Genomic DNA, 113,826 nt, shown 5'->3' on the forward strand with positions numbered 1-113,826 from the left:
ATGACTGTTCCCACCACTAACACATGACCCTACGCTGTGTTCACTGCATCATTACATGTTTGGCACTGATCACCACCTGCACTCATGTATATATCTTTCAACGTAGCACTCTTAATTCTTATTCTCATGTATATATCTCATGCACATCTTTCTACATAGCACTTTTAATTCTTATCCCTACTTTTATTTTTTTTCATGTCTATTTAAGTACTATTTATGACACTATGTTTACACTGAAGCACCGCAGCAATTTCCTAATGTTGTAAACCTGCTCAACATTTGGCAATAAACCCCTTTCTGATTCTGATTAAAACAAACAGGCCATGAGCAACGTCAGTTAAACAGCACTCCCTGCTGGTGACAACTGCTCATTACAATCTGGTCAAAGCAATTTCACAGTCAGTGTGGAGAGAATCTACACTGGGGTTTGTCCTTAAAACAATGTGTAATAACTGTAAATGCAGTCTTGTCTCGATGGCATCCATCTACCTAATTAAGGCCAACTCGCTCATCTGAAACAGTCAAACGGGACATTAGCCTGTTAATGGCGTTGCATCTATGAAGTTGTCAAAAGTATCAAATATCCAGAGTTGAAATAACAGGCCGAAAGCAAGATTACATTTTCTGAAGTCCATCATTTATTTATATAAATACATATAAAATACAATATAAACATTTCATTTTTTGTTGCATTTTTCTCCATTAATACAAGGCGGGGTCTGGGGAAAAAGCCATTACATATCTGTAAATATTTTGTGTTGTGCATTTGCAAATGGGGAAAAAAAGAATTAAAACAAAACAAACAAACAAACAACAAAAACAAAAAACAAGTGTAAATCTTTCCACACAAATCTCAATCCTGTGTCCTCAGTCACCAGAGACGCAGAGTGTTATATTCACTTAAGGTTAAAAGGTCATCATAACATACAAAAACTATTCAAGAATTACATCCAAAAAAAGCTAACTCCAGCTATGTGAAGACCCCGTTAGCTTAACAGAATTTCAACACATGAAGCGTAGCAGTCAAGCAAAGCTGCTCATATCTTCCAACTGAATGGCTAAGTTGTGCATATTGTGCAAGTCTTGTAATAGTCTTAATTTTTGCATTATGTCTCTGCAAGGAAGCAGCAAAAACTCACTAGAGCTCTGCTCTGGATCCTACAAGAACTTAGTCTGCCCTCCCCGGCATGTGTCACAGCAACGGTTCATAGGAGACTCAAGTCAGAAGTGAAAACTGATGCCGTTTAAAGACTGCATTTTCAATGAATGTCTACACCACGAGCAGCAGCTGTGAATCAAGCAGCAAAGGAGTGGACGTGCGCTCTCAAACACCTAAACCCGGTTGTGCTTGCTTGTAGCCCTTTGAACAAAGACCTGAAAAACAGGACGCGTGGCTTCTAAACAGTCGTTCTTTTAGGTAGAGTGAAATAAACAACCCTTGATTTCAGTGCACAGTCTTTAAATAATAATAAAAAAAGTATATTGAGAAGTAAGATCAAATCTGAATAAAAAGGGTAAAAAAAGATCTGTTTTAGAAGCTTTGTGAGGAAGCCAGTATTCCTGTACAGCTCAGGCTCTCACTGGAAGAGCCCTGTAGAGCAGGTGGTCAGTTTCTAAGACTTTATTTTATTAATTTCTTAAGTGTCGACATCTGTGGGAGAACTTTGGCCTTACCTTAAGTAGAAATCAGAAAAGCTAAACCTTTTGGTTTGGTTCAGTAACCTTAAATATAGTTTCGCTTATAATTTAAAGATTGTCTTTTGCAGTTTGTAAGTAAAGGAGTTATCAAAAAATATATATAAAGTCCAGACGAACTGGGTTTGCATCTCAGACTACCACAGTAGTTTCCTTATTTTACTCAACCCCAAACCCCTGAGAAGCTGCTGCGTCACTCATCCTTGTCATGATTGGCATTTCCATTCATGACGCCGTTGGTGTGGTGCGACCATGTCTGAGCCTGAAGGACCTTTGGCAGTCTCTTGCCCTTGGTGTAGGCATGGTACCAGAAGTTGAGGAAGAGAAACAAGAAAATCAGCCCGTACAGGCCGATGATGTAGACGAAGATTGGGAACTGGTATGGGCAGTCCTTTATGAAGAAATACTGGGAGATGTGGCTGGTCACCATAACAAACTGAATCTACAAAGCAAATAAAGAATATAGTGGTTGACTTCTAGTGCCAAAGTTTAACCCAGGTCTTTGTAAAGAAGAGCAAAAATAAATATAAAAAGCCATTTGACATACCAGCTGGATGGTTGTGAGGTACTTCTTCCACCACAGGTACTTCTGGTATTTGGGTCCCATGGCAGTCAGCCCATAGTATGTGTACATGATCACGTGAACGACACAATTTAGCAGGGCGTGGAATGTTCCCAGTCCACCTGTAACAGGGAGTGGATGAGGCATTGCGAAAGAAAATGTCAAGGAGTTCATATACTGTCATGAATGAAGGTTGCTTGTACATCGAAGAAGAGGAGGTGGTGGTTTTTACCTGCAGAAAAGCGGACACCAAACCACCAGGTGAATGGCATGATGGAGTGATGGTAGACATGAAGGAAAGTCACCTGGCTGTTCTTTTTCCTCAGCACAAAGAAAATCTGAAAAGAGACGCAGTGCTTTAAAATAAACTGGGTGAGGCCTGGGTGGATATTACAAAGACATAGGTATGCAACTTTCCCCCCCCACTTACTGTGTCTAACATCTCAATGAACTTTGAGAAGTAGTAAAGCCAGCACGTTGCTGCCATCTGGAGGAGAAGTGAGAAAACTTTAGCGCCAGACCCACATACGTCAAAACCTTGAACTACTCGTTTGTAATCAGCTCATCTGAACTTAATAGTGACTTACCCTCAGGCCTTGTGGCGAGTCAGAGTAGTCCACCAAGTCGCAGCGGAAGGAATATCCGGTTCCCCATCCTGACATCACAAACTATGACACAAATGGTGGAAGTTTCGGTTACATGAACAAACAAGACAAGCAGGAAAGTTCCATGTATCAGCTTCTCACGTCATTCACTTTCCACCACCTTTTCATTTAAAAACAGATTTTTCATACAAATAGAAACAAAAGCAGTTCTGCTAGTGTACACCAGCCAAACCAAACCCTATTCCAGGACATGCAGTTTGAATTTCTAATTCTGCCAAACCATTTCATCCACTTATTTCTCATCTCTTCTTACTTCCTTTTCACCTTCACTGTAACTGAAATCATGCTGCTGAATCGCATGTCTGCAGGTTAATTTCTTGACTTGCATCACCTGCTCCACCCAAACGGCACACCACATGTCTACAATTAAATCTAGCTGCAAATCACAGCTTTCCAAACAGACATGAACAAACAGCAGCGCGTCTGTGGCTGAACATTCAGTGCAAGTAATTTACAAATTAGAGGTTGTCCTCCATCAACCCAATGCTGTAATGTTTTCCTTCAAGTTTACCTGAATATATCCAATCTCTGGTGTAAAAATAAATTCTGTCACTCAGGTTCATTCATGGCTCATTGGAAAGCAGTGAAACCAAAGTTATGTGGGACCAGAGAAGCATTTGCTGAATACAAAGCATTTTAATAAGGAAATGACACCTGCTGATCTGGTTTAACCTCAAATAACCAGTCCATGAAGGGGAGAAGAAAAAAAAAAAAAAAAAAAAAAAAAAAGTGTATTTCACAAGAGGGCATGTGTCATAGCAATTTGAAACAATGCAAGACGTTCACTCCCTGTACGGTATGGAGTGCAAAACCTTCCAGGAAAGGATTTCACTTTTAAAATACCCGTCAGCACCAACTGAGGTAATGAAAAAAAAAAAAAAAAAAAAAAAAAAAAAAAATAGTATGTGGACTCACCTCATAGCACATGTAGAGTGACAGGGCCACCACGCTGAAATTGTAGACTACAAGAACTCCTTTGAGGTCAAAGGCTTTGCGATTCTCCATGATTCGAGGCCCCAGTGATGTCACAAAGTAAATGTATGCTGTGATGATGATGGTTTGGGGGATAGGAGACGACATGAGCAGCCAATTCTCCGTCCGTGTATCTGCAAAAAAAACATGTAGAGGGGTTTGAAAAAAATATGCAGACAGAAAACCAAAAGTGATAGCACAGAGTTAGTTTTGGGCAAAGACTCACCTGCATTTTGCATGAACTCATCATAAATCAGCCCAACAGTGGACTTTATGCTTCCAAACTCCATTTTCAGACAAGCTGCTTGTACTTCACCTAGAAGGAGCAGAGGCAAAGGTCACAGTGTCAGTTTAGACTACAAGTTCAGTGGTATTTGGATGAAAAGCAGAGCACAGAAGCAGGCTCGATGATATTTGTATCTAGCAACTTCAACCCATGTATGTAGGGGCTTTTGAATATGTATGAAGACTTTACTAAACAAAAATAATAAAATAATTGTAAAACAGATATTTTTTTAATTAAAAAAAAAAAAAAAAGAAAGAGCCATTAATGGTGGCAATTGTTACTACCTCTTGAATGTTTTATACAAAAAGCACAGAGGAGGAACTGGAACGGTTTGTCTAGGGGGAGGGAGAAGGAAAAACAAGTGCAACAGGACTGCTCACTGAGACAAATTCCTCAAGATGCATTATCGCAGGATGAAACTTTAACGCATGTTCAAAATCAAAAATCATGAACCATGTTGCCGTTACAGTTCGGGTTAGGGCACACTGAACTACAGTCAACTACAAAGTCTCAAAGACTGGACTGTTTGAGGGAGGAAAGAAAAAGAAAAAAGAAAAAGGCCACTCAGCTATTCTTGGCTGCCCTTCTGAGGCAGACAAAGCGAGAGTGTGATGGGAGTACAATGAGTAGCAGCCCCTCTCTCTCTTGTCAAAAAACAAGCCACTGTGTGACCAGAATTCATTCAGTAATGAATCAAAACCCAACTTCAACATAGTCCACGTCACACAGACTCTTAGTAGGCTTTGTTGACAGTAATCTACATGCAGATACTGGGCGCTGTTGCTTTTATGACACTGAACCTTATTTAAAAACTGTTCCTGATGAGTGAAAACACCCCATCTATACAATGGATTCAGGACTAGTGCTGAACCAAGTGAAGGTAAGCAGTGAGTGATCAGACAGGTTTTAACCTCTGTGATACTATATAAAGTTTGCCAAAGGGAAATGCTCAATCTGTCATGCAGACAAAGCAGAAGTGAAGCAACTGTAGAGCACAAACCAACAGGTTAGCCTACAGTATTGTTGTAGTTTGTGAAGAAAGAGCAATACATTTGCGAAAGCAACACGTAAAACACATCATCCCTCGTCTGCTGTGGAACCTAACCCTACATGACAGGTTTTCGAGGTGTGTCTACCTGTGTGACACAGGAGCCTAACTGGCTAAAGTGATAAAAGGCATGGCCGTCTGGATTCTCCTCACTAATCAAGACACGGCAAGCCTTGACACGCCAATTAACGTTATAGTCAGAGATGAAGATGTGAAAGCTGCTACTCCCATGGCGTGGCTCCTCATTTGTGCAACGTCAACTTCCGCAGGTTACTAAGACAGAAATGTACTTTCAGGTGAGAGGTGGCTACCACCCTCAATTATTAGCTTTTTATAGACCACGAAATAAAATATTTAATATTCATATTATGTGCCACAGAGTGAGCGACAGTACTAAACCCAGACTGGGATTTAGTTGTCAATTAAGAAAAAACAAACAAAAACTTAAGATGAACTTAGTAGACAGCCACTTCGTTTTAAGCATCACAGCAAGTTTAAAATGTGCTGTATAAAAACGTTCATCAATGTATGGCCTATACTTAACATTCTATATCTATAAGCTGAAGATTTACAGTATCCAGGTGGAAAGTTTAGGTTTTTTCGTCTTTTTTCAGAAAACAAAAGCAGCCATCATGCGTGTCACGGTGACCAGAAATGTTTCAGTAATCACGGGCAGGTTTATGGTCGTTGCGCCGGTGTTTTTACATCCTTCCCGTCTTTGTATTTTTACCCCCATTAGAAAGAAAACTCACCAGCCCTCAGCGCCACGGCAGCTGAAACTCAACGACAATCCCCCTTCAACCGCCGAATCGTTGCTATCCAAATTCCCGTTTCCACCTGCAGCCCTCCTACAGGTGTACGCTTCGCTCTCCTGTCACTCGCTAACAGCGCACGCGCTGCTCGCTCCCTTATGCCGGCGAGCCGGAGGCGGGGTTCTGCCTCACGCCACGCCCCCCGCGCTCGCTGATTGGAGCAGTTGTGGTTCAACTGGACCCAGTTTAATTCTTGAGCAATGGCTCATCCGAAGCGACGTGACATTTTTTAACAATGATACATGTCTATCTTGACACGTAATTAATCATTTGTTTCAGTTGGAAAACTGCTAAATTGTAATTTTCCACTATAATCACAATAACAGTGGCATTTCCTCTGATTTTAATAAAGCAGACGGACAATTATCCCTAATGTTTATGACAGTGATGTCTTAAATGTTTATATGTCAATAAAACCAATGTGTAAAACTTGTAGGGGGTGTGTCCAACAAAGGTTTCGCCATCGCTTCTTTACTAAGCCCTGACGGCACAACAAATGCAAATTTTTTTAGTAATGACAACAGGACAATCTGTGTTTTTGAATGCCACCTGGTTACTCCCATGTAAGCAATATGGGTAAAGTCTTTTAAAAATCAGGTGTAGACTGAAACCACACCTTTTTAAATGGCCTGCAGATGTCTAGGTAAAGGTTTCATTTCAATAATGTAAATGTAGTATCAGCATTGTGACAGTAAGTATTTATTCAGCTTCCTTTAACAATAGCAGATACTGCCTAAGACTAAAAGAGACTTACTGAAAATACTAATTAAGGACCATTTTGGTTTTACATGTTTAAATAAAAAATAAAAAAAGTAACAATGATTTATCAAACGTACAAAAACATTTACAAAGTCATACCGTTGTTAACACGTTTAAGTTTTAAGGCTTTTGGAGCATTTGTTTTACAGTAATTGTGAATAATCAGACATTAAATGTTGTCCACATGCTCAAAACAAATCCAGCGTTAGTCTTCATCACTGCTCCACGCATCCTGAAAGGCAGGGTTCACCGAAGACTGGCCAGCAGCACCCTGTGAGAGACCAAAACATTTAACTCAGTTTGCACAATAAAGAAAGCTCACTTCTGTGAAAAGTACATAATATATATGCACGTGTCACATGTATGATTATATAACTAAGAAAAAATACAAGTATCTGCAGTTCCCATCAAGTGTGATAGACAACTATGTAAACATTATTTATTAACATGAAGATAACACTGAGGTTTCATAAGTTAAATTCTTCAGATGACACGTGCTTATCTATGATCTCGTTTCTGGAAGGAAAAACAAAAAATCCAGAAAGGTCCAAATCAGAGGACGTTCATTTATAGTAAATGACCACAATTATTGAAGATTAGCTTAAAAACATATATATTTATATATATGAAGATTAAAAGAGGTTTGCAGACTATAATCATTATTGTTTGCACTGGGTATGATGATGTAACATTCATGGCCTTTCTGTACAAAAAACAACCCTACAAAAGCAAAAAGAAGAAAGATCAAATCTGTTATATCATCAAGGGCACTTTATGGAAGCTCTTCTTCACCACTGAAAAACAAGGCAGGTAGAGCCACGACAAAATTTTGAATTATCTCCAAATATTTTGGGTTGTTATGTCAAAATTTCAACTTTTGTCTCAAAGTTGAAACTCTGGAATATCTAAACTGAAATTTTGAAACACTAAAAAATTTTGACTCATGCATAGCAGTTATTATTGTTGTTATTATAATTATATTGTTTTATTTTTTTTCAGTGGTGGAAGCAAAGTTCAACAGCATTTGGATTCCACAATTTTTCAGATTCTTCCATCTACTATTGTTTCCTGTTGTTATGACCTTTACCTTTACTTCATGGTCTGAGTCTTCCTCCACATCTGAGGGACGGAGGACAGGGACCCATGCTAGAATGTTACAGTCTTTACCTCCACTGTACACCTCCTACATACAGCACAAACAACAGGGACAATAATGTACACATCGACCTTTTCAGCAAACCTCAAAGTACTTCCAATAACATCAGTGCGGGGAGAAAACCAGTGTCAACAAGCATAACTGGTACCAAAAGCAAAGTAATGAACACACTTAAAACTGTCCATGTACAACAGGTGATGTCACAGGGGACAGTTTAATGACTGCGGGTCATTATATCATACAGGAAGCATAAAACGTTTTCAGAACAAGGTGTCCCTTCCTGTGACTCTTCAGAGTGACAAGCTGCCAAACTGCATTCTTATAACTGTCAAACACAGAAAATCGATGTCACCGGATGCAGCAACTCCTAATAAGGAGTGCACGGGTTAGACGGCCTTCTCCATTTGTGCCGATACATAATAGGCTGTTTCTCAGCACAAAGGACTGGCTAAATAAACATAACTAGGATTTAAATTAATTAAGGAACACTGGAGTAGAAATACATAACTGAAGTACTAAACAAAAAAACACCATCTTGAATGAAAACAAGCACTGTTTTCACTAAAATATTACTCTTAAAATAAAATGAATACAACCTATCTGAAGAATAATCTTGCAATTAATACTTATTTAATAAAAATAGAATATAGTTACTGGAATCACAAAGAATAGGCAGGGAAACCAGTAGCTCTAGATTATTGCATCCACGCTTTCATGTTGTTAAACCAAGTTGTGATCCTACAATCCAAATATCACAAAGAAGTCATTAGTACAGACAGCATTTTCAAGTCTTCCATTGTCCAAGTTTGATGAGCCTGCATGAACTTTGACACATATTACACCTATTCTTATCAATATTATATTGAAACGTATCATATAATCAATAACTGTACATTTATTCTCCCATTTACATGTTTCGTCTCAGGCACAGTGTACAGAAAAGATGACAATAGCCACCATGACTTCACCCATTGATTATGAAGTCCCATTTTGACTTGAGTGGGAGAGTGAATTTATCTGAGAAAGCGACAACGTTGCATGCTAACAAGGAAGTGACTCGTCAGTCACAACATAGGCCTACACTAGAGTGTACACTGCTTTAATAGCACTGTAAAGAGAGGAGAGAACAACTGCACCACCACTGCAAGATAGGAGTATGGTTGTTTTCTTCTGGCAACCAGCGGTGTCACTTCCTGCTTGCCTTAAGAAAAAAGTAATGGGTTCACTTTTTAAGATGCATAATTTTTCTGTATATACAGTCGATGATTCTATCACATTTTGGACTTGTGACACCTGTGAAGTAATCCTGAATCACCTGTTGCCTGTCGGTTAGCACATATGTCCATATACACAGATTTTAACATGACTCATTCACTCATTGCCTCGATTAGGTAATTCATTGAGGCACAAATGAAAGAAAAAGCTTTTGCAACATATCTGGTAGCACTGACGACTAAAGAGTCAAGAATTTATTTAGTCGAAATGGCTGTGATAAAGCACAAATGTCACATGGAACTAACTGCTTCCAATTCTGTCAACACAAGCAGAGCGTTTTACAAGGCAACAGCAAAACAACAGTAAGACAGACTGCACTGTTTTGCTCCTAGATCTGATAAAGCAGAGATAAATGTGATGGCATTAATTTTCACACATGGTAAAGAGGCTATGAGCACAAACCTGAGTTTCACATAAGAAGCACCTGCATTTGCATTTATGGAAGTCAGTATTGACTCTACCCTGTTATCTATCCGCAGGAAGTAACTCATTTGAGAGTACCATGGTGACTGCAGATTACTTACAGGTACTACTGCAGAGCTGATGAAATAAAACAAAAAGATGAGGAACAGAGAGAATCCAGCAGGGTTACTGTAAGCATGCGGGGGACAAACCACTCTTGACTGTGAGGTGATAAATCAGATGGACTCACCTGGTAGTCTGGGTGGAACTCACAACAGTCCACACTGTTATAGTGACCCCTAAGCATGGTGACCAGCTCTCCCGTGTGAAGGGTGTACACTGCAACAGAGCTGCCGCATGGCACAAACACAAACTCTGGGCTGCAGCCACGTGACACTGTGAACTGTAGCCTTTTCCGACTCTCGTTGCAGACCTTCCCATAATTTACCTGAGGGATAACGAGTGAAGGGGCACACGGTTCAGATGACATCCGAATAAAAAGTCCAAACATAAACCTCAGGCATTTTCTGCATAAGGATTAAGCCATTTTTAATCGAATGCCAAGATGTTGCAAAACATTCTGGAAGATTAGAAATTTTCTGCACTTTCATTTGACAAAAAAAAACTTCAATTAATTCATGAAAATGAAAATAAGATTATCCAAAGAGCCCATTAAAAGACACTAATATTTAAAGGCTTCTAAAGCTTAACTGTGGACATAAAACTTGGACACAATTCCTTTAAAGGCTTTATATATCATGGCATTTCCAGCAGACTCTTCTGTATTGCTTTTTGGTCTAAATTATTTAACTATTTCATTTATCAGTATAAAACTCACTCATATCGTGAGGCTTTTATAACTGATCGCATTTTATTTCAATTATTTGACACTGTTTTTGTTTGATATCCTTGTTCTTGCAAAAGATGCTAGATTTTTTTTTTTTTTAAGTGTGTCACTATTTTTCAAGACTTGGTAGAGTTTCCAAAATGAAGACAAACAGAACTTTAAATAGGGCAGCTATGTGAACTTGAAGGCAGAGAATAACTTGTATTTTTCCTATGCATCTGTGAAACAGGCCGAATGAGGTAACACCTTCCAAGGCTCGCAAAATTTCTAAATCCCTGGAAGCCCTTCGGGCCGGCACTCTACAGTTTTTGGTAGCCCAAAATAAATTTAAGTAGCCCGAATAAAAAAGGGAGCAATTTTTTTATGTTTTGTTTCCGTTACAATATTATGCTTTAATGTTTAATATTGTAACGGAAACAAAAATTAATCAAAAAAATTTTAAAATACAAATCACAACAACTGTATAAAGATTCCAATCATCAACTCAAATACTTGGTTCTCATTGAACAGAAATTTCTATGAACTTGTAAGAACTGTGTAGAACATGAATCAGTCTGTGTCAGATCCTGAATCTGACATTTCCACTGGAGTCACTGGTAAGTGGAACCAAGATCTAGGACATTTGCTTTTTGAAGTTTGCAAAGACTGCTAAATTTTGCCAAAGGTAGTTCACTCTTTGCAACATAGTACGCTGTTCTAAACAGCTTTTTCAGGACTTCTTCTCGTGCTTGGTTCATTTTTAGTATGTTTTTTGCAATTGCTGTTTGTTCTGGGAAAGATATTGCAGACTGGGAAATAATGCATTCCTTGCATTTCTCATGGGTTCTGATGGGGTCTTTCTTAAAATTACTGGTCCCAGTAACAAAGGCGCTTGTCGACTCAGAAATTGAATGAAACTCACAACACACCTGGCAGAACATCATGTTATTTAGTTCGTCATATTCCAGCCACAGAAATTCTTTTGTCCATGAAACCAAAAAAGCTACGCTTTTTTTTGCCTCATAGTCTGATTTGTCATAACTTTTCCGTTTTGTGGTAAGCTTTTCTTTGGCTGTCCCTTCTTCACCCTGTCTTATTTGGCTGAGCAGAACTAAAATACCGGCTTAAATCCTGCTGCTTTTACACACGCACTCGCATAACGCTCAGCGATTCTCTGCGCAATCAACCTCTCACATGTTTAAGCTTGCTGTGGGAGATTTCACTTGTCATGTTTGAATAGTAAGCTAATGAGTGATAAGACGATGTCAGAGGAATTGGTGTGCAAGTAATCATCACTCACCAATCAGTGCTGCCGCTCTCTACACACAGTTCGCGCAATCGCAAAGTGAAAGCAAAAAACAAGCGGAAATTCAAACGCGATTTCAATATGTCACATATTGACAGTGGCTCATCGATGCCAATGACATAATTACTCAGCTACATTTTCGAAAGAATGCAAAAGCATTGACATATATTTTCCTATGATAGCCCGATGGGCAGGGCTGAGATAGATTTTGGTAGCCCGACTGGAAAAACCTTTTGCGAGCCCTGCATTCCTTTCACATGTCACTCATGTGCAACACAAGTTTTGCATGGAAGCACACTTTTGTTAAGTACCCAATTTTCTGGTATCCATGTTATCTCAGTCTAGACAAAAAAAAAAAAAAGAAAAGAAAAAAACAAAACAAAAAACAATCCGCCTTTTTTATTTTATGCTATTTCTTTGCTCTGATTTCTCTAACTTCTGGGCAAAACTAAAAGCAAAAGTCGAATATTCAATCTTTGAGGCTGTGAGATCTAACACGTAAACCTGGTTTTTACAACCACTAACATTTTCTGATCGTTGGTAACCAGTTAGGGATTGTCAACTTGTTTTACCTGTTTAAAAATCTGATGGCACAAGTTCATTGTTCCTGGCAGATCAATTATTTTGGGTAAAACAGAACAAAAAAGGCAAATTATTCAAAAACAGATTTTTTTCAGAAGTACATTATGTGAATTTTAGTAGCTTATAAAAAACGAACATTTATAATACTTACAATAAGAAAATGTTTAATCTGTTTGTTTGCCTGGGTTTCACTATATTGTATTTTGATGCTTCGGCAATATTCTTTTTAGAATTTAAGCATTGAAGCATCTACGAATCTGAATTTTAGTAAAACTAAGTCTGAGTCTCACCGGGATAACGTACACTAAGAAAGCCTGTGAAGTGCGTCTGTTATAAAGCCTGTGTAGCAGCATTCTTGCTCAGGTAGTTCAAGCCCTGAAGAGAAGGCACCATAGTAACCTAACTCACACCCTTCTAGGATTGAAATTCTAAAAATCTGTTAACTCCTTTCATGTTTCTAACTGTTTAAATGGTGTAACTACAACTGGCCAAGAACCAAGAACACTTGTAATAGTCATCAATATTGATTTCATCAATTCTCACACCTATTCTTATCAGTATTATACTGATATAACATATAATCAGATAATCAGCACCCAGCCTGCAGATATACTATTTGTTGTGTTATTTAGCTCACTGATAGGATTTCAGGCTTCATGTATGCGGCCTTTTGTAGCTAAAACTGAGCATAGTATTACTTCTATCAAGCTCAGCTGCAATTTCAACAGCTCAGTTGATATCAGCGTCATCAAAGAACTGCAGGGCAGCACGGTGGTGCAGTCACTGTCTGCAGGAAGGATCTGGGTTCAAATCTACTGACCAGTTTGAGCCTCTGTGTTTGCTGTGTGTGTTCTCTACAGGTACTTGAGCTTCTTCCCACAGTTCAAAAACATGCTAAATTGGTCTGGATGTGCAAGTACATGAATGTCTGTCTCACTATGTTGCTAAGCTGGGACAGGCCTCAGGCCCCTTCATGGCCATAAACTGGATAAGCCCTTAAGGAACTGGTTGGAAGGATATAGTTGTAGGATAGTCCTGACTAGATTATGACTGAGCCTCTGTTCAGCAAAAGACAAACTGGTTTGTTGTAACAACATTACATGAAGTGCTTTTTTACACAGGCTGTGAGGACAAAGCCTTCATACACCTTACCAGTGTATTCTCCCCGGTGGCACTATTCCATAGCCTCATACGGTCATCGGTTCCAGTAGTGAGCAGGTAGAGGCCATCACCAGTGAAGCACAGGCCATTCACTCTGCCGTTATGGGCGGTGTTTACTGGTTAAAGACAGATTAGATATGGTAGCAGTGTATTTGTCACCTAAAGACTTTAAGAAATATTTGTCTTATACAGTGACAATCCATCAATGATAAGTTTTTAGTGTCCATCAAAACCATATGTCTCCCAGAAAAACTGGTTTAATTGTAATCGGCTGTTCTCTGAACTTCTGACCCCCTGGTTTGAATGCAAAGGCACTTCAAACAGGAAAAACAGATACCATTTATGCAGAATGTTGACCTTTTCCCAAGTGAGCCAAACTCAGCACTACCCTGAATATCTTGGAAGTCATTAGACATGACAATTCAGAGGAAAACAAAGCTGTCGTGGTTCATATAAATTAGAAATGTATTTTTAATTTAAAGCATCAGCAATCGGATTGGTTCATGTTGATGCTCTGAGGTCTCCCATCCAAAAGACTTCCGCTGAACTATTTTGGTGACAGGACACACCTCAGCTCCCATTTATCTACTGCATGTAAACTGTATATACAGCACCACTGTACAATAAATACTACATTATGGGGCGAAAGATGGATAAATGGGGTATTGAGGTACTGAACTAGAACTGTTTCTCTGTCAATGACATAATAACACAACAAGATCTCCTTGAAGTCAGCTCCACTCAGGAAAAATGAGACAAAAAATTTAATGAAAAGAAAAATGCCAACAATACCTGCCTCAGAGGAGGCTTTCGACTTGTCTCCATTGTGTTGGTCCAGAGTGAAGAGACTACCTGAAGCACGGCGCACATCCCATACTTTCACCTTGCTGTCTGCACTTAAGAAGGAAAACCAGGGAAATGACTTGTTTACTTTCTATGCTCCCTAAAAATTCAGGTACTTAACAAAAACATGATTTGTGTTTAAATATTCCATTAACAGGATACAAGCTGAGGCTGATGCACTACAGACGAGCTGGTTTGTGTACCCTAGTGTTTGTTTTTAAAGGTCAGTTTTCTGTAGGGAATTAAAACGCTGCTCCATATTAGAATATCATACACGTGTGTGTGTGTGTGTGTGTGTGTGTGTGTGTGTGTGTGTGTGTGTGTGTGTGTGTGTGTGTGTGTGTCTCTGTGCCAGTTGTTTTCAAAATCACTTACACTCTTTGGGGACAGAAGCACAGTGATCCCAGTGGGTTAATTAGCAGGTCTAATGTGGCATAAAACAGGTGGAGACAGTATCTACCATATGCTAAACTGGCAGGCCTGCTAGAGCGCCACGGTGCTATCTAGTAGTGTTCTGGTGCCATTATCCTTGATGCAGGGTTGTGATGTAGCCAGATGGCTGGGAAGTGAGATGACAAGAACTGCTGGGAAATTACATAGAGGGGATTGTCCTGTAGCTGGCGTTTCACTTTGATGTGGCTCTGAGGGCAAACTAGGGTAGCCAAGAATGGCAAAGAGAGCTTACCTGGCAGTGGCTAAGATATGCTCGTATCTGGGTGACCACCGCACAGACAGGACCTCTGCTCTGTGACCTGCAATGGCAAATACGTTACTTTCTTTCTTCTGCGTGGGTAGATGAAAAGAACAGAAAGAACAGAGTAAAAGCACTGTGATCAACTAACCCTGAAGAATATGAATCCGTGAACCGGACTTGAGGTCACACAGTTGGATTTTAGGATTTGTGGTGCCCACTGGAAACACAGAGACACAGACATAGTTCAAAGATTAGACTTACAAGGATGATGTAAATAGTGAATAGGGGCACTCCTTCTAAAATGTAAAATCCCCAATTATCGTTATCAATGTGTAAAAGGTGTGTTATCAGGGTAAAAACAGGAATTTGAGGTTCTAAGAGAACGCGTATGATACTGTAAATATTGCTGTTTAGGAACAGATTCCCTTAAAACAGTTTCCCTTGTGTTAGTGTCTTTCTAGAAAAAACCGAAGGTATTGGGGGAGGGGGAGGGGATTCACTCAAAACTAGTTTGACGAGAATCTGTAAAACTTCTAACGAGGAATGAATTGTTTAGGAACCAAAGAAAATAAAAGAGATTGACACTGTGATTATCTCTGAACTAGAAACAGGTGTGTCAAGGGACTGGTTATGTAAAGGACATAGAACACATTCTCCAGTAGGTATTAACAACCTGTTGGTCCAGCTCAGTGAAACAAGAACACTTCTGCTGACCGAATTATGCACCCCAACCCCACCCCTTCATACATGTAAAGCACTTAGCACCTTGCTTAGTATGACAAAGCAGTGACAGGATAAGTATTGCGATTTTTGTTCAATGAGTTTGAAAACACAATGACAGAAATGCAAGCAGCTAGTGCAGCTTGTTTACTCTGTGTCACTGAGATCAGCAAAAACTCACTGGGATCATGCACGCACCTGCAATGAGACTGTGCTTCCTGGCGATTGGGGACAGGTGGTGACAGTAGACGTTGCCTTCAAACTGAAACACTTCAGCAGGCTGCATAATCAAAGAAGGAGACGGAGAGAAAGAAAAATGTTACTTATGGTAGAAATACAGCAATCTCCATATTTAGACCTGTGTGTATTTGCTTATGTTTGCCTCAGTGACAATCTATAGAAATATACAAGCACAGTTTTAACATTTAACAGTGTTAGAAAGTCACTCTGTGAAGGGTAAGAGCTCCCAGCTTTAAGTAAAAATAAAAGGGCAATGCAGATCAGAGCTCAGAAGGCAGATCGCCTGAGCACCAGTGGCGGTTACAATGCAAATTCTTCAGCAAACATAAAAAGCCTCTCTGTGCTCCATCTGTAAGTGTGCGCCAGCACCCACGTGGCCTTAACCACTGGCTGCACACACAGAGGAAGCTCTGTTTGCATAAAAATGCATCCACAATAATGCAAAACACACACTAATGGACAAACAGCCATGAGCAATTAGGAATTTAATAGATGCAACTGTGTGTGTGTTTGTGCGAGAGACAGAAACACACAGGTTAAACCGAGTGAAAGGTTGACAGGTTCTTTTCTGTCCCTTCCCTGACCTTTTAAAGCAACTGCGGTGCCAGCGTAACTCTAGCACAGTTCAGAGCCTGCCATATGGGACAATGTGGCATAGAAAGGTAGAAAGCATGAAGCAGAAAATAAGAAAGCGAGGGGAAGAGAAAATGAAAAGAACAAAAGGCGGGGGTGGGGGTGGAGAAGCCATAAATTAGAATTTGATAATGAAATGCAACACACTCTCTGTGAGCTCTACAATAAAGCCCACCTTTGTGGAGTTTTAATACAACACTCAGTATTTATTGAGGCTGCACAGAGAGGTGTTGATTTAGCTCTGGTATTACTGAGTTTATGTTGGGTGGCACTGTAACGCTTCCAGTATCTCTATCTTGGTTCATGCCACTTCACACACATTTTGCAGGTGTGCCTGACAAAACTAAGCTAGGTAATAAACTTGTTAGGCATTAAGCCTCTCTGCAACCCCTACTGGCTTTGCAGTGCCAGTACAAGAGCCTTTAGCTGGCAGATGTGTTTAACTGTTCGCTGTCCACAGCTGTTACCTTATGTATAAAAGCATGACTGATTTAGCTTAGGGAAGGCCACAACTCCTTGCAAGACCTCCTCTTGCTCATCTGGCTGACCTTAAACAATCATTTTTCTAACCTCTGCTGTCAGTCTCCATTTCACCTAGTGGCTTGATTACCAGATGATACAGTAGTTGACATGCCTTACCTTTAATGTCTCTGTGTCCCAGACTTTCATGGTCTTGTCAAAGGAACTGGATACAAACATTCCTGTGTCATAAGGATACCACTGGACTGTCTCTACACTAAATTTATGGACATAGCGGCTAGACCTAAAAACAAGAACAAAAAAAATAAAAATAAAACATGGGGTGAAAGCCATGTGTCATGTTTTTGATTTGGGATTGACAAAACCAGATAGCGCAGGATGTTTTCTGTAAGAAATGAGAAAAAACTCATGTACAGTTAGTTCTATAAATGTTTGGACGCTGATACAATTTTCACATTTTTGGCTCTTAACTCTGACAGCTGAAACTGAAATAAAATAATCAAGATGAACCTGAAATGCAGACTTTAAACCTTAAACTGAAGCGGATGAATAAAAATACTGAACTGAAGAATTAGAGACATTTTTACACACACAACTAAACAAGTTGCTTAAAACCTGTATCATGGATGGCTGTAGGCTGTCTTTATTTCCTAATCAGTTATGCAGGCAAAAGATGGGAAGTTGACTCCAAGGCTTTCTGTGAAGCCTCAATAGTTTTCAGTGAAAGTGAAGCCAGCCATGCTCATTATGCAAATGAGCATGGCCCTGAGTTTCATGCTCATGACCAGAGCATGAAACTCAGATTAACCTGTTCCAAAATGCAAGAAGAACGTTCTGTAGGTCCAGCATTTGAAGCGTAGAACAACTTCTGCAGTGTGATCCATGGGAATAGATGGTTTCCAATAGCACTGGGTATTGGTGTTTATTGAAGACAGAAGCAGATTGATAAAATTTTGAATGGTATTGCACAGATGTGATTTCTTTTCAGATTTAATCAAATGCAGCAATGCTAAGTCAATGATACTTCACGTTACAGATGCGCAGTTCCCAAAAAACTATTAAAACAAGCTGGAAGTTTATTTATAAGAGTGGTATTCTGTAGTAGCAACGTGAATCCCCTAATCTCAACACAATTAAAGATGCGTTTTATTTGATAAAGACAAAACAACTGTAGACAGCTGTTGTAAAAGCCTGGCAAAACTTCACAAAAGGAAACTATTCTCAAACCCATTCAACACTCATTCGTTTTAGTAAAAAGATTACGCTAATTTATCCAAATCCATTTGAGCTCGTAAAATTATGGGAAGGTATTAAACAACAGCTGTAATTTCTCAGTGGTTAATGGGTGAAGGTCTGCGTTTTGATTGCATCTTGATTATTTAATTTCAGATTTACTGTGGTAGATCTCTTCTAGTTTCTGTGTATATTTTATAGCCAAAACAAAAAGCTGTAGGTAGCTGGGGACAGCACTGTGTGTACAGCCCGCAATAAAATGCTACTCTCTAGTGGATGGAATTAGTAAATGGGCTAACATTTACCTTCCTACTGTGCAGACTGCCTTGCAGCTGTACTGTAGTTTCCCACTGAAGTTCTCCAGGTCATAGATGACGATTACTCCGTCTGCACCTCCAGACAGCATGCTGAACAGCAGAAAAAATGTCATCTGAAATACTTTTTTTTACTTTGTCTTACAAACCTTGTAAAATATACACACATAGATTCAATCATCAGGCTCACCCTCTGAAACCAGACTTCTGCCTTCATATTCACTATACTAACTAACAAAGATTGGGGTTACTTGTTAAAAATATGAATTTCCAGAGCAGTCAAGTCACAGTGCAGGAACGTTTCAATACTATGAATAATTGTTCTTTCATCTAAGGGTTAAATGAGTGTTTAATGTGACGTAAATATACTTACATTGTTATCTTTACTTCTACTTTATTGGGTTTTGCTTTGTTGTCATTGCTTTTATATGTTAATCTGTCTTGCTGAAATAAATTGCCCCTTTGGGATCTTAAGACTTATTTCCTATATTTTTACAGCTGCAAAGGTCTTAAACAGATTAAAAAAACATCAAGCACTTGGGTAATGTTTTTGTATTGTTTTTACTTTATTCTGGTCTGTATTTTGACCATCTTTTGTAATGCCTCTGTAAAGTACTATAGTTCTCGGATTGGTTCTTGTCTTAAAAAGCGCCAAAATAAATTAATTTTACTTATTTACATACTTATCATTGAACCACTGACAGTGATTCTGCAGCATTTCAAAACTATACAGTAGAGATGGACCAATCTGATATTACGTATCGGTCTGATCCTCAATAGTTACCCACAATAATAATAATATGAATAATAATAATAATAAACTCTCAGACCTTTACAGAGAACCCAAGGTTGCTTTACACATGAAGGTTTAAGGTCAAAGCCTCAGTGAGTAGTTGGCATTTCAACTATTTTATGAAAATGTCCAGAGACAGCTTATGGTGGATCTCAAGCGGGATCAGCAGCAGTGAAGGTTGTCCTCCGAAAGATCGCAATGTAGTGTGTGTAGAAATTAAATATTACAACTTTCACAGCCTATGGTTAAGATATTTATCTCTGTGTCAGGACAGCAAGTTATTTAGTCAGATAAATTTTACTTTTCTGCATGATTTTTCCAATAGAGCTTATTTTTTGTTGTTTTTATGCAACATCCCAATCACTGCAATATTGCAAGAATTAACATTCCAAGGGGGGATTTTAATGAATTATTTTATGAACCTGTATGGGACATGGGAATGGCACAGTCTGGGTTCAAATCCACTGGCCGAACGGGGGTCTTTCTGTCTGGAGTTTGTATGAAAGAACTGAATAAGTGATTAAGAAAATGGATAGATTAAGCTTTGTTTACTATGTTACTCAGACTTACTATCTTCCCTCAACTGCTTCAATGTCAATGGTATTAATGCCATTTCCATGGATTCGGTCCACATCTCTGTCCGGATTCAACTGCAGACCGAGGACCCTTTGGAAAGAGAGAGATCGCTGGGTTTCTTAAGTGAGTCACACATATTATAATGTAAAAATGTATGAAGGCAAACTGAAACCTAAGTAGTTAACTAACTCTAAAACGTTAGAGATGAATTAACAAACAATGGCCCAGACTAAGGCGCTTAAATCTAGAGTTAGTGTTTCTTTCTTTTGTTAAAATAAATAACTTTTCAGTTTGTGGGAATTTCCAAAACATAATAAGTCTGGCACAGATTCGAGAGTCGTATGTAATACAGCAATGATGCTAACAATAGTTAAGAACTATTTATAAACAAAACCTCATGTATGTGTATTAACTAAGATGCTTGTTATGTTACATAATGTTCATATAGTACCGGTATAATTTCGATTTCATAGTTTTATTAGTCCAAAGCTTGCTGTGGACTTCTTCTTGCTAGTTATGTTTATAAGAGCTTCTCTCTCACCTTCTCGTTGATTCCGCTCGTCTCAGTCTCAGAGGGTCATCCAGACCAGCCCGCCTGGCTGTCAGAAAGCCCAACATAGCTTCAACATGAAGACAACTTCTTTCTGTTTTAACAGTTAGCCAGTATTTAAACCGCGTTACAGTTCAAAAGCTAACATGTTACCCACAATGTAGTGACGTTTTAATCCAAAGTAAGTCTCGGGACGTCCTGTAAAACATTACACGATATGAAATAGAAAAATACCCAACTTAAATACTTCCATCGTGATATTTTTACAATTCATTGCTTATAATTCAAAGAAATTTAAGTGGCCTCTCAAGAATTCAAAACAAGTCGCCGCCATGTTGGATTCTAAAGCATTCAACTACAGATGCGATGATTGGTGGGTCTGATACCGTCACCCAATCACAAACTAGTTTGTTCCTTCTGTTCCCAACCCATGAACCCTTACATAAACGATCACCGTGAGAGGACAAACAGCGGATAGAGCTGCATTAAACTATATTTATATATACATATTCACACACAGGGGCTTTGGGTAACCCTATAAGATGAGCAGGATTGCTGCAATCCTACGGCGTGGCTTCGGAGTAGTACGCGAGCACGTCGGGACCGATCATTTGGGGAATAAATATTACTTAATCCCAGAGCAGAAGACATGGACAGGTAAACTAACATGTGTGCTAACATTAGCATCTACAGCTTTAACTACTGTTTAACTACTGCTTCTTTCACTTTTAAATAGTTATTAATGCTAGTTCAGTGCCAATGCATGTGACATGTCTTCTTTCTCTGTATTGAGTTTTTCATATGCACGTTAGCCTTGTAGTGTCATAAGATTGCCACTAGATGGCGTATTAGTCTTAATAACAACATTGTCGTATTGGATGGAAGATTTAATGCATATAGTGAAGGAGGACCTGCACAAAGATGTGTTGACAGTGGAGGATAGTTACGGATTGGGTGAGATGCAGGCAGATGATTCGCTGTGATGACCCCTGAAGAGAGCAGCTGAAAGAAGCAGAAGAAAAAGAAGACGTCCATGCTGCAGTAACTGCATTTAAGGTTTTTTGGCAGTGAAGTTTTCTGTGATGAGGTTTAAATACCTGGATTAGTTTAAATACCTGCGGTCAACCATGCAAAGCAATGGACAGTGGACAAGACAGGTGAAGAAGGGAATGCAGGCAGGGTGGAGTGGGTGCAGGCACCTGTCAAGGGTTGATTTGTGATAGAAGGATAGCAGCAAGCGTGAAAGGAAAGGTTTACAAGATGGTGTAGTGAGATCTCATTTGAGGGGTGGTGTGACAGAGGAGATTACTAGGCAAAGAGTGAAATGGAGGTGACCCCTGAAGGGAGCGGCCGAAAGAAGACATAAAAGGTCATATATCCCTTCTGAGACGTGGCAGTTCTACGGTATGTAATGCTCAAGCCAAGCAGTAGAACTGTGTCAGGCCTGTGGGATGCCAGTGGTGTCCTTCACACCCTCTCTGACTGACTTAAAAGGGCAACAACATGCCTTGCAGGTCACAGAGCAGGACCTTTGTCTCCCTTGGACTGATATTGCTTAGAAAACATCAGAGACATCTGGCTTATTGATTCCAAAGGATTTTTCCAGAATCACTGCATGTGAGCAGGATTTGCTCTCCTACACAAGCTTGTGTTTGTCTCCCTCTCTTGGTCCCACATTTTACAGGCTAGATAAAGTTTTTCTTTCACTTGCAGCGGGTGAATAGTCATTACACACCGAGGTGCTGTAAAAACAAAACAAAAAACCCCGAACTGCTTGTTTGTCTGCGTTTTTTTGGTTTGCTGAAGAGGAGCGAATACCTGGCAGGTTGCAAGCCTGCTTTCTTTTTCGACTGAACTTGACTTTGTGCTTCACCTTTTCTCAGCAGTTTGCGGGGAAACCTGCACCCACCTTGTATTTATAATTCATTACAAGGCCGCTTCTCTACCCCTGGCTGTCAGACTATTCAAATGAGACATCACAGCAGCCCATTTTTTGGCACGCTACAGGAAAAAGTGTTCACTGTCCCATCACAATGACTGACAGAGTAGAGAGGCTAGTTGGCTTATAGGAAAACTGGTACCTAGCAGACACCATCATGACTGTCAGACAGGCACGTATACAGTCTCATATATACATTCATAATAAACATAAAGGAATATATGGCAGACACATTTGCTTCCTTTTATTTCTGGCACTCAGCCTGTCCAGCCTTGTGGAACTAAAGCAGATACATTATTCAGTCCATATGTCTCGCTAAAGCGAGCTCTTTTTGATCTTAAACTGATAGGCCAAGAAGGGGCTTTAGGTTCTTTAGGCATGGACCGCAGGGCTTTCCACTGCAGCACATGAGTAGCAGTCGATGCAGGTGAGGCGGTCATCCTCCGGCATTATCTTCACTTCATTTTGTTCACCCCTAGTGCTCCTTCCATCCACCTCTACCTTGATCCATGCTTTCCTGGTTCCATTTTCTACCTCTCTCTCAGTCTGTTATCTTTAGAAATCTGGGGCATAAGCAATCCTGACAGCCAGGGGTGGTCTTTTTTGTGTGCATCTGTCCTATCTGATTTCAACAACTTCTTCTTAGGTTGCCCTTCTTATTTGCGTTCACGTAGCCCTTCCTTCCCTCGCCCCTCCCTTTCATCGCTGCCACTGGATTTTTCCTCCTTTGAAGTATTTCCAGTGAAGATTTCTATTCAAAACACTGGAGTATTTCAGCAGTGAGGAGGGCTAGACCCAGCAGAGAGCTTTCTAACCCCTTCTCCTCAGATGCTGCTCTTCATCAAAATGAAAGAGCCTGGGTCTGAAGCACTTGCCTTGAGAGAGAAAGAGCGAGAGTCTCTGTCTTTATAAAAAAGGTTGGGCTATAAAGGCCTACCGTGTGCTGCTGCTTCATAGAAAGAAATGCGCTATAGGCTGTGGAGGCCCAGCGATTGTTGTCTGTGGCAGAGCTACTAGAGAGCCACTGGCAATCTGGCCATTGGTCTTAGAAGGTCTTTGCTTCGGTGTTGTTTCCACAGAGCTAAATAGAGAATCTATATTCTTTCTTTCTGTGTGCATCTCTCCCCCGGGCCCGGCTCTTCCTCACGCTGCATGGGGCTCCATGTCATGCTGCCCAGATGAAAGCAAAGCATTCTGTGGATGGGCTCATTTGTCTTCGGCAGTGGGCCTGCAGCTTTGACGCCTGCCTTCCCTCCCTTTATTTAGTAAGAGAGGCGCACTGACATTATCGGCCGCTGCAGGCACATTTGAAAATAATTGCCTGTATGATTGCTATTTTTCTTACCTCTTTGAGGAGGTGTAGCCTTTGTCTTGGAATCAATGGCTGCTCAATACTGGACAGGGGAAAGGCAGTTTCCTTTCATGTCTCAGTGAAAAGGATGTATTTTTAGCGCTATTCATTTTCGCAGTGTGTGCCATGCAGTTTTAATCTATTGGTCCTCTACGCTGCACGGAGAATGGAAGAGATTCAGAGGTGCACCACGCTGTTGCAGAGAAAAGATGCATTGACTTGTCGTCCTATCACTATCCCTCTTTCTTTGTCTATTATTTATTTGATTCCCCAGCTCTGTTCTATGAAGTGAAAAACTGAAAAGGCCTCAGTTCTGCTATTTCAGGATGGGCGACTCTGGGGACCGAGGGAGGAGGTGTGCGCTTTTTGCACTGGCGTACGCGTATTTGATTGTGTGTGGATGTCTTTAAGTGAAATGACAGCTACACACTTTGTGTACTATCAGCTTTGTATTTAAAAAAAAAAAAAGGAAGAAGAAGAAGATCTGCCATTGTGTGTTTTCTCTCCACTTCATGCCCTAACACACTTAAGACAACAACAGATGGCTGTGTGTCATCAGAGCGTTGATTCAAGCCGCATATTTCCACGGAAAGGAGTCACAGCGGAGAGCGACGAGGGTCCAAATGGCTGTTTATTCTGCCACGACTCATCCCCAGGGTGTGATGAAGGAAGGTCTACCCTAGAGCAGGACACCAAGTCGGCGTTTGCCACGGTGCAGCTACGTCCAGAGACGCCACAGTAAATCACGCTAATTGATGAGCAGCTTTGCAATGCTTGCAGTTTAAATGAAGGTTGTTTAATCATTATAGGCTTTAGCTCATCTTGGTGTATACTGGCAGGGTCCTTCTAGGCATTTTAATGTCTCTAAAAATGGCTGCCAAGTGTGTATTTGTATGTGTATCTGGTTGTACATCATGGAGTGGCTTAACTACTTCATTAAAAAGGCATTTGAAAGGATAGAGGCTGAAAATGAGAGATGGGAACATTTATTTTCTATGGCGGAACATTTCAAGTGGGCCTCCATCCAATATTAGGGGTTTAAGTGGCATTTCGCAGGTCCATTAACCACTGCCTATCTGCAGTAGGACTGTATCTGTAATACATTAAGTCTGAATGTCAGTTGCATTGTTTTCACATCTTCCAAACGGACATCTTGCCAACAGAAGAAAGACAGCAAAATGGATTTAAAGAAATGTTGCCAGATGACCCAGATGTGATTCACATCCAGCACGGTCACAGCTCTGCGCGGTAAGATAGCCAGCGAGGTGTTTTGACACCTCGGGGGTCTTTGTCGGTCAGAAACTCAACCAAGAAGGCTGACAGACAGGCCAGCGCACGAGCAGCCTGCCACTGCTCATTCAATTCAGAATATTTTAATAAAGCAGACAGGCAGAGAGAAATAAGGTGAGGAGTATGGGAGAAAAGATAAGGGCGAGGGAGACTCGCGGAGGGTGGAGAAGAAGGTGGGTAACGGGAAAGTGAGTGACGAAGAACAAAGGGAAAGCTGACATATGGGGTGAAATTATAGAGTGTGGGGAGAATGGAGAGAGTAAAAGTGAAAGAAGGGTATCCTGACAGAAAGAGGGTGAAATGAGTGGGTGGAACAGGCGGGCAGATAGAGGGGGAGAGAGGGGAGGTGGGGATAGGTTAACGCGGAGAAACAGTGGGGGGACTCAAGGTGCAATGGAGGGAAAAGGAAGAGGGCTGGATGGGAGTGATGCGGGTGAATAGAAAGGGGTGGACAGCTTGGTGTATGGACATCACACAGATGGGCCTCTTAGGAGCCGCTGAGGTAGCAAGGGGCTCCATGCCGCTCCACAGCCTTACAAAGGACGCTGACTTCCTGGCTCACTACATTCCTTTTTTATAACCACTGGGCAGGAAGGAAACTTGAATTTGGGTGGTCTTGGGCAGACGGGGCCACGGTATCTCCACTAGCCTTAAGCTTTTAGTTAAAAGTAAAAACACAGGGGAAATCCAAGTATTCCTCTTAAAGCGCTACTACTTCGATATGAGTTGTTCTCCCCTGTTCCTGCAGTGAGGCGCTCCAAGCCTCAGCGGGATCGACGGCAACAGGGACAAACAGAACGAGGGCTGAATGGAACTGAAAGCAGCGGCAGGAAGCCTACTTTAGACCTAAGCTCCTCCTCCCAGCTGAACTGATGCAAAACAGCGACTGGCCTTTTCCCTCTAAACCGCATCCTGCATCACTTGGCTCTGGGCTAATGGGTAACCATGGTTACAGGCCTCACACATCCCCTCCATCTTTTTTTCCCAGGGAAAGAAATTGGAGTGAGGGAGTTGTGGGGGCTGTCCATATTGTTACCTGCTTGCCCTTGTATCCCTGAAGCTTATCGGATCACTCCATCTTCATAAAGCTGTCCATTACGATGCACGTACTGGTCCCCCATTCCTCTCCAGTAGCACGGAGAGGAATAAACGAAGCTCAAATACTGCTCGCTGCTTCAGGGTGGCTTTTTTTGTTTCTGCACTGAACCAGGCCTAAAAATCTCTGGTTCGCCTCCCACAAGCACAAGGAGTGGAAGGAGAAAAAACAAAAAAAACAAGCCTCTTTCTGCTGAGATGTTGTTGCAGTTTTTTTTAAAGTCTGCAGTTTTTTTAAAGTCTGCATTACAATTCAGACCCACAAAGCTGGGGTCAGATGCAGAGAGCTCATTCAGCTGCATCCTGTCTACGTTAAAGGACTCTCATTACCCGGATGTTGCAAATCGAAGTACGTTCCCTTGACATCCGCGTCTGTAATGAAAAACGGAGTGCGGGAGAAAAGTGTGCAGTGGAGGCGACAGCGCAAGATGCCTGGAATGACATTGTGGAGGTGAAAAACCTCTCAGGTCGCCCTCAGCGGTACTCACCTGGGAGCTGATGTGTGAAGTTGGGTGTGTGCGTGTGTGTGTGTGTTGAAGCAGGTGATGGAGTTTAGCGGGGTGTGTTCGGGGTTCAAAGAGCAGCCCTCGGAGCGCATCATGTCTTATTTTAACGAGTGGGAAGGATTGAAGTGTGGCTGCCACAGCAACCCCCCTCTGTCACCTCCCTTCCTTCTTTCCTTCCTTCCTTTTCCTCTCCCATCCCTCCCCCACAGGTTCCACAGCTAGGCTCACAGATGAGTCGCGTTCAGACAGGTGAGATGGCTCATGAATATTTATGCAGTGGGATTTCATTCCTGTTGCCGGTGGCCCCTCCCCTTCTCCAACGCAGCACTGCGTTTGTCCTTCACAGTAAGAGGCAGCGTCCTCGCTCCTGTCCCTCAGGTTAATCTGCCTGCTCTCCAGCCAGTTGTGCGTACGCGCGCGCGTCCGTGGTTGTGCGCATTTGACTGGTAAGTAGGTTTCCCCTAGTGAGTGATGAGAAGGCAGACCTGTCACAAGGGGGCCCACCGAGATGGAGAGCTCCCAACACCCTTCATACCTCACTTTCTCTCTCCCACCGCTCTCTTGCTCTCTCTAAAGGTGGGGGAGTAGGTGTGTGCAAGGCTGAAGTGCGAAGCAGAAAGATGGCTTACACCTGGTCTGATGACTGTATGTGTCAGGAATCCTAAAGTCTGTAGACTCCAGTAAAGCTCACACTAACGATATATAACTGAGATATTTTAGGTACAAACGCAGACGAATATGAATGATATGAAAAGAGATGATTTGTAAATATAGTCATTTTTATTGTTGTTGGCAGTTTGGTTATGATACATTAATTAAAAAGTAAGGCTGTATGCACTAATTGTAGTTCTAATACTGCGTTCTTATATCAGCTGTTGTAGAACTATGACTATGGCCCGTGTCTCTGTGTTTGTGCATGTTTCATTTCATAGCCGTACAAGAACAGCGATTACCTACAGAGGGAGATTCACCATATCAGACTGACACACCTCCACCCAACACGTATGTGATGGGAGGATCGGTCGTGTTTCATAAATATATGTACATACTGTATTTGTTATTTAAATGCGGGGATAAAGGCTGTGGTGGAAGGGCTGCAAAAAGCAACAAGACAAGAGGACAGCCATGTTGGAGTGTGACGGAGAGTAAAGGGGGAGGATGCAACCCAGTGAAGAGCGATGGAGACAGAGAGAGACAAAGTGGGTGCCTCTCTTTATGCTTATTAGCCAGGCATTAGCTGCAGCTAAGCACATTGCTTGTGGGGACTGTAATATAATTGTACCATTTTTGTCTGCTGCCACCCACACCCGATGCAAATATGGATATGATCTGTTCATAATTAGCATACCTGTTAAATGCATTTGTCAGTATTGCCCGGAGAGCACAGCATTTTTGCTTGCTGGCAGTTGTTTTTGTGTGTGTGTGGGGGGGGGGTTTCGAGGAAAGTATTTCTCAGAAGACATTTTAAGGCATGAATGTAAATAAGTGACAATGTTTTTTTGCACATTGCCGGGCCTATTTTGCAGTTTTGGGGTGTTTAAAGTATGCAGTGTTTTGTCAGACCTGGATACCACTAAAATAAGGCTGCAAAACTGGAGCCTGTGGGGCCCTATAGTGACAATCTAGTGGGAACCAAGGCAGAACCAACGCAATAGTAGCCTAATTAGATGACCTGATTACTATATAGGCTGGATAAAGTATGGAAAGGAATCATCCTCATAAGAAGTAATTACAGAAGGGAACATGGATGAAAAATGCTTTTGTCTTCCCCAAAACGAACTTGAGCGGGACAAATACATTTCAGTGACACAAGTGAAGCAAAAACACAGTCGACACTTTCTTCTTCTTCTTCTCTTTTTTTATTTCCAGGATGTCATCATTTATCCATCCCAGTGCCATAGCTATCTGTTATGGCTGAAGTAAACATTAAGGCCATCAGTCTGCAGTGTGCATGGAGGTGGTTGCCTCCATTTGTCCATGTCCAGTCAGCTGCGGAGAAACTGTGATGGATTCCTGACAGATTGTCTGTGTTTTGGAGCGTGTTGTTTTTCCTTGCCCATCCATTTCTCTCCTTCTAGCCATGTTTGCCATGCATCATCACTCTCCCTCCTTCCACCTCCTCTTTCTTTTGCCTCATCATTTCTCAGAGGGATGGAAGCGATAGGATAGACACCCGGCTACCTGTGAGGAGAAACTATGGAAACACAGCGCTTGTTATTAGTGAACACTGTGTGACGCTCTGTAGCACCACCCAAAGACATACACAACTGGGTCTTTTTTTTTTTTTTTTTTTTAATTCTCTTGCTCTCTCTCTCTCTCTTATTCTGCCTATATCACTCTCCGTTGCTCCTGCCACCATCTCCGTGTCATTGTGTGCCAGCCCGACTTGTCTAATCAGCAGATTTGTCCAAAATAATTGGCGGTGGCCTTGCTGCTAGCGAGCGTTGTGCTGTATACAGATAGGGAAAGGAGCACTTAATATTCCATGCAGCTCGTGCCTCTCCTGTTCTCTGTCATATCTGACCTCTTTTGTCTCCCGCTCGGCTTGATGTTGATTTTGGAGGGCATTGTTAGCCGGAGAGCTGTGATTGGAAGAGGTTGTCAGTGAGGGGGGCTGTGGTTGGTTGGTTTAAAGGAAGGCTGATTTGCATAAAGGCTTAGCCCAGATTTAGAGCCACTCAGCAAGATCTGAGGAGAAGGGCCCGAGGGCCGCGAGGTAATCATCCATGGCCTGTCACGGCGCTGTCATCCCTCTGCGTATTTGTGTGTCTGTCTGTATCTGTGCGTCTGCGTGAGCAGGAGACTGAGAGCATTGTGTCTGCGCTTTGTGTTTGTCCTGTTTCGCGTTTTGTATGCATCGTTGTTGGGCGTCTCTATCTCACTCTTGTTTCCTCATGCTGTCTTTTTTTTTTTTTTTCTTTGCTTTTGTTTTTTTTTCCAGGAAGGATTGTCCGTGCCAAGCGGATAGTAGAAGCAGCCAATGCTAAAGAATATGAATATATGGAAGGCAGCATTCCGATGGAGTGGGACGGTAAGTCTGGGCAGTAGCATCACTGTTACATATTTTAACTATCACTAACATGGATAAATGGCAGTGTTTACAAAAAGAGCTATCCGGGAGAGTTTATTTAAAAGGAAAAAAAAGTGCTGCACAAATAAACTGGAGTGACATATTCATGGTTGCATCTTTTGGGGCCTCAGCTAATCCACTGATTTGTTTTTTTCTTTTCCCCCAAACTGCAAGATGGAGTTGGGGGGGCGGGGTTGTGAAAAGGGTATTCATGAGTTTATCAAAGATGCCTTCTGCTAGTGTTATACAACCGTACCATAAAATAGTGTTTCAAATTTCTTACAACTGGATACAAACTGTTCCCTCTGTCTCAGACTGGCTTTATCCACCTTAAACCCCTCATCCTGCTTCGCCCCATCCCTCATGCATTTTCATCAGGATGCAAATAAGAAAGGGATAAAAGAGGCCCAGAATCCCCGTGCTAGCTGGAGGAAGAGTTACAAAATCTCTCTCGCTCTTTCTTGCTGGCTCCCTTTACCCTTCTGTGCTGTGCAGCCAGCTCAGCCAAAATAGAGCTTCTTAAAAAGAAGAAGTGTGTGGGGGGGGACAGACAGACACAGTTCTGCTCGGGAGGAAGAAGAAGGACAGAGGTATTGATGAAGAATGACAGAGTGTGTGCTTTCAAATTCAAAGATCAGAGCAGATCCCCTCTTTCCCCTCTGAGATGCAGAGCCCGATGGCCCTGTTCTGCCTACACTAAAGCAGTATTAGTGTTTTGAGTTTGCCATGTGTATAACTCTGGATGTTTTCCCTATAGAGTGCTAAGTAAAATGAAACAAAACAAACCAAAAAAAAACCCCGCATACAGTCCCCGAGCTAGTTTGGTTACCCGGTAGTTACGCTGAGCTACTGAAGTGCCCCCGAAACTCTGTGATGCTATAGTTGCAGCTTTTAAATATGACTGCAGGTTGTGTTTGTGCAGCATATGTTTGTGTGGGTGTTCTCACTCGTCTTATTTCTGCTCTCTCCTCCTCCTGCTTCTCCTCCAGCTTGGATCCGAGGCAGACGGAAGGAGCCCCCCTCCATCGAGGTACGTCTCCACCCAGCCTCCCCACTGTGCTGATGGTTGGACTCTGGGGGACTGGTTACAAGGGAGGGAAAGAAGCAAAGATGGGAAGGAGAAAGGCTTTGATTTGTTTTATCTTACAGTCTCGAACTGAATCCGGGAACTTTGGGGGACAGGTGTTAAAATAAACAGCAGCTGAAGTGCATTGATGGTGAGGCTGAGAGCAAAATCAGCCTCTGAACAAGGGGCTCACTGACACCATGTCCTAGTTTACTTTCTTTCTCCTTTTTTTTCCAGCAGAAGCCTGCATCTCGCCTTTTTTGTGTTTTATTTCTGGCAGCCTGTGATATGGGAATGGTGAAGGAGTGCAGTTTTTCCCCCTTGTGTACCTCTCACTGGGTTTATTGCTCTTTAAATGTGAGAATGCTGGAAATTATTTGGCCTGTGAAATGTAGGTCTATAGGAAATCCCTTGGAAGGCCAATACCCAGGCACTCTTTCTATCTCTCTGTCCACTCTGCCTGCCAGTAGCCAATGCCATCCCCTGCCTCTACTGCCAGAACATTCTCTTCCAATTTTCTGCCTCGCGTCTGCCCAATAGCTGCCATCGACAGCTGGACAGTGTTGATGTGGCCAAGGCTTCACTCCCCGCACATTACCCTACCCCTTGTCACGCTCCCTCTTTTCCCGGTCCAAGCCGACATAAATTGATTGGATTAAATCCTGTCATTAACAGGCTGGAAAAGCAGCTCAGTATGTTTGTCTCCCTCCCCAAAGCAGGGCTTTTTGGCCACAGCTCTCCCCTCTCTTTTCCAGTCCTTCATTTCAGCCAGCACACAACAGCATTATGCCCATTCCTCCCTTCCTTTCTGGCTCCTTGAGCTAGGGCGAGGCTAACATCACTGGACACTAACAGTGGCTCAAGTGGGTAACTATTCCACCAGTGGACTGTGACCAGTTTATAACTGTTTCCATGGAGTGGTTTATATTGCGAATGTCTCCTGTCATGTTAGCTTACCGATGTGTTCCAAGTACTACATTTTTAACCAGGTTTTATTGGACCAATCCAGGTTAACTGAACACGTTTGTTATTCTTCTGTTGAATGCCCTACTTCATACTGGACACGTGCACACATTTGTTCCTGGAAGCTTCCCAGTGCAGCTTAATTTCTCCTTTAACTTTGACTGGTGAGCAGCTGACGCTCTAAGACGAAACAGAGATAGTCGATTAAGGAGTGGAAATTATCACCGCTTGAGTTTTGCAGGAGAGTTTGTAGTTTCCAGCAAGTAGGACATACTCAGATTTTCCTATCTTCACGAAACTGCCAGCTCAAGATTTCCAACACCACAATCAGATAATGTCCAGCTGGGTGGGTGATGCAAATGGATAGAGTGTCAGAGATGTTGCGTGCCCTCGTGATCTCAGGAGCTCATTGTAACTTATTGTTAAGAGGTTCCAAAGAGTGCAGTGTTATACATTCACAAAGCAGAAGTGGTCTATTTTTAATCTTCTCTTTCTCTGTTGAGTTTCACTGAGCTGAAACCTGCAGAAAACACTGCTAGTCAGCTAGTCCTGAAAATGTTGACTGAAGTTAATCTATTTCCTTTGTTAAAGCCAGCTTTCCTCTGATTGGTTGCTGCTTGCAAACAAGTAAACGTTAAAAGTGTTTGGGGCTTCTGGGGCTTAAAGAGAGAGCTGTTTGCCTAAACTCACTGCATCCAGGATACCTGCTCTCGCTGACATCATAGAGAGCTGAGAATTAAAAAAAAACTGTAAGAAACAGAGACATAAGTGCAGTCTGAAGTCTGAGCTTGACCCCCAGACTTCAGACTGCTTATCCATATACAAAACCTGGAGCCTCAGCCTCTCTAAAAGCATAATAGGGTAAATTATTATATAATAAATGAATAAGCTTATGACATTTATCTGAGTCCTGGTCAGGGGAATTATTGCTTCTAATTATTATTGTTATAGTCTATATCTAGAAACCACTGATACAAGTATTATTTGAATTATTATTATTATTATTATTAGTCAGAAATATCCTCATGGGATTTCCATTATTCCGTGACATTTAAAATGGTGTTCAGCTGCACTGTGTGCAGTATTGAAAATGTCTTAGAATTTGACGATGGCTGCAGAAACCCTGAGTATCCACGTATGTTTGTGCATTTTATAGGAGCTGCTGAAGAACGAATCCAACAGGGAGCAGATAAAAACAAAAGCCAAGGAGGTGGAGGAGAAAGATCGGGCTCTGCTGGCTAAAGAGTACAAGGAGGGTCTGGTGGCGACTCCAGCAAGGACTGTGGCCAAGGGCCACGCAGCTGCCACCAGCTTCGACAAGCAAGAATTCAACGAGGAACCAACCAGCACTGCAAACACGTTCCAGCCTGGCTCCTGGATGCCCACTTCCAAGAAAGACTAATCCAATCAACAAAAAGGGGCCCTACAATAAAATTACTTGAGATTTAATATTGGAAATTCCTTCCAGTACAATGTCGTCAACGTCCCCATAAATTTTGGGTGTTTACGTTACCAGGAAAGTGAAATAAGTATAATTATTAAATGTGGTTACATTAAATGAACTGTTGTCTCTTTGTTACAGAATATTGATTTGAAGATCACAAATAATAATAATAATGTTGCAGTTTATGGATTTAAAGACATTCTTCTCTCACTTATGTTGACAGTATATGTTGGGCAGACACGGTTCTGTGTAAAGTCTTGAGCTACTCCTGATTTCTTTATTTTGCTGGGAAACTGGGAAATAGATGCAGCAATTTATCTGAAATGTGCAAACCTATAAAAATACAGTAAACTAGGCAAAAAAGTCGATATTTGGTATTCCTGCCTTTATTCTTCAGAACAGCCTGAACTCTTTTAGGCAGGTTTTCCTTGTAATTTCTACAGGAATACTTCTTGAAGGACATTTAAAGCTCTTCTTTGGATTTTGGCTGCTTTTTGCTCTGTTTTCTGTCCCGATGATCCCACCCTGCTTCAGTAATATTGAGGTTTGGGCTCTGGGGAGACCAATCCATGACTGATAGTGTTCCATTGTGTTTTTTCTATCCACGTATATTTTTTACTGCATTTGAAATGCATTTGGGATGATTTTCATGCTGAACAACGGTATTGCATGGAGGATCATAATCTGATGTTCGTAATTCCATCAGTTTTATTAAGATCTCCAACATCAGTGGTTGAAACGCAGCTCCAAACCATGACAGAGCCTGTGCTGTGTTTTGCAGATGGCTGTAGATGTTCACTGTTGTATCTCTCTCCTGACCTCCTCTGTACAATGCTCATGACGATTTAACCCAAAAATGTCAAATTTGCATTCATCACTGAATTTTCAGTCTAGTTCTTGTAGAATAACTCAGCCTTTTCTTCCTGTTTCTCTTTAAGCATAGATTCCTCACAGCCACCCTTCCACTGAGACCATTTATGATGAGACTTTTGCATCTGTGTCAGATCTTTGCTGCATTTTTTTCCCCCATTTCTTAAGGACATAACTTTCAGATACCGATCATCTTCGATAGATAGTTTTGTTTAAGGCTGTCACTTCTTCGTTTGTCCAGATTCTTTAAGGGCAAACTGCTCAGCATGCCAAAATATTCCTATTTGTCACCCTGTTGTTGCAAAAATACTATTTTACACCTCTACAAACCATGTTGTCTTTGGCAGTTTTCATAGATTCTACTACAGAAATGGTATTGATGTATTTTTGTGACAGGCTGCTAGTAATAAAGTGCCTAGAGGTACAATTTGAAATTGGTTTTTTTTTCTTTGTTATGTGTAGACACAACAGTGGTTCATCCCTAAAGTTATAGGAGTCTTTTAATGCTTGGATGATTCATTGTAAAGTTAGTGGTTAGTGGCTTACCAAATTTTTTAAAAATCCTCTGAAATGGTCAAAGATATACTTTTGCTCTTTTTATTGGATACTAAGTAGAGATGGACAGGAAATTGGGGAGAGAGAGAGGGGAAGACTGTTAGCTTAAAACAGTCTTCCTTCTCATGTCTGTCATTCTAAAAGCAGTCATGAGACATCAGTTCTCTGAACGCAGGGAAGTAAAACTAAGAAATAGAAAACAGTTACACTAAACTGCTTTGACTGCCTCTTTATAGGCTCACGAGTACTCAAAGCCAGTCGCCACCCATAAAAATACCAACCCCTGTGGACTTTTGAATGTTTTATTTTACAACACTGAATCAAAGCGAAGGTTCACTTTCTACTTATAAACAAAAATAAAAAATGTCTAATAAAATGAGCAAAGGTCTGCATCCAAATTAAAAGCATACAGTACATGAAACACGAGTTGTTTAATATGTAATCCTGGTTTACTATTTTTAAATTGATATTTAATAAAGGCACACCTGTTAAATATTACTTTTCACCTTCCTGTACCGCAGATCATGCTGATTTGTTTGATGCTTTTATATTTTAGAACTCCATAATCAACAATAAGACCTTGCACATACAGGAGTATTACCCTTAAATGCACTTGCTGTCACCTTACTGAACATTGCGAGCCTACTTTTTTGAATTTGTGGTAGTGTATTTTATTACCAGCCCTCTGATTCAGTGTTTATGGGTAAATAAGTACACAGCATAATATTAAATCCAAAAAAAGGAAGCTTTCTTACCAACCATGAAAATTTTATTGATCATAAAGTAATCATTTGGATAGCTTGCAAGTTATCAAGCTTAAAAAGTTCCATTATTCTCATTATGTCATCATTTCAGCAAAACAGGGATGCCAACAATGGAATGCAAGGTGTTGCAACAGCTGCACGATATAACAGCAGGTCACTGTATAAAAACGTTATACAGATGACTACTGTGCTGTTGCTGACCAAAGTCCCACTGAGACAAGCTTCCTCAGGGCAGTACTGTCCATCAGCACTGTTAAGTCTGTGGGGCCAGCGTCCCTCCTCCTACCCTGGACATGAGGCATAGTGGCCCTGTGCTGAGAGTAGGTCTGGGAGAAGGAAGGGCACCGTGTCATTGTTTAGAAAAGGAGGCCTGCGAGCGTGATGGTTTGCTCGTCCTTTGCAATGCCCCTATCCTAGCCCTCGCCAGCTCAGTCTTTCTTGGTCCTCTTGGCTTTGGCTATGTTTTCCTGACGTTTCTGCTTCTTCTTCTGTTCGCGGTCACGTGCCTCGATCATCTTGGCCAGCTTCCAGGACAGCAGAGCGCTGGCAATGAAGAGAGGGGTGAGAGCCAGTATGATAGTTGTGAGAAAACCATAGGGGTCTTTGGCAGCCCACTCCACCACATACTCTGCCCATGCTTGCACGTCGATCATCCTGTTCAGGAACGATGAGGCTCAGACCTGAGAAAGATGGCCACGAGAGAAAGCTGTGAATATGTGCGACATGTCATACTCAAAACATATGTGTATATTCAAATATTACAAAAGGGGGAGTATGCTTTATGGACAACTTTCAGAATGAACTTAAAGGAAAGTTAAATATAAAGTTGTTTATAGGTTATAGTCTTAGTTGCTCTTTTATATCATCATATATCTTTGGTTTGTAAACTGTTGGTTCCCCAAAGAGTAACTTGGCAGCATTACAATCAACTCTCAAATCAACACAGATATCATTTCATTTTTCTGAAAGGTAAGATTAACCAATTGTTGTATTAACTAGTAAATACACTGATCAAGGATACCATTATGACCACTAGCAGGTAAAGTGAATAAAACTGATTACATCTTCATCATGGCACGTGTTGTTGGTCGTGATACATTAGGGAATAAATGAACATCGTCTCCTCGTGGTCGATGTGTTAGTAGCAGGTAAAATGGGCGGGTGTTAGGATTTGAGCGAGTTCTTTTTCCAAGGGCCAAACTGTGACAGCTAGACGACCGGGTCAGTTCATCTCCAAAACTGCAGCTCTTGTGAGGAGTTCCTGGTCTGCATTGGTCAGTATCTATCAAAAGTGGTTCAAGGAAGGAACGGTGGTGAACCAGTGGTCGGGAATGTTCTGCTGGGAAACATTGGGTGGATGTTACTTTGGCACCTACCTAAGCATTGTTGCAGACCATGCACACTATTTCATGGTAATGTTATTCTCTGACAGCTGTGGCCTCTTTCAGCAGGATAATGTGCAGTGCCACAAAGCAAAAATGCTGCTTGAAAAATGTAATGAGGAGCACACCAACGAGTTTGAGGTGTTGACTTGGCCTGTGGATTCTCCAGATCTCAGTCCAATCGACCATCTGTTGGATGTGCTGGACAAACAAGTCCAATCCATGCCCCACCTCGCAATTTACGGGACCTAAAAGATCTGTTGTTAACATCTTAATGCCAGATACCACAGCACAGGGGTCTCAACAGGTCAGGACTGTTTTGGCAACAAAAGGGTGCTCAACACAATATTAGGTGGTCATAATGTTATGTCTGATCAGTGTATATCACCTAACAATGTGAGGTACTTTTTAAAATTGTAGCAAGAAAAAAAATCTAGAACTGAATAAATGGAGAGAAACCTGGGAGGTGTTCAAGCAGCAACTGCATTATAACACAAAAACATGTCTCACTCTCCTGTCATATACCAAACACAACCTCCCAGCATCCACCTGCAGGCTCCCAGAGGATGTGTACACACCACACATATTTGCAGGGAGTGATAAGTCTTACCGGATACGACAGCAAGACATTAACGAGTTAAGTAAAGACATTTAAACAGAAATAAAGAGATCCAATGCTGGTGAGACAAATGCAAGTTCTAGAATTAAATATTTCTAACACACTGATAAGGAGGAAAGTCTAATTCTGTTACTTTAGCAATCCTAAGCTTGATATCAGATCAAACTGGAACCATACAGTCTCATGGACCATACAGTCGCTGATCCTCACAAGCATGTCCGATCTTGGTGGAAGAACACCTCACTTACACATTTGTTTAACATAATATTGCCAAAACATCTGAAAGATCCATCTGGACACTGTTGAACTGCTGTCCTCAGATGTTTAAGTACATTTAAAACAAGAACAAACATGTAGAAAAAAGCTTTTACCCAAAAGCTACAACAGCACTAAACACTGCTGAAACCGAACCTTGTAAGATAATTGTTTTGCATGTGTGATATGTGTGTTTTACCTTCTTTTTTATGATTACTTTTAGAAATTTCTGTGTGTATTTATAGACTTTTTTTTTTATAAATAATTACAATGGGAATACTTTCAAGCCTTTTTTCCCCAGACCTTTGCACTGCACCCGATTTCGTTGTACATGTGCAATGACAACATTATTATTAGTTTAACTGCGGTCCTTTTACCCAAACACAGTCACTAACTTTGTCCAAGTGCCATGAATAAGAGGACAACAGAGGCGCACTTCTTTCATTGCACACGGACCAGCTGGGCTGTAGTTAGCCCCAAAGGATCATTCAGAGCAAGGAAGTATAGCGAAGTCTTTTTTTTATGTTTGATTACAGTTAAAAACGTCAAATGGACTTAGATGATCTGTTAGATAACTGAAGTTACCCCCAAAGACTTCCGTTCCCACAGTTTTCGTGTATCGTCCCTACGACAGTGAAAAGATTTAGGGCGCCATTCAACAGGAGTCATTTGTAAAGCGCTCCGACCAGCGGCACACAAGCAGCTAATGACCAACGACTAACTAACTAGCTAACCAACTAACCACAGTCTCTAGCTACAACCTTAAGACATCAAGTTATGCGAGCGATTTTAATGTGTATGCATATAGGAACAGATATGCATTTCTTAGACGCGGATGAAACATTTAGTTTCATTTCTACTGCCGCTAGCTAGCCCACCCGTGCATTAAGGCCTGACTTTTCGATACAAGAGCACTTACTCTCGGTTAAACAGTAAAACGACCGTCTAAATGAACGCAACAAACCGCCTAATTTATGTTTTCAAAACAGTTAGTCCTGATAAAACTCAGAGTGGCACAAAATACACCAACTTACCAAAAGGAACGGAGATTTGTGTTTGTATCCGCGATAAACTACCCAGCTCCTCCTTGTTCCGGGAAGTGGAACTGGTGTGGCAATGAGGCATTCAGGTGATATCGGCAAAATGTAAAAATAAGAAAAAAACATTGGTTTTTGTTTGTATTCATGAATTATTCTAAATGTGTAACACTTTCACTAATATTAGATGCCAAATATAAATAAATATCTAAATATAGATAAGATAAATACCCTTCTGTGTTGCATTTGCAGACCGTCAATACCAAAAATGCACCGGTATAACTTATGTAGAACAAGCCAAATCGTTCAAATATAATTCAGAACGTAATTGTAATTCCAGCTTAATATGTTTTTTTTTATCTTTACTTAAAAGGGTATGAAATTGTCTGAAATTTGTAATTTTTTCTGTTTCCCCGCTAGAAGTTTTCGAAATTACACTTAATCAGTATTATATGAATGCACCATGAGTTCTCGCTTGTGGTTGGACATGATGAGATTCCTTGGTTATTGGGATATGTAGTCCTCTGTACCATCAAGCTATAGGAATGACTCTAAAATCTAAATATATTTAATACATTTATTTGCCAGTTGCTCTCAAGAAAATTAAGGAACATTTAGTTTAGATTACCTTATTTATACTCTAGTTGGAGGTTGCCTGTTATGTCCATCAGTATCAAATTGCTCAAAAGAAACACGGAAACGCAGCAGACTATGCAATAAAGACATATAGAACAATTTATAAACATATATATATATATATATATATATATATATATATATATATATATATATATATATATATATATATATATAAATAAATAAAGCTGAAATGTCTGATTGTGTGTGGAGCTGTTCTGTCTGGAGAATAAAGCAAATGATAACTGTGTTAAAATAAAATAGAATAAAAAGGCTTCATTGACCCTCTGAGAAAGATGACTAACATAACAAAGGAGGACCTGCTGGCTTTGTGAACTTCCTGTGGGGAAGTATTGAAACCAAATCAGGTTAGGCCACATCTGCTCCGTCCATACGGCATGGATCACTTTCAGAGCAGTTCAAAGGCCAGCCTTTTAGACTTACTCACAGAGCAATGAGAGGGGCAGCTGGGAACACATGCGGCAGGCAGACACATTGCAAACACACATTCTGGTATACCAGTGTAGTTTTGAGCCAACTTTTATAGACAATTTAGAAAAACATACCCCAACCTGGCAGCTTTTCTTTGTTACTTGCTTATAACAATTAACTTCTGTAGTGGCTCATCATACAGGAAAAACCAGGGGGCAACAGCAGCCACACCCTAACCCCTGATGAGTATTCTACCCCTATAAAATTGGGGGGCCCTTTCATGACACACAGACATGGAACTAGCATTATCAACAGACAGGGTGGGGGCCAGTAAAAATGAGTGTACCACAGTTTGTGGTTAACTGGCTACACTAATCCATGTGTCATAAGTGTTTCAAGAAAGAAACACACTAGGTCTGGCTCTCCTATGAGAATTTTCTAGCATTTCTTTTCCTTTTTTTGTTTGGCAGAATGATAGACTGAAATACAGGAAAGAGTAAAAAGAAGATAACGTGATGGCTATGAGAACTTTAAAAAAACACACAAAAGCCTAAAAGTTATACCTATAGCTATCTAGAACTACAGTTGTGGCCGGTGCTGTCTTGGTAATGTGAGGCTTTCAATGACTTCTTTGGACTGTATTTTTTTTCCCAGGGTGGAATAAAAAACAAGAACTGAGTGCATAAGTTTGAAATTATTTAGAATTGTTACTAATCCACACAGGGCCAAACCCCTTAATGGATTAATGCCATTAACATTTTGTGAAATGCCCCTCAACGCCTTCCACAGATGTTTCTGGTAGCTGTTAACAAGCTTCTGGTATAATTCTTTATGGATATCTCACAACTCTTCTTGGAAGAATTTGTAGAGGCCATTCCAGAGTTTGATTTATCTACTCCAAAACCAGTTTTGATTTATTTGGGATCATTGTCCTGTTGGAACACCCAATTCTATGCAAGTTTTAACTGTCCAGCTGGTGATTTGAGGTGAATTTCAAGAATTTGGAAGTTGCACTCCTTAATTACTCTACTCCACTTTGTGCAATGTACTAGTGTCACCTTCAGCATCCCCAGAACATGATGCTACCACCACCATGCTTGGGAGAGTGAATAGGTTTGAAAGCTTCACCTTTACTCTGCCAAACCTACCTTTTGTAATTGTGGCCTAATTGCTCAATCTTTATTTATTCTGACCATCAAACTTTTCTTCGGAAGGTATCTTGCTTTTTCATGTAGGCAGCTGCAAATTTCAGTCTATAGATTTTGGAACAGGGAGTTCTTTCTTTGTCAGTGCATTCGTGGTCCATGGTGATGTAAAACTGGCTTCACTTTGGGCAGTGATGCTGGTATTCCAGCAGTTTCCAGTTCATGGCAGGTTTGAGCCTCGGATGGTTCCTGGGTTGTTTCTGAACATCCTAACAAATTTCCTGCCATCTGAGGGTGGCGGTTTGGGTCTTTCCAGTCCTCGACAAAGTGTTGACATGTCTGAATAATTTGTGCTTATGTACAGTTGTTGGAATTGATGATCTTGGATCATCATTGGATCATCTGCAGTTGTTTAGAAATTCCCCTATGAGACCTTCCCAACTTGTTTAAATTAGATCTTCACTGAGGACCTTGGACTTTCCTATAGTTTTGAGTACTGCTGTGTCAAACAAATCCTTTTGATACAGACAAAGAAAGTCAATAGGGCTTGGAATCGTCAAGTTAAAAGGCACTGTAGAACCTTCAGAACCACTTATTAAAATATTGATGTGAGTGTATGAATATATTTGAACCTGTATGTTTACTTTGACCCTGTGTGGATTAGAGAAAACCCAAAACAAACTGAAACTTGAGCAAACAATTTTTGTCGTTTTGAAGTCTTCAAAGATTCATGCAGTGCAATCATTCCACCCTGGAAAAAAGAAAAGTTCAAAGAAATTGTTAAAAGCCCCAAATTACCACTACATCGGTGCCCAGGATAAAACTTCTACTTCGAACTAGAACTCTAAAAAACACTACCTTGATAGCATCATTGACCCGTATACCTGGTAGTATCTTAAGTTACCGCAACCAAACTTTTGGACTTATTTTCTCAGACTTTATGTATCCAAGCAACAATTATACTGATCTCCAAGTAAAAAATCAATAGAGTCGCCCCTTAAAATAAATAATATAGGCAAAAAGCTTGTCTTTCATGAGTGCATATGATTACTTGTCAATTGGCTGCACCATATAAGAGCTGATGTGACTACAGAGGACAGGCATGTCCACCTTCATATGTTCTTACCCTCTGCGGCCTGACAGCTGAAACCACTTTTGGACTAAAAAGCCGCAAAAACAACGATCAAGTTGTTATTGAAGAAGCTGGAGCCCGGGGTGGTAGCTGAGGCTCCAAAGGAAAAAAAAGTCAGTTTTCTTGCCCCCTTTTACCCCTGTGGGAAACTGCGAGGCCGCCCCTGGATTAAGTCCCCGCCTTTAAACTCAAATAAGAAGGAAACTTCAAAGGCCGTCGGCCGCCGGGGCTCCACCCTCGCGCTCCCGAAAAGCTTCACAAAGGATTTGCCGACGTTCGGGAATTCCGCCTCCAGTTCCTTTTATAGCGCCACTCGTGCGCTGGCAGCTCTCCAGGATCCCGCCCATCCGGTTACTTTGACAACACAAAGGACTTCACTGAACTCACAAGCTCCGCCCACTTTTCCAAATAAGGGCAGTCTCTCCATGTACGGCAAACAATCGGTGCGAGATTGCCCTTTTCTCTTCCTTATCCCGTTTATATGATCGGAGAGGAACTGCGCTTCAGGTTGGAAGCGGTGCGAACATGGCCGAGCGAGTCCAGCAGCCCCCAGCCAAGAGGCTCTGCTGCCGGCCCGGCTACAACCCGGCGTGCAGGCAGGGGCAGCGGGCTGGAGGTGTCCTGTGTGGCGGCGCGGGGTCCGCTCCGGGAGGGTCGGGAAATGGGAAAACGCACAACCCCGAGTCGTTGCTCGATATCGCGGCTCGCAGAGTCGCGGAGAAGTGGCCGTTCCAGAGGGTGGAGGAGCGGTTCGAAAGGATCCCGGAGCCCGTCCAGCGGAGGATCGTATATTGGTCTTTCCCGAGAAGCGAGAAGGAAATCTGTATGTATTCCTCTTTCAACGCTGGAGGAGAGGAAAGTGGAACTAGCGGGGACAATAATGACGAGACCCAGCTGCCTTTCCTACGGGGTGTCACTCTGTTGGAGGGTGGCTGGGTGGACAACGTATTGCAAGTCGGTGAGTGGACCATAGCGTTAGAGTAACGCAGGGAAACAGCATATAACCAACAAAACACCCAACTAGCACGGTTTGCCTTTTCCATTGGAGCCATGCCAGACTTTTAAAGGGCTCGTGTTTGCCTCCCTTAGTCTCGTCTATTATAAACAATGCAGGGTATTTCCACACCAGTCTACCCTATAGCTGTGTGTGAGAGCAGCCTATTTTCAGACAAGCCCGTAATAGTAGCCCACTTCTTCTTGTTTTTACCCACTGAGCTGCGCGCATTGAATGGCCCACAGCCATCCCAATTGGAAGCTTAGCACTTTGTTCCTATTTTTGTGTCTTTCTAGCTCTCCATGCCCCCACCGATGGGTACGCAGACAAAAGCCCCCTATATCTTTTCACCGCTGGCTAAATAGACGATATTTAGAAAGGGTGGGAGGGACGGTGATTTAAAGCCACAGTGCTTCTGTTTTGTTTGCCAAACACCTTTGTGAGACGGACTGAAGTCTTTCTTTCTGCCTTTCCAATATTCACTTAAAGCCCAAGCTATATGCACGGGGTAATGACAAATATGTTTTTTCCCCTTGGCGGCATTATTTTTGGTAAAGCTCGGGGTAATTAGAGGTGCTATAGGCTCAGCAACCCCCTGGCTGGCTGGCTGGCTGCCTTTGCCAGAGCCACAATATTTCACTGCAATCGTCAGTGCAATAGACTCAGCTGTCAATCCGACTCCCCACCCTTGGAAACGGTTCAGGATTCTAATCCCATTACCCTCCCCAGTTCATCTGAATCTTAATGCATTCTGCAAACAAGATTTTATGCATGATCTTCTTCCTCCTCCCTCCCTCCCTATCTCTCTCTCTCTTCCCCCTCCTTGTTCCCTCTTCCTCTCTCACTTCTTGGCTTACTATCCCTCCAAAGAATCTGTGTGGAGATGGCTTCAGCTCTTGTGGGCTCAGAGAATGTGCAGTGCACAATAGTAGCCATGGAGTAGGCAGACAGGAAGGCAGCTCTCCCTCCCTCTCTCTGGCCTGTTTACCAGATTCCCCAGCATTAGTCTCATTTATGGGCTCGGTCATTTGGGGCTTTAGGAAGCAAAGCACTCAGCTTAGGGTTAAATAAAAAGTGTGAGGCGTCAGCGAGGTATATGTAAGCAGTGTGTGTGTGTGCTTTGGGAAATAGTGACAGGCAGGGTAACGAGGTCATTTACTGTGGCCATGCATGTGCTTCTGTCTGCTTTAAAGAGATGGAAAAGTGTGTCAGAGTGTGTGTGTGGGCTTGATAAACACAGAGGGAAATTGCACATGCATCTCTCTCCCTCTGTGTGTGTCTGTGTGTCTGAGTCTGCATGGGCTGTCAGTCTCATCCCGCATGCTCACAGAGAGTGGAGAATGACAGGCGAGTACACAGCAGGAGGAGGGCATGTTATGCTGATTGCAATTTTCACCCCAGAATTTTTTATTTTTTTAAAGCTTGGGAAGATAAAGCCAGGAAGAGAAAATGATAAATAAAAGATGCAATCTACTCCAGGGGACAGGCAGCCACTGGAGGATGAGGGCTTAAAAGCAGGGCAGCGTGGGAGGGAGGAGGCTGTCAGCCACATCACACACCACATGTATTGGCCCATCAAACACATACAGTGGGTCTGGCCTGGAAAACAGTGCAGGGTGGCTGTTAGGGCGTGTATGTGTGCGCACACAAGCGTATATGCATGCATGACTTTGTGTGGCTTCTTGTGTGCAAATGTGTGTGCTGTCAGTGGGATGGGATTCAGTGTTGATGATGAAAGACAGTAGAGCAGTAGAATAGATGCAGAGGTTATTGTGTATGGGGGTTGGGGGGAGCTAATATACTTGAATGGATCTGCTGTCGCTGTATTCCACTCCTTCCCCTCCCATCCCGTCCTCTACCTCCCTCTCTCCCAAGTGAGCAGCTATAAAACTCTCCATATTTACTCCCCTAAGGCCAACTACCAGCCCCCAGTCTCCTGTGATTATTTATCTTTTTCTCAAAGACATTAATCACAAGCCTTTTTCCTTTTTTTTTGGGTCCCTCCATCTCTTTCCATACATCAGTGCTATGGAGAGAATGGATAGGGGGATGGCACTTAAGGGGAAGAGCAATAGATCGGGTGATATCAAGAAAAAGAGGGGAAGCCTAGAGGGAAAATGTGGGTGGAAAATGCAAAAGAGGAAAGAAGCATTGAAATGGTGATTGCAAGAGAAGGGAGATGCATGAAAGTAAAGAATGAAGTGCGGAAAAAGGGGGAGAGAGTGAGATGGATGGCTCGCTCTCTCTCCCATGCGGGCTCATCTGTTCCAATGCCAGCCTCTGAGATAAATTTTCATATACGAAATTCAGGCGTTATCTTAGCGGTCCACTGCTCCTCGGTTATAGCGGCGTTATAACAACCCGGCTTCGGTATTTTTGCGCTCCTCACTGATGTTCCGGTCAGCCACAGAGCAGGTGTCGGACCACATACCTAACCTTAACCTCTAAAGGCTTCTGTGTGTAATAATACATGAAAAACTGCAAACAAACAGCATTAAATATGCATCTTGCTTTGGAAAGCAGTCCCCCTAACAGCAGCTGTCTGTCATAAAAAATTACATTGTCATGAGGTGATCACAGAAACATCAGTAAATCTCACCAGTGGTGCCAAATTTTGAATCTTTTTTTAGCTTGTCAATCACACTGTACCGTGTGGCAACTGAGCATCATTTACCGGTATAGAAAACTTCTAGACCAGCCTGTTCTGATCACAGCATCTGTTCTCTGGTCCCCTTGTGTAATTTAGACTCAGCGGCTCATCTTCCTGAAAAGGAAGACTAGTGTTATTGTGCCCCATCCTCTAATTATAGAATTCTAATCCTATGGCTGTAACATGGCATGACAAAGCATGTTTGCACTTCATTACCCTCCTTCCTGTTTTAGTCCTCCAGCATGGGTCAAGTTCATCTCCGCTGCTGTCATTTATTCAAGACTTGTACCTTTCCCTTGAACTCTCATCCCTGTGTTTCTAAACCCTCCCACCCCCCATCTGCCTCCAGGGCTTTGTAGTAAGAGTTAAAAAGGAAAAACCCCATAACTCACCACCGTACACACCACCACCTTCCTATCCTGTTACCGTAAGCCCCCATGTCCCCGAGGAGTGACATACTGATGCCTGGCATATGTCGCTCTCTGCGTCGTCATTAGCATAGTCTACGCGGGACAGCCTGTTTATCCAGCTCCGCTTGTTAGGCTAATTTTTTTTTTCTTCCACATGAAGCTACATGTCATTTTTATCATCCTTACTGCCCCAAATCTGAGTGATGAGGCGGACACTTTGAGGGCGCTTTAAATTAAACTTGAATGAAAGTAGATACGCCATAACCTGTGGACCATTTTGCTGTGTTTTCCATGGTGGTGTTATCGGACTAAATGGCCTGTAATATTTTGCCTTGGCCCTGCCAAAAATATCACTGAGTGTCCATGGCAGTCATGCCGGTGTAAGTGTGAATGTCATCCTCCCCGACTCCACCTATTCCAGAGATAAACTGTTAGGTGTGTGTGTGTCTGTGGGTATGTTTGCATATATGTGTGTCTTGTCTTTTGCTTCTGCATGCTCATAACTCAGGTTAATTTGTTCACGCTCTGGAGAATCTTAATTAGGTTTCTGCGTCATCTGCTCTCACCAACTCTCCGTTTTCTTCCTTCTTTTAGAAGAAAAATAAGTCATGATGTCAATGAAACAGTGAAATAACAACCAGGCGAACCACCCGCCTGGTTGTTATTTCACCTGTTTTTTGATTGTTTGTTTGTTTTTTAAACCTCTTCCTATTTGTCACATGGAGAAAATCATAACACAGACTCTGCTTAAATTGTCTGTGTGGCTCCATTATTGTGCACCATGGGTGTGTTAGTGGAGATGCTGCACAAAAACTTTTATTTAACATTCGGCCAATATGAGACGACAATACAACATACAGAGAACAGCATTTAAACAAAAGGCTTGGTAAAAACAATGAAGGTTTGCACACATTGTTAAGTTATTGCTGGTATGACAATGCCAAAGAGAAATATTTTACAAAGTTGAAGGAACACAAACTTGTTTGTGCAAGAACAGACTCATGGATCCACATCCTTTTTTTTTTTTTCCCTATGCACTTCTTTTGAGCTAAGGATTCATAAGGCTTTTTAAAAGAGCTTCTTCGGGGCCCACATCGACAAGCATTCAAACATTCTGTCCACAAAGGTGCAGAATTTAAGATGCGCAACGCAAATCTTGCAGGAGCATGTCGTCTGCGAGACGCTATCGGGCTGAGCGTTAAGGCTGTTTTTGTTGGGTGAGGGCTTATTCTTTTTGTTTGTGTGTGGGCTGTTTCTTTTCATGTGGGTGGATCTGGTTTTATTTTCCTGTTAGGTTAGAGAGTTCCTTTATCTTTTTTACAATGCCCGTCGAGAATGAGCCCACATGCCCACCGCTGAAGACAGGGAGAGCTAGAGAGAGAGACTGAGCATTATTCGAATATTCTGGGAGGCCATACTGCTGTAAAGAGGCAGAAATTGTGATGCTGGACTTAAAGAAATGCTGTCACAATAGAATTCAGAGGCTTTTCAAAATTATTCCCCATGAAGGTTTTGTGCTTTCCTATAAAGCAAAAGTTCTTTTAGAGGATTCTGTGAAAGTCAGGGTTATCAGATGTCTGTAGATCAAGCTTGAAGGTGATAGCGACGAGGGAGCAGTGATCCAGGATCCGGTGCATCAGGTCTACCCCTAGGCATATGACTAACCCTGGGCTTGTATCGTCATGGAAACATGCCTGAGCCTAGAGCTAGTGTAAACATCTGGCTGTCCAAGAGGGAGCGAGAGGGGCAGCAACTGCGTCCATGTGAAGAGAAGTGGAGTCTTTAAAGAGAGCACTCTCTCTCTCCGTCTGGCTTTGTGTATCTGAGCCTGGGAGAAGGAGATTCCAGGGCCTTGTCTCATTATGTTGGCCGAATGGAAAGAAGATAGGATACCTTTCAGCTGTCGTGTAATGGAAACACGTTAGCTTAGTACCTCCGCGTGTGTGTGTGCGAGTGTGTGCACATGCAAATGCGGCTTTGCAGTCGTTTGGTTAGAGACAACAGATTGTGTTTTGTGTTTATCTTTTGATCTCGCTATTGTTTATTTCATAATATTACTTGATGAGAGATAATGCCTAGATTGGCAAAGCATCCAGGAAAATTATTATTATTTTTTGTATGTTTCCAGCTGAGCAGAATATTTTCCATCTAAAGCAAAAGTTGCGTAAGCGTCACAGTAAATCCAAAATGTGTTTGCATGATAATTACTTTAATTCTGCAATAATAAGTTTCAGCTCGATCTCAGTTTCCGCTTTCTATCGCTTGAAAGCAATGTGGGTGGCCTCCTTAAGGATATACCCTATAAAGAAACAATGCCATGCTGCAGCCACTAAGTGATAGATGACCACTGGTTCCTCTGCTAGCTGTGCCTCGATCCCATCATGTCAGAATTTTCCAGAAGGTCCCTAATGCTTGTCACAGCCTTAGCTCCAAACTCTAACCAACCCCGTTCCCAGATGTGCCTTTAGATAGATTTTTCCCACCACAGACCATAACTTCCTGTAGCCAGCCATGTTCCATCTCCTAAACTTGGCTTTAACTGTCCCCTGCTCCTCCCATTTCCAATGCCTATACCTGTAGACAGTCCTGTCATTTCAAGCTCGGACTAATGTCTGTGTGCCCTGTTTCCAGTCTTTCTACCTGACTGGAGCCAGCCTCTGTCTCATTCTCAGTCCCAGACATAGCCGTTTCCTCCCTACCCCTCTTAAATGAACGTTCCCAGTTCCAACCATAGCTTCACTATATCTGCCACACTGCCAGACCTATCGCAAGTAGACCAAAGACCTCTTTTCAAAATGACCCTGCACACTAATAGAAGCATATATTCAGAGATGCTCAGCGTTTAAGATCAGCGTGTGTTGGTGCTTGTTAAAATAAACCAGCTAAAGTAATAAAGTTCCAGCATGAGCTCTGTAACGTCTGCCCCAGTCCCTGTTCCAGCTTGACTTGTCTCCTGTCCCAGACTGTGGCTGCTGTGTGTGCGTCAGCACAGCTCCTCGGCTGGCTGACTCTGTCTAGGAATCCAGTCCTTCCTCCACACAGCTCCTGCCCCTCTCTTCTCTGTCAGCAGAGGGAATGAAGCACAGGGAGCAGGCGATAGAAAGGGTACTAAATCCACAATGACAAGGCCCTATTAAAAGACGTTTTTTCTATTTCATTTAATGACTTTTATTACCAGCCACCCCTCTCACTTCGATTTGGCAATAATAACAACAGGGGAATGCAGCACTCAGCGTTATCCTATCTGATTCTCCCTTTCACTTTTTTTTTCTTTTTAATGAATTCCACTTTGCACCAATGTGCTGCTGAAATAAGCACAAAAGCAGTCCAAGTCTGTGCTTACTGCAGCGGAGAGCTAAATGTGTATATATTTATTGTGGATGGATGCCTGTCTTTGTGCCTTGCATGCATGCTTGCATGTACATCTGTAGTAAAGACTTTGCACACGTCTTCACTGTTACCACAATCCAAAGCTTCTCCATGTGGTTTGGTCAACAGCTGTTGTCACCTCAGAAGCCAAACGTTTTGCGGTTTTGTGTGTGTCTGTGTGCGTACATAATCACTGTGTGCTTTGCTCAGAAAGTAGAAAGCTACCTGCCGTGGTCCAATATTAAGAACAATTACTTTGGTCTATCCTAAACAAATACACAGCATAATGATAATAATAATAATAACACAACTTTCCCTTGTAGTGAGTGTATAATTCTTGTATCATGTTCGTCTATATCAAACGAACAGCCCAGGGCTTTCTAATAAGAAGGCAGTCAAGGCCATAAAGATTTGGACTTGGACTTTAACTCGGGTGGATCTGCCTTGTAAAGCTACTTCTGAGACACAGCTCGCCCAAATTCCTGCACAGCTTATAAGTAAAGGCAGGATTCTTTCAGTCTATTTAACTTTGTGTGAATAGGCGAATGTACGTGTGTGACTTTGTGTGTTAATGGCTCGCTGAGCGTGTTTATGGCTGTGTGTGTCAGGCTGAATAAAGGTGAGGCATGTTAATGATAAGAGGGTGGATGACATTCCCGTCTGTCATCATTCCCACCCCATCTCGTTTCCACTCTTGCATGTACACACACACACACACACACACACACACACACACACACACACACACACACACATTTACCTCACAGTGCCGGGGTGCCGGTGACTAGGCGCCTTTGAATAAACAACAGCAGAGGATGAGGGTTTACCTGCCACTGACCCCTGTTGCTCGCACACATACATACTGATAGAGGTGTTCACTCATTGACTGGTCCCTCCCCCATCACTAAGCTGGCCCAGTGTTGACCTCTTCATCTGATCTCCAGGGATTTACCGAAGTCAAAGGTCAATCTGGTCAGACTGTCCCTCCAGTGGCTGACTGCCTTCCTTGAAAGACAGGCCCCTGCTCGCATTATTGTTTTCCAATAAGTAGCACCTGACCAAAGGAAAAGGCTGCTTGCTTGATTGAATGTGTGCATGCGTCTTTACACGTCCCAATAAGCAATTTCTCACCCGAGAGAACGGTCCAGGAGGAGACAAAGAGTATGCCCACTTTTGTTGTCCCTTTTGTGGAACAATCGGGAATCTGAGCCAGATTGAGACGAGGGGGGTTATCCCCTTCTCTCTTCTTGCCTGGCAGGCTCAAGTGCCGTGTGAGCTATGTAGAGGAGGAGGCTTTGAGAGTGCAAGGTGCCTCTGGCTGTGCCTGGTCCAACGATGTCGTGGCGGTGTGGCATGTGAGACATGCATTCATTGCTTTGTGGCAGAGCAGGGCTGAATAGAGCTGGAAAGGCTCTCCAGGCATGAGAGACAGAGAGACAAAGAAAGAGAATGAGAGAGATTCAGAGGGAAGGAGTAGAAGGCTTTCAAATGACTATGGAATTTAGTTTGCCCTTCTAAAGAGGTTTTTTTCTTTCTTTCTTTTCTCTCACTTCTATGCTCTTTTTTTTTTTTGTTTTGTTTTTTTGCTTGCTTAGTTTTTTTTCATATTTCATTCCTGTTTTCCTTGTTCTTGCCAGCCTGTTTTCTTGGTCTTACCATACCTCCATACTTGCACTCCCTCTCTGTGCTTCTAAGCTCCCATTGTCTCTGTTTCTCTACTTCCTGATTTTCAAGTTTCAATTCCCAAGCCAGGCTAAAGACACCCATATTGTATTTTACACGGCTCCTGTCTAGATACAGCATGTTTCCATCAAGCTTCCTGTGTCTAAAGTCCCAAAAGAAGGCTAACAAGCTTTCTAATTCCTCCTCTCTGTGCTTTGCTAGAACTACCAGTCTGTGTCCAGGTCTCAGGGGCAGTCGCTCTTTCTACATTCACAAGCTCTCTGTTTACTACAGGATTTATGAGAGAAACAAGACTTGGCCTACTTGCTGTGACGTGTATTTGTCTGAAGTTTTTAAATGATCCTCAATCTGATGTTGTTGTTTTTTTTAGGCATTGCAGACCATCCTGGAACCTTTTTAGGTCGACACTGATGAATTACACTTGTTTATTGCCCTGATCACAACACTTCTGCCAGGCCACAAACATAAACCTAACTAAAAATCCTGACTGATCGGCTGATCTGAATGCTAGCCCACAATAGCAGATAAACTTCTACACATCAAAATGGCAAATGTCATACACGGTGTGCTGTTTAAGATGCTTTACACAACCCACAGTGACTTCTGCAGGCATCTGCAAGCTGCTTTGCAACCCGCCTCCACTGCAGTTCCTCTTTTCACTGCTGTTTCTCAATCAAATCTGCTGTGATGATGCCTGCTCTGTTCTCTGCTGGGGGTTTTGCTGCTTCTCTCCCCTCTTCCCACTTTCCATGTCTGAACATGAAATGGGATGCAGGTTCCCAAGCAGAGCGAAATGTGGAAATAATAATCTTATTTTGACTGAAACCGGTCTATGCCTGTCCCACGCTCTGCTCGTTGAACGGCATGGGTATAGTGTGGGTGAAGTATTGACGCTAGCATTATTGCCTGGCATTGTTGAGGATGATTGTATGCCATTGTGTGTCACTGCCAACCTGTCTGTCTGCATTCTAGCTGAGACTGGCTTGCTGCTAGCAGGCTAGCTGTCCCTCCTGGGTGGCTACATCACCTCATCCTATACCCTCCTCACAGCCAGTGACAGCCCAGCCCAGGGAGACATAGGTAATGGTCCTCTCTGATGTACACCCCGACTCAATTGAACTGGATGGCAGACACACGCCTAAAATAACAAAAGGAGGGGAGCGAAAGAGAGGGGGTGGAAAGGAGAGAAGGGGAGGGAAGGAGCGAAGCGATCGATAAAGCAGGGACACATTGCCTAATAAAGATTTATTCCTTTCCCCCCCCCTTCGCCATCCGCCTTGGCAGGGCAGACGAGGAGGGGGGGAGGAGAGAATGTGATTAGTGGACTTCTTCTCCCAGGGTGCTTCTGATAGCTTGTGTGTATGCGTGCATGGCGGTGCACTTGGCCCCATGCGTTGTGTGTATTTTTGCATCTCGGTGTGTTTATCGCATGTGTTTGTCTCTCTCCCAAGAGCAATAGGGGTTAAAAACGGTCTCTGTCGTTTGTTCTGCCAGCAGCGGCACTAGCAGCTGCAGCTGTGTCCCTGCCTCTCTCTTCCTGTCAGCTAATATTTAGTTAATCTTTGGTCTGGGACCTACGGGACTGGCCGGAGCTCCTGGTGCCCCATCCATCTCGCACTGATCTATATTCCACGCTGGATCCCTGTGCCATTAACCACTACCAAGGGGAGGAGAGCAGGGGATGGAGCGGCGCAGAGGTAGAACTAAGAGGAAAGGGCAGATGGGTGGAGGTAGAGCTGTAGAGAGACAAGAGAGTGATGGAGAGGAAGCGATAGAGGGAGGAGGAGGAGGGGTAGCTGTCTACCGTATCAGCGCTAAATAAGAGGGAAAAGACAGGCAAGGAGGTGGGTCAGCTATTCCATACATGGCAGAAATTGCTCCTAATAATTTAGGGGAAAGTGCAGCAAAAGAAATATGCACAGATTTATTTATTTATTTTGAACTCTGCAGCTCCATTTATTTCCTGCTTTATTGGATGCCGTCCCGATTTAAGTCTTTCATATAGAGGAGCAGGTGGAATTACTTCAATCCGACAATAAACAACAGAGAGGTAGAGTGTTTCCACAAGGAGGTGTGAAAGGTTGAGGAGGAAAAGGCCGACGTAGGTGGTGGAGGAGGATGGGCAAAAAAGAGAGAGGCAGAGGCGTGGGAGTGAGCGATCCATATGCAGTGAGTGGGCCACTTCATTGATATGCATTGTGTAGTTATGAGGGGGTCCACCTGTGAAGGCTCCAAGTGCTGAGTCACTCAGTAACGCACAGACTAAATGCTTTTATCCCAGACGCCTCGTCCATCTGAATGGAATATAATAGGCCGTAAAGTGCTTTGCTAGCAGCGGCTGCTTGCCCCATGGCAAACCCTTGCCCCTCGCTCTCACTCACCCTTCTCCAAATCTCATTTCGCCACTTTCATGGAAACAAAGTGTGCTTAGCTTTAATTACATTGTTGTTTTTTCTATATATTTTTGTTGTTCTTTCCATCTTTCCATGTTGTTCCTCCTGCAGTGCTTTTCTGGCAGCAACACTGAGCTTTCTCTCTCTCCCCGCTACAGCCCTTCTGTCCACACTCCCTGCATATCTTCCCCCTACAGTTAAGTGTGATCCCTCTGCTGCTGCCGCTGCCGATGCTGTGTGTCTGCGTGTGTGTATTTTGTGTGTGGGGCACCTGTTTGGGATCTCGGTGTGTGTTCAGGGTCACGCCTGCAGGTCGTGCGTAATGAATAGCAGAGCTGTTGGCGAAGCACAACTGGTCGGGGAAGGAGGTGGCCAGAGAATAGCTCACCAGTGACGGAAGGAGAGGAGGAGGATGGACGGATAGATGGAGGGAGGGAGGAAGGAAAGAAAGAAAGGGATGATGGAGCGAGAGGACCAGTAAGGGAGGAAGTGAAGAGTGGTTGCGAAGCCAGTGAGCCTTAACCACCTTCTGTCAGTCTGTCTGGTCTTGGTGCTGTTTTCTCTCTCCTCGGAATCTAATGGCTTTTCCACTGTCCTCTTTCCAAACCTCCACACCTCCCCTCCTCACCCCCTTCTCTCTACTCTTACCCCTCTCTCTCTTTCTCTCTCTCTCTCTCTCTCCCCCTCCCTCCATTTTTTTCTTTCTAATTCCTCTCCATCTCTCACTTTCCCAGTTAAAATTCTCCAACGAAGTCCCTGTGCTGTCTTCCCTTGCTACCTCCCCTCCCTCACTCTCCCTATGTACTTCCAGCTGCTGGCCAGGGGAACAGCTGACTAAATCTAAAGCTGGGGCCCCTGGCTCTGGCTCTGGCTCTGGCCCCAGCTCCAGCTCTGCCATAGCCTCCTCCTATTCTCAGCCCCCCTTTTCCCTTCCTCCAGCTCTCCCTCTTCTCTCTGGCCTCTAGCCCTGGCTCCTCTCTCAGCAGCCCCAGCTCAGCCCTGGCCCTGCCTCTGAACCTGGGCTCCAGTTTTGCCTGACTCTCAGTGGTTCCTTCCAACCATCCCCCTCCATCCCACTTTGGAGCTGAAAAGCCTCAAAACCCTTCGCTCTCTCTCTCTTTCTCTCTGTTTTGCCTATAAGCCTTCTGTTTTGCTTTCTCTTTTTCGTGTGGGTGTGTGTGTGTGTGTGTGTGTGTGTGTGTGTGTGTGTGTGTTGGCTTTTTTGTTTTTTGTTTTTTAATTGTGTATTTCTTGCTACTTCATTTGCTCACCCTCCTCCCTGCTCTGACAGGCTGTAGCTGGGCCCCTGGTACTGTCCCAACATATCTGGACTGAGGCCTCATCCAGGTTGGCTGCAGTTCAGTTCTCTGGCTCCTTTGCCCAGCATCCATTGCCAGGCATCTTCCTCTCTCTGGCTATAACGTTAGTCACTGTAACTCAATGTGGCTCGCTTTACTCCAAGCCACACTCGGCTTGTACATTCGGTTGTTTCTGGCTTAACACTTTCCGTGAAGCTCTCAGACTCGTCGCGTGTCTCCTCCGTCTCCTCGACTCCAGTTTCCGTGCGTGTCTTTAAGTTGTGTAGACGGGCTCTGGCTCAGGCAACGGCACAGACACACACGGCAGGCGCATGAAAGCATGCGTCGTGCGAGAGTGTGAAGCATATGACACATGATTGGCAGTAGGGGGAGGATGGGGAAAAGCAGCGAAAGGGGAAGTGGGCCTTGTCACAATTCTAGACAAGCCGAGGGCTCAAGTTTGATCGCTGCCCAGGGAAAGGGAGCCTTTGTTCACTCCCCCCGCCCACCTCCTCCCTAACCTCTGAGGCTGTCAGAGCGAAGGGTGCAGGCTTATGTGATTAGGTGCAGGCACAGGTTCCATCATCACTCTTTTGAACAGACATTGCCCACAGAAGACACACGCCAATACGCTTCTTCCTTCTTGACACAGAGCAATTCTGAAAGGGCGACTGTAGGGACTGACAGGGTAAAGTTCAGAGAGCAGCCTGCAGCTACACTGGGATACACATTCCCTTTGAGTGGAAGTGGGCCAGTGAAGCCCAGGCAGGAAGAAAAATAGTCTCTCCTGTGGAAAAACTTGCCGTTCTTTGCTTATTATTCAACCCATTCCTGTCTGTCTAATGCCCACAGCAGTCTCTCCCCCCCCCCCCCTCCTCTCTTGTTGCATTTGTTGTCGGCTTTTGTTGTTATGTTTTAATTTTGTATGTATGCGTGGAGAGTGATTTGCTGGGTGGGGGTGGAGGGGTGGGAGAGCAGCAAAAGTTTCCTTTGGAGTCACGTTTTCTCTTGCTGACTGACAGACGCGGGATGATGAAAGCGAATCGCAAAGTGCCACAGACATCAAAGGTTCCTGTCTTCCCTCACTTATTGGCATCAGTGCACAACAACCCGGCGTGGATTCCTCAAAACAGGGAGGGAAGCAGGGGCGGGTGGGGCGTGGAAGGAGCTGCAAGACGTGGAGGCATATGACAAAAGAAACTACCGTCCAAACAGCTTGAGGGGGCAGAGTCAGGAGGTGGGGGCGCTAAATAATCAAACCTAAGCGCTGTAACTGAATCGGACTGCTTTTCAAGAGCATTTTCAATCAAAACGGGCTTTTGATGTGCACTGATTCTGATACCAGCAATGTTTGAATAGAGAAATAGTGACAGGCTTGAAGTTATGAAGAACTCTGCTTTGGGCCCTCACTTTGAGGCTGCTTTCTTTTTTTGGTGTGCATGTATTTTTTTGTATGGACCAGTGCAACAGTAATTAACTGAGTGTTAAAGCTGAGATGAAGTAAGCCGCTTGGTTCTGCTCTCCTAACCTTATAGACCCCCGCCCCACCAACCCCTCTTCTGTGTCTGTCTCTCACTCCCTCCCTTTTATCCTTTCTCTTGTTCAGGATGGCACCCATTGACTGCCTCTGACCTAATTTGGGCAAATTTCACTGACCTACTTCATGGGTGAATGCTGACTTGCCCACGGGAGGTGATTCTCTCACACACATGCACACATAATCTTTTCTATCCTTACGGTTAACATGCAGGCCCCTCGATGCCCCGTACAGTGGATGTGGTGGCGGGCAAGTGACCCCCCCTCAGCTCACCCCCTCGTTCCCCAATCAAACCCCCTTCTATCCTCTCCTCCTTCAGCAGTCTGGCATCCCAAATGAACATAATGAGGATATCAAAGTGTGAGCGCATAGTAAAATATAAACAAAGCTGTTGGCCTCTGTTTGATGTGGTCTCAGAGGTGACATAGCGCTTCACTTCACTAGTCTCTGAAGAGATGTAATCAGCATAATTGGGTAAGGATACGATTATTCTTCTGTCATTTATGAAAATGCTAATTTGAGGTAATTCGATCAAATAATCTGGAGGTACTTTGGGTGTACTGGCAATCACAGTAATTCATTTTTTAAAGTTTAAAACGATACAGACTATGTGCATGTTGAGCAACCTGAGAATTAGTCTGTTAATGTGCTAAAAATGAATTCAAGCATCATTGCATTCCTCTGGCAGATTAATTCCCAGTCAACTGGACGAGGTCCTCTGGAGGGTTTTGGAAAGGGTGTTGTCATTCTTGGATTAGTTTCCCCCCCCCCCTTTTTTTTTTTTTTTTCTTTTTTAATGTGAGGATGATTAGTAATAGACTTCTCTGCCTACAGGCCTTCACAAGGACATGATGGTTAGAATGAAGTCTAGCTTGAAACTGTGTTTCGGTCACGCTTGTTTTAGTATTCTTTGTAATATTTTGTGCAACCGGTGTTTTGTGTGTTTGACAAAGAAGATACTTGTGTTCATATTTTTATTGTCTGCATATTTTGCACTGTGTGTGTGTGTGTGTGTGCTTGCCCCCTGAATGTACATGCATATAGACCCAACACCGGACAGACACACATTGTCATGGCAACGCACACGGATGTCAACAAAAGAGGCTCCAGGGTGAATATTGTCCCCCCTCTTGTCCAGCAGGGTGCAATTTATCTCAATGTAGCCATGAAAGGCAGCTATTTACATGAAACCAGAGCTGTTTCTGGGAAATAAGGGTCTCTCTGAAGGTTTTGATGTCAGCTGCCTGCTTTTAGTCCAAGAATGGAAACCTTAACCATCCAGAGAGAGAGCGAGTGAGCGAGAGAGGGGAGAGGAGAGGAGTGAGTTGTAAACCTACCGAGAGAGATCTCAGTTCCCCCATGTGTTTCAGGTCCTCACCCTGAAAAGTCTCTCATCCTTTCCCCTTCGACTTGCTTTCTGAAGGCCGAGCGTAGCGTGTGATTTCAGATGCTTACAGTTTGCACAGAGTAAATCTGACTCTCTCCCACCCCCCCACCCCCCTTTGCTTTATAGCTTATCCTTAAGAGAGTGGTGCTAACATCAACGTCAATATTTACAGGAATAGCCCGCAGGCAAGCGAATCGACCACCTCGATTCAGCAGAGACATCAACCTTTCTCGTGCTCCCCCTCCTTCCTGCCCGTTCTCTTCTTTCCCTCACTTGTCTTCATCCCAGCTATTCCCGTTCTCTGCAACAGCCTGTCGATCAAGGCGCCAGGTGGCTGAGTTATGTGTGTGTGTGTGTGTGTGTGTGTGTGTGTGTGTGTGTGTGTGTGTGTGTGTGTGTGCGCACAAGGTGCGTACTGTATGCGCAGGATCTTTGACAGGGCCACGGCTTTGACACAGGCTCAGCTACTGTTTGAGAGATGCTGGATGACGCGTGTCAAGCGATATTAAATGTGAGAGAACCTCCCCTCCTTTCTTCCTCCATCCCATCCCCCACACCCCGAACCCCCACTCTGCCCATCCTGCCACCGTGGACTGTGTCTGCTGTGGTTAGTGTGAGCTATGACACTTTCCACTGGGTCTTTTTTTTTTTTGTTTGTCTTTTTAGGGAGGGGGGTAGGCGGCACATCTGATGCATGAAGCCTCACATCACTTCGGGTATAGAGTGGAGAGAAGGTCAGCAGATACACAGAGGAATAGATGCAGTGCACAGACACCTTACCTGTGTCAGGTTTTTCCCTTTTTAATGGTCAAACTGATTATTGTGCAAGCTACATATTTTTCAGTTATGGTGTTTGAAAACTGCTGCTGTAGCTGTTGCACAGTTTTGTCTTATCTGGGGTGTCGCTGATGAAGCCAGGTCACTTTCCAATAGACTGCCCACCTGTTTAATTGTTCCATGTAGATTTGTTTATTTTCTTTGTGCAGGGAGACGATAAATAACTTTTTTGTACATTTCACTGTGGCACTAACACACATGTGCACCTGCTTCCATCTCTGCCAGGTAAGGCAGAAGCACAAGTAACATGCCAGCAGGCCTGATGCTCTAACAGGACGCTCCGAGATGGGGGGGGGGGGGGGGGGTGCCGGCAGAGGCAGCTTTATGGCAGGATGTAGCACGCGCCGGCGAACAGAGAACAGCCAGTGTGACCTCAGTGACTCCAGGAAAGAAGGGGTTAAAAAAAGCCAGCATGGCTACATTGGCTGCGTTACGCAAACTGGCGGCTGGCTGGAGCTGAAAGGGGAAGTGCTGAGCTCAGAGGAACACTGGCTCAGAGCCATCGCTCCCTCCTCCCTCCTCTGAAACCCCCCCCTTTACCTCCCACCCCTACCCGCCATCCTCCCCCTCCTCCCCGCTACAGCTGAGTGCTCCCCATGCTTCCCACCGCCAGGCGTGGTGATGTGTGTTTGTGTGTCTGTGGGCCTGTGCTGGAATGCAGCTTCCCCCTCGGCTGGGGCCTGTGTGTGTGTGCGCACGTGTTCGTGTCTGTCTGGAATGATGCCTCTCCTTGTCTATAGTGTGACGTCAGTACACACACAGCAGGTCAGCTTAGGGCTAGGCAACATTGTGTGTGTGTGTGTGTGTGTGTGTGTGTGTGTGTGTGTGTGTGTGTGTGTCATGGGAGGGGGAACAGGGGAGGAGTCAGTTATTGGAGAGAGAAAAAGGAAAGAGGAGGGGCTGTTTGTGAGCAGAAGGAGGTTGACTGCAGGGAGTCACTGAAGCCAGTATGCGTGCATGCATGAAGGAATCATGAGTGTGTGTCAAGGGGTGGGGTTTTGTGTGTGTGTGTGTGTGTGTGTGTGTGTGTGTGTGTGTGTGTGAGAGAGTGTGTCGGGTGACTTTCCAAATGAAATGGGAAGGGTAAAGAGAGTAAGGTTATTTCCTGGCGTGGAGAAGTGAACCTAAAAACACGCACATAACCCACGCATGTGCACTCGCAGTCATGCTGCAGTTTTCAGTCCAGTGCCATTAGTGCCCAGCTATTTTCATATGCAAATAAATTCTGTTCACTTTCAGCAGCATTAACTTTCACAGTGGCTTTTTGTCTGTGCGCTGTGCTGCATTTACAGAATCTTTTTTATTTAAACCACACTTGCTCTTTTTTTTTTCTTTTTTTTTTCTATTATCGATTTTAATATTTGAGCTTTAGTGGCTCGACAAACTTCTAAAAGCTGCATTATCGCCAAAGGATTTCTGGGTCAAAGTTCAGATTAAGTGAACGAAACGCATCTACAATCTATTTTGCATGTCAGTCTGGGAGTTTCTGCATGCAGATTTTGCATAAAAGCTGAAAAACACACTTTTCAATAATCCCCATTTATTCCTTTTACTTTGTCTACTGAACAGACCAGCTCATTTTGAACAAGGCTAGTGCTTTACTGTCTCAACTTACTCTATAGGTTTCCCACCAGAAAGTTACTCAAGTGCTGTAGTAGCAAACAATGGCTTTTCAATGGATCCCTTTACCTTCATCTATAGCTTGCGTGGGTCTTCTGGGACAGACTTCTGCTAATTACACGCATTCATTTCCAGCCATCTGTAATTTCATTCACACTAATGAACCTTGCACATGGATTGGGATAATGTATAGCTAATTTACAGATGGGAGACAGAATTAGCAGGCTGCTAACTTATCAAGTGACAGAAATTTGTTGGATACCAACTAAAGGAACAGTTCACCCAATACCACACAGGTGAAATTACACCTAATAGTAATTTTAGACTCAAGCGTTAAATACTTAAATACAACTAACATAGCACGTTTTGTTAGACCCCAATTTTAGTTTCTCACAGTCACACAGGTCTGAATGCCAGCCATGTTCACTGGGCAATTACTGGTTGTAAGGAAAAAATGTAGATTTCCCTAACCAGTTGGTGAGTGATTGCAGGATGTTGATGGTAGTCACTATGAAACTGATTACTAAAATCCTAGTCACCCTGGCCTAGAGACTGGTCAGTGACCTCCTGGCAGCCACAGGTCATTAGGGATAAATATGTATTTCCTGACCAGGTTGTTTGTAGTCAGAAGATGAAATTGGTTGCAAAGAAGTGTACAGTTATGATTGCTTTGATTATAAGCAGTTTGCTTCAGTTGCCCATTTTTGGAACGGGAGACACTAACTCGACTGCAAACACTTGCCATCGAGTCTTCATGCAGTAGTGAAACTGAGAAGTGCAACACAAACCGGAAATTGAAAATGCTTGCCTCAAAGGAAAATTTGTGGCTTTTGAAATGTGTTAGCTGCAACTTTTGTGCTCAGTACACACTGTAGATGATCTTCTCGTCAGCTATAAGTTTGCAGCTGACTGCTGGTCACTTGCCTCCATTCCAGGCTCTGGTCGCCTAAGCAGCCTTCTAATATATTTACTATCTGATCATATGTCAGTCGGCTGTATTCTTCTTATAAGTGATTATTTCAGTCGTTTGCATGGAATTTCAACAATGTTTATGCTGCTCATTTCCCATCACTTGAAGTCGTGGGATGTCATTCACTTTTTATGCTTTCTGGTCTGACTGAAGGCAAAGAACGCCTCAGGATGCCAACAGCTAGTGTTCTCCTAGTGGCCCATCATAAGCCCAGATAAACTGGAGGATTGTGTCACATAAAATCTGTGCCAAATCGATATGTGGATCCATCCACTGTGGGAAGTAGCTGAAAGTATTTGCAGTCAAGCTGGCATCCCTCATGCAAAATACTGGTGACCTTTCAGGGAGTGAAGCAATTACAATCCTCTTCTAGCAACTGTCAGCAACCACTTATCAAAAAGTTGGGTTGCCAGGTTTTTCAATCTCAACTGGTGGTTCTCAGATGGCCAATCAGTCTCTAGGCCTGTGTGACTGAGGCCTAATAAACTTTTACAGACTTTTATGTATCTTTTTATATAGAGTCATGCTAGCTGGTTATCCCTGTTCCCCAACATTTTCTAATGAATATCCCTTAAACTGTTTTTTTTTTTTGTTTTGTTTTGTTTTTTTTTCCTCTTGTCTCAAGCCCGTCCATGACGAGAGGCTTCACTGTCTTCTTATACTGGTCATTTTCTTGAACACCAACCTTTGGGATCCGTCAGCAGAGCAGTAACACCATCTCTGTCTGACAGGCCCAATCCAGCAAAATTAGAATCCATTTTGAAAGTGATAGTTAGAAAATTGCAAGTCATTCCTGATGTACCGCGTGGCAACGAAGTGGCAGCAGCCCAGTAGTCGACTGTCATTTCAACCGCCAGCTGATGACAACTCCAATCACCCACACATCCGTCAGCGTGCGCGCACACTCGCACGTAGACACAAACACACAGACATACACGTATACTTTCCCTCCCGTCCCTATGATTAACATTCAGATTTTGCTGTCAGATTCTCAAACGGAAGTAAATGCATTGAAATTCATAGAATATCTCAGAACATTAATTTATGCTTATGTGTGTCTTGTCAGGATAAGCATTCGGACTGGGAGCTTGTGTGTGTGTTTGTGTACAAATATGCATGTGTAAATGTGTGGGTGATGAAAACACACCCGGGGAGGAAAAATACATTTTTTTTTTTTTTTTTTTTTTTTTTTTGGTGCACCAGTGGGTTTAAGGCATGAATATGGCTGCCCCTGGAGCTCAGTTGTGTTATTCAAGCCTGTCCCATACCTAGGACACACACACACACACACACACGCCTGGAGCAAGGTCTCCTGCAGAATAGCTCTGATGTCTGTTTATAGTCTCTGTATGGGTTCTTCCTTATAGGACCACACACGCATGCACTTATTGTTACTCACACAGACCTACCCTTTTAGATGCTGCATAGCCTTGTGTACGTCTTTGTAACCTTATTAATTGGGCCAGTTCAAGGAGCTGCGACGAAGGAAATGCTCCTTTAGCTGTGGGTGGGATGGCGTGTTAGAGGGTGGGGGTTGTTCATCAGTTTATGTCCCTTTTCTAGCCTTGTAGCAGTTCAGATCTCCTTTCAGCAGGGCCTCTCAGTTTAGTCCGACCAAATGGATTGGATTCCAGGCCAATAGCCTTTTCTCTGTTAGGTTTAAGCAGGCTATCTTTGGTCAACATAAAATAGGATCCCATGTTAAAGCTCACACTGCTGCAGGTGGTCCCCTCTGGATCAGAGAAGCTCTAGCAGGGCAGAGTCGGATTTAGGTGTTGCTCTCTCTCTGTCTACAGCCCACGAGGTAATTTGATTAATGTGCAAGGCTAAAGTGAATCTGTGCAGGCGACTGGGCCTTAAATATTTGCTCTGGCTGTTTCTCCCTCTTTGCCTTTGTTAACTTGCTTTCATACCGGCCCATTTGTTTAATCTTGGTTCTTTTTATTTTTTTTTGGTTTTGTTTGTTGTCTTTTGTTTTTTCATTCAAATGCATCATTTTTTCAGAATAAATTACACACAAACAAACTCTCTCACACACACACACACACACACACACACACACACACACACACACACACACACACAGAAAGGATGAGTGCTGTCTGAACTGCAGGGTGCCATATTAGATTTAGGTGACAGTCACTCATGGACCAATTCAGCCAATAAACTTAATGACCTTCCCACTGCTGGGCCTGAATTTTCTCCATTGACTTGGAATCTTAATTTGATTGCGGAAATATATGTATGTTGCTCAATCTAATTTAGTTCACTGATTTTGGAACACTGGGCACTTTTGTGCTTAGCGAAGCAAACCCCCTCTCCCCACCAACTGCCTTCATGTGGGAAGCTAAATCCTGTTTCATAGGGAGCATATAAAGGTGGCATTCTTCCGTCACAGCAGACGTACGTTGAAGGAGCTGCAGGTCTTAGCCCAGGTCTTTCCTCCCTGAAATAAGAGCACAAATCTGGCATTTCAGGGGGGCCCTTGTTTTTGGAATAAGCAGAAGTGGTCATAGCTGGTCAAGACGTCACATACTGGCTAATCTGCACTTACACAATTTGAGAATGAAAGATCGAAGTGCAATATGAAAGAATGCTTTGATGTGGGTCACCCAAAGAGTGTGGGTGGTCCACAGACATTTTTGGATATCTATCTGTCTGTCTGTTTAGCTGTCTAGCAAGCTAGCTAGCTTTATATACACACACACACACACACACACACACACACACACACACACACACACACACACTCATTCTCACTCACTCTTTCACACACTGTCATTGCCTGTTTCCTCTGTGTTTTGGGCCAAGTGTGATTTCACCAGGGCGGTCAGAAGGGGTTTCTAGGGCAACCTCACAGAGGCCTTGTTCTAAAAATGGCCGCCATGGTTACTTTGAAAGCCAACACTGGCCTCTTGAACATGCACAGAAAAGAGCCCTGAGTACCACTTGGGGAGGAAAGCTGGGTGGACTGGGTGAGGGGGAAACCAGGCTCTTTAATAGCTAGCACATGAGACATTGAAGGTTTCATACCCACCCAACCAGGAGTCAGGGGAGGTGTGTTTGTGTGTGTGTGTGTGTGTGTGTGTGTGTGCTAGTGCGTGTATCTAAACAGTAATATCCCTGTACTCAGCGCTTGGCTAAATTAAAAGGGCATTTTTGGCGTGGGGGGCAGATTTTGGTGCCCAGACGATTGGACGGGGAAAGGCGAAACTCATTACCTACCCATCTGTCAGAGAGTGAGAGAGAAAGAGCTGTGGGAATGTGGATGGATGAAAAGGGCTTGGAAGGGGAGAGAGTGAGAATGCCTATTAAAGCAAGGGAAACACGACAGAATTTAGCTTTTTAAATACGCAAGTCTTTTATCGCTGTTCAGTGTTTTATACTCCATGTGTTCTGAATCCAAAAAGTATCCCTGTTCATTTTCTCTATGAGAAAGAAAAATAGTTTTGGTTTTTAAAGTGCAGCTGGTTTTACAACCGTGTGTGTGTGTGTGTGTGTGTGCGTGCAATTGTATCAAAGGTTCATTTTTTTTGGGCTCTCTAAGCCCCACATGTTTTTGATGTTCTCTCTTTCTCCCCCCTCTGTGGACCAGGGGCCACTCTCGAAACACAAGCTTGACATCCGCGCGCACGCACACACACGCACGTACCGACAGACTAAATGTAGCAGCAAGAGTTACAAACAAAATCCTCATTTGTATGTTTTTTTTGTTTTTACAGCTTAATAAGCTAGCTTTCTGCTCTACAACCAGGTGCACCATGTCAGCGTTTTTGTCTAGTTTAAGATTGTCTCAGTGCTGGAGTCTCCCACAGCTGGAGACATATAGGCTTTGATCACTGCAGATGCGAGTGGCTGCCATATTTGATCCACACTCAATCTACTGTGGATATTGTTAACAAACATGTGTTTCCTCTGCCAGCTGGCTTTCAGAATGGAAACGCATATCTCCATGGCAGTGTTGTGCAGTGTTAGGTTTTTGCAGCCAGCATTTCTTAGTTTGCAGATAATGCTAAGCGAAAGGGTAAATATCATAATTCATTGCTCTTTCTGTTTTACAAACTCCAATTACATTCATGCTGATAGAGCTTTTTGAATGTTGTATTGATAGATTTATATTAGGCATCCGTCTCATAAAACCGATAGCAACTATTCTCATCCAAGGGAACAAGCATTAAATGGACACAAATGCTCAACTAATCCAAAAGGGGGGGGGGAATTCAAAGCAATTTAAGAATGGAGGGGCCTGAAGAGGCTTGAGAAGAAAAGTTAACTGCTAACTGAAGTTAATGGATGTGAAGCAGAAAACAGACAGTCAAAATAAATAGGAACACATAGTTTATTCACAGTTTAGATAAACACGTGAAGTGGTTATCTAAAGTTTACTCAAAGTAAAGCTAGAAGTTAAGTTTGTTAACTAAAAATATAGATAAAGAAATAAAATTGTTAGTTAAGCAACAATAATTTAAATTGGCTTGTAATTTAAATTGTTAGCTAACTGTTAAAATGATTATTTTCACTATTTCAACTGTTAAACTATAACTAAACCGTTTAAAGTGGTTTAAAATGATTACCCAAATGCATGCCTTGTAAGTGAAATTGTTAGCTAACTGTTAAAACAAATAAAAGTCAAAGTATGCTATGCTAAGTATGCTATTCAATGCTAAATTAATAAAAAGTTTGAAATTAATAGTTTAAAAAATTGGTTGAAATTGAAATTGTTTCCTTAATGTATTAACAGCTTAAATATTGAGAAAAGTATCCACAGTTTGTTAGCTAATTGTTAACTAAAAATAATGAATAAACATTTAAATTAGCTCAGTAAAATTTTAAATGAAGACTCTGAAATGAGAAGCTAATGGTATGGCTTGCTACTGAAATATTTAGCCAGATGTATTGATTAACAGTTGAAATGGTGAGATAAAAGTGAAATAAACAAACTAAAATGTCTGGATAAAATGAATTAAGAATTTTAAATGACTAGCTGAAAGCATACCATGTCATTAAAATAGTAACTATTGAAAGGATATAAATGTATAAATAAATGCTTGAAATTGTTGGCTAAAAAGAAGGAATAAACCAATGAAAGTGGTCACCAAGTATGAAATGCTATTAGATGCAGGACTAACTAAAACTTGTTGGCAAAAACTGTAAGACAACAGCTATTGACAGCCTTGTGATATGCAAGATATTTAAATGAAGTTTCCAACTATGCTTTTCTAGAAGCTGCTTTAGGGACAATGCTGACATTTCACATTATCACTATTTTAGTCACCCGCTTTCTTATTCCACTCATTGAGGACAAAGAAAGAAGGGTGTCTATTTTGACCTCTGTTTAGCTTTCCTGAATAATCCTCCACTCATTTCCATCTATATCCTATAAAATATTCAACTCCTGCCCCTCCCTTCATACCAAATATAGAGCCCCAGAAAACACTTTGATATATGCGTTAATACATGCTTGATATCACATCTATGTACGCGCTCGGTCCTTTGATAAACATATTAAACATATGTATGTCTTTGCATGGTCCACATGAATTTCAGAGTTCTCTCTTGAGCGCATAAATGCATTCATAAGCTACTCCTGGCCTCTGCTAACCACTCCCATTATTAATAAATGCATGATCGCACGCTGTGCCTCAATATGTGTGTGTGTGCCCATATGTGTGTCTCTTTCATATGCTCATAAGTGTGTGTTTTAGGCCACTGCTGGGAACCCCCACCTGGTTCATTCATATGTATTCTCGAATAATGACTAGCCACGCCTCTGGATGGTGCAGTCAGGACAAGATCAAACATTATATTCAAATGAGAGCCTGTATAATTCATACTGGAAAAGTCAAGCACGCTGCTCACTTCCTTATCTCTTTCTCAATTCCTTTTGCCGTGGATCAGCAGTTTCCTGCATCTAGATTTCTGTCAGGCCCTTCTACTCTCACTCACAGTAATGGTAGTAGACTGCAGCTGGTCCTGATCATACTGATAAGAGAACATGGGGCCTTTGGCAGGTGACTGCGGCCGAGTGAGTCTGTTTAACATAACTCCATCCTAAGTTTATTCATTCTTGTAGACAATGTGCACAGTAGTGTCATTTATTAAAGAGCACACTTGGTGAACTAGCTGCTGTAGTACAAAACGTCTTGTTGCCTCTGTGTGTCTGTAGATCTGTAAACCAAGCAGCAACCTTCTTGACTAAAAACTCAATCCAATGCAGAAGCTTCAAACGCTGTACTACCTCATGTGGCTAGCTTAGACTAGCCCCTTTTACTCAAGCAAACCACAGTGAGAAGCATTATCCACAAATAGAGAAAACTTGGAATAGTGGTGAACCTATCCAAGAATGGCCATAATGAGCTCTAAGAGTGCATCGATGATTCATCGAGGAGGTCACAAAAGAACCCAGCGTATGATCTAAAGAACTGCAGGCCTTACTTGTCTCAGTTAAGGTCAGCTTTCATGATTCAGCAATACTAACAGTTGTGGTCATTTGTATATTCTTAAATCTGGCTCAAAAGTAACACAGTATTTCATAAAAAGAACAACATACCAACAGTCAAACATGGTGGTGGTAGTGTCATAGTCTGGGACTACAGGACCTGGACCATCTCCAGCTGAGATCTATTAGCATCACCCTAAACAGACCTTTCATGCTTAAAAACCCTCCAAAGTAAACCAATTCTACAAAGAAGAGTGTAAGCACCGTTAACTAGTGGCTGATGGTGGTTATGTCCCTGTATTATATAAGACGTTGCTTAGTTGTCTGCTGTTTCTGTAGCTTGGCTTGTTGTTTTAGTTGCAAAGACAAATGGAAAAAAATGAAGGATTTAACAAAAACGTTCCTAAAACAAAGCACGTTCTCTTTTGTTTCTAACATTTTCAGGCTTCCACCTGAGCGGCACAGTGACGGACCCCGCCACCCCCTCGTCACCGGAGCTCGTTTGCAGCGTCAGCGTGAGCTTTGATCGTTGCAAGATCACGGCGGTAACGTGCACTTGTGGAAACAAGGACATCTTCTATTGCGCCCATGTAGTGGCGCTGTCGCTTTACAGAGTACGGAAACCGGAACAGGTCAAGCTGCACCTGCCCATCTCGGAAACCCTCTTCCAGATGAGCAGAGACCAGCTGCAGAAGTTCGTCCAGTATCTGATATCAGTCCACCACACTGAGGTTCTGCCTACTGCGCAGAAACTGGCAGACGAGATTCTGTCACAGAACTCTGAGATCAATCAGGTCCACGGTGAGGAAACCTGTGTGTTAGTGTCTTTGTGAGGTAATGGGCATGTTTAAGATCGCATGTGGGTTTTAACAGCCTCTACGTGCGCACGTATTGACTGTGAGGGGAAGGTGAAGTGTGGCGGGATCAATGTTACTCATTAATAAGAGCCAGACGGCAAGCAGAGATTCTGTGGCTGCAATCAACACTATAGAGCTCTTCTTTACCTCTGAGAGAGAGAGAGAGATATAACAATGCAGAGATACAGATCAAGAGGTTACTAGACAGATTTGTTTATCTCTTGTTATCAATGCTGTACTTACTGCTTACCCAGAAGAGGTAAGCAGCAAGTACAAATAGAAGGGCAAACAACTCGGGAAGAGAAACCAAGGAAACCAAGAAGCACAAAAAGGCATAAAAGAGTCTGGATGCGTTTTGTTTTTTTGTCTGTGTGTGTTGCTGCTTTGTAACTGGAGAAGTGATGAAGGAAGCAAAAAAGAAGTTATGGGGAGGTGTCCAAAAATAACAGGACACAGGAAACAGACTTGAGCAAAGGAAACTGAGAAGGAGGGCCAAAAAAAGAAGACGGAGAACAGAAGAGACAGAGTCTTTTGAGAATGAAGAGACCTGTCAATGAGCCATTGATAGCTCTAGAAATGTAAACTAACTCTTGCTAGCAGAGTTACTCCTGTTCAGGTTCTCAGTTTGAGCGTCTCCTCAGCGAGTCTTCGGAAAGACATCTTTAAAACTCAATTTGTTATTGCATGCTTTTAACAAAAATCTATCTCAGTGAAACCAGTTAATTTGCTTAATCGGTAATGCAGTTTAATTATTGAGGGCGGCACTGAAATAATGACGTTATGTTATATTAAAATTAGTTTTATTAAAATGCAATGGTGGCAAGTTTGTCTATTGTTAAGATCAAATAGCTAAATGGCTTTGCTGATGTGTGCTTGGTAATGTTATAGAAACAAAACACCACATTGCTGCCTGCAGTACGAGTAGTGCACTTGCAGGTTGCTGTAGTCATAGGACATAAAGGTGTAGAAAGATGAGTTACATTGTCAGTCTTTTTTTTTTTTAAATTTCGTGGCTATTTATGGAGATATTTTTGATCTTTTTCTTAAAAGGAAGGGCAAATGAACTTGGAAAGAGATGTTTTTTTGGGGTTTTTTTTGTAGACTTAGCTTTTAACTGTGTTTGCTAAGATCAAAGTGCACTGTTTTTGTGCTTTTCATGAACAAAATTAAACTGACTTTCATCTCATTCCCTGGAATATAAAATCTGCACGGGGTTTTATTTGACAAATATATATTCACAAATGTCCTATACCAAAAATGCCATAGTATTAATTAGGATAAGAGATAATGAGGGGAAAAAATGTTATGGCCTTATGCACATTTAAGATTTGAAGTGTGTGTGTGTGTGTGTAGGGGCCCCGGACCCCACAGCGGGAGCTAGTGTGGATGATGAGAACTGCTGGCACCTGGATGAGGAGCAGGTTCAGGAGCAGGTCAAGCTCTTCCTGTCCCAGGGAGGATACCACGGCTCGGGCAAGCAGCTCAACCTGCTCTTCAGCAAGGTCAAGACCCAGGAACACTCCCACATACACGTACAAAACACACCAGCTCTCATACAGTACATACCAGCCCTGCCAGTCACGGACACGTTCACGTTGCTCTTTTGTCTTTCTCACAAGAACAAACAGCTACTTTGAATAAATATTTTCTCCATAATGTTAGCGCACTTTTATAAGAAGCAGGAGTAAAAACAACATAATACAGAGAGCACATACACTGAACGTCATGCTGGAGCTAATTGCAGGAGGGACAGACACTGTAAGATGAAGAAAGAGAGAGGTATCGGAAGGCGAAAGCTCGCGCTGTATGCTCCTTTGTACCCGTGATTAAATGATTACATGAGAGACGTGCCGTTCGCTCCGTTACCTGGTATTACAGTGGCAGAGCTAGACCAGCATTAATGCGCTGTGTGCTATGTAAAGACTGCAAGCCAAGGCCATTATCATCCAGTCCGCCTGGCTTTTAGAATATCTCTCGGCTTCATGCTCTTTGTTGCCTGTTATATTCATTTCAGTGCGCGCGCACGCCCACTAACAGCCGCGTATATGCTTACACAGACGTGCACGCCCACATCGAGAGTCACGTACGCACTTGCGCTTACGCAGAGCTCCCCTTAAATCTAAAACACACATCCACTGCATTTGAACTTTTGAATCTACTGCAAGTGTCCATGCGTGTGTGTGTGCGTGAGTGTTGTCTCCGCACATGTTGCAAAGTTGAAATTGACTGTTTTTTGTTTTTCTGGTGTTTCACTGAAAAATCCCCTCCCCTGTCTTTAAAGAAGTAGCAAATCAGATTAATATTTGATATTCCTGCACACCCAAGAGTGTTAATGCCTCCTAGAAGAAGTTGCTGACCACCATAGTTTACAATAAACCAGTCCCTCTTGTGATTAGCGCTTCTCACGAAAAGTGAAGTAGAGAAGAGAAAACTATCGCTGCTGTTTATGCACAAAGAAACATGTTTACTTTTTTCTTCTAGTAACTGATTTTATTGAAGTTGGATTCTCATTCTTTTTAATTTTTTTAATGATGCCATATTGTATGTAATGTAATGAATGGATTTTCTTTGTGACATCTAGTTTTGCAGAATATTAAAACCCCTAAGTGAAATCGGAGAACTATTTAGAAAACATAAATGATTATTCCGTTTCTGTGTCAAGAACTGGATTTAAAAAGCACAGTAAGTATTTAAAACAGCGTTTTAAGGAAACAAAACACGACGAGAATGAGAGGAATTTTGTCATGCGACCATTAAACCTGATTTGACCGTTGACAAGTGCAGTAGCTGCAAGATTAAAATATAAATGTTTGCTGCCACTGTATTTACCTCTATCACCAAGATCAACAGATTACACACAGTAGATATGAAAACATGCCCGGCCATCTTTAAATGTGCTACATGTGTTTTGCGCCATCCCGAGGCATAAAAGTTGTGTTCTTCATTGATTTAAGCCTGCGTACGTGCCATGAATATTTCAGCGCGCACATGATGTTAGAACAACGTGCCGCTCGTGTTATCGCCGCTCTTTGTTCCTCAGCTGCTGTAAACTACATGTGTGCGCGGGCCTGTCCCTCTTGTGTCCTCCTCTAGGTGAGGGAGATGCTGAAGATGCGTGACTCCAACGGAGCGAGGATGTTAACACTGATCACAGAACAGTTCATGGCAGACCCTCGGCTGGCGCTGTGGAGACAGCAGGGCACCACCATGACCGACAAGTACAGACAGCTCTGGGATGAGCTGGGTGAGAGCAAGAAACACACTGCACACGCACATACTGTCCTATAAATGTGCACACACCTCTTTGCCTAGACGGATTTAGCAAAAATCGACACAAAGGTGTTGTTTTTTTTTTGTTTTTGTCCCGCACACACTTGTCACTGACAGCCCAGTCACTTTCTCACTGTGACTGGTGGTGTATAAAAGTGTCTTTGTGAATTACAAGCTATTTAATGCATCGTGCTGAAACCCTAAATGTTATAACCTCTGCAGTGTTTTCAGACTCATCTCATTACATATTAAGCTGATGTGACAGAGTGCCGCTCGCCGTGCTCTCGCTCGGCTTGATACATCCTGTAGTTCTCCTGACAGACGTGCTGTACCTACAGCAAAGCACATCCTCACAAGCCCCAAAACCAGCGGGCTCATCACCAGGACAGCAGCCGTGTTGTCTCCGCGTCTTTGTTGTTCTTTCTCTAATGCCTTGGTTGCTGCTGTTGTTGTTGTTGTTTTTGTTGTTGATGATGATGTTCGTTTTCTCCCTTTGGTCTTGTTCTGCACTTTGCGAGGACAGCGCAGTGATCTCATCTGTTTCAATCCCACGTATTTTTGGAAGTGTGTGTGTGTGCACGGTCTCTTTGAAGTCCACACTTCAAAACCTTCTTCCCAAGTCCTTATCACTCCCCCTGATGTGTGGTAAATGCTGCCTCTTGGCGCCGCTCTCTTTTTCCCTCTCTCTCTCTCGCTCTCTCTCCCCCTCGCTCCCTCTTTTGTCTTGCTCCTCTTTGAGTTGCAGCTACTCCTCTCCTCCAGACACAAAGCCTTGCCTCATTCACTTGTCCTCACCCGTGTCTTCTCGTCCACATCATCCGCGCCCCCATTTCATTTTCTCCCCTCACCCCCTCCTTTTTACACTTTCTCTCTGTTCTCCGCCGTGTTTTCTTCTCCCTTCTTATTCTGTCTATGTCCTTGCCTTCGTCCTTCCTCCCAAACTCTGTCTGCACACATATGCATCTGTAGAATACAGTCACACACAGTCTCTCTCTCTCTCTCTCTCACACACACACACACACACACACACACACACACACACACACACACACACACACACAATGTGAGTGTATACATATCTTTTGGAGTCTGGAGAGTAAAATCCCCGATTGTGCTTGTATCCCCAGAGACATAGCCACTTTTCATATTCTGTTTGTTCCAATTTACTCTAAAATGATGTGTGTGCAGTCAGCGTTGCCTCGGGACTAGTCAAGTTCTCTGTTTTCACAGAGTTTTGTATTCCAGTGCAAGATGGCGGCAGCACGTAAAATGTGCTCCTAAAAGAACAAGAAACAGTGTTAGGGTGTAAAAACAGCCCCGAGCTTTCAATCTCACATGATATCTGTATTAAAGGTATTTTAAATCTCAAAAGACACACTTTATTGGCTTTTGTATGACTCATTGCTTACATCACTGTTACAAACTGAGAAGTAGGGCAGGTAACTGAAGTGTGTGTTTGTGTGTGTGTCCAGGTGCCCTGTGGATGTGCATCGTACTGAACCCCCACTGTAAACCGGAGCAGAAGTCATCATGGCTGCGCCAGCTGCGCAGATGGAACAGTGTGGACGTTTGCCCCTGGGAGGACGGTAACCACGGCAACGAGCTGCCCAACCTCACCCACTCACTGCCTCAGGGCGCCCATGGCAACCAAGGTAAGACATCGACAGGTTTTGTATGTCTGTCAATAACGTATTTATTGGTCGTGACACGTGTCTGGCAGTTGTAGCAGGTGAGAGGTGAGTCTCGTCACAGCTGTGGCACCTCCAAGATCTGTTGTGCAGGAATGAATAGCGAGCAACCAAAGAACTGTTTTGGCAAATTTCTTTCCCATAAATTTAGTCCATTCACGGTGGTGCTGTTAGCAACATCACCTGGTCCAAGGTTTGAGTCCAACCTTTGTGTGTTCTCTCCGTGTCTATGTGGCCTCTCTCTGTTCCCATAGTTCAGAAACATGGGGATGGGGCTAGGTTGCTGATTGCTGATTGGCCATAGGTGTGAATATGAGTGCGACTGGATGTCTACCTCTGTATGTTTGCCCGGCGGCCAGCTAATTAATTTTGTTGACCAATAATTACCTTCATTTTTTGTGTAATTCAGACAATAATTACATAGAAATCAAAGCACAAGGACAGAAGATATGCTGAAACACATTGACGAGATCCAATAAGAACTAATTAATTTGTTCAGAAAGGCAGGAATGTGATCTGTGGTGCAGTGAGGTTAGGTGCACACAATTGATCTGTCCATGAGAAACGGTTCTCTGTTTTTCATGAAAAGACAAAATGTCAAAACTTGGAAGGAAGAGAAAAGTAGGCATATGAACACATTCCACATTAGATGTTAAGGCAAATAAGACGCTTTGTTAAATCGTGTGGAGCAACTCTCACTGGTAAAACCACGACAAAAGTCTACACTTTATTTTTTTTACTGAATCATCTCAAGTTTGCTGTCAAAATGAACACGGCCTTGCCTCTCGCCCCTCCGTGACCCTGATTCGGACAAGGAGAAGAAGATGCTTTCTTTTAACGATCGATTCAAAAATGAACAAGAAAAAAGAAAGTGTTTTTTTTTTTTTAAATCATGATGTCAGCAGAGAAGTTCAATTTCATATTGGTGTGACTCATATTCGGTTTATTTAAAATGAATTAAAAATTGTAAATCAAAGAATTGTTGCCTCACTGTGAAAGGGCTCAGGAGCTTTGGCTACAGGGTGGGCGTATGTGTGTGTTCGCTTATCAGTCTGTCTCTATCCAGTATTTGTCCTAAAAGATAATTTTACACAGGCAGCAATTCCAAGCTAAAAGAGCCACGCATGTGCTGGAGATGAAACAACAGATTTCCATTTTTTTTTTCTTTTCCTGTTTGTTTTCATACACATTTTATTTTCTTACAAGATGGACAAAACAAAAGAAACAGAGAAAAACCGCGTCGACGATAAATCTCAACTCAACAACGAGAAGTACAATTCCATACATTAACCCAACAACTGCAAAAACACAATAATTTTCCTGCCCCACATAATTGCTGTGTGAATCCGGTCTGCTGGAGTCGAGAGGAGGCCGCTTAGATTGTTTGCTTTCCGGCTTTAAAACACCACAGCAGATTTTCTGTGGTACACAAGCCAGATCAAGCTGCCAATCTTCCGAGTGATGGTTTTTTGTTTTTTTTGGGGCGGAGCAATTATGCTTATGTCAAAAAATTAAGCTATTGAAATGCTAGGGCTGTCTTTTAAGACAAAAAGAAGTCCACAAATTATCGAGCGTTTGGCTGTTATCCATCTTTTTCTCACCTCACCTTTCCTTCTCCTTCAGAGATGCGCCCCCACAGGACTGTGTTCACACGGGCCATCGAGGCCTGCGACCTGCACTGGCAGGACCGACACCTCCAGCACATCATTGCCAGTGACCTCTACGCCAACTACTGTTACCATGACAACCAGGAGGGTTCTCTCTTCGACTCACGTGGTTGGCCCTTATGGCACGGTGAGTGTGTGGGTGTGTGTGTGTGGGTGTGTGTGTGTGTGTGTGTGTGGAGGTGTGAGTGAGCACGTGCCAGAAAAGTTATTTATACAGAGTGAGCCGAACTGAGATTGTCCAGGAGGTGAGAGAAAAACGCTGGTTTTAAAACTTCTGTCTTTCCCTCAGAGCATGTCCCAACAGCCTGCGCCAGGGTGGACGCCCTGCGTTCCCACGGTTACCCGAGAGAAGCCCTCCGTCTGGCCATCGCCGTGGTCAATACGTTACGAAGGCAACAGCAGAGGCAACTGGAGCACTTTCGTAGGCACAAGAAAGGTGAAACTAAATTGCGGTATTCAAGCCTTATTTATTTTTTTATTCTCAGAATCCAATTTGGCAGCAAACCATTCTTGGAAACTCACTAATTACCTACAAACAACACCAGCTCACTGTGATATCATATATAATGCCTAATAATCTCAAAGGAAAATTTAAAAAGGAACAAGCCAGAAATGCTTTCAGTTCCTGTGAATCCTTTTGCCTCCGTAAAGTGTAACTTCTAAACATCTAATTACTCTTGCCAAACTTCAGAGTAGATGAGCTCTTCATGCAAGGTACTGAAAAATAACAAATACTCATGCCATTGCTGAGATATGGTCTGTATTGATTTTTGGTAGTTTATGGGGCCTATCGCTGCTGTTTCTTAATCAGGTATGGATGACAGCTCTGTGCATATTAGTTTTCATACCCTTGCGCATTTCACTTTAAGGGGTGGAAGAATTAAGATGAGGTCTTGCTGGGACAGACAGTGGTTATTTGTGTGTATATGTGTTAATATGCTGTTCAGCTTGCAGAGGCTAATGATGTGCATTATTACTTTAAGATGTTGTCAGTTTTTGCACTGAGACGTGTCCCCGTTTGCTTTGTCCTTTTCTAGAGTTGCTCCATAAAGGCCACACTTCCATAACCAACATGGAGGGCTGGGTGGGGCATCCCCTGGATCCCATTGGCACCCTGTTCAGCACCCTAACAGAGTCAGGACGAGTGGGCGAGGAGGGCTCTAACACCTGCTTAGACCTCTCAGGTACTGCTGGTTTATGGAAACTGGCCTCTTAAATAGCTACAAAAAAACCCCACACACATCAAAATGCGACTTTATCGTATTCTTTATTCATCCCACACCCTTTTACAAAGTGATTCATGTGTCTGTCTTTATGTATCTACATGGAAAAATCAGCTACTACACACAAACAAGTCATGAAAATACAGATGTTTTTGTGTAATTTAGCACAGATGTTTGTTCTAATTCTATAGGACTGATTTTTAACATGAGATAGGAAATTTATACTCTCCATGTATATTTCTATCTCATCGATTATAGTGGAGTAATTTTTAGTCTATACAAAGCATAGTTTAAGTGTAGCTTCACCTTCACTCTCTTTGTCTTATTCTTCACCATGTTTTTCAAATTCTCCTCGCCTACTCTCTGCGATTGCTCCGTCCCTCGGTGCGTCTCCTGCTTACAGAAATAGCCCACTCCTCTGAGGAAGAGCAGCGAACAGAGGAATGCTCCTAAGGGGTCGATCTTTATTTTGGGTGGTCACTGGATTAAGACCTGCACTGTGTGACGAACACAGTGTGTTTTTCACAGGAGACGGACTCCTCTATTGTTCAGCGCCTCAGAGAATTACACAAACGTTCCCAGCCAGTTTATGCTGACTCATTTCTTCTCATCTGCCTCTTTGTCTTCTCCTTTTCCCTCTTCATAGATTGCTCCAGCGTTGTAAGCCGAGCGGACCTCCAGCGGATGCCCGTGCAACGATTGCTGGGGGACGGCGAATCGTACGTGGCGCTGGCCGTGGAGACCGCTCTGATCGGCCTAGGCCAGCAGCGGGTGATGCCCGATGGGCTGTATGCTCAAGAAAAGGTGTGTCGCAATGAAGAGCAGCTCTTGGCCAAGCTGCAGGAAGTGGAACTGGACGACTCCCTGGTCAAAATCTTCCGTAAACAGGCCGTCTTCTTGCTGGAGGGTAAGAGAGATAACAGAATATATTCCAACTATACTTTTGTTTTGGTTTGGTTTTTTTAAATTTACATTTAAATGGTTGCTCCCAACGTGGTCAAGTGGGTGTGTGCTCCTCCTGTCCACATGATAAAGTGTGCTGAGGCAGCACTGAACTCCAGCATGCTGTATGGGTGAATGAGAGATAAAGTCTAAAGCTCTTTTCATAAGTGTAACCTGTTTACAATTTACTTTTTTTCACCATATTTCCCTATAGCTCTCTTTCTCTCTATATATAATATATATATATTTAAATCTATCTATATATAGGCACACCTCCTCCCTGTTCTTCCTCTACCTCCCACACACCAAGAGCCTACACATTCCTGCTAAAACAGGAAAAACACTTTTGACTCTGTCTCGCTATTTATTATCCTTTCATTTTGTGGTGCAAATAGAGGCTGAGCTGCCCTGGGCCAGACCAAAATGAGCTCTTTACACAGTAACACCAGGGGTATTGTGTCAGCACACATATATGCGTGCACGCACACCAGTGTGTACATTCACAGGAGTGAAGCTAGAGCAGAATGGGGTTTGGTTATGGGAAAACGAGAAGGAGGAAGAGGAGGAGGGGGGGTGCGGTGGTGGCTCATCCCTGAGGGCCCAGCCCAGTCAAACTCTACTCCAATCCCCACCCAAACCCCAACCCTGCCTCATCCCTGGCGCGACCACCCACCTCTGGCTCCGTTACTAATAGAGCACCGGGCTCCGAGGCCTCTGTGGGTCCCTGGAGACTGCAGCCGCGCCACTGTGTGATGTGGTCTGTGGCTTAGAAGCCTGTTGGGGTTTAAAATAACCCACCAGAGATGAGGGGGGAAGCACAGGAAGAGGGGGAGGGAAGGAAAAGTGTGAGGCCAAGGCTGCACACACGGCCATATGGTTTTTGACGTCAAAGTTTGTTTTAATGCCGCGTGGCTTCACTGCTTCCTGGCTACGAGGGACAGACCAGATAAATCACTCGTCAGTGTGCAACAGGAAAATAATGACTTAATGTGCAGCAATACCAGAATGTGTTAATTGTATGGTATATATTATAAAATATAATAACTTGAGGACACACTTCTTCCTCCTGTGTGTTCCATAGCTAAAAAGGACCCACTTTTCTCGGTGTGTTTATATTGTTTTCTTGTGCTTTTTGTCACAGCTGGTCCGTACTCTGGCCTCGGAGAGATCGTCCACAGAGAAAGTGTCCCCATGCACACCTTCGCCCGCTATCTCTTCACCTCTCTCCTACCTCACGACGCTGAACTGGCGTACAAAATTGCACTGAGAGCCATGCGGTAGGTCTCCTGTGTTTGTGTGGGCTTGTTTCCGTAATCATGTCAAAACCTTGTAAATCAGATTTTTACCAGCTGTGACAGCAGGTCTCGCTTTGTTTTCACTTTGTGCATCTGCGTGTGTGCGTGCATGTGTGTGTGTGTGTGTGTGTCTCCGTCTGTGCCATGTCATCATGGCAGAATGTGATCCTGGGCACCTTCTTTAACTATTACCAAAGCTTGGCAGGTGTTTATATGTCTGTCTGTGGATGGGTTTTGTCAACATGATGGTGTCATAAACATGCAAGGGACAGCTATGAAACTTTACAGGTGTAGTTAAGGTGACTATTGAGGAGAAGATAAGAGATAAGATAAGATAGAACTTTATTAATCCCTCGGGTGGGTTCCTCTGGGAAATTCGACTTCCAAAAAGCACAGCAACGACCGAAGTTACAGTTACAGAATATTATATATATATATATATATACACACACACACACACACACACACACACACACACACACACACACACACATATATATAAATACAGAAACAAATATAAATAAAATATACAAAGGGGATAAATAGAATAAATAGGAATAAAAAATAAAAATACAAGTGAATTGCACATTTCAAGTATTGAGTCTATTGCACTGTTGACTATTTACAAAAAGTATTGCACAAGGTATTGTACAGTGAGGTGAAGAGGCACTACAGCTTAGTTGTTCCCCCCTCCTTTGTCCTCCTGTTTCCCCTCCCTCTCCCCTCCAGAGAGGAGTTAAACAGTCTGATGGCGTGTGGGACAAAGGAGTTTTTAAGTCTGTTAGTTCTTGTCTTGGGGAGAAGCAACCTGTCACTGAACAGACTCTTCTGATTGTTTATGGCCGTGTGCAGAGGATGCCCAGCATTGTCCATAATGTCCATCAGTTTCTTTAATGTCCTTTTCTCTGCCACTGTCACCAGAGTGTCCAGCTTCATGCCGACCACAGAGCTAGCCCTCCTGATCAGTTTCTCCAGCCTGGATGAGTCCTTCTTTGCTGTGCTGCTCCCCCAGCACACCACAGCATAGAAAAGTACTCCAGCAACCACTGACTGGTAAAACATCCTCAGGAACTTCCTGCAGATGTTAAAAGACCTCAGCCTCCTGAGGAAGTACAGTCGGCTTTGGGCTTTTTTATACAGGTGCTCTGTGTTGCATGACCAGTCCAGTTTATTGTCCACCCACAGCCCGAGGTACTTGTACTTGTTGACCACCTCCACCTCCTCCCCCTCTATCTGAACCGGCAGTGGACCTTCTCTGGACCTCCCGAAGTCCACAACCAGTTCCTTAGTCTTTGAGGTGTTGAGTTGCAGGTGGTTTGTGTGACTCCATGCGACAAAGTTCCTCACCAGACTTCTGTACTCCTCTTCCTGATCATCCCAGATACACCCCATGATGGCCGTGTCATCTGCAAACTTCTGAATATGGCATAATTCAGAGTTGTAGCAGAAGTCAGAGGTGTACAGGGTGAAGAGAAGAGGGGACAGCACAGTTCCCTGTGGTGCTCCTGTGCTGCTGACCACTGTGTCAGACGTGATGTCCTTCAGCCTGACGTACTGTGGTCTGTCGGTGAGGTAGTCGGAGATCCAAGCCACCAGGCAGGGGTCCACCTCCATCCTGTTCAGTTTTTCCTGAAGCATACAGGGCCGGATGGTATTAAAGGCACTGGAAAAGTCAAGAAACAGTATCCTGACCGAGCCTTCTAGAGAAGGCTCTAGATGTAGAGAGGCCCTGTTTGGACTCTCAAATAAAACTTTTTTGAGCTTTGGAGATTTCCTATGAAGTAATGAGTAAAACAATCAGAGATGGAGCAGTGCCCCACGCTCTAATAGGAGCTGTTGTGGGAGAGAAAAACTGGTGATCGTGAAGCAGTAGCATCCATGTTAGCATCCATGGCCACAGTTACCACTCAGTGATGATCCTGAGTGTGTTTTACAGATTTCTGAAAAACAAATGAGCTTACCTGTGCAGCACACTAATATGTGAACAGCTGAATATTGGTATGCACGCCCCAACCCACTATATGATGTATCCTCACATCCTGTATAACCATAAAATATTTACGTGCGGCTTATAAATGGTAAAATGGACTGATGCTCATGTAACACTTTTCTACTCTGCGGACTCAAAGCACTTTTTACTACAAGCCACTCTTATCCATTCACACACACACCCATACAGCGCTCTATTCTAAGCACTGTCTGACGATCACACACACTGGTGGGGAAATTACGGTTCAGCTGTGGTAGTGCATTGGCGTTGGCTGCCCGTCTACCTGCAGAGAGCATCTGTTGTCAGATGGGGGCAGTGTCAAAAATATGTGGCGTAACTGCTCTGTGGGATACTCTTATTTGTGCTGTTGTTGGTCCGTCAGTCTGAAGCTGTAACGTGCGATTTGGTGTTCACTAACCTCCCCGAGGATATGACGATGCAAACTGCATGAGCCAGCGATTCACCAACCTTCTGATTCATAGACGACCTAGTCACCCTCGCTTAAAATCTGAGTGAGGATTGAAGCGATTTGAGAAAAAAAAATCTCCTCAAGTTTAAGATCCCTCCTATTTGTGCAAGCTTGTCTTCAAGCTTTAAAGCTTGTAATGTCTGCAGCTCAGTGTGCGTCTGTGTTTTGAAGGGAATTCCACGCTGTTTGCTGGCCTGTGCGTTGTCCGTGTGATCTCTCTATATTAAGCTCCTGTGTGTATTCATCTGTGGACAATGTGGACATGTGTATGTACGTTAATCAGTCTGCGCTGCTGTGTTTTGATGTTGTGACTAGTGGGAGCTGGATCAGTGAATATTAATTACATTAATGAGAGTATAATTAGTGTGGCTGTAATGAGGAGGATTCACACACGCACACACTTATGCACACACACGCACACACAAACACATGCATATGCCGAGCCAACGGGGAGAGGACACAGAGGAGGAAGATGTTTGTTATGTTTCTACAAACCTAAGCCTTGCGAAGTCCATCACTGTAAAACTAGCAAATGATTTGTGAACGACTAAAAATGAAGCGATTCTTGTTCTTCTTTTTAACTTTTTCGGGTTCTCGTGATGTGTCACAGTTGGCCGAACGGAGAACTAAAAGACAAGAAGCGCATCCCTTGCACCTTTCTACAGTTAACCATTTAGAGGCGTCAGGATGTAAATAACACACTTACAAAACCAAAACGAGATGGTTTGGATTTCTCAGTGTGGTTTCAAGGTTGCAAATCCAGCTGGTGTGTCCCTTCCATTCCCTCTAAACCCAAGTCCCAAGCCTGTTTTCCCTGAGTCAGCCACTCCCTTCCCTCCCTTGCTACTTCCCGTCACCTTTTTTTTTTTTTTTTTTTTTTGTTTCCTTCTCCTCCGCTCCTCCATCCTCACTCCTTTGGCGTGAATGCGTCGATTTAGAATAATACGGCCACTTATGGGTGCTCCTGGGAGCCAGGGGTGTCTACTCAGCACATAATGAATGTGTGTAATGTAGCGTAGTGTAATGTGATAGCATATACCTTCCCGCTCCCACGGGACGGTGGACAGTTAAATATAGAGGAGGAGGTAAAGTAACCAGGGCTATTTTAATGGACCTATTATAACACTATCATTGATACAAGGAGAGAGAAAGAAAGTCTAGCTCTCTCTCTCTCGCTCTCTTGTACACACACACTCTCTCTCACACACTTTTTTTCTTTCTACTTGCATTCTCGATTTTTCTCCTCTGTCACAGTTGCTCTTAAAACGGCTTTTTTGCAAATGAGAGGAAGTCAGACTGCCTCCATGTGTGCATGCATATCCATGAGAGTATTTTAAAGTGCCTGGGAGTTTATGTGTCTTGGATGAGGTTAATTAAAGTGTGTAAGAGCAGCATATGCCGTGCAATGGCTCGACGTTAGCGGCCAACACAAAAACAGAGAAGCTGCCTACTAGTTCAGGGGCTGCCCAGAATTTGACTGCAGCCACAGAGGAAGAAGAGGAAGAAGAAAGAGAAGAAGAAGCTCACTGCCTCTCCAGAGACGGTGCTTATCTCAACTCTTTTGGAAGCCAAAGAAACAAATCCCAGTCGCCTGTTATCATATGTGATTTCCATATGAGATATGAGCCTTCCAATGCTAATGACTCTGGATCTTCGCTGTAATCCACAACCTTTGATCCTCTGCATAATCCATAATCTTTGAATATAAAGTACTCTATATCACGATTGCCGTCTGAGGATAAGATGAGACTGATACATCACCAGTGCACACAGGTAGCAGCCATCATTTCAGTCGGGACCACTTTATTCCAAAGACGATTATTATTTCCAGACGGGGGGGAAGGAGAAAGACCTGTGGTGCACAACACAGCAGGCATTGGTGATATGACATCGTCAGACGTGGCATGATAAGGACGAGCTGGGATCAAGGCGGGCTGCAAAGCGGCTTGCATGAGCAACAGTTGACAGAACGTTAGAGCAGTTTAAATTGTATACCCTATATGAGATTCTGTTAGCGCTGTGTGATAATGCAAATTTTGGTATAGAGCTGATAACAAGTGAATACATGGCCAGTATTACCGATACTATTACCGATACTTTAAACCTATAAAGCACTGATCATGACTGTGACCTGGAATGTAAATGTGCCTATGGATATTTGGTTAGATCCGCCTACCTCTAGATGTTTCAGTAGGACACACAGAAGCGTATCAGCTGATGTCGTGTGACATTGAGATCTACTGTTAACAGCTAATGTGCCTTACCCAATGCTTTGGTGGCTTTTTTCTTTAGTCTGCATAGTAAAACCCCTATCTAGTCTCTCTTTTTTTTTTTTTTACATGACTTTCAGATTAAGATGCTGGGAATCATTGATGTGGGACATGTAAACAGCGCAATACTATCGTGCTGGTCCCAGTGAAAGAAATAGACGTAAACCACACTGCCAAAAGAAATACTAGTAATGTAATGGGTTGATTTCCCTTTGAAATATAATGTTTTATACAATACAATTTTACTATCAGTCAGTGAAATCTTTAAGTCTGTCCCTTGTTGCCTTCTACCTCTGCATATAATATTTTACTGTCTGTCCACACAAAGCTATAAAGAATCACCACTACACAAACTCTCACACACGTACAGGCAGTGTATTTGCAATCACTTTGCTCATGCACATGTGTTTATTGTATTGTATGAAATTTATTGAACAATATAAAGAAACATGCTCATCTGTGAGTTGCAGAAAATTCAAGTGCACGGAAATAAACAAACCTCTCGAGAATGATATTTTAAACACAGATTTTCATGTGACTGCGACAGTGATGACTTTAATGTAGAACATGTTCCTCAAAAAGCATCACTCAAAGCAAATGTCGTTTTTAGCATCCTAGGCTCCTGACGGCTAAAATATCTGCTCATCTCGTTCATGTATGACTTCATCCCTGCTGCCAGGTGTTCTGCAGGTTTTATCCCACAGGAGTTTGTGTATGGTCTTCCACCGGATGTGTCACTTAGCTGATAGATGTGCGCTTGATAAATTCTGGAAGTGAAGGGTGTTTACAGTCAAAGGGGGAACAGAGAAAGAGGTAAAGAGGTCAGTAGTCATGGTGATGCAGACCAGAAACCCAAAGGGCCTCAGGATTTAGGTAAAACCTGCACGCACTGCTTTTTATCATTGTATCCTTGCAGCTTTTCTGCAAAGCGTTACGCATTTCATTCTTCTTACATGGGCACGTGAATGTGTGACCCTAAACGCTGGTTTACCCATCACTGCCTCGTCACAGGCTCCTCTTCTGTAATCTGTTGCCAGCTGCCTCCACGTTGACTGTATTGCATATTTCTGCCCCTTTCAGATGTGACAGCGTGCTACAGTGCCGCAGGAGACATTTGACACCAGAGCGACAAACCCTTCTCACTGACCCTCACAGGAATTGATTGCCTCTTACCGATCACTCTGTTTCTTTTTAGATAATATATTTATACGCAATTACTTCAAACCATGGCAAACCTGTAAAGAACCGTTTGTTACAGTTTTTTATTATACTGTAAGCACACAGTAAATTGGTGTTGGATTTAGATGTGCAGCATTTTGCACTAATTATATTAGCTGGCTGGGATTAAACTGTACTTGTGGTTGGATTGAATACTTTGGAGAAGTTCATGAGGGTTCATTTACCTCTCCTACATTGAGGTATTCTTCAGCAAATCCAGGTCCTTAAGCACCCATCCGATGCAAGTACTCGGCTCTCTGGTGAACACCAAACAAAAGCAGGAATGTTGATGAGGCCTCCATCTTTATCCAAGGCATTTTTTTTTTTTTTGCTTTGCTTTGCTGCACCCCAGGAATCTTCCAGAAGGTCCCAGTGTGGCAAAAGCTTTTAGCAGCTCTTAAGCTTTGTGTGGAATGAATCCGGCTGTTGCTAGGGCTTCCAAACATCTCCATTTTGCACCAAGTGTCAGCGTTCACACTTGCGTGCATCTCAACTGGGTTTTTGACACCTTCTGTCTCTGAGAAACGAGCTCCGCCGGTGCCCTCTTGGGCGAAACGGAGCGAAGACGAGGCTGTTTTTGTACATGCCTTTACTCGGGTGGCAGCGGTATCACATGCACCTTGCTCTGAAATTGAAACTGGCATTTAGCATTACATTGCTTTTACTGGGCTGCTTTGATGTGTTTTCAAAAGGGCAGGTGTGTGTGTGTGTGTGTGTGTATCTGATCTTGTGTGTGCGCGCGTGCGTGTGTATGCTCTGGGTTTTTTCATTGATGTGTGTTGGTATTTGTTTGATGTGTGTCCAGCCTTACGGGGCTAGAAGGTGAATTCCTTAATTTCCCCATGGACTCAATTAGCTTTGTGATTGGCTGAGAGAAGGCCAGGTTGCGCTGTCTTCTGAAGGAAAGAAGACCTTTGAAACTGAGGTGGGAGGGAAGAGAAGTGAAGCAGAATAGGAGATGAGCCGGCCACAGTGGTAACTGTGTTGTGCTCGTGGCTCTTGTGAAGACTTGGCCCTGTCAGTATTATTATAATGAGAGACAGAAACTAGTGAAGCTCCTCCATCCACTAGCAGGTGTTGCATGGCTCTGACTTCATTATGACCAATTAGAGTGAAGAAAATACTAATTATACCATGGTTTCTAGGTGATTAAATACTAGGTTGAAAGTAAATTGCTGGGAGAGGCTAACTGTAATCCCCCTGTGTCGACTGAAGTCATTTTGATTTTGAAGTGACTTTCAGGCATTCATAATGAAGCCCTTTTTTTTTCTCTCAGTACAGTATTCTGTTTGCTTGTTACAGTATGGAGGAAAAAAGGGGTTTCATTGATGATGATTCACGGACCTTTGTTGTCTAATTTCTCTTCACTCTTGTAGTTCTTTAATTTAGTGTTTTTGAGTTTAATATTCTTAATTAACTGAAATACACTTAGTTCTCCAGACTTCTTGAAAGACATTCCAAGCTCCTCTTTGGATGTTGGCTGTCTTTTGGTCCGTTTTCTGTCAAGATGATCCTACACTGTTTCAGTAAAGGTCCGGGCTCTGGGGAGGTCAGTCCATGACTGATAGTTTCCCATTGTTTGTTTTTCATTCCATGCATGCTGTTATTGCATTGGCAGCGTGTTTGGGATCATCGTCATGCTGAAAAGTAAAGCTGTTGTCAGTTACAGGCTTTCCAGATGGTATTGCATGGAGGATTAAAACCTGATGGTACTTTTCTATGTTCATAATTTCACCATTTTTGATAAGATCCCCAGCACCACTGGCTGAAATGCAGCCCCAAATCATGACAGAGCCTCGTACATGTTTTACGGATGGCTGTAGACACTGTTGTCCTCCATATATACCATTAATGATTTGAAACTCATCGCTCTATAAAACCTGTTGCCACTGATTTTTCAGTCCACTTCTTCTTCCACTTCTTCTCCCTGTTTCCTTTCCTTAAGACTTGCTTCTTGACTGGGTGACTGCCCAAAACCCACCTCTGGGTCTCGTGTCAGTGATGATAGTGTTCATCTACTGCTTCTTCCATTGTTCTCCACTTTCCTCATCATTTTTAAAGGCATACTGTACTCCTTTGACACTTTTTTTTTGCAAATTATTTTGTTGCTACAAAAATACTGCTCTTTGCTTAGTTTCCTCTAAATATATTCAGGCATAAGGATGGACTAAATCTGAGTGAAAAAGCAGCCAGTGTCCAAAGAAAAACTTGGAGACCTGGAGAAATATTGCTCAAGACCACTTTAGAAAAGTCTGGCTTCTTGAAAGCAAACTATAAAGAAATAAGGGGTGGCTCAAGACTCAAGACTCTACTTAATATTTATGTATTTAATTGAAGTACATAATTCTCCACAGAATATCTTTAATAATTGTGCTGTGGGTCTGTTTCTCCGTCAGGTTGCCGGTGTTGGAGTCGACGGCATCATCCGGTGACCTGTCGCGACCTCACCACATCGTGTCCGTAGTGCCCAACCGCTACCCGCGCTGGTTCACCCTGAGCCACATAGAGTCCCAGCAGTGTGAGCTGGCCTCTACCATGCTCACTGCTGCCAAAGGTGCACAGATATTTGCACAATTACAGATCCCGCCATTAACTTTCCTAATGTTGACGTACTATTAGTAACACAACACATGCGTTTGCATGTATACAGGTAGGGGTAGCAGTAATTTCTGTGCAATTATAAACTATTTCTGTGTTTGTACCACAGGCGACAGTCGCAGGCTGGAGACGGTCCTGGAGTCCATCCAGAAAAACATTCACTCCTCGTCTCACATCTTCAAACTGGCGCAGGACGCGTTTAAGATTGCCACGCTCATGGACAGCCTGCCTGATATAACACTTCTCAAAGTCTCTCTGGAGTTAGGACTGCAGGTATGCTTTTTTTTTTTTTTTTTTTTTAAGTGTACTTCTGTGAATTTATTTTCACCTTTTAGTGGAAGTCAGGTTGTAAATTTCCATGGCACACCTTTGTTTAAAAAAAAAAAAAGCCTAATAATACATCCACATGTGTATGTGAAGGTAATATTCTACTTATACCAAGCCGCTGTTCACTTGTATCTTTGAGTAGAGATATATTGGATCATTTTCTTACAAGAAAAGCTTGTAGCTCTGGAGGATGACATTAACCCTGTACATCACAAGGGTTTAGTTATCTTGGGTCAGTAAAAGGATTTTACCCTGATGTTCATGAAACAGAATTTGACATTATTGTCTTGGAATACAAGAAGATTACCTGGAAACGGCATTTACACTATAGGGTGCTCTTAATCCTGTAAAATAGCTCCATTATATGACGAGTGTAGAGGAATCAGAAAAGATATTGTAACAGATCTGTATCTGTGGATCCTTTGGTTTCCTGAATATTTAATTCTAGATGGAACAGCACTGCAATGCTATTTTCTAAGGGGCCTTTATTTTGTGCACCTCAGGGAGGAGAATGAGCTTTTGAGAGGTGATGCTTGGTAAATGTCACAATATTGTTCATTATGTTTTTTCACCTTATTCGCCTTTGCAGACTTTAATAAATTATTTATAGATTTACCTTGGATTATATATTTGTAAAGGTATTCACTTTGATGGTTTTCCTGTGGGCCTTTCCCCCCAAGGCTGTTGCAAAATGTACCACAGTCTTTTCCGCCACAGTTCTAGTGCGTCGTTGAAGTTACAGTTGAACTGGTTACAGGAATATTTATAATACTCTTCAGCGGTAATGGTAGATATAGCTCATCTTCCCTGTGCATTTTAATGCTTTACATGTCTGATCAGTAACTCACCTTTCATTCCCTCCTGCTCCATCATTTTTCACCTTCCTCAGGTGATGAGAATAACTCTGTCCACATTAAACTGGAGGAGGAGAGAGATGGTTCGCTGGTTAGTCACATGTGCCACTGAAGTTGGTAAGCCACGCTCTCCGCTTAAATTGGTGTTTTTCAGCTGTTTTAAGGATTATTATTAGCTTCTGCTCTATATCTCTCTTCACATCTATTCATGCCTCGATGTGTGCCCCAGGTGTGTACGCACTGGATAGCATCATGCAGAGCTGGTTCACCCTCTTCACCCCCACGGAAGCCACCAGTATCGTGGCCACCACTGTCATGTCCAACAGCACTATCGTCCGCCTGCACCTGGACTGCCACCAGCAGGAGAACCTGGCTTCATCTGCTCGCACCCTCGCCCTACAGTGTGCCATGAAGGACCCCCAGAACTGCGCCCTCTCCGCTCTCACGCTCTGCGAAAAGGACCACATTGCCTTTGAGACAGCCTACCAGATTGTACTGGACGCGGCGGCGACAGGAATGAGCTACACGCAGCTGTTCACTATTGCGCGCTACATGGAACACCGTGGGTATCCAATGAGAGCGTACAAGCTGGCGACGTTAGCGATGGCCCACCTGAACCTCAGTTACAACCAGGACACGCACCCGGCCATCAACGATGTGCTGTGGGCCTGCGCGCTCAGCCACTCGCTGGGGAAGAACGAGCTAGCGGCCGTAATCCCCCTGGTGGTCAAGAGCGTCAAGTGCGCCACTGTGCTGTCTGACATTTTGCGGCGGTGCACGCTGACCACGCCGGGCATGGTGTCGGCGCTGCACAGCCGCAGGAATTCTGGGAAGCTGATGTCGCTGGACAAAGCGCCGCTCAGGCAGCTGCTGGACGCAACCATTGGGGCCTACATCAACACCACACACTCACGGCTCACGCACATCAGCCCGCGCCACTATAGCGAGTTCATCGAGTTCCTGGGGAAGGCCCGGGAGACTTTCATGATGGCTCACGACGGACACATTCAGTTCACCCAATTCATAGACAACCTGAAACAGATCTACAAGGGCAAAAAGAAACTAATGATGCTAGTGAGGGAGAGGTTCGGCTGAGGGCGAGGCCGAAGGGGAGGTGGTGAAAAAGCCCGCCCCTCCCCGCCCTCCTCCCACTCTAGTACTTTTCTATTAACTTGAGTCTGCCTTTTGAACTTCTTTTTGGACTGATTAAAAATAGACAAGTAAAAAAAAGAGGGATGCGACTTGTAGAATGAAGCAAAAAAGAGAAAGGAAAAGATGACAAAAAAATCAACAGAGCCACACGCGGTATTATTGTTCTTGCTGTTGTTATTGTCATAAACATTATTACTATTATTATTATTAATAATAATATTATTACTACTATGTGTACAGAAGTGTTTTTATTTTTCAGAAGAGAGGAAATTTGTCACATTGTGAATGTTGTGTGTATTTCTCTACATGTGTGCGAGACGAAAACGAAAGCGAAACGGCTTTTTTTTTCTTTACGTTCCTTTCCGTTCCTCTAATGATTTAAAGCATCTCTCCCCCCCCCCCCCCCCCCCCCCCCTCCCGTTTCAGTGTATATTGAGTTACATGTTGTCAAGTGGCTGAAGCCCTTCTACAATGGCGCTCATGTTAAAAAAGAAAAAAAAAGAGGAAAAAAACACAACAAAAAAAAAAGAAAACTTGGTATCCTCAAAGAGAAACTAAGGCTTTAAAAAAAACACACTCAAAACACACAGAGCACCTCCCTCTGTCCACGCCCTCACCGGCGGGCGCTGGCCAGCACTGCACAGCTTAGCTCGGCTCGGCACAGCTTGGGTTAGCACTGAAAGAAAAGCTGCCATCAGCATTTTCTCCAGACACAGCAGCAGTAGCAGCAGAAGCAGCAGCACTGGAGCAGCCATTAGTTTTCTCTGGGTTCCAGGCATTAGTTTCATTATACACAACAATGCTCTCAGCTAACTTGTGTTGTTGATATTGTTATAATCTCACCCACCTCCATAATGAGTACCTGTTCCAGACAGAAGACAGTAATGCAGGCGCTATAGACAAAGATAATGAGTATTCTTGTTATAGCTTCAACTACTTCAAGCTGAAGCAGAACCCCAGAGGCAGACGACTACCTCATGATACGGTATTGAACTGCTCCCAGATATATATTTTTTCTTCTTTTTTTATTTGCTATCGTGATTGTTATCGTCTATGATAGCTGACAGTGTTAATTAAACAGGGGGATTCATCAGTGAGACCGAGGTTATGAGGAAGCTTCAGATTCCCGCTAAGTGTTTCTGCCCTTGGCTCTGCTGTACGTCATTGCTCTGGCATCGGTACTTGCACCCCCCTCTCCAAAAAGCTTCAACACACACGCGCGCGCACACACACACACACACACACACACACACACACACACACACACACACACAACATGTGTCAGTATATCAGTCCACTCTCATCTATATACAGCCGCCATCATCGTGGTGTTTTCCGACTCGGCCAGTGTCACCTCCCTCTGTGCATGTGAATCATAGAAATTAGACTTTCTACTGTTATAGTTGATTGTGTGGAACCTTCAGTAATTGTCAGCCAGAACGTTCTCAGGGATTTCTCTACACAGGAAGAAACAACAACAAAAAAAGGCGGAACATACGAACAACTGAACTTCGAGGAGAAAAAGAAAGAAAGGAGAAAAAAAAAGACAAAAACACGACACAACATGAGCGAGCATTTATTGTACTCTGTATATATGCCATAGTATATGTCTGAATATGGAGGATCTGAAAGTATATGTTAACTAATTTATACAGAGTATTCTATGTAATGTGAAATACTTGAAGCCGCTGTAGTTTGCTCTCTCTCCCTCTCTCGCTCTTCATCTCTTTCTCCCTTTTTGCGCTTTTTTTTCTTTTCTTTTTTTTTCTTTTTTTGAGGGTGTGGGCTTTCCTCCCTCCCCTCCACTCTTTTGTAAAAAAACAACAACAACAAAACAGAACATATCAGAAGGACTCGACTGACCTTGTTGACAGCTTTTTGGACTCGCATGTGTTCACGCACGAGACGCTGGATCCTGTCAGAAATGTTGTTCCGCTGAGTGACGTGTAGAATGGGAAGAGAGGCAGACTACTCCACGCCAGTGGCGGATAAATGTTTAAAAACACGATACGTGATTTCATACTTAGTTATGCATGTAAGCTGTTGTAGTAGCCTAGATTTCCATGGGATCCTATTGGAAAAATACTATAATGTGCTTTATACAGGAGCTAATTGGCGAACAGAGCGTGTATTATGTGTCCAGCCTTACAGTCGTACATTTAAAAGGACATATTTTGCTGAGAACCTGCCTCATGTTCCAGTAATATATAATAACCGCGCAAGTAACTTATTAGTCATCAAACTCGACAATTCTGCACATGGACAAATGAGTGTCCTCAGCTCTCTCCTTCATTCCCTGCAGATTTTCCAGTGTCTCCACTGCAAAGTTCAAGCTGTCCCATCATTACCTGCCTTTTTACCTTCTCTCTCTCTCTCCTTCTTCTTCTCTTTTTTTTTTAATATCTCATTTTCTCTGCGTCTTTTTTCTATCTTGTGTTGATTAAAGATAAAAGCAGCCTTTTCTCTTGCCTTGTCTTAACGCTTTAAAGTAACCAAACAGAAGATCTATCTAACAACCAAACGCGTTCTAAGAGGGGAGAGACAACCAACCTTGGTCCCAGCTTTAGTGTCCTTAATTAGTAAGTGAATGGCTGTGTAACTGATGCTTTAACAAAGCAATTCCTCACGTGTGTTTGGTGGAAAAGTTGTCCAGTGTCTCTTGTTCTCTTCAGAAACAATTTCCTCTGAGTCTTTCTAGCTGTTTGTTTTATTTTATTTTAATTTTCTTGTTTTTTTTGTTTGTTTGTTTTTTGTTGATTTTGTTCGTGTAGGAATGTTCTGCTCTCCCATTTTATTTATTACAATGACCCATGTATACATGCTTATGAAATTAAGATTTGATACACCGATATCAATTTATTTATGTAACTAAATCACTGTTTTATAATCTTGTTAATGAGTCAATAATTGATTCTTTTGTTTTTTGTTTTTTTTTGTTTTAATAAAAGTTAGTTTTTTGAAATGTATATTTATTTCCTCTCAAAGTTGATTTTTTTTCTTTTATACTTACACCCTGCCAAAAACGGGAAGCATTTCTTTTATCTATTTATTTAATTTTTTATATGTTTTACAGCTGCACTTTTGTCTGAGAAGGTCTGTCGTAGATCATTATGTGACGCGGTCCCTGAGCATGACGGCGCGCGCTGCTCGGCGTATCGGCGAGAGACGATCAGTCAGGACGGTTCAGATCTCCATCAAACGGCGATGTCAGAAAAAGGCAGAGAGGGATCACTCTCGCTGGCAGCAGCTTTCACGCTGTCATCCCGGGCGAGCTGACGAAGAATGTGAAATGTATCAATTGATATTCCCATGGTCTTTGTAGCTTCTGTCAGGCAGCCAGGCTCAGCCAACCACAATAACCTGTTTACATGTATCCAACACTGACAGTGGTGCCACAGAATGACTAAATCAGTGTATGCAGTTTGTCAAGTATGTGCGTTTGTGCAGGCATGTTTTGGTGTGTGCTGCTCCTTGTTTGCATGCCTCTGCGTGCCTGCATGTATTTTAATGTGCATATGTGTGCACGTGTGTGTGTGTGTGTGTGTGTTAAGGTCTTTAGGGAGCGGATGGGAACAGGTGGTAGCTCCAGACTACAGGAGCTCCTGACAGCAGTAAGGTCCCCAGACTCCCAGCCCCTCATTAAACATTGACACAAAAACACTGCAACTGTCTGTGTGTGAACAGTAATGAAGCGCAGACGGCTACACTGGTATACACACTGCAACTTAGCACAGCACGAGCTTGCAGTCCGCATGTGTGTGTGTGTGTTTGTGTGTGTGTTGTCCATCTGTGTGCGCTCATTAATGAGGTGCATTTGTCTGTAGAGGTGTCCACTTAGATATTGAGGAATTCGTCTGGTTCGCCAACAAAAGCACCGGTCTGCTGTCAGAGGCCAGACAGCACTGTCCATTTGTTATCTTATGGATGCCATCCTGTGAGAAATGGTGTGTGCGCTGAAGGAAAAACGCACTCATGCAAGTGTGTACACATGCGAGGAAGAATACACTTGCTTGCATGCGTTTGTAGGAGATACACGCTTCCTGTGTGCCTGACCTGTGCTCGGGTCCCTGCTCAGTTTCAGCTGGTAATGACGTCCCTTGGGTGTAGCACGTTACAGCAGCCTCCTCCAGTCTGTCTCACTGTATACTTCTAATGACATCATGATCACACGCTGGCCCCTTTTATGCCAAAAGCCCTCTTCCTCACCATCAACATCAAAAATCCCATCTAGGGTATTAATTCTGTCTTTCTCCCCCTCTCTCTCTCACACACATCACGACTTCACAACACATCAAGACTTTGACAAGGCCGTGGCTTTTTTTTTTTTGTCAGATGGTAAATTCAATATGCTTTATATTTTCACCTATAGAAAGTCAAACCTCAACTGTTTCTGAGTTTTAAATGTGCTGTGCAAGACAGCTTATAGTTGCAGGCGATCGCTGCCAAGCAAAAAATTGTACACTTTATATTGAAGTCGTAACCTGCAGACAAGGATGCTTCTGTACAGCTTCCCAGTAGAGAACACTGACAGCAGCATGTTACACCATGAGTTGCTCATAAATCATCCCGGTCTTGTAGGAAAAATGGACAGTTTCTTACCTGTTGTCCAGCAGACAAGTGACAAAATAAAGGGAAAACCATGAACAACCTCCAGTTGTCCCTTTAGATGAGGGGTGGGCAATTCATTTTTCCAACAGGCCACATAAAAACCTGGGCTGCACCAATAAGACATACATTCATATTTAATACAACTGGCTCTATTCCACAGTGTGTCTCTTGCCCTGTCTTCCTCCGCTCACCCCCAACAGTCATTGTAGATGTTCAATTGTTGTTTTTTGTTTTTATTTTACTGTAGCGCCTTGTCTTACAATATAAACCATGTTGAGGTGACTGCTGTTTGGTGCTATATAAATACAGCTGAATTAAAGTAAATTGAATTAGGTTCAGTGTATTGGTGCACACTCCACACAACAGTCCCAGTTTCTCATGTCCTTTGGGAAAATGAATTACTCCCTCCTGCTTTAGAGTTAACAGTCACTGCAAATTATTGCAAAGTTTTTCTGGGCAATCACATATTTCCTATGATTAATTATTTGCGTTCTGATCTGAGTACATCTATCCAAAAAGCACGAAAGTTTCAATGCTTGTATGGTTTCCGTTTTAATGAGTTTGATAACAGTTTTATAGGCTTTTCAGTTGTATCGCAACCCAACTGAGCACCTATGGGACGATTTTAGAACCAGCTGTTTAAACAGCTTTTTCAACCACTGTCTGTTTTCTTAGTTCTTATCCAATTCATGCTCACAGGTCGCTCCAGTTGTCATAGACCTGGACAGGTTACCCTTTAACCTAGCACCCATGGCTTTGGACCTTGGGAGTGAGCCAAAACGCATAAAGGCCCTAGCCTGGATTTGAATCCAGGAACTTCTTGTTGTGAGACACCAATGCTAGCCACTGTAGCACTGTGCCACCTTACGAAAAGCCTAGAGAACCACTTCAAAAGTACACTAAAGCATCTCTAATGGCACGTGTTGGGCAGCTCAAAACGAAGTTATTTTCCTTTGATTGTTTTTGTCTGCTTCCACTTGTCTTTGCACTAGGATGATGTCGGAGTAAATGTGCAGTCATATTCGTTGTGTTCCCACTAGTGCTGTCAGCGTTAATCTCGTTGAAATGACGTTAACGCCACAACACAGCAAATCTCCGTTAACGAGCTACCGCGGATCGCACCGTGGTGGGGCTGGACGGCCAACATGTTAACGAGCAAACTGCGCTAACACACTAGTTCCCACCAATTGAGCATTGCGTGGCACATCCAACATACTGTTTTACTTTTGTCCATAACGCGCCATAACGCACCTTCAGGGTCATACGTCACATGAAAACCAAAATAGTTCCAAACGCCAGATCTGAATGAGGGTGGGGGAGGCTCAATTTGCCATGTTGCAACGACAGCTTAACTTCTCTCTCGCTAGCTTGCCCTGCGCTCAGTGAATCTGCGTTCGACTACTCCGGCTAGGCTGCACTGTCGAGCGCAGATCCACTGAGCGCTCAACACAGACAGCATCGTCAGAAGAAAAGTTGATAAAATAAATTAAAAATTTTGTATTGTTCGATACATATGCGTACCGAACCGAAAGGACTGTATCGAACGGTTCAATATCGATACGAGTATCGTTGCACCCCTACTTTATGTCTATATCTTTTACGTGGAATTTTCACATATGTTTGAGTGCACTGTTTAGATGTTGAAAAGATACTGTGATATTATTAGGTTTAACAGGCATTGCTTTGTTTTTTTCCATTGGCCTCACATTTTATCCTTGCAGGCACATAGTTGACTTTTGTGGATCACAGAAATGTTTTATCGTTTACAATTGCAGATGGCTCTGAACACTGTAAGACCCTTGTGAACAGGAGTTGCAGCAGCTTCAAAAACCTTCATTGCTCTGGCAACAAAACCCACAATTCAACTCACAGAACTCTTCCAGGATCTAAAAGTGACCCGCAAAAGCAATGGCTGGATGTTTCTTACTGAAATGTTTCTTGATCTTTGATTTTTCTTACATTTTATTGGCTTTTCGATGCTTATTAGCATTATTGGAAAACTGAGCTTCACACCCATCCAGCCCTTGAAAGACTGCAAGTCACCTAAAGTTATGCAAAAAAACAAGTCTTTATTATCTTTATTTGCTTGTATATCTGTGACTTAAAGCACATTCTTGCAGAAGAATATATGAAAATGCTTTTAGACCCCCAGAATTTGATCCTTGTATCTTTAATATCTCTGCAAATAGCACGCTTTTTGTGATCTTTTCAGCACTTCCAGCATCTGTCTAGGAAAAGCTCACAGGCTGAGCATTTACAGTATATGAGAGTGCATTCTGTATTCCTACTTACTACGTTATTCTGCACAGGGTCTGGGGCCTTTGTGGTGCACTGAGCTTGCCATCATTACAGGAGTACAAAAAGAGGATCACAGACATGTGTTCTTCAGCACAGCCTTCAGCATCGGCCGCGCTACCACAGGGACTGACTTCCTTTCCTCCTCTTCTTACAGAAGGCCGTTGGATTTTGATCTCCTCTCTCCCCCTCCATCGGCCCCGAGGCATCTGATTAAATGCTAATTAAAGCCGTTAGCGCTGCTATCACCGCTGCTAACTCCTCTCTCTCTGTCACAGAGATTAATGTCCCTCGTTCATCATCCCACCTCTCCCAGCCTGAGTACCTGCCCGGCTCGCAAAACCTGATCAAGTCATCAGCCACCACCTCCCCCCCCAAAACCCCCTCTCATCCACCACCCCTCTCCCATCGCGCAAAGATGGACGAGGGGTTTAAATTTTAATTTGAAAATTGCCCTCAATTACTTCTGTGCCGACCACTTGCCGGAGCTTCTCATGTGGTTGAGTGGGAAGGGGTTACAGCAGTGGGTCAGCGGCCATGATGAGCGATAAGGGGACATTAATAAGAAAGGCAGAGGTTCATTTAAAAGCAGAAAGGACAGTGGGAGCAGCTTTCTCATTATTTAACTCCCCCAGCTTTATTTAAAGGACTTTATTTAAGGATACCAAGTTAATGTGTCCTCCAGGACAGACGGTTAAAGCGCCTGACAGAGTGAGAAAGTTACAGCCATAACTTACACCCTGAGCACACACTGCGGTGCCATCTTTTTTACCTCTTTTGACATTCCCGCCGTTTTCAGGCAGAACGGAACGAGCCTCTGAGGGACATAAAATGTTAGAACAAAGTTACACACATCATTTAATTTTATTCTTTCACAATTTCTGGCCCACAAATGTTTTATTGGTTCCAATATCGGTAATCATTATAAGCTATTGGAATATATTGAGCTATGTATAACAAGTCAGCCAAATGTCATTTGAACTACCACCAGATTGGGGGAAGCTGTGCCCTGGAATATGCAACTGCTCTGCAGGGCCTCATCTGGTGTTTGTTTTATCCTTATGATTTTTACTGAATTGCACTTCATGACTCACGAATGATAAACTTTCCCAGCACCTAAGAGCAAACATGTTGCTGTTAAGGTAGCTTTTTGGGAAGACGTCAGGATGTTGAAACAAAATGTCACACTGATAACAAAAAACAACAATGTTCCTACCTGGCAGCCAAAGCAACACAAATAAGCCAAAAGTGCTGTCATCCAGCGATTTCCAAAGACAATTAACAAATATACAGAGATTTATGCACCTGTGCCCCAGCTGTTAGCACACCAGGAATACTTTTCCTTAATTTCTCACAGTTTTTTCCAACGCTCTGCCGGATGCCTGTCCAAAAGGCTCTAAATCTCCGTGAAAGTGTTTATAACATCACAGCGATTGCCGGGAAATGGGGGGAAACCCACTTGACTTCTCTTTTCCTCTTCATATATATTTCACTGACATAAGACACACATGTAAGAGGACACCATGCTCACAAAGCATGTGAATTGGATATTCCGTGGTACCACAATGGGGGGAAAAAATGTGCAGACTTTGATAAAGATGCCAAGGGGAAAGAATCTGAGCCACATTCTTTTGGGCTTGCAGGAAAAAAATCCTCAGAGCCAAAGAGAGTTTCAGCTTCTAGGTAATGTGACATTTAATAGGATGTGCAACACGCTCGGAGGATCTGGGGTTGCGCGCTGAGAGAGTGAACAAATCCACATAAAGGTGAGGCAGGCTTTACAGGAAGAGATAGCTTTAACATTTCACTGGTGCTTGATTAAAAGCCTAAATGAGTAACAGCATAATGTTCCCACTCCTTCCATCATCCGTTCATTCCTGCTTCTTCATCTTCATTTTTTCCCCCCCTATCCGGCAGCGGCAGGCACCATGTGTCCGGCGAATGGGAACAAAGAAAGGGGAAGAGAGACAGAGAAAAAGAAGGATGGAGCGACAGGAAGAGGAGAGAATTAGAGCATATATCAAGGCCGTTTTCTCTGACATTTGTGCTCTCGGTGTGGAGAGGCACTATGAATATCAATATGAACCCATGGAGAGGAAACACTTTTTTTTTTTAACTTCTCACTGGGCCATTCATGCACACAAGAAATCTATTCAAGTCAGTGTAATGGCCAGTCTCTGAGCCTGTGCACAGTTGTGTGAACAGCGCTGCCTCGTCTCTACATTTTTCCCTCTCATGAGTGTGGCCAGGCTTGTATTACTGAAAAACACTTTACGTCAAGTGCAACTGTGGTGAACACTACAGTATGTAAATCAGACTGGATTAAATGCTTGCATGAGTTGAGCCTGACAACACCAATCAGCAACACCTACCTACCAACAGCTTTCTCTGTATAGTTTTTTGTGTGTGTGTGTGTGTGTTTTCACACAGCCTCTCTTCTCCTCTCGGTTCTTAGAGATATAGAGTCAAAGGGATGCAAATCTACCCACTTCCTTCCTCCCCTCCCCCACCTGCAAACATAGATAGCCCCAGGCCAGTCCCAGACCTTTCTATATGCAGAACCAGTGACAGGAGTTACACACTATTCTCCCCCCTGTAAGTTCCCTCAGTAACAAGCTGCGAGCCATGCTCTCTCTCTCTGGGCTGCATGTATGAAGCTGTGTGATTGGTTTGGTATGGTAACAATATGGGAATAGTGCGATGCCCACGCCCCCACCTTCTGCCTTTTTTGCATGTGAAGCCTTTCCCTGCTCGCAGTCGTGCATGCATGAGTGTGTGTGTGCATATGTGTGTGTGTGTGAATGTGGACTGCTGGATCCAAGCTTATTACTTTAAGTTGTCTCCAGCCCCAGCGCTAATCCCTGTCTACTTCAGGGAGGGATAACAATAATACAACAAGATCCAGAGGTACTAATGAAATCCTATCAGGTTCCTGAATGTCAGAGAGGGGGGGGGGACTGAGAGTGTATGAGGTATTGATTGAATAGAGACCAAAGCAAGAGAAAGATAAAGGGGGAAGTGAAGAGGAAGAGAAAGGCAAGGAAGCGTAGTTGGTGAAAAGTAAGTGAATAAACAGAGGAGTTCAAAAATAAAATAAATTAGAGGCAGACTGAAAGGAAGACGAGGGGAGAGGAAAGCAAAGATTTTTAGAGTAGATGCAAAAGTTGGGTGCAGTTGTCGACAGAATGTTTTCTCCTCGGTGACTGAGCAGGCAGCAGCTAAAGTGCATCAGCCCTGACTTGAATAGGTTTCAGACCTAGACCAATTCTCCCTCTGCGTCCCCGCCAGACCCACCATTCGCCCCTGGGATTGAATTAGGCCTGCCCCATTATACAGTTGCCATGGGGACTCTGACACCTCCGCTGACGAAGTGAGAGCCACGCAAGGCTGAGTTGCTGATCAGAAAGTGTGTGTGTATGTACGTGTGTGTCATTTGTGACCGTACAAATGTCTTTATGTTTGTTACTGATATGTGGACCTATTCTCTCCTACGTGTTTGTCGCTATAGAAGTAGCTGAAATAACTGAGGGCTTTTCTATACATCCAAAAGAGGGAGAACTGATTATGCCTCTAAACATCAGCACAATGGATTTAAAAGAAATTATTTTACATGTGATTAAAACTTTTAGCTTAAATATTGCAATAACGTTTTTAGGAGGCGCAGCCTGTTTTCTCTTTCAAAGCAAAAGAAGTGATGAAATTATATCTAGTAGCTGTCAATGGGAACTTTCAATATGTGTTCAAAGGAGTTGTTAATGAACGGAGAAGATGTCCGTGATCACAAAGCTGAAAACACACCGGATAATACAGTCTGGTGTATTACTATAATACACTGGCACTCTGACACGATCAGGAGTTCAGCATTAAAACGTAGACAAAACATACATCCTGAAGGTTTGTGCCTATATCAGATACTATGACCTTATTAGGATGCCTAGCAGCCAGCAACCTGAATTAAAAATATTCTAGAGATAGTACATAAAAATGATTTTTATGTACTATCTCTACATAAAAAATAAATAATAAAATTGCATGGAAAATTCTCTCTTTCTTTATACTTTGTTTTTAAACAGTACGTTGTACTGTGTTTTTACTGACTTTTTCATTTTACAGCGTTGCTCTTCACCTACACCACTTTATAAACAAACAGTCTAACTAAGCTAATAATACACAGACAGATGTACCAAGCCCACTTAGTAAACAATCACAGCGTGGGTTGGAAAACGTTGGAAACGTTGGAAAACGTTGGAAAACGTCAATGAACTTTTGAACTGAGAAAACCCATTGGGGCTTACCCAGATGGCATGTATAGAATTATTTCAAAGCTGACATGCTAATGTCAAGAAGTTACTTTAAATGCTAAAGAGGTACCAGGTTTGAGTAACATTTGATATGTTTAAGGCCCAAATAACCCTGTAAAAGATACTGTATAGCTATCTGTATAAAGCACTTTCATCACAACCGTCAATGCCATGTTAAATCCAGACTAATCACAATGCTATTTAATTTTAATGAGGAAATCAGGTCTTACACCAGCAATTTAAGCCTGGCTAAAAGATTAGGCTTGACTTTTCTTTTTTCATTCAGCTGTATAACGTTTAGCTATTGTCATAATTTACACTTAAAAATGTCAGCTACTCAGTAGAATAGAATCTAGACGTACTCAATTATTTTTTAACGAGCACTCAATCTGAGTCAGCACGTGCATATAAAAAGTAGGTACTTACATAGTACTTCCAGTGTCATTTTTCCTTATTTCTGATATACCCTGTAGGTGCCCATTATATTTAGAATATTAGAACATGTTATTTTTCATTTCCACTGAAATATAATGTTGTTCTGCTGTCCTGTCAATTATTTATAAACTCATTTGATGTCAAACATAGTCTAGAAGTTCAGATAAATTTGATGAATTAGTAAAATGCAAGATTAATGACAAGCCCAGTTATGGGCTGAGCAACACAGGACTCTAATCATCTTAACAGAGATATTGTAGGGGAGACCGGGGATAGTTGTAACATTTTTGACATTTCTGTCTGTAAATTGAAGCTCTTTTAAGGTAGTGGATTCAAAATGTAATGCAAAGTATTTACATGTCTCTGCTATTAAATAGGGCAGCTATTTTCTCTGCAGCACAATTACCCATTGCATGGTATGGTCTCAAACACGAAGAGTGAAATGTTACAATTAACCCCATAGTCTGGGTTAGTTGTAACATATCCTGGGGTAAAATGTAACACAATGAAAAAAGGGTACTAACAAAACATTAACATGTAATCTTTGTTTATTCAACACATGAATGCACTTATATCCATTTATGTAGCTATGTGCAGAAATCTAGCTTTTGAACATATTCCAACCCCCCCCCCCCCCCCCCCCCAAAAAAAGACAAGTTATGGAATTTTCTGCAACTGAATATTTCATTAATTTTGATTGGTCTTCCTTGAGTTTGGCCTCATTGGATCAGTGGGCATTATAACCTACAACTCTTGCACCAATTTTGAATATAACAATGAAGCTGAAAAAATGTAGTTGTTCACCAGCATCGCAATTCCATTACTTTTTATCATGGCTTACCTTTGTGTGGTTTGCAAAGTGCTTCAGAAAGATGAGGAAATCTGTTTCTTGCACCCATCTTGATTTATTTCCACTACCAGTACTTCCTACTGGTCCATCTCTGACACAGTGATCTGCATAATGTATGTGTGGGAACTCAAACAGTGGAGGAATTGTGTTGCCAATGGCATTAACTGCATATACAAATGCGACCAGTGAACCTCTCTGCTGATGTCGTTGCCCCAACTTGTTTAATATAAGTTAAAGTAATAGTGTGGTAAGTTGTAACATCTGCATTATTGTTACAACTAACCCAGACTGTTGCTGTTACAACTGACCCAGACTCCTATAGCCACGAACTAGCTAACATTACAGCCAACGGCTAAAACATTAGCACTAAAGACCTACGCAGAATATATCCCCATAGACATACAAATAACACAATTTAAGTTTGATGAGTTTAACTGCAAAGCAGATAATGTTATTAGAAATTGAAATAAAGTAGAAAAACGTACTTTTTGGCATACAAATTACTTTTTTTCATGTTAAATTGTCTGTGTTTGACAAAATGTGCTGATTTTTCACATGTGATAGCAGAACTGAGTTGGGCATGCACAGGATGAGTCACATCATTTGAAACTTAGCCCTGATTGGAGAAATTGGAAGTGTTACAACTGACCCACGTTACAACTATCCCCGGTCTCCCCTACAGTCTGAGCCTGGATTTTAGAGCACTGTGGTTCTTTTTACATCTAAGAAGGGTCAAATACACCAGAAAGATCTTTGCCTTGAGCTATTACAGCAACTGTACAAGAGGTTTCTCATTTAGGTCTGACATTTTCAGGTTATTAAAGTGAGAGTTGGTGGCTTTTCTTCAAAAAACGCTTTATAAAGTTTAAATATCTAATGTTTTCAAGAAAGATATATTATTATTCATGTTGACTTTGGAGGATGTAAGTTCAATGTTCACTTTGCTTTTACCTCAATTTTGGTCTCCACCAAACTCTTCTCATCTGACTTTTTTTTTTTTTGCCGTATTCTCTACTAACATCAAACTTTGTATGGCTGTTATTTGGTTTTGGAAAGGTAATGCACCATCTTCTAGAATTAAATCTTTTAATATCATTCAATTTGCAACTGAATCCACAAAGTAAATTTAGCTGTATGAACTCTCACCTTTACATATTAGTATACTAATATGTAAATATGTATTAGTATACTAATATGTATACTAATATGTAAAGATTGCAGAGTGCAGTGAACTTTATTCTGTTTTCTTATCCTGGCAATGGTGGCTGCTGTAGGACAAACAACTATTGCTTCTATTCGTCTGGAGTGAGGAGTCCAGTACGATTTGATGAGTTAATTTCTGACCAGTGAAAACGATACTGAGGAGAATTATTCAGGATAACCTGAACGTTTTGCTTTTGTTATTTGCTATTGTCAGTTGGTGTTAGCCTCTGTTAGCTATTGTTAGTCTGTTAGCCAGCACTAGTGAAACTTTCCTTGAAATGGGTCAGACATTGTTGGACTTGGACATTTCACAAATAAACTCTCATACAATACAGTATGAGAAGGCCATCGGACTGTTTATCAGACTGTAGGACACTCAAGGTTAAGATTAGATGGCATAAGTTAGCTTATAACCAGCTGTTGATGTTTAGCTAGCTCGTTGTCAGCAGTTTGAAGACTGGAGGGTTGCATGTCTAATCTGTTGATAATAAGTAAGTGCAATGAGTACCATTAATAAATAAGCATGTTTATGCACATTGTCACATATCACAGCTGTGACTTCAGCTCAGGAGATGAGGTGTGAGGTGAGGAGGAAGAGGATGGTATTTCTTTGGTGACGGGGATCCCTTCTGAGATCATAAAACACAGGTACGATCCTTTTTATCTGGAATCTGAAAAGTAAAGGTGCAAGTAAAACAACTCTTTTCTAATGTTTTTAATGATTTTAAATGTCTGAAATAAAGATGAATTAATTAAAATATTCACTGAAAGCATACCACTTGAATTTTCAGGGAAAGATTGGATTTTGGTTGCAGAACCTTAGACTAATAATGTCTTTTTGTTGCCTGACCTTAACAACAGACTGCAGGGGAGATGTATATCTGCCATTCACCACCATATTCCTGCAAATCATTAAGAGCGGCAAGTGATTCAGAATTTTGTTATGCCCCATTTTAACAAAACAATAAATTGAACAATGATTAAAAAAACATAAAAAAAAAAACCCCATCAGAACTGAAGGGATGGGAAACACAGATTTGAATGAATACTGACTCAATGTTTATTGCTGTGAGTGACCTCTACCACTTTTTGTGATCTTTTTGTACTTTTTTTGGATCTATTTTTCATATGAAATGATTGATTTCCACAGCTTTACAAATCAGATCTTTGCTTGCTGTTTATATTTACGAGAGAAATGTTGCAAGTCTTTATGAGAATGCAGATATTCCTGTGACAAAAAGGGTCAGTGAAAGATTAATGCGTTTTTTGTTTAGTTGCAGTAAATAAAGAGGTGAGACATAACAAATTAATGGGCATATATTTATATTTCCAGCTTTTTCTAAGTCCCTGTGGCTTGCAGTCTTTAGTTTTCTTTTAGGAACATTTTGTAGGTTAGCTAGGAACTGATCATAAATTTCAGCATAGTTTCACTGTATCTAAATATATTCCTGAATTTATTCATTTCTCTAATTTAACTTGTCTCCCCTGAGAGAGCCGGCGTTCAAGAGATCTCAGTTATCCACTTATTGCAACCTCACTGCACAAACACCAAAACAAACAGTTGGATGGGTACTGAAAGCGGATACCTTGTCTGTCTCCTCACATTGGAATTTTGTCACCAACACAGTTCTAATGGATGGCCAGAGAAAGGATGCCACCCACAGCACCATCTGGCTAATGCCCCGTCCTCGGCTTATGAATTACGCTAAATTGTGCCCAAGAGAGAGAAGCCACATGTTCATTATGAAAGCTGCAGGGGTATTAGAGATCCCCTGAGTCGCGCCAAACGAGCTGCATGTCATAGGATGGTGTGACACACAACATGGTGCCATGAAGGGGGGGGGGGGGGGGGGGGGGAAGACACAACCTTCTCCGGATTTAATAGGATGCATTCATCAGGCAACCTTGACTGGACTCTGACAGGGTTCGTTTTCTTTTGTTTCAACAATGATTCACTGTTCAGTCACAGCTGAATACATACAGTATGGCCAGGTTGTTTGGGAAGTACACTGATGGATACGACTACCAGCACCTGGGAACACCTGCGCCTGATGTGACAAGCTAGTATCATGAAATGGCGAATGAATAACAAGCCAGTTTTTCCACGTTATTGGTAGCATTTTGGGTTTTGACATGTCATTTGTAGTCCCAGCTGACTGTATTCATTCAGCTCTGTGCAAAGAAAACAACAAATACTATCACATATGGATACTATCACTCAAATTAACCAATCATTTAACCTTAATGTTTCCATGATTTGTAGTCATTCTAAAGATATTAAAAGATGCTCACAAGCCCACAATGTAAAAAGTCTGCTTGGGCTATTTTAAGTACAGCTAATGGACCAGCCAATGAAAAGTGTCCCAGCCCTCTACTAGAAATATAGCACAGATATTTTTCCTATCTCTGTTTGGCTATATTTGGCATAGAAAGAGGTTGAGTGCAGGTGAGGATCAGGGTTTGGGACTTTGTTGTCATTGTTAGGACAACTAACATGCAAAAAGGCCATGGTCAAAGTAACGTGGACTATCAGCTTGAAAAGGTAATGAACATTGGCTTTTGATGTTAAGGTACTGTGTTTTATCCACTCGCCCATCCACACCACAGTCTTCCATGTAGACCATATGGTTTTACAATCCCATTCTTTTTAATCATAAGTACTATGGCTACTTTAGGGCAGCGGTCCCCAACCCCCGGGCCTCGGACCAGTACCGGTCCGTGAGTCGTTTGGTACCGGGCCGCGAGAGTTGAGGCTCAGGTGTGAAATGTATAGTTTTCGGGGTTTTTATCTGTTTTCAGCGTTATTTTGTTATCGTTTTTATCGTTAATTCGGTTTTCCTGGGTCTTTTCACGTGTGTTATGAATAAATATTCTTTTTTTCGGTACCGGTACTGCTTTTATTTTGTTGTATTTATCCGCGACACTTTAAAGGCCGGTCCGTGAAAATATTGTTGGGCATAAACCGGTCCGTGGCGCAAAAAAGGTTGGGGACCGCTGCTTTAGGGCACTGTTACAGTGAAGTGTAGCCTTACCACTGGTTGTAATGAGAGGCTTGATCAAAAAACCATTTGGTTAGTTTTTTTTTTTTTTAATGAAATAAAGGTCTCCATTTGAAGCATGGTAGCCATTTTGAAGGAAAATGCCTGCACCAGCAGCCACTATTAGGTGTCTTTATCTGTGTCTAGACCATCATGAGACCAGGCTTACAGCATCTGTCAGTCCCTGCAAAAACTCCCTGGGTACCATAAAAGACCGGGCCCCCTCGCTAAAAGAACTGAGGCTAGAGAACCCAGTGGGGACCCATCGGACGGTATGGAGAGAAATAAAATTATCTGCTGTGGGTTTTTTTCTCCTTCTTTCATTCCGCCACAGTGTATGCCATGCATTGCCATGAAGGCAGATGGGGGAGGTGGAGGTGGAAATAAAACATGCATGAGTCGCCTGCAGCCCAGGAAAATAATTACTGTCATTTAGCAGACATGTAGAGGAGAGCAGCGCAGCCCAGTCTGCCCACAATATACCACCACACTCCCTGCATACCGATGAACTGGAGGCAAAACAGAGAGGGGTAGGGATGCACTGGCTGGGAGAGGGTTAGGAGACTGTAATAGATGCTATGGCTTACTTTTGGGGATGTTTTCATAAGTCGTTCATAGACGACAGAATCCTCACAAACTGTTGCAATCAATCGAAAATTAAAAAGAAAGAGACTTTCTTTTTTCTTTCTCTGCACTCACAGGAGCTCCAACACATTCCGACACATTATTGAGCACTGTTCTGTCTCCAGTAGTCCCGAATGACACAAGATGTACAATATATTTCTCTAAAGATCAGAGGAAAAGATTTGACCTCCGTGTCTTGGCTGAGGCTAAATCAAGCAGTCCTTCTCTCTCATTTAGCCTGTCACTCATCTCTTTTCTCCCCCCCTCCTCTATTTTCTCCACATCTGTCTATCTCCTTCCTGTCTTTTCCTCCTTCCCTTCCACTTGCCTGGAGTCAGACCACAGCACAAATTTATAGGAGGTGGAGGGATGCCAGTGGAGGTCAAATGCGTGAGCAGCTTCCCGTCTGCCTCCCCTATCATTCTTTATGGCTGATCTATCGTGGCGGAGCCTTCATTACCCTGAATTATACGCTACGATTATTACCTCTCCCCCCGGCCTATGCAGGACGGCCCTGGCCTTATCATCTTCTTGGCTTACCCAGGAGGAACGTAATATAGGGAACCCTGGATATATAGCGCAACATCTGCCTCCAACATGACTCCACTGCGAATCTTTGAACTTTAGATCTCTACATTCACAGTATGTGATGTATGTGGTGTGCGACTGGGCTCACTGGGTTTATTTGTGGAGAGCTATAATGGGCTGCAGAGACACATCGCCTGCTGCGGGTGTGGGATGCCATGCTGTATATATTCTGTAGGTTTAATTACTGATCACCACATAACTTTAAATAAGAGGATATTCCTTCTGATGCTAAAGTGGAAACCCACCTCCTGTTGTTCCGAGTCCTTTGACTGACTTAGACCGCATGCTCTTCAAAAGATACACAGCACCTCAATTGTAACTATCTGCAATGTAGTATTTGGGCGTGCAGCCTGCATTTTGTAGAGCATTTTCCCAAGAAGCAGCAGCTTCCACATACTTATTTTCCTTCCATCTGGTTTTGATGTTTAGGGGAAAATGCAGCAATGACCCAGCTGCAAAGAAATCATGGTACTAAACTAAATGCTCACTCTCATTGAGTTTGCAAATGACAAAATCCTGGAATTTTGCACTGTATAAAACACTTAGTTTGGACTCCTGTTGATATTGTTCCTCTCCTCACCAACAGTGTCACTGCAGATGTTTAGTACCACAACTTAGTTGCCAGTGTGAAGCTCGATAATCTGAGAAATCAGCAGGGTGTTCAGATAGCAGCAGTCTTGATATACTCCACTTTTTCACAAGTCATTTTCGAGTGGGCGCGCTGAGAGAACCTGTGCTGAATCTTGGTGTAAATATCAGTGCAGGCACAGAGGGGGGTAACAGACAAGGACTGGATGACACATACACTGCAGCACACTTCATCATCTAGGCTGCAAATCAGAAGTATTTCTCAGGGGTTTTGCAAAAGTTTTGCCTTACAGATATCTTTCTGTAATATCAGAGACAGAGAAACAAATTCTTCTGCTCTAGTGAAACCTCTGTGGATGCAAATGCACACCAGGCGGAGCCAGAAGTAGAGTTACAAGCCCAATTCTGAAAATGTTGAGATGCTGGGTAAAATATAGATAAAAATAGAACGCAGTGATTTGCAAATGTCATAAACTCTTATTTAGAACACTGAAAACATCAAGTGTTTAAACTGGGAGATTTTCATGAAAAATATTAACTCATTTTAAGTGTGATGGCAGCAACTCATTATAGGAAAGTTAGGACCAGACTAGAAAAGTAAGTTGTACTAAAATTAAGCAGGTATAATAAGAGCAAGAGTTTCTCAGAAGTAAAAATGGTTCAGAGGTTCACCAATCAGCAAAAAATGGTGTAACACCTTCTACAAATTGCAAAGAGTTTGAATATCTCATCATCTACAGTAAATAAAAGATTCAGAGAATCTGGAGAAATCTCTGTGTGACCACGGCCTTGCATATTTTAGCAAGACAAAGCTGTAATATTAATGCTGCATCTAGTTTAATAGAATGGCTTTTTTGGTAGAAGAATCCAGGTGTTGAACTAGAGTGCCTACAGACCAGAACTAACCAAGAAATCGCAGGACTATATTAGACAAACATGAGGCATTGCAGCTGCCTCCTCAGTTCCCAGATGTTTACAGACTATTGTTAAAAGTTGAGGAAATGCCAAACAGTGGTAAACATGGCCCTCTATTCAGATTTTACACAGCATCCCAACTTTTTCTGAATTGTGTTATCCAGCTGGAAATGTGTCATTTGGCTTGAAGCTGCAGACATAATCAGATCTGTAATAGCATTACACATCAAAGTCGCAAACAATCTTGTGTTTCAACCATTAGGTTCTTTCCATTTATGAGAATAAATTGGTATTAGTGCAGTTTAAGAGAACTGCAAGAGAAAGCCCCCAAATGGCCATAAATTTGAATGAATAATATTGTATTGCTTCAGCAGGTTTCTAATTTTGCCAGATGTTGTGGGTCGAGTTTATAAAGTTAATGTATGTCATATAAATAGCCATCATATTACACTATGAAAGGCAGCAAACTATAAAAAGAGTAAAAAAAATCCTAAAAAACAAAACAAAACAGGAGGATGAAAATATTTGCTTTTTCTTCAAACTTAACTGTGTATCTAAAGTGTACTTTTTCTGTACCAGAAACATCCAATACCTATTAAAAGCAAACTGATTCACTCACCATGGAGCTGGACAGATTGGTTTGGTGGATCTTTGTACTAGTAGTCTAATAAATCAAAGACCAGCACTGGTTGTGGTCCTCTGCTGCTGTAGCTCATCTGCTTCAAGGTTTGATGAGTTTTACATTCAGAGATGCTCTTCTGCATAGCTTTTAACGAGTGGTTATTTGAGTTACTGTTGCCTTCTTGTCAGTTGTCAGGTTTTTCTCGATAAACCTTAGAGATGGCTGTGTAGGAAAATCCAACTCACTTGGATCACCTCTCTTCCTCTACCATCCTCAGGTCGTCTTAACTGTGTCTGCATGGCTAACTTGCTGCCCTGTGACTGGCTATTTTTCTTAATCAGCAGCTGTACAGGTCTACCTAATAAAGTGTCAGCTAATTCCATGTGAAAATGTATTATTTGCTCATCTTGGAAAACAAAATCTTAAAACTAAAGGATATTTTTTTTGTAAGAGATTACTGTTGGTTTAAAATGGAGCACTGTAACAAAAAATAATTTCCCCCAGGGATCAATAAAGTATTCTGATTCTGATTCTGATTCTGATTACTGAACCAGTGTTAAAGATTTTAATAGGAACCGCAGGGATCAGTTGAACAGAGGAGTCGGAGAAGCCAGAAAGTACAGAGAGTTGGACATTGCTGGCTTCAGTCTTTTCGGAAAACTTGTTGACAGCAAGAAATAATAACACCAGACCTGATCTTTGAAGGGGTCCTCCAGCAAATACTGCTATAAAGTTTTGTAATCTCACCAGAGACAGATAATAAAACAGAATGGTCAAAATCAATACGGCAGAGATGAAGATCTCCAAACTTTTAGTCAGTAGTATGAGTCATGCTTCAAAACAGCTGGCCCAGCAATTCCCATCGTGCAACTCAGTAACATGTTTCATCAGGCCCTTCCTGTCTACAGTGTATATCTTTGAGCCTCCACACATCAAGCTTCTAAAGCATACATCAAGACATAATCTTTCAGACCTTAGAAACTCTTTACCGAGCAGCTGTTTTCTGTGGCTGAGAAGCACCACCCAAACCAAGTGAACTGACAAACATGTATGAAATCCAAGCATGTTGCCAAATAAGAGCGTCTTTATTGGACTCATCTGCAAGACTGGATTATATTCAGGGACCAAATGTTTTTGCCAGTAACAGAGACGTAAATGTACACATTTTGAAATTTATGTGAAAGGATTTGGTTACAGCAAAAAAGAAATACTAATTAAAGGCCTGCAATCTGATGCACACAGTCTCATGGATAAAGGTCTTGACATTCACATCACATTTTTTGTTTTATAAACAGGATACATTGCAATAATATAATCTTTAGGAGACTGTACTGGGATTGGAAAAGTGGCCCATAAAATAAAATACAGATACCTGAAAACTGATATAGTTACACCACAAACGTAGAGTTTTTTGTTTTTGTGTGAATGGCATTTATTGTATTGCACTACTTTCTTGTAGCTTACAAGGCAGAAAGCCAGCACATACAAAGCCATCAGCTCCACCGATGGGCACAATTACAGAACTTGTTGTGTTATATCATGTCCTAAGTGTAAGTACAGACTCAACAGGGGGTGGTAGACAAGATCTGGATGCCACACACACACACACATATACAGAAACACACACTTCTCACCTCCCAGCATGCTGCTATATCGGGCAGTCAGGCAGGGAGTCAGGGAGCAGTAACAGGGCTATTAGGACTCTCAGGGACCCTATCGATCTCCTCATTGATCCCCTCCTGCCTTGGCTGGTTCAGACTACTGTGCGGGTTTATACAGTTACTCCAGGAAAGAGCAGTGAAACACTACAGGTTAAGAGCACAGTGTAACAGCTGAGGACCGACATTAAAGGAGAAGCAAAAGAGTCACTTAAAAAGCTTCAAACCTTCCTCTCCTCCCTTCCTACCTTTTTTTACTTCCCCCTTTTCCCCCACTTTTTGTCCTATTTTCTTAAGAAGAAGCTTTTAGCTCACTTTTTCCTTTCGTGCATCTTCTACAGGATAAAATTACATCATCCCTAAAGAGTGAAGTGCATGGTTTCACAGTGTAAAGACGTTAACTTTGCGCTGAGATTTATAATCTGTGACAAAATAGCAAAGAAATTTAGCCACAATCCCCAGTGTGATAGAGCATCAACATGGTTATTGAAAACAGGCAGGCTGGAGCCTTCATCCTGCTTCAAGCTGGGTCATATTAAAGTTACATATGTGACTAAAGGAATAAGACATACATTTGCTCCACATGACGAACCCATCAGATTTGTTTTTGTAGATGAAAGGGATTTTTTTATGTATTTATTTCAAACCTTTCTTTATCCTGAGATTACCAAGCAGAGCTGCGGGGATTTCACTCTGTAGCCACAGGCTCTGGTAATAGAGAATAATACAGCAGTGCCCCCAGTGGGCTTGTTGTGGTACTGGTCTACAACAAACTGTCAATCTCGTACACACCTTTTTTTGTGTATGCATAAACTACCCTCTTGTATTTCAAGAGGGTCATCAAAACAGTCTTATTATTGATAATAACATTATTGATTGAGCGAATAACTGTATAAAAAGCGCAGTTGTGTACTGCTGAGTGTGCAGCGTGACCCTGATTAATGACAGGGGATGGCAGGTCCTCATCAGAGTCCATCTGATTAATAACCGGCCCTTCAGTCCTTCCCTCACAACTAATGGCTCTCTGTCTCGCTGTCTATTATTATCACTCAATAATGAGATCTAAAAGAAGGTGTGTGTGCTTGTGTGTGTGTGTGTGTGTCTGTGTGTGTGAGAGAGAGGTTTATCAGATATTTGCATATCTAAAATCTCTTGATGTGATGAAATGTAACTATATTTATTTACTCTGTATTTGACAAACTTTACTACTCAGTTCAGTTCTTCGTTATACCACCACTCTGCTAAAATGAGAAACATGCAGTACATTTAACTGCATCAGAGTGCAGAAAAAGAGAAAAGAGAGCACTGAAGGAAAATATCAACAGTGGGAATTCTAGTATGTGACCAAAAAGGTGAGGAGGGAAGAAACAACAAAAACAGAGGCTTCAGTATAGGGTTGGAAAGGATCACTGAATTTCCTGATAAGTATGAAAATGATATAACTTAGTTCCCTTGACCTTTGAAGTCATCAGATCAAATAATATCACATCAGTGTCCGTCCTCTCCACCTATAGGAGTATAGGTGGAGAGGACGGACACTGATGTGATATTATTTGATCTGCATCAAAAAGATTATCTTTTTGAGGAATTTTGTTGCAGCTCCACAAATGACTACTAAAGGTCTTCTGAATAAATTTTGTTTTAGGATTAACCTTCATTCAATTACTGTTCTGAAAGTATATTATAAATGATAAGTACTGTAGGCTTTCTTTAAATGTGGGTGAACTGAATGTTTACAGTCATGTGAAAGAGATAGCTGCGTATACGACTGTAAGTTAATGGTACAGGGATCAATGATAACTGAATGTGTGAAAAGCTACTGTAGTTACCATGGAACCGCCATAATATGACAACAGATAATATCAGCTAATCAGTTAACGATAGGGGCCCTTGCAACAAAACAGCTGTTACGCTGTGTTGGTGTTATTGTGCTGTGAAAAAGCATTTGCCCCCTGCCTGATTTTTTAGTTTTAAATAAATACAAAATGCAGCTTTTAAATGGTGATCTATTTTTTTAAGGGGAAGACTTTAAGAAAAACGTATTGTGGACTGACGAGACAAAAGCTTAACTTTTTGGAAGGTTTGAGTGCCGTTACATCTGACGTTAAACTAACACAGCGTTTCATAAAAACAACATCATGCCAACAGTAGAAAACATGGTGGGGGTAGTGTGACGGACTGAGCCTGCTTTGCTGCTTGAGGATGACTTTCTATAGTTGATGGAACCATGAATTCTGCTCCCTACCAGAAAATCCCGAAAGACCAATGGACAATGATCTGAAACCCAGATCGGACATTCGTGCTCGAAAACCCTCCAATGTGGCTGAATTAAAACAATTCTGCAAAGAAGAGTGGGCCAAAAATCCTCCACAGTGATCTGAAAGACTCATTGCCAGTTATCACAAACACTTGATTGCAGTTCTTGCTGTCATGGTTAGCATGATCAGTTTTCCCATGGTGGTGAGCATTGTTTTTTCCATAATAAATGAAATCATCATTTAAAAACTGTGTAATGTATTTACTCGGGTTATTTTTTCTAAATGTGAGGAATAGGGGGAAA

General features: G+C 42.5%; 4 protein-coding genes, 1 long non-coding RNA gene and 1 other non-coding gene across 7 annotated transcripts; 2 read left to right on the forward strand and 4 right to left on the reverse strand.

The window, feature by feature from the left end:
- Positions 1–615: 615 nt before the first annotated feature.
- elovl7a (ELOVL fatty acid elongase 7a) lies at positions 616–6,134 on the reverse strand. The gene is made up of 8 exons (XM_026187891.2): positions 5,981–6,134; positions 4,121–4,210; positions 3,838–4,028; positions 2,845–2,925; positions 2,688–2,744; positions 2,490–2,595; positions 2,243–2,379; positions 616–2,137 (listed from the first exon to the last, which is right to left on the reverse strand). The coding sequence occupies exons 2-8, from the start codon at positions 4,182–4,184 to the stop codon at positions 1,889–1,891; spliced, it is 885 nt and encodes a 294-aa protein (XP_026043676.1). The 5' UTR covers positions 4,185–4,210; positions 5,981–6,134; the 3' UTR covers positions 616–1,888.
- Positions 6,135–6,717: 583 nt separating this feature from the next.
- Positions 6,718–20,938, reverse strand: ercc8 (excision repair cross-complementation group 8). Its single transcript, XM_026187890.2, has 12 exons — positions 20,575–20,938; positions 20,028–20,123; positions 18,656–18,757; positions 17,277–17,400; positions 15,963–16,044; positions 15,193–15,261; positions 15,036–15,102; positions 14,300–14,403; positions 13,499–13,623; positions 9,883–10,080; positions 7,887–7,982; positions 6,718–7,070 (listed from the first exon to the last, which is right to left on the reverse strand). The coding sequence occupies exons 1-12, from the start codon at positions 20,649–20,651 to the stop codon at positions 7,005–7,007; spliced, it is 1,206 nt and encodes a 401-aa protein (XP_026043675.1). The 5' UTR covers positions 20,652–20,938; the 3' UTR covers positions 6,718–7,004.
- Positions 20,939–20,988: 50 nt separating this feature from the next.
- Positions 20,989–36,030, forward strand: ndufaf2 (NADH:ubiquinone oxidoreductase complex assembly factor 2). 2 transcript variants are annotated; one of them, XM_026187893.2, is made up of 4 exons: positions 20,989–21,240; positions 29,706–29,795; positions 30,824–30,864; positions 33,020–36,030. In XM_026187893.2, the coding sequence occupies exons 1-4, from the start codon at positions 21,126–21,128 to the stop codon at positions 33,263–33,265; spliced, it is 492 nt and encodes a 163-aa protein (XP_026043678.1). In that variant the 5' UTR covers positions 20,989–21,125; the 3' UTR covers positions 33,266–36,030. The 2 variants fall into 2 exon arrangements, with proteins under 2 accessions (XP_026043678.1, XP_026043677.2); XM_026187892.2 differs by lacking the exon at positions 20,989–21,240 and adding an exon at positions 27,697–27,963.
- Positions 28,601–42,655, reverse strand: LOC145432413 (uncharacterized). The gene is made up of 3 exons (XR_013912701.1): positions 42,129–42,655; positions 30,782–30,915; positions 28,601–28,958 (listed from the first exon to the last, which is right to left on the reverse strand). It is a non-coding gene; the product is annotated as an uncharacterized LOC145432413 (long non-coding RNA).
- On the reverse strand, positions 35,480–38,883 carry LOC113033790 (uncharacterized). Its single transcript, XR_013912700.1, has 2 exons — positions 38,787–38,883; positions 35,480–36,176 (listed from the first exon to the last, which is right to left on the reverse strand). It is a non-coding gene; the product is annotated as an uncharacterized LOC113033790 (transcript).
- Positions 42,656–42,659: 4 nt separating the features above from the next.
- LOC113033786 (zinc finger SWIM domain-containing protein 6) lies at positions 42,660–92,507 on the forward strand. Its single transcript, XM_026187888.2, has 14 exons — positions 42,660–43,092; positions 68,166–68,522; positions 69,932–70,080; positions 71,672–71,822; positions 73,321–73,500; positions 75,160–75,330; positions 75,493–75,639; positions 76,241–76,387; positions 77,073–77,333; positions 78,510–78,645; positions 87,007–87,164; positions 87,318–87,481; positions 88,425–88,506; positions 88,619–92,507. Exons 1-14 carry the CDS (start codon positions 42,660–42,662, stop codon positions 89,482–89,484), a joined length of 3,402 nt encoding a protein of 1,133 aa, XP_026043673.1. The 3' UTR covers positions 89,485–92,507.
- The last annotated feature ends 21,319 nt before the right edge of the window (positions 92,508–113,826 follow it).

Source organism: Astatotilapia calliptera, chromosome 12, assembly GCF_964374335.1.
Source record: "Astatotilapia calliptera chromosome 12, fAstCal68.1, whole genome shotgun sequence".
Lineage (NCBI taxonomy): Eukaryota > Metazoa > Chordata > Actinopteri > Cichliformes > Cichlidae > Astatotilapia > Astatotilapia calliptera.

Excerpts from the sequence above, each read along its gene's own strand:
- ndufaf2 (XM_026187892.2), top strand. The coding sequence starts at position 27,774 with ATGGGAGGATCGGTCGTGTTTCATAAATATATGTACATACTGTATTTG. Across the intron at positions 27,964-29,705 it reads TGGAGACAGAGAGAGACAAA|GAAGGATTGTCCGTGCCAAG; the intron begins GTGGGTGCCTCT and ends TTTTTTTTCCAG. Across the intron at positions 30,865-33,019 it reads AGGAGCCCCCCTCCATCGAG|GAGCTGCTGAAGAACGAATC; the intron begins GTACGTCTCCAC and ends TGCATTTTATAG.
- LOC113033786 (XM_026187888.2), top strand. The coding sequence starts at position 42,660 with ATGGCCGAGCGAGTCCAGCAGCCCCCAGCCAAGAGGCTCTGCTGCCGG. Across the intron at positions 43,093-68,165 it reads GGACAACGTATTGCAAGTCG|GCTTCCACCTGAGCGGCACA; the intron begins GTGAGTGGACCA and ends TAACATTTTCAG. Across the intron at positions 75,640-76,240 it reads CTTTCGTAGGCACAAGAAAG|AGTTGCTCCATAAAGGCCAC; the intron begins GTGAAACTAAAT and ends GTCCTTTTCTAG.
- elovl7a (XM_026187891.2), bottom strand. The coding sequence starts at position 4,184 with ATGGAGTTTGGAAGCATAAAGTCCACTGTTGGGCTGATTTATGATGAG. Across the intron at positions 4,029-4,120 it reads TGAGTTCATGCAAAATGCAG|ATACACGGACGGAGAATTGG; the intron begins GTGAGTCTTTGC and ends TTTTTTTTGCAG. Across the intron at positions 2,926-3,837 it reads CACTCTACATGTGCTATGAG|TTTGTGATGTCAGGATGGGG; the intron begins GTGAGTCCACAT and ends TTTGTGTCATAG.
- ercc8 (XM_026187890.2), bottom strand. The coding sequence starts at position 20,651 with ATGTTGGGCTTTCTGACAGCCAGGCGGGCTGGTCTGGATGACCCTCTG. Across the intron at positions 14,404-15,035 it reads CATATCTTAGCCACTGCCAG|TGCAGACAGCAAGGTGAAAG; the intron begins GTAAGCTCTCTT and ends TTCCTTCTTAAG. Across the intron at positions 13,624-14,299 it reads GAAAGCCTCCTCTGAGGCAG|TAAACACCGCCCATAACGGC; the intron begins GTATTGTTGGCA and ends GTCTTTAACCAG.